This window comes from Vicia villosa, linkage group LG2 (assembly GCF_029867415.1).
Source record: "Vicia villosa cultivar HV-30 ecotype Madison, WI linkage group LG2, Vvil1.0, whole genome shotgun sequence".
In the NCBI taxonomy this organism is placed as follows: Eukaryota; Viridiplantae; Streptophyta; class Magnoliopsida; order Fabales; family Fabaceae; genus Vicia; species Vicia villosa.
Window position 1 is genome coordinate 153,510,784 of NC_081181.1, and position 144,179 is coordinate 153,654,962.

Here is a 144,179-nt window from a genome sequence, read left to right on the forward strand (position 1 = left end):
GTAGGAGAAAGAGAGTGTGGAAGGATGTTGTGGATAATATCAAATCAAGATTATCTAGGTGGAAGGGTAGAAACATATCGATCGAAGGTAGAGTGACTTTAATTACTTCGGTGCTTAATGCTATTCCTATTTTCACTCTTTCTTTCTACAAAGCACCAAAGAAAACCATACAAGAAATAAGAAGTCTTCTTAGTAATTTTTTATGGAATGGAAATATCAACAAAAGATGCATCCATTGGGTGAAGTGGAAGAATGTTTGTAAGCCCAAAGAGAAAGAAGGGTTAGGAATAAGAGATGTTGGTGAAATGAACAAAGCTCTTCTTCTAAAATGGAAGTGGAGAATTTTGAAGGAGGACAAAGCAATTTGGAATAAATTTCTCCTCTTGAGATATCTCAATCCAAAACTCAAAGTGTTAGGCTCTTGTGAGGAAGTTCTAAACCGTGAGGATTCTTCTTTGTGGAAGGATGTTATTCTTAACGATTTCAAGGAGGAGAGCTCCGATGAGGGATTCTCCGATTGGGTCAATTGCAAGTTCAAGAAAGGCAACAACATTCTTTTTTGGCATAGTTGTTGGTTGGGAGATCAAACTCTTAGTACCTCTTTCCCATACTTGTTCGATCTTTAAACCAATAAGCTTTGTGCGGTTAGTGAGGTGGTCTCTTGGAATAACGACACCTTTTCTTGGAACATTAATGCTATTGTTGGTATTGAGCGAATGCTTCCTCCGGGTTCTTTTGGGGGAGACTCGGCCGAGGCCTCTCAATTGAGGGATTTAAAGGTTTTATTAAACGGAATCGAGCCGGACAACTCCAATGTTGATGACTTCCATTGGAATCTAACTTCTAATGGTTATTTTTCAGTTTCTAGTGTTTCTACGGCGGTGTCTAACACTTAGGATTTGGCTTGAAAAACTTCTACAATCAAATTGTTGGATGTTGTTTGGAAGGTAAATATTCCGAAAAAGATAAAAATCTTCTCTTGGAGATTCTTTATCAATAGACTTCCTCTAAAAGATCTTTTGGCTCATAGAGGTTTGTCTAATTTTCCCTCCCTAGATTGTTTATTTTGCTCAAATCATCCGGAAACTTTGGAACACCTCACTACAAAAAAAGAGCTCAGTAGTGACGTGATTATCACGCCACAAACAGAAAAAACACTTCACAAATCATTATTTGCGACGTGGTCATTCACGTCGCAGGAGGCAAGGTGGCAACTTTTAGTGACGTGATTTTCACTTCACTAATTAGTGAAGTGAAAATCACGTCGCAACATTTGGTCAGTAAAAGCATCTTTATTAGTGACGTGATTTCCATGTCACTACCTAGTGGCATGCAAATCACGTCACTAAATTTTCCTAGAGAGTTGTAAAAACGCATTTATGTTTGTGAAGTTGCGACGTGATTTACATGTCACTACTTAGTTATATAATAATCTATTTTCTAAAGTTATATAATAATCTATTTTCTAAAGTTAAAAATAACATATTCATTTTTTAAACTTATAATATATATTTTATTTAAACTTGTAGTGTATATATACAACATTTTTATATATGCATGACAGCAAAAGAGAAGAAGTGAACATCATGAACTTAGAAGGGAGTAGACATTTTTCTTCAATACAAAAGATTTCTCAAATTTGGATATGGTGGTTCATAGTTTTAATCAGTCTTGGGTATATCATGGTTTGGCTTATGAACAAAATAAAAAATAAAAATAAAATTTTCATAATAAATATATCATATAAAAATCTAATAAACCTAACAAACCTAAATTATAAAAATTTAAACAAAAATCAAATAAAAAAATTTCGAAAAAAACATACGTTTTCTCTAATCTACTTCTTCTTCTCCTTCTTCTCCTTCTTCTCCCTTCAAAATCCAAAAAAAAAAAATACAGAAATTAACATTATATAAATACAAATGACTATAAATCAGAGTTCTAAATCAATACAGATGCAATTTACCTTATGATTCAAAAGAGCAAGTTTGAAAATGGGTATGAAAATGAGCAAGTTTGAAAATGGCTTTTAACAAAAGAGCAAGGTGTTTGGAAGAGAAAGCAAAAAATGGGTTTTCTGCAGAATTTGTTAAGGTAAGGGTCTGGGGGAGAGAAGGGTAAAGCGTGTACGTATAACACCTTTAGCGACGTGAATTTCACTTCGCAACATTGCCACGTGAAATTCACGTCGCAACCTACCCAACGGTATAATATCAGATTCTCTCACTGCACATGCCAACTGTGACTGACGTGCGTGGTAATACGTGCCTTTTAGCGACGTGAAATACACGTCACTACTGCCCAACGGTAATAATTAAATTCTCTCACTGCAATAAAGACTGTACAGGTCAGACCTATTTAATTTTTTTTTAATTTTATTGTTGCGACATGATTTTCACGTCACAACTATCTTTTTAAAAAAGCAATTTCTGACAGACCCAATATTTACGTTATGCTTGATATTTTAATATTAAAATTAGTAGTGACGTGATATTCACGTCGCAACTAGCTTTTATTACTCACGTGATTTTCACGTCACTATATTACGTGGCTATACAGCCTTTTTCTTATAGTGCCTCTTCTTCCACTGTCTTGTTTCGAAAGTGGTTTGGGAAAGAATTTACCTTTGGTTGGGCAATGGCTTGGAGTTTTCTTTTGAAGATTTCAAGAATTTCGGAAGCATTCAAGAGAAGGTGAAAAATACAAAGAATAGAGCAAAAATCAATCTTATTTGGTTGGCTCTTATTTGGAGTATTTGGAACACTAGAAACAACATTATTTTTGAAAACGCTTCCTTTAGCTATGATGTGATTATTTATAACATTATGCTCTACTCTTGGAGATGGTTTTGTAATAGTGACTCTTGTTAGAACAAGATTTGTTCTGATCAATTATCTTAGTTTTGATGATAACAATAATATGAATTTTGCTTAAGATAATATGGTACTCTAATCCAATGCAATTTCCCTTTCAGGAAATATATAAAGAGTACGCATAATTCAGCGCTCAGAAGCTTTGTCTCAAATGGTTCAGCATGCAACATCAGAACATGGTCTGGCAAGACATCAGAAGATGGTCGAAGCAGAATCAGAACATGGGTCTATGGAAGCATCAGAAGAACAAGAGAACAGAAGCACTGAAGTTCTGATGGTATCACGCTCAGAAGCACTTCAAGGTCAGAAGATCAGAAGATGCTTTGCACCAAGCTGTTTGACTCTGATGATATTCAAACGTTATATTCACAAACATCAGATCAGAAGAAAGTACAAGTGGCAAGCTACGCTGACTGACAAAAGGAACGTTAAAAGCTATTAAAGGCTACGTCAGTAGACACAACGTGAACAAGGCTCGAGGTAGTTGACAAAAGCGTATAACATTAAATGCGATGCTGTACGGAACACGCAAAGCATTAAATGCACTCAACGGTCATCTTCTCCAACGCCTATAAATATGAAGTTCTGATGAGAAGCAAGGTTAACGATTCTGCACCAAAACATCTCATATTAACTTGCTGAAACGCTGTTCAAATTCAAAGCTCAGAATCTTCATCTTCATCAAACCTCACTACATTGCTGTTGTAATATATTAGTGAGATTAAGCTTAAACGATTAAGAGAAATATCACAGTTTGTGATTATAGCTTTCAAGAAGCATTTGTAATACTCTTAGAATTGATTACATTAAGTTGTAAGGAACTAGAGTGATCGTGTGGATCAGAATACTCTAGGAAGTCTTAGAAGTGATCTAAGCAGGTTGTAACTAGAGTGATCGTGTGGATCAGTATACTCTAGAAAAGTCTTAGAGGGTATCTAAGCAGTTGTTCCTGGAGTGATCAGTGTGTGATCAGAAGACTCTGGAAGACTTAGTTGCTGACTAAGTGGAAAACCATTGTAATCCGTGCGATTAGTGGATTAAATCCTCAGTTGAGGTAAATCATCTCTGCGGGGGTGGACTGGAGTAGTTTAGTTAAGAACGAACCAGGATAAAAATAACTGTGCAATTTATTTTTATCTGTCAAGTTTTAAAGCTACACTTATTCAAACCCCCCCTTTCTAAGTGTTTTTCTATCCTTCAATTGGCATCAGAGCGCCGGTTCTAAGGTGCAAGCACTTAACCGTGTTTAGAAAAGATTCAGGAAGAGAAAAACGCTTCAGTAAAAGATGGTTGATGAAAGTGAAAAGTCTACACCTGCATCTACATCTGGCTCTGCTGAGCAATACAACGGTAACAATGGTTATACTAGACCGCCGGTATTTGATGGTGAAAACTTTGAATACTGGAAAGATAAACTGGAAAGTTACTTTCTTGGTCTAGATGGTGATCTATGGGATCTTCTGATGGATGCTTACAAACATCCAGTAAATGCCAGAGGCGTAAAGCTGACAAGGCAAGAAATGAATGATGATCAGAAAAAGCTTTTCAGGAATCATCATAAATGCAGAACTGTTTTGCTGAATGCTATCTCTCATGCTGAGTATGAGAAGATATCTAACAGGGAAACGGCCTATGACATATATGAGTCCTTGAAAATGACTCATGAAGGAAATGCTCAAGTCAAGGAGACTAAAGCTCTAGCTTTAATCCAGAAGTATGAAGCCTTCAAGATGGAGGATGATGAAGACATTGAAAAGATGTTTTCAAGATTTCAAACTCTTACTGCTGGATTGAGAGTTCTTGACAAGGGATACACCAAGGCTGATCACGTAAAGAAGATCATCAGAAGCTTACCCAGAAGATGGGGTCCTATGGTGACTGCATTCAAGATTGCAAAGAATCTGAATGAAGTTTCTCTGGAAGAGCTTATCAGTGCCTTGAGAAGTCATGAAATAGAGCTGGACACAAATGAGCCTCAAAAGAAAGGTAAGTCTATTGCATTAAAATCAAATATCAAGAAATGCACTAACGCTTTTCAGGCTAGATAAGAAGATCCTGAAGAATCAGAATCTGAAGATGAACTGTCCTTGATCTCCAGAAGGCTAAATCAACTCTGGAAGACCAAGCAAAGGAAGTTTAGAGGCTTCAGAAGTTCAAAGAAATTTGAACGTGGAGAATCTTCTGATGACAGAAGATTTGACAAGAAGAAGGTCATGTGCTATGAATGCAATGAGCCTGGACACTTCAAGAATGAATGTCCAAATCTTCAGAAGGAAAATCCCAAGAAGAAGTTTCATAAGAAGAAAGGTCTTATGGCAACCTGGGATGAGTCAGAAGATGATTCAGACTCTGAAGATGAGCAGGCTAACTGTGCGCTGATGGCGACAGAAGATGACGGATCAGAATCTACATCAGAATCAGATTCTAAAGAGGTATTTTCTGAACTTACTAGAGATGAGTTAGTTTCCGGTCTAACTGAACTTCTGGAACTCAAGTCTCAGATCAGTCTTGTGGACCGTCCTTTCGGGCCATACCCCTCCGTGGGTGGGATACGTGAACTGACTCTTTTTTGTCGATCGGACGCTTTCGCGTCACTTTTGAAAAAGTTTACAGAGTCGCCACCGACCTTTTATTTTATCAAATGAAGGAAAGGTTTATAAAAGAAACAGAAAAAAGACCTTTGAGAGATTCTGGGTAAGGGGGTAGGTTATACAAAGGGAAGGTGTTAGCACCCTTTGTATCCATGGTTATCCATGGGCTCTTTAGTTTGCTTAGCTCATTTGCTTTACTTTTCAATTGATTCGGAATGCTTTACCTGTGTTTTTGAAATACCTTTGCAAATAGAATTTGTAATGATCCTTGTGCGGATATATACAAATGCTTGTTTATCTTTCGAAAGATGTTTTGAAAAGATCGTTAATTTTGTAATGATCCGTGTTTGGATGTATACAAAATATTGTCTTTTGGAAAATTCGTTTTAAAAAAACAACAGTGTATGAGAATTTTGTTTGTTTTGATTTTGAGCAAGCAAACTAGGAGGTCTACCCTGAGTTAGGAGGTCTTTATCCTTGTTCCCTTTAAAAATCTATCCATTCGTCGGATATAAACAAAAGGTTCGATTTTGTACTCGAAACAGTAGAAATGTAACTTTGATTTTGAAAAGAGTGAAAAGGGGTTACCCTAGGAGGTGCAAATGTGATTGTGATTGAATTCAGATATTTATCTTTGAAGTTAGTGATCTGACGGTTCAGTTTTATCTTTGACATACACGCAGTTTATATGGGTGCTGGAAATTAAAATGCGGAAATGTAAAGTGCAGAAAGTAAATCTACGCTATTACATCGATTGTGCGGGAAATGTAAACTAGCCTATTTACATGAATTTGACATCCTATACATTTATCTAGGAATTTTAAATTGCAAGAAATAAAAGGCATATTTTTGTATTTTTGTGATTTATTTTAAATATAATTAATGCATTATTAATTAATTTAAAATAAAGAAAAGATGGAAATATGATTAAACCTAGCAAATAAGTTTAAAAATATGTACAAAATGTTTGTTAATTGATTTTAGAACAAAACTAATTTTTTTGGAATTTTTGAAATTTGTTTTTGGATATTTTAAGTTAATCAAAACATAATTATATAAATAATTACACAAATAATTAAAACTTAATGAGAAAAATAATCCTAAATATGTACAAAATTAGTTTATAATATATAAACAATATTTAACACAAAGAACAATTTTTTTTATGATTTTTTGACTAATTAAAATAATTAATAAGCAAATATATAAGTACATGCTAATTAATTATGTAAAAATATTGAAATTTTGAAGAAAAATAAAATATTTTTTATTTCAGAAAATAATATATTATTTTAGAAGTTTAAAATATTTTTTGTGGAATTTTTTGGATTTTAAAACTATTTTTTGATTATTTTTGCAATAAAAATAAAATAAAATAGAAAATTAAAAAGGATACTAATCTGGTGTGGAAATTAGTGAAGCCCATGGTATAGGCTGCGTGTTGTGATGCGTTGGATTCATTTTTTAATGAAGATCTATGGCCCAGATTGAAGAGAACATGACATAATGATAAGACTGCATGCACTGAATTCGAAATGAATTCAAACTCTTGATGGGGTCCACACGCGCCAAAACTGGCCAATGGAGAAGCAAGATTTGTCCACGCGTGCAGTCAAACGTTCAACTACACTGTTCATCATCTTCTCCAAGTTACCTGCGGATTTAGCTGCGGACTTACCTGCGATTTTACCTGCGGATTCCACCTTCGAATTTCTGGATTTTTTGAAACCTACAAAAACGCATGAAAATAAAAACCACAATGGCCCAGATCTACTAAAGATGACCTCCTGAGTCCAATGGTGAGGTTAGTTTTCTCATTTGACCACGCTAAGTATGAAAACGAAAAGGTTGAAGCTTTAAGCTTCAACCATGGCACCCCACGATTCTGGGCTTTAAACTCACATGTTAGACGTTAGATCTACCCCATATGATCTCAAAGGGATGGCAAAGGCATTAGATTTTGTTTAAATAAGCTTATAGTATAGATATCAAAAGTTGATAATATGCACGAATATGTTATTCTTTAAACACGAGTTCTATGAGTATATAGCCATGGTTATTGCTTCTAACTTACTATATTAAGTGCCAGGAGATGATTAGAGCAATTGGTTTGTATTGATAGTGATTGAAATATATAATTCGAAAATTACAAAGTTTGGAGAATTTTGAGAATTTTTAGAGGTTTCTTGGCTATGCTCTTGCTATATTTCGTGTCTCTCTTTGGCTCTTTTTTTTTGCTCTTCTTGTTGCTGAAGTATGATAGCTCATTTATAGCCCAAAGTTGCTTGGAACTCAAGCTAAGAAGCTTTGTTGCCTTTGTTGAAAGTTTGGTTCTTTAATATTAAAAAACCTTGAATTTTTGACCAACTTTGACTCCATTCAATGCTCTTGCCTTGGACACCAATCTTCTGCAGAAAATTGAAGACTTTGGAGGTGAGTCATGCTTAGAGATCAAGCTACTAATTATCCATGCATTTTCCTTTTAATTTTAATCTTAAAGTAAGATAAAATTATGCAAAAAATGGCCAATAAAGATGTGGGCTTTGTCTTGGTCGTGGGAGGCCCATAGTAACATGGCAAAGATGTTTGGACCATAAAAACTTGGACTCATTTGGAAAAAAAACATTTTTGAGCAATGTTGATTTCATGCATTTTCCCAAAATTTAGCCAACTTCAACAAGGTGTAAATCCTTCAATTTTTGTCATATGAAGGAGATCTTGCACTTTTTGGAAACCTCAAAGAGTCCTCTAACCAATGTCTTTGGTCTCATATCAAAATGATTTTTGGTTCTCCTTGTGTGTCCATTTGAAAAAAGTGTCTTTTTGTTGACTTTGAAAATGACCTGTAATGTCTTTGGCCATATTTTTCAAATGGTGAATGCTATGACCATGGGATCAATTGCATTTGAAAGATAATTGAATTTCCTTCAAAATGAGCTTTGGTTGACATTTTTTGGATGAAGGATGAGAGAGTTATGATCAGTCAAAGTTGAGTTGACTTTTCAGGCAAAAACCCTAATTTTGAATCTTAGGGTTTTGTTGATTTTTGATCTTTCCTTGATGAATTGTGATCATCCAATGATCAAATGTTGAATCCTTTGACAAAATATGGACTTTGACAAAAAATTTCATTTTTGACTGTCAGTTGACTTTTTTGGTCAAACGGGTCGTCTGTTGACTGTTTGAGCTGCTGACGGTGCGTCTGAGTGAATTGAAGTTTGAAAATTTGTATGATGGTACTTTGAGATGTATGGATGTATATGAAATCCATTTGAGCTCTCAAAACTTGTTGCTCCTGTTAAAACAAGAAAAACCCTGATTAGGGACTGTCTGTATAGGAGGCAGTTAAGCGTACCTGATTTTTGTGCAGTGTTGAGTTTCTGCTAATCATGTGATATTCAGAAGACTTCTAACACAAAAATCTTGGAAATTTGAATTGTGAATGATTGATTTGATTGATTGTACAAATCACTGTGAATTGTACTGTCTGCAGTTTGTCTGTCAACCGACTGTTCGTGTACTGAAGCAGCAGTTAAAGTGAAAAATCAACCGTCAAAGTTAATTTTCTTTTTTTTTTTTGTTGTTATTTTTGTTTTTGTTTGGTGTGAAGCATGAAAATTTATTTACATGACTTGTTAGAAAACAGAAACATAATAAATAACTGATATTTACGGTATGCGGGCAAAATTACCGATAATAACCTGAAAATTATTTAATGCACAGAAATAGAAATATTTGACTGGCAGAAAATACACAAAATATTATCTTAGTAATTAAGCAATATTATGACAAATAGCACAACATTTAATACTGACAGTACAAATATTACATACTATATTGAACAGTACGACGAATGAACGGTACATTTAAGAAATAAGAAATACGGCAAATTTTAAGAATGACGATTAATGACCCATGCTATGAACAATAACATGTAGATGATTGGGAGCATAGCCATTGCAAGTCCACACTCCTCAGGACTATGCAGGCAGAAGAAAGTCATGATCACCGTAGCAATGGTGATGACTGTAAGAAGTAGTGTCTCTATCCATTTTGCCATTCTTGTTAGGGAAGAAAAGGAGATGGATATGAGATAGGAATTTGAAAGATGAGTTAGAATTTGATGTGAGATTTTATGGAAGAAAATGAGAGGTATTTATAGAATGGAAAGAAGGATAGAGACGTTGGGGAATAGCGTGATTCCGTACAAAAGGAAAATTTGAGTGGAAGTAAGATTTGAAAGAAAGTGGAGATAGTGTTGGAAAAAAGAGAGATTTGATTTTTGAAAAAGAGATTTGAAAAGATTTTTGAAAATAATGGAATATAGTACAAAAATTAGTGGGAAACAAAAGATAATAATAATCTACTTGTTACCAGTACAGTCTGAGTTTCCTGATTCTGCGCCTGCAAAAAGATTTAACTCTGTACCAATTGTGTCAGTACTATTTATCTGTAAATAAATAAATAGCATGTGTGAAGTAATAAACAGTATTTGGTGTTTGCGTAAGAATAAATTCAACTGCAAGCCAAATTACTGTATAAGAAAAATTCTAAAAACTAAGTATTTCATATGTCAGGATATTTGTTGAAATAAAAATCCATGATTATATGAGACCCTTAATTTTCAGATTGGAGTTTTCTTTGAAAAATATGTGGGCAAATTTTGGGGTATAACAAGTCTCAAATACAAAAAGCTGAAAAAGCTATTTGAATTTGAAACAAAGAAGCTTGAGTTGGAAAATTCTGAATTAAAAGAAAAACTTTTAAAATTATCCAATAATGTTGGATCTCCTTCTGATTCAGAAAAATCCACTCCTAGTTTAAACCATATTCTGAAAGAATATGATTTAAGTTTCAGGAAGTTCTTATCTAGAAGTATTGGCAGAAGTCAGCTAGCTTCTATGATATATGCTGTGTCTGGAAACAAAAGAGTCGGCATTGGTTTTGAGGGTGAAACCCCATACAAACTTGAACCTGTTGATGAAATGAAATTCACATACAAGCCATTGTATGATCAGTTCAAGTATGGCCACTCCCATGATATTAGGCACACTTCACATGCTCAAAGTTTTCACATAACACACACCAAAAAGCATGTGACACAACCTAGGAAATATCATGAAACTCATATTAAAAATTATCATGCTGTTCCTCCTATTGCTTACAATGTTAAACCCAAGTTCAATCAGAACTTGAGAAAATCTAACAAGAAAGGACCCAAAAAGATGTGGGTACCTAAGGATAAGATTATTCCTATTGCAGATATCCTTGACTGCAAAAAGGACAAAGCACAACATGTCATGGTACCTGGACTCTGGATGCTCACGACACATGACAGGAAGAAGGTCTATGTTCCAAGACCTGGTGCTTAAGTCTGGAGGAGAAGTCAAGTTTGGAAGAGATCAGAAGGGCAAGATAATTGGCTCTGGAACTATAAAGTCTGGTAACTCTCCTTCCATTTCTAATGTACTTCTTGTAGAAGGATTAACACATAACCTCTTATCTATCAGTCAATTGAGTGACAATGGTTATGATATAATCTTTAATCAAGAGTCTTGCAAGGCTGTAAATCAGAAGGATGGCTCAATCCTACTTACAGGCAAGAGGAAGAACAACATTTATAAGACAGATCTGCAAGATCTTATGAGTCAGAAGGTGACTTGTCTTATGTCTGTTTCTGAAGAGCAGTGGGTCTGGCACAGAAGATTAGGTCATGCTAGTTTGAGAAAGATTTCTCAGATTAACAAATTGAATCTTGTCAGAGGACTCCCTAATCTGAAATTCAAATCAGATGCTCTTTGTGAAGCATGTCAGAAGGGCAAGTTCTCCAAACCTGCATTCAAGTCCAAGAATGTTGTTTCTACCTCAAGGCCATTAGAACTCTTGCACATTGATCTGTTTGGCCCAGTCAAAACAGCATCTGTCAGAGGGAAGAAATATGGATTAGTCATCGTAGATGATTATAGCCGCTGGACATGGGTAAAATTCTTGAAACACAAGGATGAGACTCATTCAGTGTTCTTTGATTTCTGCATTCAGATTCAATCTGAAAAAGAGTGTAAAATCATAAAGGTCAGAAGTGATCATGGTGGTGAATTTGAGAACAGATCCTTTGAAGAATTCTTCAAAGAAAATGGTATTGCCCATGATTTCTCTTGTCCTAGAACTCCACAGCAAAATGGGGTTGTAGAACGAAAGAATAGGACTCTGCAAGAAATGGCCAGAACCATGATCAATGAAACCAATATGGCTAAGCATTTCTGGGCAGAAGCAATAAACACTGCATGCTATATTCAGAATAGAATCTCTATCAGACCTATTCTAAATAAGACTCCCTATGAATTGTGGAAGAATAGAAAGCCCAACATTTCATATTTCCATCCTTTTGGATGTGTATGCTTTATTCTGAACACTAAAGATCATCTTGGTAAGTTTGATTCCAAAGCACAAAAATGTTTCCTTCTTGGATATTCTGAACGCTCAAAAGGCTACAGAGTATACAATACTGAAACATTGATTGTAGAAGAATCAATCAATATCAGGTTTGATGATAAGCTTGGTTCTGAAAAACCAAAGCAGTTTGATAATTTTGCAGATTGTGATATTGATATATCAGAAGTTGTTGAGCCAAGAAACAACGCATCAGAAGCAGAGCTTCTCAGAAGCAAAGAATCTGAAGATCAAGTATCAGCTTCTCTGGAGGATCTAAGCATTTCTGAAGAACCATCTGTCAGAAGATCATCCAGACTCATCTCTGGTCATTCAGAAGATGTCATTCTTGGAAAGAAGGATGATCCAATCAGAACAAGAGCATTCCTTAAGAACAATGCAGACTGTCAATTAGGTCTTGTATCTTTGATCGAGCCAACTTCTGTTGATCATGCTCTAGAAGATCCAGACTGGATAATTGCTATGCAAGAAGAACTGAATCAGTTTACAAGGAATGATATTTGGGATCTTGTTCCTAGACCAGATGGATTCAATATAATTGGTACAAAATGGGTCTTCAGAAACAAGCTCAGAATGAGAAGATGAGAAGTTCTTATGTATGAGTATCTTTTGAAATGAAATTTTTTTTAAGAAGTTCTGATAGAAATCAATTAGAAATTGTGATTCAGTTATTACTAACGTTTCAGTGTCTAAGTTGATTCAGAATCTCTATAAAAGCAAAACAGCTGTAACTGGCTATCCAGATGGTAAACACGTGTTCACTATTCCTGGACAAGCGTGCGTGCAGTTGAGGGGACGTCTACTTAGGTAACTGTGCAAATCACGTCTTTTGTCATTATTATCTCTCCTCATGTCACGTAACATTAAATGCTTTTCATCATTTACTCTCTTTCAGTTTTCTTTTTATACTCTTCAAACGTTTCTTTTCCCTCTCATATTTCTCTCACTTTGCATTCAGTTTCTTTATCGTTCTCTCTCTTTGCATTCATATCATAAACCCTAGCAGTTTCCAATATCTGCAAATTCATCATGAATCCATCGTCAAGCTCTGGGAATCAAGATAATGATCGGAAACAAAAGAGAAAGGCAACTGCTGAACCAGAAACCAAACCAAAAAGAGTAAGGATCTCCTATGACCCTCTCAAAGTGTATCAACCCCTTGACGGTTCCCCTCAATCACCTCCCTCTTCAAAGACCTCCACCACCTCTTCCTCCTCATTCATCCTCTCGGAACCACCTTCTTCACCATCTGATATCTCCTCTCCTTCAACCCTTCCATCAGATATTTCTTCATCTCTCTCACACCCTTTTCCCACCAGAACACCTAATCCCTACAGTGTTGTTCTTCCTGACTCCAGGTTCACTGTCAACCCTCCAACCCCTACCACTCAATCATATCTGGAGCTTTTACAGTTTGATGTAAATGGCTGGTTGGAGATTCTAGGTGTTGCTCACCTTAACCATCTGGATGAGTATGCTACAAACAACCTTTGGAATACCTTTCGTCAGGATTTTCTGGCTAAGGCTACAGACACTCAGAGAAGGATTATGTCTGAAGCTCCTGGTGTTCGTGGTCTTCGGTTGGAAGTTGGTGAAAGCAGCCATCACCATCTCATCAGGAACAGAAGTGTTCTTGAAGGGAAGATACCAGCAAATGAGTTGGAAGAAGAAAATATCTGCAGAGACATCGTGGTGTGGAGACAATGGTTTCCTGTGCTGACTGGAGATTTTCAGTGGCTGTTCAACTGGTTCAGAATGAACCCTTCTGAAAAAGCACCTCACATGGTCTTTCCAGTAGTGGTTTATCCTGCTGAAGTTGCTGGTCCTACTCCTCCAACAAACCTAGCAGCTATTCTTCAAGCGTTGGAAGCTGGAACTTCTGAGCTGCCTGAACCAGAATATGCTAAGGCGACTTCTGAGTCAGACTCAGATGAGGAAATGGAAGATGCACAAGCTGAAGATCTTCCAGAAGATCACCCTGCTGAGATTGCTGTCCCTTTTGGCAGAAATTCTGGTGCCTCCTCTTCTGGTGAAACCTCAGCTCTGATGGAGACCTTGGAAACTCTTCATCAGAATCTAGCTATGCTGGCTTCTCGTTTGGACGCGCAAGAAGCAGCCAATGCTGAGTTTCGCTCCTTCATGGCAAGGCAAGCTACAAGCACTGATGGGATTCATGATGTTCTGGCACGGATTTTGCGTAGGCTAGGATCTTAGTCCTTTGGTCTTTGTAGTTTTCTTTCCTTGTTGCATCTGTTTTCCTGCATTCCTCTCCTGTAATCTTTTTTGATTATCAATGAAAACTTTCCTTGCTTTTACATTCCAGTGATATTATTTGTCGTTTTATTCATCTGAATCTTTTGAAATATTCTTTTTGATGATATGACAAAAAAGGGGGAGAAAGATAAATGATAAATGATTTGATTAATCTATCAGTTGCTGGGTAAAGCTCCCACACATTTTCTAACAAGAACTGCAAGTTCTATATGGTTTAAGTGTTTTGCAGGCATAAAGAAGTGAAGAGAATCTTCAAAGCAAACACAAGAAGCAAAACCATGGAAACTGAAGCAAGCCGAGTGCTGTCAAGCTTCAGAGATCAGAAGCAAGAAAGAAGAATGAATCAGAAGCACTGATAATAGAATTTGATCCATATTTCCATATTTGTCTATTTGTTTTGACAAAATTCTATTTGCTCTGATACATTGTTTTTAGCCTATATGGCTCTGATACATATAATGTGTTCGAATATACATTTTATGTTCTGACTCGTTCATGCTGACTTTTGTCGTTTAGTTTTTGTTCTGTAACATTTCAGGATGTAGAGATGCTCTGATGATGCTCTGGTACATTCAACAATGTTCTGATACAAATCTAGCATGAAGTGATGTTGATAGAAATTCAAAGCTCTGAAGCTATCCGAGGGAAGCAGAAATCAGAAGCTGCGAATGTTCTAAAGATCCAGAAAACTCAAGTTCTGAAGCTGTCCTAGATGGAAGCAGAAATCAGAAGCTGTGAATGTTCTGAAGATCAAAGAAATTCAAGTTCTGAAGCTGTCCTGAATGGAAGCAGAAATCAGAAGCTGTGAATGTTCAGAAGATCAAAGAAATTCAAGTTCTGAAGCTGTCCTAGATGGAAGCAGGAATCAGAAGCTGTGAGTGTTCTAGGGATCTAAGGAAATTCTAGTTCTGAAGCTGTCCAATGGAAGCATAAGTCAGAAGCTATGAATTCTCTAAAAGACAGAAGCTTATATGATCGTCTCTACCGAAATAATCAGGGAAGTCTTTTATTAAAGTTCTTCGAGTATTTATTTCAGGGGGAGATTATTTATCTCAGGGGGAGATTGTTAATCTCAGGGGGAGACATATTCATATGCTTATGCTATAGCTGTGTAATTTGTCTTTTGCCGTCTGTTCTTTCTGATCGCAAATTCATATCATTTATATATGTTTTTGTCATCATCAAAAAGGGGGAGATTGTTAGAACAAGATTTGTTCTGATCAATTATCTTAGTTTTGATGATAACAATAATATGAATTTTGCTTAAGATAATATGGTACTCTAATCCAATGCAATTTCCCTTTCAGGAAATATATAAAGAGTACGCATAATTCAGCGCTCAGAAGCTTTGTCTCAAATGGTTCAGCATGCAACATCAGAACATGGTCTGGCAAGACATCAGAAGATGGTCGAAGCAGAATCAGAACATGGGTCTATGGAAGCATCAGAAGAACAAGAGAACAGAAGCACTGAAGTTCTGATGGTATCACGCTCAGAAGCACTTCAAGGTCAGAAGATGCTTTGCACCAAGCTGTTTGACTCTGATGATATTCAAACGTTATATTCACAAACATCAGATCAGAAGAAAGTACAAGTGGCAAGCTACGCTGACTGACAAAAGGAACGTTAAAAGCTATTAAAGGCTACGTCAGTAGACACAGCGTGAACAAGGCTCGAGGTAGTTGACAAAAGCGTATAACATTAAATGCGATGCTGTACGGAACACGCAAAGCATTAAATGCACTCAACGGTCATCTTCTCCAACGCCTATAAATATGAAGTTCTGATGAGAAGCAAGGTTAACGATTCTGCACCAAAACATCTCATATTAACTTGCTGAAACGCTGTTCAAATTCAAAGCTCAGAATCTTCATCTTCATCAAACCTCACTACATTGCTGTTGTAATATATTAGTGAGATTAAGCTTAAACGATTAAGAGAAATATCACAGTTTGTGATTATAGCTTTCAAGAAGCATTTGTAATACTCTTAGAATTGATTACATTAAGTTGTAAGGAACTAGAGTGATCGTGTGGATCAGAATACTCTAGGAAGTCTTAGAAGTGATCTAAGCAGGTTGTAACTAGAGTGATCGTGTGGATCAGTATACTCTAGAAAAGTCTTAGAGGGTATCTAAGCAGTTGTTCCTGGAGTGATCAGTGTGTGATCAGAAGACTCTGGAAGACTTAGTTGCTGACTAAATGGAAAACCATTGTAATCCGTGCGATTAGTGGATTAAATCCTCAGTTGAGGTAAATCATCTCTGCGGGGGTGGACTGGAGTAGTTTAGTTAACAACGAACCAGGATAAAAATAACTGTGCAATTTATTTTTATCTGTCAAGTTTTAAAGCTACACTTATTCAAACCCCCCCTTTCTAAGTGTTTTTCTATCCTTCAACTCTAAGTCTAGGTTAACTTTCTATGATTGGTACAAGCTACCACTTAATAGTTACAACTCTTACTAGAGTTTTTTGGTTGTAAGGGTTGCACCCCTAGTGCGATTTCTTATATCAATTGCCTATTAAAAAAAAAGTATTGCAGTTGAAGTGTTTTTTGTGATGCTTTCCATTTATGTGTTTAAGTTCTTAGTGATTAAGTTCTACTTCTACTAAAATATAAGAACATCATTTTAGTATCATTGTCATGTCAAAGGTGTAATTTTCACGTAGATGCAACTGTGACTGGGTGACAGTAGTGTCAATCCTTGAAGTTGTGATTTTTCAATGGTTATCAGTAAACAAAACCTTTTCAATGACAATCCTTTACTTGCTTTTTCTAAATCTATCTTAAAAACCAAACTGTTAGTTCTTCAACCTCAAATTGTGTTTCTGCAATAACACCTAGTTTCTCAGGTCTTTTCTCACCGAACATAACTCAGATCCTCATAGAAAGAAACTTAGTAATATGCATGTAGTTGCTAGTGATTAAGCTTATACGTCTATAATCATTTCACAGTGCAAGGACAATTTGGGCTCTAAATTGATGAAAATAGAGTTCGTATTTATCACATGGTTTCCTTAATGGGTTTCTTCTCAACTTTACATTGATGAGGTTATTGCTTACCTCATTCCAATTTCTAACTACTCTTGAAGAAAGAAATAGTAAAACTTTTGAGTCTTTGGTGTTTTTCCTATTTATAAGCTTTATCTTGGGATATAAGACAACGATTCGATTCTTTAATGAAAGGCTTATATTGGTTTTGTTTCGAGTGAATATATGTATAGGAACAAAAAAATACTCACGCAGTCATCACCAATACCAAACAAGACTTCCTTCTTCATGCCATAATCCTTTGTTGCAGCACTTGATGACATGCTTCTAGTGTTAAGGCAATGATTTTCATGCTTAACTTAGTTGATTCTCATGTTTCTTGTTCATGATGATAGCCAAAAAAAATATATTAGCTTTAGATATTGTTATGAGCAAACAATAATCAAGTACACTTCTGCATTTCATCAAACATGCCAGTGCTGATTGTATCAGATATCTTTTGTTTTTGTCTGTTTCAGAGCGTTGGTATCTTAAATAAGGCAGGAGGTTAGGTAGTACCCAGGCTTGAATAAGTAACTATGATAGAATACTATAAATTTGTAAGCTAGTGACATATCACAGACATTTAATCCTAGAAATATGGGATAAACATTTTGACGAATCATATGCTTCCGACCTATGATTTTTGCTGTCCTAAAATGTTTGTTCTATTTGATGCATTGTCTGTTAATTTTATTCAGCCTCCACTTAATCCTAAAGTTTATTATTTAATGAATTTAAAATTTAAACGTCATGATAATCCCATGGTATATAATATAGCATGCTTTATTAGTTTGAAATAGAAGAAAGTGGAAAGAAAACTATCATAAACTGAATCAACTGATCTGAAATTTTTATTTATTGCTTCTGGAGCTTTGATAAAAGGCAATGTCCACCATAATAAGTTTCCTTATGTTAAAATTAATGTGTTGTAACCACCACTATTAGTGAGCATTATGAAAGAAGTGTAACCATCACATTATAATGATTGTCTTTATGTTAGAATTGTATCATTAAGATTGAGAGAACCAAAGAGTCCTCATCTTAATTATCATCTTATTGTCTTCTAAGTCAGTTTTGATTCAAGCCTATATAAAGGCTTTGTAATGTTAAGAAAGACAGAGCAGTTATGGTGAATTCAATAAAATAGCAGTTTTAAAGCATATCTTCCACCAGTGGAAGTATAGTGAGAAAAGTGTCCGGTGCAGTTTTAAAGCATATCTTCCACCAGTGGAAGTATAGTGCAAAAAGTGTCAAAAACCAGTTTTCCTCTGCAGAATCCTGCAACACCATAATTTATCACATACCACCTCTAGAATACCACCAACATAGTGGTATCAGAGCTGCAGATCCTTGCAGCTGCAACAAAAACAACAAAAGTTATGGCTTTTACAAACAACCCTTCCGCAACTTACAGCAATGTCAAAGTTCTTCTATTTGAAGGAGAGAACTATGATTTTTGGGCTGTTAAAATGGAGACTCTATTCACATCTTTCGATGTTCTAGAGTATGTCAAAAACGGATATGAAGAACCGGCACCAACGGAGGCTGAAAAATCAAAAGAAAAAGCTGAAGAATCAAGCCAACGACTTGAAGAGTTGAAGAAGAAGAAGATCACAGATGCTGGAGTTCTCGGAATGATTCAAAGAGGAGTCTCTCTATCCATTTTCCCAAGGATTATGAGAGCTAAAACATCGAAAGAAGCCTGGAGTATCCTACAACAAGAGTTCGAAGTAGACTCAAAAGTGCGAATGATGAAGCTTCAATTTCTTAAGAGAGATTATGAAAATGAAAGGATGAAGGAGAACGACAGCCTGAATGAGTACTTCAACAGACTCTCCGAGTTGGTGAATCAGATGAAGTCGCATGGTGATACGATAGAAGATCGCAGAATTGTTGACAAAATTCTGATTAGTTTGACAGCAAGATTTGACCCAATGGTGGGTGTGATAGAAGAAACCAAGGATCTATCAACATTGACTGTTCAAGGGTTAATGGGGTCTTTGAGATCCTACGAGCAAAGGATGTTACGACATTCTGAAAAATCAATTGAGAGTGCCTTTCAATCTAAACTCAACATTCAGTCCAACAATGGTGAAAATAAGCCCCAATTACAAACTAGAGGTGAGTCTTCTAGAGGTGGCAGATTTGGAAGAGGCAGAGGCAGAGGTCGAAGCCAACGTGGCAGATCTGGAAGAGGCGCAAATGGCGGAAGATGGAATGAAGCATCAAACAAATGGTGCAAAATTTGTAACAACGGCACTCATGACGAGAAGGACTGTTGGAACAAAGGAAAACCGCAATGTCACAATTGCAAGAGATTCGGGCACCTTCAAAAGGATTGTCGTCTTGCAAATCAGCAACATGCTTCGTACGCAGAAGGAGAATCTGATGAAGGAAATTTGTTTTTTCCTTTCAAAAAGCATTGCATGAAGAAGGTAAAAATGTTTGGTATTTGGACAGCGGCTGTAGCAACCATATGACCGGACAGAAGGAAGCATTTATAAACATTGATTCGTCATTTGGCTCAAAAGTTAAATTGGGAAATGGAGAACATGTCGAAGTGAAAGGGAAAGGAAGCATTGGAGTCACCACAAAGTAAGGAAGCAAAGTCATACATGACACGCTTTATGTGCCAGAGTTAGACGAAAATTTGCTTAGCATTGGACAACTTCTGGAGCACGGCTATTCTCTGAACTTTGAGAATAGAGAGTGCAAAATTTTTGACTCAGAAAGAAGAAGTGTTGCCGTTGTGAAGATGACTAGCAATAGGAGCTTTCCACTATCTTTCAACTATGAGAAAAATGTAAGCATGATGGCCAGAGAAGAGAATGACTCATGTTTATGGCACAGGAGACTTGGGCATTTGAATTACGAAAGTCTCAAGTTACTCTATCAAAAGAAGATGGTGTATGGGCTACCAAGAATTGAAGAAAAATATGGTGTGTGTGAAGGATGTGTCCTTGGCAAACACCACCGGCAACCATTTCCAAAGGCAAGTGCATGGAGAGACAAACAAGTGTTGGAACTTGTACACACAGATGTGTGTGGCCCTATGAATACGTTGTCTCATGGAAAAAACAGGTACTTTATCTTGTTTATTGACGACTTTACCCGCATGACTTGGGTATATTTCATGAGACAAAAATCTGAAGCGTTTGTAATCTTTAAGAAGTTTAAAGCATTAGTTGAAAAACAAAGTGGCAGATTTATAAAGATGCTGAGAAGTGATCGAGGGAAGGAGTACACCTCAAATGAATTTCACAAATTTGGTGAAGATGAAGGTGTTGAAAGACAACTCACTGTTGGCTATACACCTCAGCAAAATGGTGTATCTGAAAGAAAGAACTAAACTGTGATGGAGATGGCGAAATCTATGCTACTTGAGAAAGGTTTACCTAAAACCTTTTGGCCCGAGGCCGTTAACACTGCTGTGTATTTGATGAACAGGTGTCCAACAAAGGCCGTGTGGAAAAAGACTCCATTTGAAGCCTGGAGTGGAAGAACACCGTCGGTGAACCATCGTAAATTTTTTGGATGTGTTTGCTATGCTCAAATTCCAAAACAAAAGAGGACAAAGCTAGAAGAAACAAGTGAAAGATGTGTCTTTATTGGCTATAGTTCCATGTCAAAGGGCTTTAGACTTTACAACTTGAAGACAAACAAGGTGATCATTAGCCGGGATGTTGTATTTGATGAGAATGCTTCTTGGAATTGGGAAGAAGACAAAATGAAGGAGAAAACAGTCCCTGCAATCATATTACAACAACAAAATTCAGCAGCTGAGAATGAGCATCCAGCTCCATGTACACCAAGTTCCTCATCCTCTCCAAGTTCACCAAGTTCAAGTTCATCATCTCCCAGCTCAACTCCAATAAAATTGAAGGATTTGAGTGATATTTATGCAAGATGCAACTATTGTGTTATGGAACCAGAAAATTTTGATGAAGCAATCAAAGAAGATGTTTGGAGGAATGCGATGCAAGAAGAGATAAATGCCATTGAGAAAAACAAAACATAGCAGCTAGTTGAAAAGCTAAATGACAAAGAAGCTATTGGAGTAAAATGGGTGTACAAATTAAAGCATAATCCTGATGGGTCAATTCAAAGAGCCAAGGCTAGATTGGTAGTAAAAGGCTATGCACAACAGCCTGGAATTGACTATAGTGAAACTTTTGCCCCAATTGCAAGATTGGATACTGTACGAACAGTTATTGCATTAGCAACTCAAAAAGGGTGGAACCTGTACCAACTTGATGTGAAGCCAGCCTTCCTGAATGGAGAATTAAAAGAAGAGGTATATGTGCAGCAACCTCAAGGCTTTGTGACTAAAGGCCAAGAAGAAAAAGTTTACAAGTTGAAGAAAGCTCTCCATGGGTTGAAACAAGCCCCTAGAGCATGGTATAGTGAAATTGACAGCTACTTCATTCAAAAAGGATTTCAAAGAAGTCAGAGTGAGCATACCTTGTATGTGAAGTATCAAGGTAAAGATGATATCCTTCTTGTTGCCCTTTATGTTGATGATTTGGTGTATACGGGTAACAACAAGAAAATGGTTGAAAATTTTAAAATAGAAATGATGAAAAAATATGAGATGAGTGATCTTGGCTTGCTGCATCATTTTCTTGGTATTGAGGTTTACCAAGATGAATATGGAGTTTTTATTTGTCAAAGGAGATATGCTGAAAATATTTTGAAAAAGTTTGGCATGAAAGACTGTAAACCTGTTGACATTCCTTTAGTGGTGAATGAAAAATTAAGGAAGGAAGATGGTGGAAGATTAGTAGATGCAAGCATGTATAGAAGTTTGGTTGGAAGTTTGTTTTATCTAACAGCTACACGACCTGATTTAATGTTTGCTACTAGTTTACTCTCAAGGTTCATGAGTAAACCGAGTCACTTACACCTTGTAGCAGCAAAAAGAGTTCTAAGGTATGTCATGGGAACCATGAAGCATGGAATCAGGTTTGAAAAGAGTTTTAAACTCAAAATTAAAGGCTACTGTGACAGTGATTGGGTTGGAAGTGTTGATGACATGAAAAGCACTTATGGTTATGTGTTCAGCCTGGGTTCAGGAGTAATTTCTTGGTGTTCGAAGAAACAAGACACTGTAGCGCAATATTCAACTGAAGCAGAATATATGGCAGCTGGTTTGGCTACACAACAATCATTGTGGTTGAGAAGAATACTTGAAGATATCGGAGAAAAGCAAGAAGAAAGTCTGCTGCTTCACTGTGACAATAAATCAGCAATAGCCATGGCGAAGAATCCTGTTTTCCACAGTCGAACAAGACATATTAATATAAAGCACCACTTCATTTGAAGTGTGATCGAAGATGGTGATGTGCAGTTAGTGTTCTGCAATTCAGAAGAGCAGCTTGCAAACATTTTTACTAAAGCACTACCAAGAGGAAGATTTCAGCAACTTAGAGAAGCAATGGGAGTTAAAGAGCAACACATTAAGGGGGAGTGTTTAAATTAATGTGTTGTAACCGCCACTATTAGTGAGCATTATGAAAGAAGTGTAACCATCACATTATAATGATTGTCTTTATGTTAGAATTGTATCATTAAGATTGAGAGAACCAAAGAGTCATCATCTTAATTATCATCTTATTGTCTTCAAAGTCAGTTTTGATTCAAGCCTATATAAAGGCTTTGTAATGTTAAGAAAGACAGAACAGTTGGTGGTGAATTCAATAAAATAGCAGTTTTAAAGCATATCTTCCACCAGTGGAAGTATAGTGAGAAAAGTGTCCGGTGCAGTTTTAAAGCATATCTTCCACCAGTGGAAGTATAGTGCAAAAAGTGTCAAAAACCAGTTCCCCTCTGCAGAATCCTGCAACACCATAATTTATCACATACCACCTCTAGAATACCACCAACACCTTAGCAAGTTATTGGTGAGCATGCTTCTGCTAAAAATGATTACATATATTTCAATAAACTTGACACTATATAAGATAATGGCCTAACTTCTTAACAAAAGCACACCATACTGCATATACTAAGCTCCCTAGTGACATCAACAATATTAATTCTTTCTTAAATTAATAAGTTCCCAACAAGTTTAATGTTTGGTCATATAGAGATACAAAAATCATGTGGTGAAATCATGTGTTGGTCGCGATTAATCCTATCAAAGAAGTTGTATATTATCTGGATTCCTTACACATTGGTCCAAGTACATACGAAGTTATGAAGAAGATGATTTATACGTAAGTGAGATTGTTCTAAATATTTGTGTGTATATTTATTTATTTATTTATGTGAATTGTTCTAAATATGCGTTTATGTTTTATTAGTGCTATACAAGTTTTCCGAGCACAAAGAGGTAATCAAGTACAAAAGAGTAAATCCAACAACATTACATGGATTATAGTGGAGGTATATTAATTAATTATCACAATTTTGATTATATTAATAGTGATGATACTTGATAAAACTTAGGTCTTATCCATATTTTCTTTTCATGTGTAGTGTCCTGGGCAGCGTAATGAAGTAGATTGCGGTTTTTACATGTTGAGGTTTATGAAAGAAATTCTTCTTATGGATCGAATAGACATTCCATCCAAGGTATGGATTTCTAACTTAGGAGTTATTTTAATATTTAACACATATTTCTCATATAATTAAATAGTTTTAACTTATAATTCTTCTTATGTTATATTATTATGTAGTACTTTGATGAACTCAAGCGTGGTTATTACTCAAGTTTTCAGTTGGATTAACTTAAGGAGGATTGGTGTAAATTCATGATTGAGTTGAAAGTTATATAAGGTATATTATAATCTTACTTTAATTGATGAAAATTTTTAGTATATTCAAGTGTTGCAATTTTGTTTTTGTTTGTCATGTGGTAAATTATATTTTGTTTGTATCATGGTATGAAATACGATATTTTGGTGTTGTTTCAGGTTATATGTGCAGATGTAGAAGATAGAGATGAACAGATTTTGTAATGGTATATAATGGTGCAAACAAAATGTGGCATAACTTTTGGTGTTGTTTTTTTGTAAAAGTATATAAATGTACAAGAGTAATAGTATATATAAGTACATTGGTGTAAATGTATATGGTATATTTTGGTATTGTTTTTAATTGGATTGAAGCTCAAATTTGTGAAAATTTGTAATGGTATATACAGGTGCAAAATATGGTGAAAACCTGGTGCAAATATGGTTAAATCTGTGCATATAGAATTGTATATTTCAAAAAGCGCTTTTGTTGAAAAGTATTATATAAAAAAATTTCGTGGACATTAGACAACGCTTTGAAAAAACGCTGCCTAAAGGGGGCTTTAGACAGCGCTTTTACAGTAAAAGCGCTGCGTAAAGAGGCATTTTTAAAATTTTGTTTCAAAAAGAGCTGGCTAAAGGGGTCCTTTAGCAGCGCTTTAAAAGTAAAAGCGCTGGCTAAAGGGGACCTTTAGCAGCGCTTTCAAAAAAAAGCTCTGGCTAAAGGGGGCCTTTAGCAGCGCTTTCAAAGTAAAAGCGCTGGCTAAAGGGGGCCCTTAGCAGCGCTTTCAAAAAAAAGTGTTGGCTAAAGGGGGCCTTTAGCAACGCTTTCAAAGTAAAAGGGGTGCTTGAAGGGGGTATTTAGCAGCGCTTTTACTTTCAAAAAAAGCGTTGTCTTTACCTACAACAGTGCTGGAATAGACAGCGCTTTAAAGCGGCGTCTAAAGCCAAAAAAAGCGCTGTCTAAGGTCTTCATTGGCGTAGTGGTAGTGAAAAACAGAAAGGCGTCACTTTTAACCACAGTTAGAATTTTAACTGTGGTGAAAAGTGACGTCTCGTCTGATAACAGAAGCACTACTTTATATTCTGTTAACATGAAAATACAACATTGGTCTTTATATAGACCTAAAGGTTTATGCTATTCTAGGAAATTAAAGCAAATAGATACTATTAATAGGCCACTATCTCTTGGCCTTCCAACTACAAGAGACTCTTTGTCTTTCCACTAACTTATTAATAGAAACCACTTAATATAACATTAAAGCTTATTCAACAAAACTCCCATGTAAACTTAAATGTTTCTTCTATCCATCATGCCTGTCAATTTCTCTCTCTATCGAAAATTTCTTTCGATAATGGTTTTGTGAAAATATATGCTGCTTGATCCTTGCTTGCTACATGCCTCAATTCGACACTTCCTTCCTTCACACAGTCTCGAATGAAATGGAAGCGAACGTCGATGTGTTTGCTTCTTTCATGATTCACTGGATTCTTTGCTCACTCAATTGCTGATTGTTGTCCACTTGTATTATTGTTGAACCTATCCATTTTAGCTCCATTTTTCTCAACAATCTTCTAAGCCATATTGCAAGACAAACACACCAAGATGCTGTCACATATTCAGCTTCACATGTCGAAAGTGTTACTATCGGTTGCTTCTTGGAAAGCCAGGTAAATGCAGTGTTTCCCATAAAGAACACATATCATGAGGTGCTTTTCCGATCTTCTATATCTCCGCACCAATCGCCGTCGGAGTAACCATTCAACTTGTAATATTCTATTCTTGAGTAAAACATTCCAAGTGACACAGTTTTTTGGATGTATCGAAGGATTACTTTCAATGCCTTCCAATGTGTATAAACTAAGCGAAAGATCTGGCCTTGTACATGTGATATAGCGAAGACTTCCTACCAAGCTTCGATATTTTCTTGCTTCGACACATTCTCCTCCATCAAATTTTGATAGCTTTGCACCTGGTTCCATTGGCGTCGAAATCATATTACAGCTTTCCATCTTATATTTTTTCAAGATTTCTTTTGCATATTTCTCTTGTGAAATAAAAATTCCTGTTTCTTCTTGTCGAACCTCCAGACCAAGAAAGAATCTCATAAGATCTAAGTCTTTCATCTTGAATTCACGTGTCATTGTGCCCTTGAATTCTTCTATCATCTGACCATTGTTACCCAAGAAAATTAGATCATCAACATAGAGAGCAACAAGTAACATATTACCTCCATTCTTCTTTACATACAGAGCATGTTCGTAGGGACATTGCTTGAAACTATTCTCTTTGAAGTATGTGTCAATGCGTGTATTCCATGCTTGCGATGCTTGCTTCAACCCATAAAGCGTCTTTTTCAATTTTAACACTTTTTCTTCTTTTCCGATTTTCATGTCTTCCATTTTTCGTCTCGCAACGCTTCTTCGAGGCTAATGTTTTCAGTATCTGACAAAAGACATACAAGGTGTACCTCTTCTGTCGTATCATACAAATCTTGCAGACTTCACATTCTGGGTTGTAGAGATTCATCTTTATTGTTAGAATCTTAAAGGTCTGTTGAAATGCTTGTTGGTACAACGATTGATGATTCTCCAACTTCGATGATGACCTCTGTCGAATTCTTCCAGTCCCATTTGCTCACTTTGTTTATTCAAACGTCTCTACTCACTATCACCTTCTTGCTCATGGGGTCGAATAACCTGTACCCTTTTGTTTTCTCATCATACCCAATGAATATGTACTTCTGACTTTTGTCTTCGAGCTTCGTTCTTTGTTGATCTGGTACGAGTGCACAAGCCCCACTACCAAATACTTTGAGATGAGAAACTGTTGGCTATTGTCCGCTCCATGTTGTTGATCTGGTGGTGTTTGATTTTCTAACTTCGAATATGGACATCGATTCTGAACATAAATGGCACATTGTACAACTTCTGCCCAGAATTCCTTCGACATGTTCTTTCTCTTAAGCATTGATCGAACCATGTCGAGAACTATTCAATTCTTCCTTCCAGCCACACCGTTTTGTTGAGGTGAATATGGTGCAGTTAGAAACCTCCTTATGTCCCGCTCTTCACAATACTTCATAAAGGCTGTTGAAGTATACTCACCACCTCTGTCAGATCGAACGAATTTGATGTGTCTGTTAGTTGCCTTTTCCACCATTACTTTGAACTTTTTGAACACCTCGAGTGCTTCAGATTTTTCTTTCAAGAAATAAACTCAGGTCTTTCGTGAGAAATCATCGATAAAGGAAATGAAATACCTTTTGCCATTGAAAAATTCCAGAGTGATTGGCCCACATATGTTGGTATGAATCAGTTCGAGAATATGTTTAGCCAAGATATGAATGTGAATAAAATTAAAAGTTCATAAAGAAAATTTTATGGGCCAAAATATAAAATGTGATTAAAAAATTTTGACAAAAAAAGGTAAAATCAGGTCAAAGAATAAAATCCAATGATCTTACATGATTTAACACGATTTCACCAATTTTAGAATGATTTAAATCACTTAAAACCGTTCCAGAATATGATTTTACGTAAACATGTTTTTACCTGCATTTAACACGAAATGCTGACCTAGAAACGTAAAATCTATAGAATTTAGGTTTTAAATCGAGATTTTAACAACCTTGCTCGCGAGAGTAACATATTTAGAAAAGTTTGAGGTAGATTTTGTATTCCACGTTGTTTTGAAAAGAAGGATTAGTTTTGCCTTTAAATACTTATTATATGTTTCATCTACAATACACATAGGCTATGTTTGGGAGTTATGTTTGGGAGTTTGAAGGGGAGGGCTTTGAAAAATAGGAAGAATTGAGTGAAAAGAATAAAAGAATTTTGGGTATGAGGGTTTTGGAGGGTTTGATTTTATTCATAACACCAAAAACCCCATAAAATGGAAGAACTCAAAAATTGTATTGAAGTAGGGTTTTGGAGGGCTTACATAAATTTTTCAAATATCTTTTAGGTTGTTATACTATTTTGAAATTTTTAAATTTTGTAATGATAATAACTCTTTTATCATTCTAAACAAAATCTTTTTTTCAAAAAATGTCAAATATTTTTCTATATTTTTTAAAAATTCGTTTTCGGAAGCCTTCCCCACCTCCAAACTCCCTAACATAGACATAGTAAATAAAATTAAAAAAAGTCTCTTTCACATAATTTATCCTAGACCTATCTGATTTACTTTCATTTACGTTTTCACTAGTTTTGTAGCTCACAAAAAATCCAACTCCATGCTTAACATTCTTTGAAGGAGTTAAAATATCTACAACCGAAAGACATAATTCATTCTTTAGTGTAATTTTCTGAACTAAAAAGAGAATCACAAGAGCATAATCAACTGACTCCTTAGCTAACTTTCAAGTTCAACATTATATCCTTACTTAAAAAACAAGCAATTACAAAGTCATACATGAAAATAAAATAAGTAAGCATCTCATATATATCTAAATTATTTTCAAAATAAATAAGGACTATTAGAAAATGTTGATCACAATTATATTATTTTTATATGATGGTACATGTTGAATTCCAGACATACATAAAAAAAATCAAGAAATAGATGAAAATAAATAAAATTAAGCATCTCATATAGTCACACTGCGTAGAACTACTGTCTCAATGGTAAGTCCAGGTCCAAAACCGAATAACACACCCCATTCAAGTCCTTCTCCAGTTGTCTTCAAACCGTCTTGCATTGATTTCTTTCTCATTTCATCTAAGATAAACAACACACAAGCACTTGACATATTTCCATACTCACTAAGTACTTCCCTAGTGGCCTTCATCTTTTCAGGCTTCAAGGCTAGCTTTTGTTCCACTTGATCTAAAATTGCAGGTCCACCTGGGTGTGCAATCCAAAAGATTGAGTTGTAATCAGAAATTCCCAATGGCTGGAAAGCCTCAACCAATGCTTTACCAATGTTCTTTGAAACAATCCCAGGAACATCTTTAAGAAGGTGAAAAGTTAGCCCCGCTTCACGAAGGTGACCATCAATGGCTCCTTCACTATCAGGTGCAATTGTTTGCGCAGTCCAAACCATCTCAAAAATAGGTTTCTCAATCTCTGGTACTGGGTCAGAACCAACAATAAGTGCAGCAGCTCCATCTCCGAATAACGCTTGTCCAACAAGACTGTCCAAGTGAGTATCACTAGGACCACGGAATGTAACCGCAGTGACTTCAGAACAAACAACCAACACACGAGCGCCTCTGTTGTTCTCGGCCAAGTCCTTAGCCAAACGGAGCACCGTGCCACCAGCAAAGCACCCTTGTTGGTACATCATATACCTCTTCACATATGGACGAAGACCTAAGAGTTTGGTGAGTTGGTAATCGGCTCCAGGCATGTCTACACCACTTGTGGTACAAAAGATTAAGTGAGTAATCTTTGATTTTGGTTGACCCCATTCTTTGATAGCTTTGACAGCAGCTTCCTTCCCTAGTCTAGGTACCTCCACCACCACCATGTCTTGCCTAGCATCCAATGAAGGTGCCATGTATTCACAAAGACTAGGATTTTCTTTCAAAATCTCCTCAGTTAGATACATGTATCTCCTCTTGATCATAGATTTATCACCTGCAGTAGTTACAAATAAATGACATATCATCAGCACAACAATTTTTAGGTAATAATACCAAAACCAATGACATAATAATATGTCTCTCAATGCAAACAATTTGTATCAAGTTGGTGTAAGTATTTAAGAATGGTGATCATAACATAATATATACTTACACATGCGTTGGAATTTCTCTTTGAGAACAGTCTTGTGCTCACTGTTAGTGATTCTAAAGTAGAAATCAGGATATGTGGCTTGTTCAACACAGTTAGCTGGATTTGCTGTGCCAATAGCCAAGATGGTTGCAGGGCCTTCTGCCCTTTGAGCCTTACGAATTTCAGAAACAGTCACCATCTTGATATATTGAATACTAGTTTCTAGGTAGCAAAGTTATGATATGACTTAGTTGAAGGTTTGTAGAACTGGTTGTTGTAGAAAAGGAAAGGGACGAAGAGTGTTGTGTTGTAATTAACATGTTTGAGGTTAGATGGTTTTATAGTATGAAGAATTAGTAGATATTTGTGGTGGGTGGGTAGATGAATGAACATGACTTCACGAGATTCACAAAAATACTTTCTAGTAATATTCTATGGCTGGCTTGATTGAACTGACCATGTAAGTGTTTGGTGGAATATACCCGAATGAGTTTTTTTAATTAAGACCCTTTCTTGTCAAACCTTTTCTTTTTTAATATACTTACATTACGTACTTCCAAACTGGCTTGCAATTTTTTCATAAGTAAATCATTTCACCATTTAACATGTGTGGTGAAAATTAGCCACTTGATAAATACCAAGTTGCATATAAATGAGTTAATTAACTAAGGATGTGCAAGCTGATTGTAATTAGATAGGTTTGGGATGATATATTTATATATTATTTTTGTTGGAATCATTGACTTTCAAAAATGACATTACACTTTTATTGTATATGTATTGAGTTAAGTGTTTTTTATCATAAAGACGGAAAGGTGGGATGAATTAATTTTTTTAAAAATTAACGACTCACTTTACAAAAAAAAAAAAAACAAAGTCCAAGTTATGACATTAAATTTTGGCATGTATAACAACCATTTAAGTATCTCGGATGCACTATATTTATTAGATACTCTTTCATTAAATTAATATATGAATCTCTTGTTATGATCTATCAACAACAACTTGTCACTCATTCGAGAATATTTTTTCTTCAAAAGTCTTTCGTGAGTATCTATGTAAGGTTCAACTCGATCAATATTATCCAATATATAGAAATGTGCTTGAATAACTATATCCTGAGCCACTGACTTAACATTTAGACCTTGAATACCTCTTCCGTCTGTGTCAACATGAAGAGACTTTGGAATTCCTATAGAATCTGCTTTTGCCAAATAGTATGTACAAAACTCTACTGCTTCTTCCGTGATGTACCTTTCAACAATCGAAGCTTCTGATCGGTGATGATTCTTCGTATAACCTTTTAAGATCTTCATATATCGCTCTATTGGATACATCGAACTTAAATAAACTAGACCTCAAAATCTGATTTCTCTAACTAGATGAACAAGTGAACCATAATGTCAAAAAATGATGTAGGAAAATACATCTCCAATTGACCCAAGATTATGGCAGTCTTGTTGCACCCAAAATTTTCCCTCCTATCTTTTTCTAATTGGCTCAGGCTTCGTATTAGACCATATTCATACGTACACGTCATTGGTTATGAGATCCCGGGATCAAGGTTCCATTCTTCAAAAGCTACAGCAGAAATGACTCTTCTATCAATCAACAGTGAAGCAAGAATTCAGGTTTCTTGAAGTTCAAATATGGTCTGGAGTTTTTCTCAAAGCTCTCTCAGCAGGGACCAATCAAATCCTTATCATAGTAAGTGTCCTAGCACTCCGGTGTGCTTTGAAACACAGAAGAAATCAAGAGTTTCCGCTGTTTCGGGACATTTCAGATCAAAAGTCAATTTTGTGGTGTAAGTGTAAAATTCGTAACTTCCAACTAGAAGGTTGTATGGGCTTGATTCTTGCGGTGCCAAATTTTTTTTGGCATTCTCTACACCTTTCCTGTTCAGGTCAAAAGCCAGTTCTTCGAGGAAGATGATCAAAAGTGTAAATTACCTGAAATTTGGGTTTACTGTTCAACTGTCTTTCAAATGTTCGAAAACTCGTAACTTCTGCCTGCTAAGTAGTCAGTTTGAAGCGATTCATATGCCAAAATAACCGTCTTGAGGTCTACTATATTTCATGTGTTCGGGTCGGGAATTTTTCTTTGAAGAATATTTTCGTATTTGCAATTTACCTAAAGATATACAGTGAAATAGTGTAATAAACCGATGTCTCCTGTACGATAAAAAATTCATAACTCCTGCACCTTTTATCATCTCCGGCTGAAATTTGAACGAAAATTCCATCTCGATGTCCCTGACGTTTCGTATGATGGGACCGAAGGCCAGTTCTGCACCAGAAATTCCATAATATTGCAAAAACATCAAAATTTAATTATCGAAATGGAGTTTTCGGCACTGTGCGACAAGATTAAAAAATGCATAACTCCCTCAATTTTTATCGGATTGGGGCCATTCTAGCGACATTATTTCAAAAATATTATCGGCTAAGATTTATCTTCATACCCCGAGTTCAGATTTTGATCAGAGGATCAAGCTCAGTCACATTCTTTGAGAGGTGCGCACAAAAATTCTACACAGTTGAGTTTTACACCTCAGATGACCAGATGATTCTCGTCTTTCAAACACGCATAACTTTTTCACCGTTTATCAGATTGAGTCCGTTCTGGCGTCAACGGTTCTCAAATCTTGCTATCTTCAATTTTGCCATTGTTTTCAATTTCTAATTTTGCACCGAAACACGTTTAAGGGTTTTCAATTTCTCCACGTGCATCACATTAAGACAATGTCTAACATCAAGACTTAACCAATATGGAAGATCAAAGAACACCGACCTCTTTTTCCATATATTTTTCTCAACTGGCCCTTTTTATTTTTCTCTCTTTCCAAAGACAACATTAACGTGTTCCTATCGTTGATAAACTTCATCCCTGATTAAAGGTTTAGGAGCCATATCAAATTCTTTATCTCCATTAAAAGCCTTCCGCAATACAAGATAAGGATGACCGCGTTTTAGAAATTTTTGTTGCCCAAGGTAAATAGTCTTTTTTCCAAAATCAAGTTGTTGATAACAAGTATTAGATTCACACATAAGACATACTTTATGTCCTTTAACACTATATCTAGCCAAATTATCATAAGCAAGAAAGTTGTTAATTGTGCAAAATAACATTGCACGTATCTTAAATTTATTGCCAGAATATGTATGATTAACTTCAATGCCTTCATCCCACAAAAGTCGTAAATCTTTAATTAATGGATTTAGATAAACATCTATGTCGTTACCAGGTTGTCGTGGCCTAGAAATCATCACACTTATCAATATATACTTGCTCTTCATGCACAACCAAGGAGATAGGTTGTAAATAGTGAGAAGAACATGCCACGAAGAATGATTAGTGCTCAGACTACCATAGGGGTCCATTCCATTAGTGGCAAGCCCAAGCCTAAAGTTTCTTGGCACAATTTCAAAATCCAAAAACAACGAAACAATCTTTTTCTATGGCTGACTGGCTTGGTTGAACTGACCCATGTTTGGTGGAAAATACCCGAATGAGTTTTTTTAAGACCCTTTCTAGTCAAACCTTTTCTTTTTTTAATATACTTACGTTCTACCAAACTGGTTTGCAATTTTTTCATATATAAAACTATTTCACCATTTAACATGTGTGGTGAAAATTAGCCACTTCATAAATACCAAGTTGCATATAAATGAGTTAATTAACTAAGGATGTGGCCGACTTATGTGCAAGCTGTTCGGGTGCTCTAATTATATATTGATTGTAATTAAATAGGTTTGGAATGATACATTTATATATTCTTTTTTGGAATCATTGACTTTCAAAAATCACGTTACACTTTGATCGTATATGTATTGAGTTAAGTGGTTTTGATTATAAAGAAGGAAAGGTGGGATGAATTAATTTTTTTTTAAATTAACGACTCACTATATACCAAAATACAAAGTACTTACACATATTTTCCTTTTCTTAGGTTATTTGGTATTTGTGCATTTATATATTAAAATATTAATTGTGGCTTTTTAATAGTATTCATATTGGCCATACAATATTAATTTAATTTTTGTTACATTGTGCCATTTTTTGATTAATATTCAAATTATCTATACAATATTAATCTTATTTAACTTTTGTCACATATCTTTCTTTGTCAAAAAATATATATTTTTTTAGTAAAACATTTTTTATGCAACTTTATCTTGGAGAGAAGTATGATTAAAGGAGTGCCTGTATTTTTTTTTATTAAAAAACTTTTTTACTACGGTTTTTAATAGCAACAGAAAGGCGTTAGTTTTAACCACAGTTAGAATTTTAATTGTGATGAAAAGTGACGTCTCGTCTGATAACAGAAGCATTACTTTATATTCTGTTAACATGAAAATACAACCTTGGTCTTTATATGGACCCAAAGATTTCCGCTATTCTAGGAAATTAAAGCAAATAGATACTATTAATAGGCCATTATCTCTTGTCCTTCCAACTATAATAGACTCTTTGTCTTTCCACTAACTTGTTAATAGAAACCATTTAATATAACATTAAAGTTTATTCAAGAAAACTCCCATGTAAACTTAAATGTTTCTTCTATCCATCATGCCTATCAATTTCCTCTCTCTATCAAAAATTTCTTTTGATAATGGTTTTGTGAAAATATCTGCTGCTTGATCCTTGCTTGCTACATGTCTCAATTCGATACTTCCTTCCTTCACATGTTCTCGAATGAATGGAAGTGAACGTCGATGTGTTTGCTTCTTTCATGATTCACTGGATTCTTTGCTAACTCAATTGTAGCTTAATTTTGCTCATTAATATTCTAAGCCATATTGCATGACAAACACACCAAGATGCTGCCACATATTTAGCTTCACATGTCGAAAGCGTTACTATCGGTTGCTTCTTGGAAAGCCAGGTAAATGCAGTGTTTCCCATAAAGAACACATATCTTGAGGTGCTTTTCCGATCGTCTATATCTCCGTACCAATCGCTGTCGGAGTAACTAATCAACTTGTATTCTTCTGTTCTTGAGTAAATCAGTCCAAGTGACACAGTTCCTTGGATGTATCAAATGATTCTTTTCAATGCCTTCCAATGTGTATAGACTGGTTCCTCCATAAAATGACTTACAATTCTGACACTAAGCGAAGGATCTGGCCCTGTACATGTGAGATAGCGAAGACTTCCTACCAAGCTTCGATATTTTCTTGCTTCGACACATTCTCCTCCATCAAATTTTAACAGCTTTACACCTGGTTCCATTGGCGTCGAAATTGGATTACAGCTTTCCATCTTATATATTTTAAAGATTTCTTTTGCATATTTGTTGAAAGTATTTGTGGGTAAATATTTTCGGCAATATATCGTATCCACAGGGATTGGTTAATATCACTGCCGTTTTATAGTTGTTTATTTTGAGTGAGAAAAAGTAATTGGATTTGTTTTATTATTCTAATATTGTCAAATCTAAATAATAATACGAATGCAAATAATGAGAATTTGTTAACGATTAAGGAAATATGTTGAGCTTTTAGGGTTCATCAACCTATTCCTATACAACTTATGGATTAATTCACAATTGAACAATCATTTGAACTATTATCTTCACTTATCCTCAAATATGATTCCATGTCTGCAAACCAAATTAGATAAACTTTTACCGGTACGAGATTCGATCTCTCCAAATATCAATAACGATAATAGTAATTAGGAACGATAATTATGAAAACCCAATCACAATTCCATCTCTGCAAATTGCAATTGAATCAATATATTAACCTAGGGCAAAAGTAAAAATCCTCTCTTTCGATCAAGGATTCAACAATGATGTAAATTAAAAGCAAGGTTTCTTATTGATAATAAAATTCAAACAATTGTTCATAGGAAAGAATCAATGGTATTGTATATTCATAGGTTAACTACTACCTTAAACTCAACAAGAGGAATTTAGCTCTCCATAGACATGAAGAACACACAAGAATTAATGGAGGGATTCATCTTCATCAATGGAATGTCTTCGATTGGTAAAGAATTGACCTTCAATTGTTGTTCTTGACTGCAAACTCAGAATGCTCTCCTAATTTCGCTCCCCAAAAGATCTCATTTCACTTGGAAGCTAGGGCTTCTATTTATAAGTTTTGGGCTTTTAACGCCGAGGCCGCGGCGCGGCAACGGATGAGCGCGGCGCGATCAAAAACAGAGACTTTGGCGCGGCGCTGGCTAGAACTCCCGCGGCGCGCCCTTGTCAGACTTCATCTTTTTGCTTTGCCTTTGAGACTTCCAGCTTCCTTTCCTCTTCTTATTTTCCTAAAACTTCAGTTCAGCTCTAAACCTGCATAAATAACACCCACAAGTGATTCGATTTGCTTTACACATGAACTGAACCTTTTCAATTCAATTCTCACTAAAAACCTATGGATCTATCACAATTTGCATTAGTTTAGAGACTAAATCACTTATATTAACACATGAATTTACCATTAATTTACTCCTAACAAACTCTCCCCAACTTAGAGTTTTGTTTGTCCCTAAACAAAATTACTTACCTCCAACAAACATACCAACAGTCATGCAACAAGTTTTTCAAAAAAATTTCTCAAGTGGTTCAATTTAGTAACCAAGTCGGAATATTCCTCCTCTTCCTACAAACTCCGAACATACACATGAAACAAATTTTGAAAGCAAATTACCTCTAGAAGTTCAAAACACTACACAATTGAAATTGAATCAGCACTAATCACTCTCATCAAAAAGTATGATGAATAAAAGAGGGGTTAAACACTCATCCAAACAATTAAATCAACAAAGATCCATATCATACGTTCACCAAATTGTTAGCATCAAGTCTTGTGGAATCTGAGAATCAGAAGGTCTTTCTCGGGTTGTAATATGGTTTAAGATTCAAAGAAAAGAAGATAGTCAAGGGTTGTTCCTAATCTAGGGGAGCATCCAAATCATAACTCATTCCTTCTTCTCTATAACTTTAATTCTCTCACCCGTTCATCTTTTTCCATTCGTAGCTTGGTTTTTCTTTTTCACTTTTTTTTTTCAACAACCGTTATATTCAAACGGTATTCTTTTTCCAAATTTTTTTTTCAAGCTACGACTTCTTTAATCTTTCACCAATTACCACATGTACTTACTCTTCTTTTGAATGTGACTCTCCCCAACTTGGAGGTCAACCTATATTTAGATTGTATGAATGCTCCCCTACTTTCTAAAAAGGTCAAAGAGAAAACACATCACCAAATTTTATGGTTGATGGTCCAAAACAAAACTTTTTATTGAGATCAAAACTCACCAGGTATTTTCCTTGGTGCATATTATGATGCTTATCTTGACCTCAGGCTCAAAGAATGGTTAGCAAAGGATCACACTCTCACAGAAGCAAATAAGTTTTACATTGGAATAGGCTAAGAGAACTCTCAGATTCAAACAAGTGCCTAAATCACTTTCTCAGATTTCCACAGACGATACAACAAACGGTTTAGCATGATACAAACAAGTCAAAGCAATTGATGGTCTCCTGCATATAGTAAACAATGGAAAGCTTTCCTCACAATGGTTAAGGCTAAACCGATCCAATAAAATAGTGTACCATAAAGAACTTCTGTTAAGAATTTACTAACAACCTAAATTTCATGCACACATTAGGAGTTTGAGTTCAAAAATCCATACCTGCTTTGTTACTTTATTGAAAAAGTAGGCGAACTAAAAAAATTCAAAAATTTTCACTTCACTCACTACCACTTTCATGCATGTTGCTTCATTGTTGGTGCTTTGCTTGAGATTCTCATTCTGTTGTGGGACTACTCATTCTAAACTAGGGACAAATAACAAACATAAAAGCATAAAATTGAAAAATGCAAAAGAGTAAATCCACCCCCAAACTTGAACTAAACATTGACCTCAATGTTTCAGAACAAGCCCGAGAGGGTTGACTCACAAGGGGTATTGCCATATCAATTGATTCTTCCTAGCTTTCACCAGAAAGGTCCCCTTATTATTTCCTGAAATAAAAATAAGCAAAACAAAATAAAACATTAGCAGTGTGGGTTACCTCCCACGAAGTGCCTCGTTTAACGTCACATGGCTTGACGGATCATGGTTCAATCATCAACCATTGTCTCTTTTTCTTGGTACTTTTCTTACCAATGTGAAGCCCCAAAAGTATTTAAAGTTTGCTTGTTTGATTTCTTCATCCTTAATTCTTACCACTTCAACTCGCGATCTCTCTTCCTTCATTTGTTTTTTCCTCTCCTCAAGAGAGATAACCTCCTTATCTGTTAATTTCTTCATCGGTGAGAACCTATCCTTGATGGATTTGACAAATTTTGGCTTTAACTCTAAACCTTCTAAGAATGGGATGGTGATTTGCAAACGGCTAAACATTTTCATTGGCCGAAAGTAATGACTCTTATTCCCTTCTTTATTAGAAACTTGTATAGGAGGTAATTCCAATGAGAGTTTATGCTCCTTTGCATTACTATTCTTCTTCAACTCTAAGTCCACCATATTCTCTTTTGAAAAAGTTTCAACTTTTGAAGTTTCTAACTCATTCATGACTTCTTTGATTATATCCTCCTTTTTTGTTCCTTCGACTAACACATCATCTACTCTTTTAGGAGGTCTTGGATAAGGTAGCTTCATTGAGGGCTCATACTCACTTTATATATTTTTCTTGATGTTTATATGCTCTATATTATCCTTTTCAGCAACATCTTCCTTGTCATCATCATTGTTTTCAATTTCCTCAGCAATCACTTTTACACTCCTTATAGAAGTAGCATTGCAGGTTTCTACACAAGTCATAGGGTTTTGAAAAGTTGAGACTTGACTTACGTTTTGCTCGGTGAAGAGTTTGGTAAGTTGAACATCTTGCGTTTCCCGGTTTTGTTGAATGGCTAAAGAGAATTGCATGAATTGATTCATGGTTTCCTCTAACTCAGTGGGTCCTCTTTGATAACCTTGATTATAGTGTGAAAACCCTTGTGGTTCGTATTCATGGTTAGCCATATGATACTCCATCGCATCTTCCGGTGTGCACCATCCGATATCATGAAACTCATTAACTTGAGGTGTGAACTGTGACACACTTTGAAGGAGATACTCCATTTGTCGAGTTAGGATCTCGTTTTGAGCATGAATCACAACATTTATATTTGGGTCAAACATGCCGACAAACAAAATTCTACAAAACTAGCAAACAAGTGAAATAACAGGATAAAAAAATAATAATAATAATAAAAAAATAACAATTAAAAGACTATTGCAATAACAAAATCTAAAATAAAGTAACTAACTAAAAATCTAAAATAAAGGAACTAAACTAAAAATCTAAAATTGAGTAACTAAACAAAAAAAAAATCTAAAAATAAGTAACTAAACAAAAAATCTAAAAATAAGTAAATAACTAAAATTAATATAACTAAAAATAAGGAAATAACTCAAAATAAAAAACTATTGCAATGCGTGCAATATTGACACCAATCCCCGGCAACGACGCCAATTTGTTGAAAGTATTTGTGGGTAAATATTTTCGGTAATATATCGTATCCACAGGGATTGGTTAATATCACTGCCGTTCTATAGTTGTTTATTTTGAGTGAGAAAAAGTAATTGGATTTGTTTTATTATTCTAATATTGTCAAATCTAAATAATAATACGAATGCAAATAATGAGAATTTGTTAACGATTAAGGAAATATGTTGAGCTTTTAGGGTTCATCAACCTATTCCTATACAACTTATGGATTAATTCACAATTGAACAATCATTTGAACTATTATCTTCACTTATCCTCAAATATGATTCCATGTCTGCAAACCAAATTAGATAAACTTTTACCGGTACGAGATTCGATCTCTCCAAATATCAATAACGATAATAGTAATTAGGAACGATAATTATGAAAACCCAATCACAATTCCATCTCTGCAAATTGCAATTGAATCAATATAGTAACCTAGGGCAAAAGTAAAAATCCTCTCTTTCGATCAAGGATTCAACAATGATGTAAATTAAAAGCAAGGTTTCTTATTGATAATAAAATTCAAACAATTGTTCATAGGAAAGAATCAATGGTATTGTATATTCATAGGTTAACTACTACCTTAAACTCAACAAGAGGAATTTAGCTCTCCATAGACATGAAGAACACACAAGAATTAATGGAGGGATTCATCTTCATCAATGGAATGTCTTCGATTGGTAAAGAATTGGCCTTCAATTGTTGTTCTTGACTGCAAACTCAGAATGCTCTCCTAATTTCGCTCCCCAAAAGATTTCCTTTCACTTGGAAGCTAGGGCTTCTATTTATAAGTTTTGGGCTTTTAACGCCGAGGCCGCGGCGCGACAACGGATGAGCGCGGCGCGATCAAAAACAGAGACTTTGGCGCGGCGCTGGCTAGAACTCCCGCGGCGCGCCCTTGTCAGACTTCATCTTTTTGCTTTGCCTTTGAGACTTCCAGCTTCCTTTCCTCTTCTTATTTTCCTAAAACTTCAGTTCAGCTCTAAACCTGCATAAATAACACCCACAAGTGATTCGATTTGCTTTACACATGAACTGAACCTTTTCAATTCAATTCTCACTAAAAACCTATGGATCTATCACAATTTGCATTAGTTTAGAGACTAAATCACTTATATTAACACATGAATTTACCATTAATTTACTCCTAACAATATTACTCCTAAAAAATAAAAATTCACGTTTCTTCTTGTTGAACCTCCAGACCAAGAAAGAATCTCATCAGACCTAAGCCTGTCATATCGGATTCACATGTCATTGTGCCCTTGAATTCTTCTATCATCTGACCATTGTTACCCAAGAAAATTAGATCATCAACATAGAGAGCAACAAGTAACATATTACCTCCATTCTTCTTTACATACATAGCATGTTCGTAGGGACATTGCTTAAAACTGCTCTCTTTGAAGTATGTGTTGATGCGTGTATTCCATGCTTACGGTGCTTGCTTCAACCCATAAAGCACCTTCTTCAATTTTAGCACTTTTTCTTCTTTTCCGACTTTCATGTATCTGGGTGGTTGTTCGATGTAAACTTCTTCTTCGAGCACACCTTTAGAAATGCTGACTTGACATCCATTTGAAATATCGATCATTTGAATTGAGCGGCTTGTGAGATGAGTAATTGAATTTCCTCCATTCTTGCAACAGGTGCAAATACTTCGTCATAGTCAATTCTTGCTTTCTGCTTGTATCCCTTCGCAACAAGCCGCATCTTATACCATTCTATTTCGCCTTGAGCATTCATTTTTTTTGAATACCCACTTTACACTAATGGGTTAACTTCCTTTTGGTAATTCTGCTAGTTCCCATGTGTTGTTATGTTCAATGGCCTTAATCTCTTTGTTCATGGTAGTTTTCCATTTTTCATCTCGCAACGCTTCTTCGAGGCTAATGTTTTCAGTATCTGCCAAAAGACATACAAGGCACCTCTTCTGTCGTATCATACAAATCTTCCAGACTTCACATTCTGGGTTGTAGAGGTTCATCTTCATAGTCAGAATCTTTAAGGTCTGTTGAAATTCTTGTTGGTACACTGACTGATGATTCTCCAACTTCGACGATGACCTCTGTCGAATTGTTCCAGTCCCATTTGCTCGCTTTGTTTATTTGAACGTCTCTACTCACTATCACTTTCTTTCTCATGGGATCGAATAGCCTGTACCCTTTTGTTTTCTCATCAGGCCCAATAAATATGCACTTCTGACTTTTGTCTTCGAGCTTCATTCTTTGATGATTCGATACATGTACATAAGCCACACTACCAAATACTTTGAGATGAGAAACTGTTGGCTTCTGTCCGCTCCATGCTTCTTGTGGTGTTTGATCTTTTAACTTTGAATGTGAACATCGATTCTGAACATCAATGACACATTGTACAGCTTCTGCCCAAAATTCCTTTAAGCTCTTAAGCATTGATCGAACCATGTCGAGAATTTTTAGATTCTTCCTTTCAACCACACCATTTTGTTGAGGTGAATATGGTGCAGTTAGAAATCTCCTTATGCCCTGCTTTTCACAATACTTCATAAAGGCTGTCGAAGTATACTCACCACCTCTGTCAGATCGAACGACTTTGATGTGTCTGTCAGTTTCCTTCTCCACCATTACTTTGAACTTATTGAACACCTTGAATGCTTCAGATTTTTCTTTCAAGAAATAAACCTAGGTCTTTCGTGATAAATCATCGATAAAGGAAATGAAATACCTTTTGCCATTGAAAGATTCCGGAGTGATTCACCCACATATGTCAGTATGAATCAATTCGAGAATATGTTTAGCTTGATATTCTGTCTTCTTTTGAAATGAGGTTCTTGTTTGTTTGCTAAGCACACATTCTTCACAAAATTTTCCTTCATAGCCCATGTCTGGTAGCCCGTGCACCATGTTTCTCTTTGCTAATCTTCTCCGACCAATATGATGTAGATGATCAAAGCATAGATGCCATAGTGACGCTTTATATAGACCCAAAGATTTATGCTATTCTTGGAAATTAAAGCAAATAGATACTATTAATAGGCCACTATCTCTTGGCCTTCCAACTACAATAGAGTCTTTGTCTTTCCACTAACTTATTAATAGAAACCACTTAATATAACATTAAAGTTTATTCAACAACATCATGGGTGACATTCAAAGATAAGAAAATCCGGGTGCAGTTCAAATATGAGAGACTTCCTCTTTTCTGCTTCGTCTGCGGCAGAATGGGACACCAAATGAAAGACTGTGAAGTGGTGGAGGATTTAAACGAGGAAGGATTTGAAGAACTTGAGGAGCAAGACCTGGCTTTTGGGCAATGGTTGCGTGTTTCCCCGTTGCCAAAAATCACAGATGAAGGAAGGAGGAAAGAATCCAGCTCCAGCATGTGCAGCCGCGAGTTGTTCAATGTCTCTTCAAGCCAAAGCCGCTGCGGAGCTAAAGGGAAGGAAAAAGGTGCAGAAAATGAAGTTATGCAGAATGCCGAGGCTATTCAGTCAGCAAACAAGGAAAAGGATCGAGGCAAAGAGTCACAGTTCAAATCGGTTGATGTCGAATCGGTTGCTGAATCCCTTGGAGCGGTGGCTCTATCAAATGGAACTGGGCAGGAACATGGTAAGAAGGAGGCGGGGGGAACACATAAGAAGAAGTGGACGAGGCGGAAAAATACCAAGAACCTCAAGGGAGCAGATGGCGGTGTGAAAGGGACAAAAAGGGGCAAAAGACAATTGATAGATGTCATGATTGTGGAAGGAAATCTGGATGACTGTGGTTTGGAGGAGAAGAAGAGGAAGCAGGGGGAGAACACAACTGTTGACAACAACAATAGACCAGAGGTGGTGTTGGAAAACCAACATCGCCTATCCCAATGAAAATGATAAGCTGGAACTGCAGAGGCTTGGGGAACCCTCGAGCAGTTCGAAGCCTTACCAGGCTTCTCAATACCGAAAAACCCCACCTTGTGTTCCTCATGGAAACAAGGCTCAAAGCTGATGAGTTAGAGAAACTGAGACGGAAGTACCGGTTTTGTGACATGGTTTCGGTGGATTGTGTTGGTAGCGGGAGGGAGAGGGTCGGCGGTGTCTGCCTTTGGTGGCAGGATGGTGTTGATGTTCAAATAAAATCCTTTTCGCAGAATCATGTTGCTGGACTTTGCACCCAAGCTGATGAAGACAGGCCCTGGTCACTTGCGTGCATCTATGGATTCCCGATTGAGGCAAGAAAGAAAGATACATGGAATCTCATTCATAATTTGTGGGAGGAAGGCGGTAGTGAGTTGATTGTGTGTGGTGACTTCAATGATATACTGGCTGATTCAGACAAGATTGGGGGAAATGGAAGGTCATCATCACAACTTAATTATGGAAGAGACGTAATGACAGTGTGTGGGCTTCAGGAAGTGGATTTTGAGGGGTATCCATTTACATGGTCCAATGGGAGAGTTGGGGATCACAACATCCAATGCAGACTGGACAGGAGCATCTGTTCTTATGCTTTTGCCCAACGGTTTCCACAGACTAAGGTGTCCCATTTGGAGCGGTTTGGCTCTGACCATGCGGCAATTCGGATCAGCATCCTTACTGACAGTGAGGATCGTCGCTCTCCCTATGTTTTTCGGTTTGAGGAGGCGTGGGCTAAGGAAGCCATTTGCAGCAAAACTGTGAAGAATATCTGGAGACAGGCTGCAGGAGATGTTTCTTTGAAGACGGCGGCTATGCAGGCAATTCAACACCAATTCAGGGACATCCGGACTAGTAGCATCAGAATGGAAATTGGTCGTCTTGATAAAAAGCTTCAGGAGGATATTAGATGGTCGAGTGAGGAGCCGAAATTGCAACAATTTAAAGCACTTGAAAAGCAAAGGGACCGGCTTCTAAAAACTGAAGAAATTTTATGGAGGCAAAGAAGCCGAGCTGTGTGGTTGGAGAGTGGTGATAGAAATACAAAGTTCTTCCACAGTAAGGCTGACCAACGGAGGCGTACGAATGTGATCAAAAGACTGAAAGATCCTGAGGGTAATTGGCAGCGAGGTAGATCTAAATGTGAGAAAATTCTGCTCGAATACTTTGGGGAAATCTTTAAATCCTCCAACCCCACAAATCTGGCCGAAGTCTGTAGAGCGATTCCTAGGAAACTTTCTGAGAGCCATATCAATTTCTGCGCCAGTCCTTTTTCTGCTGAGGAGGTGAAGGAGGAGTTTTTCCAAATGCACCCTTCTAAGGCGCCTGGCCCTGGCGGGCTACCTGCTTTCTTTTTTCAGAAATTCTGGGCAACCACCGGTACTGATGTGACCAATTTCGTGCTGTACATCCTCAACAATAACCGAAATCCTACTGATATCAACAACACCTTCATTACCTTGATCCCCAAGAAAAAGAAACCTGCCACTCCGATGGATTTTCGACCGATTAGCCTTTGTAATGTTGTTATGAAAGCGGCGACCAAAGCGATAGCGAATAGATTGAAGAGTATTCTGCCGGAAGTGATTAGTGAGGAACAAAGTGCTTTTATCTGTGGAAGATTGGTCACGGATAATGCGCTCATTGCCATGGAATGCTTCCATTGGATGAAGAATAAGAAAAAGGGGAAGAAGGGGACCATGGCACTCAAGCTGGATATGTCCAAGGCTTATGATAGACTTGAATGGAGTTTTGTTGTGGAAACCTTAACAAATATGAACTTCCCTCCGTCTCTTGTCTCATTGATCCACCGGTGCATCTCAACTGTCTCCTATCAAGTGATGATCAATGGCCAACCTAGCAGCAGATTCATTCCTTATAGGGGTCTCCGGCAAGGAGATCCCCTCTCACCTTATTTGTTTGTTATCTGTGCAGATGTTCTTTCTGGCTTACTGAGGCGGGGAGTCGAGGATGGCAGAATTCACGGTATCCGGGTTGCTTGCAAGTCTCCAACCATCTCTCATCTATTCTTTGCCGATGACAGTCTTCTTTTTGCTCGCGCCAACGAAGAAGAAGCAGATCGCATTTGGCACATCCTGGAGAGCTATCAACAAGCATCCGGCCAGCTAGTCAACGCCGAGAAATCTGAAATTTCCTTCAGTGGGAATGTTACTGAGGAGAAAAAAGTCCAAATTAAAAACAAGTTAGGTTTTCGAGGGGTCCAGCACCATTCTCGGTATTTGGGCCTTCCAGTGATATTTGGGAGGTCCAAAAAAGAGGTGTTTAAGATGGTTATTGAAAGGGTGTGGAAAAAAGTTAAGGGTTGGAAGGAAACTTTTCTTTCAAGGGCTGGGAAAGAGATCTTAATCAAAGCTGTAGCACAAGCAATTCCAACCTACATCATGAGTTGCTATAGACTGCCGGAGGGTTGCTGTAGAGAAATTGAGGCGCTGTTATGTAAGTTCTGGTGGGGATCCAAAGATGGGGAGCGGAAAATCCATTGGGTGAGCTGGCAAAATATGGCGAAAGCTAAGTGCAATGGAGGGATGGGGTTCCGTGGGATTCAAGACTTCAATACTAGTCTCCTTGGGAAGCAATATTGGCGGTTACTGTAGGCAGAGGGATCCCTATTGGAGCGGGTCTTTAAGGGTCGTTATTATCCAAACTACTCCATTTCGAAAGTCCAAAAGCCCTTTAAACCTAGTTATGCATGGAGGAGCATTACAAGTGCGAAGGATCTCTTACTAAACGGCACTCGATGGAGAATAGGCAATGGAGCTAAGGTAAGTATCATGGGAGATAGGTGGATTCCAACGCTTCCAGGTTTCTGCATACCTGAATCGTCGGTCAGCCCCCAAGTTCCTGATTCGGTGAGTTCACTAATTGACACTGATATATATTGCTGGAAAATTGATACAATTAAGGAGCTTTTCATTCCTGAGGTGACAAAGCATATCTGCAGCATTCCTTTATCTTCAACCTTGTCTGATGATAAGCTTCTCTGGCACCACGCACCGGATGGGGAGTATTCAGTCAAATCAGCATACCGATGGCTCAGTGCTATGCAAAGTCAATCCGGCCCCAGCTCCTCCTCAACGAATAGGCAGGTTTTGTGGAAGCACCTGTGGAAATTAAAGGTTAGCCCTAGGGTTCGCAATTTCGTTTGGCGCCTGATCAAGGATATCCTGCCAACTAAGAGCAATCTCCGGAAAAAAGTATTATCAATGATGGGATCTGCCCGTTATGTGAATCTGAGCCAGAAAATAGTCTTCATCTTTTTCTCAGGTGCGATTTTGTGAGACGGGTCTGCTTTTCTAGTCCCTTAGGCCTTCGCCTACCTGCTGCCGGTGACATTGAAGACTGGTTGTTTAGTTTGGTATCTTCGAAAGACATTACTACTGCCCAAATTGCTGTTGTGTGTTTCTGGAAGATTTGGAATATGAGGAATAATGTGGTTTTCAAGGGTGTCAAACCCTTGGTCCCAGCTGCGGCCCAAGAGATATGGCACGCTGTTATGGAAGAGGTTAAGACCGAATTTGATACGACTGAAGATGGGCAGCAGGAGTGGTCCAAACTTAAAACTGGCTGGCTGGTACAGACAGATGCGGGATGCTTTGACAATGATATGGTTTCGTTAAGTTGCGTAATCAAAGATCCCACGTCTAATATTTTTCTGGCGGCCACAAAACGCATGGAGAGTGTGGTGAATCCAACTACAGCGGAGGCCTTGGCAATCCGGTGGGGTATTCAAACCGCGAAAGAGATTGGCATCCACGACTTCACCCTTCAGTCGGACGCCCTCACTGTTGTAGATTGCATTAATGGTTCTGGCTACATAGCTGATATAGAACCTATTTCCCTGGACTGCAGAAACTTAATTTCTAATTCTTGTAATATTTCCATAATGTTTATTAGGAGGGAATTCAACACTGATGCTCATAATTTGGTTCAATTGGGCAAGTGTTTAGGATCTAGATGTTGGACTGGCTGCATTCCAAGCATCAATGCTGACCCTTGTAACTTGTTTGTTTCCTCTGATTAATGAAACAGGGTCTTTTCATCAAAAAAAAAAAAACAACGTCATGGGTTTGAATCCTAGCACCAATATTTTTTATTTTTTTACTTATTTTTAAGCCACTTTTCAACACGGTTGAAATTCTAACCGTGGTGAAAATTGGCGTCTTACTTTTTTAAAGATATATAACACTTTTAGTTTATTCGCTTTTACTCTAAACATACTTTTTCGACATAGTTACAGGTGTTTTCGTATCATAATAGGCATTTCACAATCATAATTATAGTTGTTACATATCTTTAATTGAAAAAAAAGTAATAGTACATATCAAATAATGAATTTTTATTTCCCATACATAAAAAAAATCAAATTTAAAAATGATAAATAAAACAAATATATTTAAAGATCTCATATAGCAACACTGCGGAGAACAACGGTCTCAATCGTTAGTCCTGGTCCAAAGCCGAACAACACACCCCATTCAAGTCCTTCACCCGTTGTCTTCAAACCATCTTGAGTTGATTTCTTTCTCATTTTATCCAAGATAAACAACACACAAGCACTTGACATATTTCCATACTCACTCAGCACTTCCCTAGTGGCCCTCATCTTTTCAGGCTTCAAGGCTAGCTTTTGTTCCACTTGATCTAAAATTGCAGGTCCACCTGGGTGTGCAATCCAAAAGATTGAGTTGTAATCAGAAATTCCCAATGGCTGGAAAGCCTCAACCAATGCTTTACCAATGTTCTTTGAAACAATCCCAGGAACATCTTTAAGAAGGTGAAAAGTTAGCCCCGCTTCACGAAGGTGACCATCGATGGCTCCTTCACTATCAGGTGCAATTGTTTGTGCAGTCCAAACCATTTCAAATATAGGCTTCTCAATTTGTGGTACTGGATCAGAACCCACAATAAGTGCTGCTGCTCCATCTCCAAATAGAGCTTGTCCAACAAGACTGTCCAAGTGAGTGTCACTAGGGCCCCGGAATGTAACTGCAGTAACTTCAGAACAAACCACTAGCACACGAGCACCTTTATTGTTTTCAGCCAAATCTTTAGCCAAACGAAGTACCGTGCCTCCTGCAAAGCAACCTTGTTGGTACATCATAAACCTTTTCACATGTGGGCGGAGACCTAAAAGTTTGGTGAGTTGATAATCAGCACCAGGCATGTCTACACCACTTGTGGTGCAAAAGATTAAATGAGTAATCTTTGATTTTGGTTGACCCCATTCTTTTATAGCTTTGACAGCAGCTTCCTTCCCTAGCCTTGGTACCTCTACCACCACCATGTCTTGTCTAGCATCTAATGAAGGTGCCATGTATTCACAAAGACTAGGATTTTCTTTCAAAATTTCTTCAGTAAGATACATGTATCTCCTCTTGATCATAGATTTATCACCTGAAATAGTTATAAATAAATGACATTAGTACAACCGTTTTGTATAAAGGATAGGAATATTTAATATCACAAGTAGCAGCTTCTACAAAAAGTACTTACACATGCGTTGGAATTTCTCTTTGAGAACAGTTTTGTGCTCACTGTTAGTGATCTTAAAGTAAAAATCAGGATATGTGCTTTGTTCAACACAGTTAGCTGGATTAGCAGTGCCAATGGCCAAGATAGTTGCAGGGCCTTCTGCCCTCTGAGCCTTACGGATTTCAGAGACACTAACCATGTTGATATCTTTGGTATCAAATAAAATTAAAGGAATGCAATCTGAGGTTAATTGGTTTATAGAACTAGTTGAAAAGGAAAGTATTGAAAGAGTGTTGTGGTGGAAAGATGGTTGAAGTAGGAGGATTTTATAGGGAAGGAAGAGTGGATATTAGAGGGTAGGTAGATGAACATCACGTCGTGTGCTTCACAAAACACATGTAATATGGCTGGCTGGCTGGCTAGTGTATTCGTAAATGACTTGACTTTGTAGGAGTTTGGTGGCTAATTTCAGCACGACTTACAACACCCTCTTTAGTTTCTACTTTTCCTTTAAATATTTTACTATTAACAAATGGATAGTATTATATTTACAAAATTACATATAAGGCCGTTTAATTTGAATCATGATTTTGAATTGGTCTTTTGAAGATTCATTTTAATTCTTAAAAAATTTTAAGATTGAAAATATAATAATTATTTAACAGTATAATAAAAGAAAAATAAAAATAAAAAGATGAAAAAAAACACATAAATTTCAGGTCTTTCAGAATTTGCCGACAAATTATGAGTTTTTAGGTTTTTCTATTAGAATCTGTTTGATAAAACTAGTCGATAGCTGATGACTGATAGTTGATATATGATAAATGATGTGTGAGGGCTTATAGTTGATGATCGGTAGCTCATAAGTTAATTTTAGTGTTTGATAAATTAGTTGTTACATTAGCTGATAAATACAAAATGACATAAACGAACATTCTTAATTAAGAAATTGGTGGTTTCTTTATCTTATTATGTTATATTATTAAATTAATTTTTATTCGATAAAAATAAATGTATTAATAAAAACATGTAAAACAGTTTTAATATATATATATATATATATATATATATATATATATATATATATATATATATATATATATATATATATGAAAACTTGCAAAAAAAACATCAAAATATATTAATTATATATATAAATTTTACCATCAAATTAATGAAATAAGTGAAATAGTAGCATTGTAATTTTGAAATAAATCATGTTAATCTACAATAATAATAAAAATGAGTTTATTGTCTTATATTCTATAATAAAACTACAACGATATTATAAATTTTAAATCTCGGAAGATTTTGTTATTATAAAGATTATATATGATTTTAGTACTCATACAATTGAAGCTAAGGAAGAATTTTTAAGGGACATTGCAGATTTGATTTGGTTTCATAAAAAAGGATCTTGGATAATTTTTAGGATACTTTGAAGATTTGTTCCTATTTTTGTGGAAAAGATTTTGCAGAAGACTTACAACTGGAAGATTGGATTTGCATGAAGAGTCCAAGCCCGTACTGCAAGAGTCTATTTATAAGGACTTGGTATACCTAAAAACATTTGGAGAAGCTGTATGCATGAGATAAGGGTTTAGGTTTTTAGTGTGTTCTTTGTTCATTGTGATCACTCGATTATCTCTTTGATACTCAGAGTTGGACTGACTTTTTTTGTTCATTTTCAATCACTCATGAGCTTTTAAGCAAGAGTGGATTGTGTGTCAATTTTTCTATTGTTCATCAGTCAAAAATTTTTAAGCATAATTTATTTTATCTTGGAAGAATGTCTTCTATCTTTTGGTTATTATTGAGAGTTTGTCATTGTTATGTGACTTGTAGGAAGTGAGAGGGGGTTCTCATATCTAGGAGTGTCCTAGGTAGAAATTGCATTGGTGGTGATTAGGTGAGAAACTTGTAAAAAAGTGTTGTTTAGGGTTCCAAAATAATACTATTATAGTGGATTTCCTTCATGGCTTGGTAGCCCCTAGATGTAGGTGATGTTGCACAGAACTGGGTAAATAATTACTAGTGTTATTTTGCTTTCATCAACCTATTTTATCTGCATAACTGTTCTTTTTGATGTTACTGATTTGATCCTAGTGTCATAACATCTGGTTCAACATCTGGTATATGTGTGCCAAAATTTCAATTATGTAAGATAAAAGTCATCCACATTTGGGCCTTAGTAGGGAAGTAAACAGATAGGCCTTCCATCACTGACAACCTTAAAAGTCTTCCCCTTAGTGCAGAGTTTAATAACTATTTCTTAATAATCCTAATCGCTTCTTGATACTTGTTGAGCAAATGGATCTAACTCTTCAAGTTCGTTTGGGCATGGGTTTCCAAGGTATTCATTGATTGCATCCATATCAAATGGAACTATCCTCCCTCTGAACCAAGAAATTCTTAGTGGACAATCTTCTATTGGTTTGGCATTTGCAAAAAAATCCTTTAAGATGTCAAAGTTAATGTGCTCAGAAGGCTGTGCTAGAATTCCCCAACCGATGTTGTTAATTTCTCGCACAAAAGTATATAAATCTCAATTTCTAGATAGTTGCACCTTTCTCTTTGTTTTCAATGAACGACTCTCCATCTGAGCATAAAAGCATTTGTGCATAGGACTCATAAACTTGTTATGGTCATAAGACACACATGACCAAGATGTCACTGCAGTTGCAATTTTCCTTTTCGTTGCTCTCTTTTATGCCATTTACATCAATCATTAAAACAATAATATTGAAAGTTTTTTAGTAAATATAATGATACAAATGAATTTTCAGCCATCATTTTTCTAGCCACTTATAAATTTTCAGCCACATATTGATTTGCATTTTTGAAAATTAAGTTATATCTTGAAATATGATTATAATATAGAAAAACCTAGGTTTTTAACAAATTAGGAAAATATAATCAATCATTAATCCTCAATCATTCATGATTATCATCTATGGCTATGTTTCTCACACTTTCCTAATGTTAATTATAACTAATACAAGATGATGATGATTCATCTTGTTGATGAATGAAATGCAGAAACGCAGCGAGGCAAATGAAATTGAAATTGGAAAAATAGTTTCCCGCTTCTCTTGCATTCAGTATTGGGTTAGATACAAACTATATATGTGGATCCGTAGTGGGCTTAACCTAACATACCTAAGCCCAAGTGTAAGAGATCCTAAGGCCCAATGGACTTGTTGTCTAACACCCCCCCCATAAACTTGAGGATATATTGTATGTAGCCCAAGTTTACAAATGTTTGTTTTAAAAATAGAAGGATCCAAAGGTTTTGTAAATAAGTCTGCAAGCTGTTGTGATGAAGACACCGGGAGTAACTGGAAAAGTTGTTGTTGAAGTTTTTCGCGAACAATGTGGCAGTCGATTTCGATGTGTTTCGTCCGTTCGTGGAAAGAGGAGTTGCTGGCAATGTGAATTGCAGAGGCATTATCACAATAGAGTGTAGCTGGAGTTTTGAATTTTATGTGGAGTTCTTGTAGTAGATTGGTTAACCATTGAAGTTCGCATACGGTTGAGGCCATAGAGCGACATTCAGCTTCGGTTGAACTGCGAGATATGGTTGGTTGCTTCTTGGATTTCCAAGAAATGAGAGAAGAGCCTAAGTATATACAGAATCCTGTGATGGATTTTCTTGTCTCAGGGCAGGTGGCCCAGTCAGAGTCGGAGAATGCTTTTAATTGTAGTGGAGAGTTGCTGGGGAAGAAGAGACCTTGTGCTGGAGAGCCTTTGAGATAACGCAGAACACGGAGGGCATTGTTGAAGTGTAAATCTGTTGGGTTGGACATGTGTTGACTGAGTTGTTGTACAGCGCAGGAAATGTCAGGCCGCGTGTTTAATAAGTAAATCAGCTGGCCAATGAGTCGTCTATATTTGGTAGGTTCTGAAAGAGGAGTGTCGTCTGTTGTGTTGAGTCTTGTGTCACGGGTCATTGGTGTGGAGGCAGGTTTGCATCCAAGAAGTCCAGCTTGTGACAACAGATTGAGTGTGTATTTGCGTTGGTTGATGTGTATTCCCGTTTTGTTGCGGGCAATCTCCAGGCCAAGGAAGTATCGCAGAATTCCCAGGTCTTTAATGTGAAAATGCTTATTGAGTAAGGCCTTGGTGTGATCAATTATGGTGATATTGGTGCCTGCAATAAGAAGGTCATCAACATAAATGAGCACAAAAGTAATGTTATTGTTAGAATGGTTAATAAACAAAGAGTGATCTGAAGAACATTGTGTAAAATGGTTTTTCAAGAGGACTGTAGACAGTTTTTGAAACCATAGTCTACTGGACTGTTTTAAACCATAAATAGATTTTAGTAATCTGCAGACTTGATTAGGATATGATGGTGTAATGCCCTTAGGAAGAGCCATGTACACCTCCTCATTCAATTCTCCATGTAGAAAAGCATTGTGTACATCTAATTGGAAAAGGTACATGTTTAAAGAAGAAGCTAGAGCAAGGACAAGTCTTACAGTTGTGAGTTTAATGACAGGTGAATAAGTGTCAAAATAGTCAATACCTTGGATTTGAGTGAAACCTTGAGCAACTAACCTGGCCTTGTGTCTTTCTAAAGTACCATCGGATTTGTATTTTGTCTTATAGACCCACTTGCAATCTATACACTTCTTACCTGGTGGCAGTGGCATGAATTGCCAAGTTTTGTTGTTGGTTAAAGCTTGCAGCTCATCATTCATGGCTTTGTTCCAATGAGAATGATGGCTGGCTTGCTTATATGAAGTAGGGTCAGAAGAAACAGAAATGGCAGATACAAAATTGAAATATGCAGGAGATATAGATGTGTATGAAATGAAATCAGATATATCATATATAGCATTGGTAGAGTAATTATTGCAAATGAAGTCCTTAAGGTGTGCAGGGGCAGATTTAGCTCTATTTGATTTTCTGATCTGAGGAATGACAGGGTCAGGGTTGGTGTTATCACTAACAGGAGGTTCATTTTCATTATGAGTTTGGTGGGGAGATTGTTCTGTGTGTTCAGTATTAGGGGTATTGTTAACAATGTTAGTGGGGGATGTATTGGCAGAGTCAGTAAGGAGGGGAGAATTTGTAGTGAATTTGGCACTGTCAGGGCTGGGTTTGAGGTTATTAGTAGTAGTTGTGTGTGAGTTTGGTTCAGGTGTAGTAGGGGTGGATGGTAAGTCAAAAAGGAAAGGGATGGTGGTGGTATCATTGTCACTGATTTGTTGGTCATTGTAGTTTTGGACAGAGGTAATGTATGGTGTATATGGGAAGATTGTTTCATAGAAAACACAGTTCCTAGAATTAAAAATTTTTCTAGATTGGAGATCAAATAGAAGGTATCCTTTGATGCCTAATGTAAATCCTAAGAAAACACATTTAGAAGCCCTAGGGTCTAATTTATCCCTTTGTCTTTGTAATGTGCTAGCATAGGCAAGACAACCAAATGTTCTATGGTTGTTGAATGTAGGAGGAGTATTGAAAAGAAGGCTGTAAGGTGTTTTGTTTTGTAAAACAGGTGTGGTCAGCCTATTAATGAGGTAAGTGGCATGGCATAAGGCATATGACCAGAAGCACTTTGGCAAATTAGCATGAAAAAGGAGTGCACGAGTCATATGTAGCAGATGCCTATGTTTTCTTTCAACAATGGAGTTTTGTTGAGGTGTTTCAACACAACTCCTTTGGTGTAAAATGCCTAGAGAGGAGTAGTATGCGATAAAGTTTTTGATAAGAACACGGGTTTCAGATTTAGAATGCATGAGTAAAGTCCATGTATATCTAGAGTGATCATCTACTATAGTAAGAAAATATTTGAAGTCATCTAATGAAGGTATAGATATAGGGCCCCATATGTCCATATGTATTAAATCAAAGCAATTATAAGAAACAGAATTACTTGAAGGAAAAACAAGTTTGCATTGTTTGGATAGATGGCAAGCATTACAAGCAGTAGTTTTATGAAAAGAAATGTCCTCAAATTGTTGAGACATATTATGTAAAACATCCACAGAAGGGTGGCCTAATCTATTGTGCCATAAGGCAGTGTTTTTACTAGAAACAGTGGAATTGATAGAGATGGTGGAGTGTTGTAAGTCATTAAAAGATGCAGTAGTACTGAGAGGTGTTCTGTGCAGAATGTACAGGTTATGTATTTGTGTCACAGGTCCAATCCTCTCCTTGGTACACACATCCTGAATGATACAAGAATTGTGTGAGAAGGAGATGATGTATCTGGGATTGCTACACAGTTTTGAAATAGAAAGAAGACTAAATCTAAATTCAGGTATGTAATATACATTTGTTAATTGAAAGCAGTTATCAAATGTTATAGTGCCATAATAATGGGCAGATAAAGTAGTGTTATTAGGCAGGTTAATAGAAATGGGTGATATAGATGTTATGTTGGAAAAGCAATGAATGAATGGACATACATGGTGAGAGGCGCCAGAGTCTAAAATCCACATAGAAGGGTTATTGAAAATACTACCTGTTTGAGCAATACCTGAAATGAGAGATGTGCCAGAATTTTCAGTTTTGTCTGTTGTGGAAGGTTGTGTGGCTTTGCGCGATTGCTGTAGGAGATGCACCAGGTGCTTGTAATATTCCTTTGATATTCCTATGTCCTTGGACGGATTCTGTGCAGCTTTGTTATCAGAAGGATTCTTGGGATTATTATTTCTGTAACCTGGTGGAAAGCCATGTTTGAAGTAACATGTATCAATGGTGTGACTGGTTTTCTGGCAGTTAGTGCACACCATTGTAGTTTTGGAATTGGGTTTAGGTTTAGGTTTGGCATTGGTACTAGTTACAGCAAGAATGGTAGGTGATGTAGCTGCAGAAGGAGTGACTTGTTGCTGAGCAATTAAGGAGTATATCTTGCTAATGCTAGGGAGTGGATCGAGAAGCAAGATTTGGGTGCGGATATTGTGATAACTATCGTTCAATCCCTTCAAGAAACATGTAACATATTCCATATGTTTGTAATGGCGAACTGCACGGGCTAGGTCACAGGTGCAAGGAATAGGGCAAATGCAAGCAGGGATAGGTCAAAGATCTTCTAATTCATCCCATAGGATTTTGAGGGCAGTGAAATATGCAGACAAAGTGCGATCGCCCTGTTGAATAGAGTGTATTTCACGAAGAAGATCTGAGAAGCGAAAGTGATTACCTTTGGTGAATCTTTCACGAAGGTCTTCCCAGAGATCGAAGGGGGAATCGAAACAGATTGTGCTCTGAGCGATGTGAGGCGATAATGTCCGATTGATCCAAGAGAGCACCATGCTATTGGCGCGTTCCCAAAGTTCGTAGCTTTCATCATTCAGAGGGGGTTTCTTGATTCGGCCATTGATGAAGGAGAGTTTGTTCTTGGATGTGAGAGCCCTACGCATCGCTTTGCTCCAATTGTGATAATTGTTGTCGTCAAGAGGAGGAGAGACGATGGTAGCGCCGGGATTTTCTCCAGGATGGAGGTAGTAGGGGTTTCTAGGATTAAGGGTTGGGTCGGTGATTTTGGTCTTGGGTGATGGAGAGATTTCAGAATCGTGATCGGAATCTTGATCGGAAGCCATGGATGAAGGTTGAAGAAAAGGATAGCAAATTTTGTGTTGCGGAAGCGAAAAATGCAGGTGAATAAGGAATGGGGATTTGGTCTACTGATACCATAATACAAGATGATGATGATTCATCTTGTTGATGAATGAAATGCAGAAACGCAGCGAGGCAAATGAAATTGAAATTGGAAAAATAGTTTCCCGCTTCTCTTGCATTCAGTATTGGGTTAGATACAAACTATATATGTGGATCCGTAGTGGGCTTAACCTAACATACCTAAGCCCAAGTGTAAGAGATCCTAAGGCCCAATGGACTTGTTGTCTAACAATAACTAACCCACTATCACTACACACCTAATTTTTCTCTACAATCCATCATTATCATCCCCTAATCAAGAAACCTTTGATATCACATAGGAATAACAATCAAAACATAAACTATGTTCCAAAGCATCAATCATATGAGGATCATTTCGCTTTTCCTAGCATGATATCATTAATGGCATTTATTTGTAGCAAGCAAAAGATATAAATAACAACATCAGGAATAAAAAAAACTCAGCTCTATGCAGAGAGATATATCACATAAACTTTGAACATACAAGGAAATGTAGAAGAATGGTTCTTTTTTATGCAAATAGATGTGCTCTTTGGGTTACTAAGCCTTTTTTTTTTCTGGATTTTTGCAAGTGGTGGAAGAAAATGATAGGTGGAAAGTGGTTTTAAAGAGAAAAATTGATGTCTAAATGTTGTTTCCAATATATTGTAATGACACTTTTGCTAGGGAAGCCTCTTTGATTGCCAATCAATAATGCATGAATTCAGAACATTTGGCTTCTGCCTTGGTTTTGCTTGGTGAGTTTTGAGCCTTTAAAAAGCATGCTTGGCGAAAATTCTTCTGGCGAGGTATTTTCCTTTCCCAGCAAAATCTCTACAGAATGACCCAAAGTTCTGATTTTTCAATGAGTTTAAAAAATATTTAAACTTGAAATAATTATAGAAAGGATTGGGTTGTCTCCCAACAAACGCTTGTTACTTTACATTTCAAGTATATACCAAACAATCAATCATCTGATTTACAAAACTTAAAGTAATAGAAACTATTGAATAGTCTTTGAAACACAATCAATCCCTATGGAGACGATAATTATAAAACTTGCATATTTATGCTGCAACATTAGTTTTCATTTCAACTTACCTGGTATTTCTTGCGGGTTTGACTATGTGTGTCAACCTTCTGGGAATAATGTTGCAAGGCATTCTACCAGCAACATTGTTGGCCTAATTTTGGTTATTTTTGTCATTGTTAGCTTGATTGCCGTTTTTCTGCAATTTCTTCTGATTTTGTAGAAAAAGAGGCTTCTTATTATTGTGAAATTATTTTGGGTTGTTGTTTTCTTCTTTTACTATTGTTTTTGCGAGCAGTCTGTTCAGTTTCAGGATCAAATAACAATTGATCTTCATAAATCTTTTTTCGCCTAAACAAATTCAACAGTCTAACTTAGTAGCTAGATAAAGATAAAGTGATAATCATAAATTAAAAAAATTCTAAACATGTATGAACAATGATACTTAAAATTATAAAAAGTATCGCAGTGCTTTTAATATCTAAACGCCAATCCTCTACAACGACACTATTTTGTTGAAGTAGTAAAACAACAAAAGCATTTGTTTGTGTCGTCTCCACAAAGACTTGTGGGATAATCCAAATCCATTCAATAATTTTTATAATTCTAAGTAATTTTTTCGAAAAGTTTGATTGTTTGGTAACTAAGTTAAAAAAACAACAAATGAAAATAAGATTTTAACAGATGGAATTGCATTTGTTGGGGTTAGATTTCATTATCATATCATCGTACATTTGCCTAATCAATTATGTATATTATTAATCATCAATTATATTATCACATATCACTATGCGTCTGTTGTTTATGTCTTATCAAAAGCATGAAATTAGTTTGATTGTCTAATAGACGACTTCCCACATTATTAACAAATACGAAAACATTAAGATTTAATAATATATGTGAATGTTAAACCTAAATTTGTGTCTAGAGTTTAGCATCTAACAAATAAAAATCTTTTATTTGGTTAAAAAAATAATTTTTCAATATCATTTATAAACCATTATAACAAGTTCTAAGTAGCTACTTTGTAACAAGCATTAAGAACAAAGATAATCATCAATATTAAAAAATAACGAGAACATACATAACACCATGATAAAGATGAATACATTAGTGTTTAGATACCTACAACTAACCCCAACAAATAGATTTTATCTACTCTTACTCAAATATCTTTGCAATGATCGTTAGGAAGACAAAGATGAAAAAGCCTCCACCTTCGATTCTTCAATATCTCTCTTGTTATTACACAATTTCTAACTATGAAAATAGATAATTTGGACTTATTTAAAACATAGAATATGTGTTATTGAATTGACTAAGAAGTCTATTTATCTAGTTGTGTTTTAGTATCCTCGCCTAGAGAGCTTGTTTTTCTTCATTAGTAAGTCTTATTCATCTTTTCCAACTTGAGCTTGACCACCATATCTCTCTTTGTGAGCCTCCTTGCTCGCCAAGCGATAAAAACCTTCATTCACCCCTAAGTTACTTAACCAGGGGTCTTTTTAACCGTCATTGTCTGCTTGGCGAGCTTGACACCTTGCTTGATGAGTTACCTTGCTTTAATATGAAGTAATTTGGTTTGGAATAAATCTTTAACCTCTTGTGCTTGCCTTGCGAGCTTATCTCTTCTTCTAGCGAGATGGATTCAGTAATGTGAATGTTTTGCCAAGTCTTTGGCCTGTTTTTGGTTGGGTGACTCTCTACCTTCTCCAACGAGTTTTCTACTATCAGCTTGTGCAATTTGTGATTTCTTCGAGTGATTTCACATGTACTCACGAATATCATAGTTAAAATATTCATACAAATATTTTATCTTTTTTATAATAAATCAGATATTTTTCATGTGATTTCGAATGTTTGAAGTTAATAAATATTTGTGATAAATGAGTAAATTTGACACTTATCACATATGGTGTTTCACAATGGGTGAATGTGACACAACGACATGAGTTATATGAGATGACTATAGAGAAGGTCGCGGGAGAGGTTGCAACCAATGTGAGGTGTTGACAGTGAGAGGAAAATATGAAAAAGTGAAAAAGAAATGAGGGTATTAGAAAATATGAAAAGTTGAAAAGGAAATTAGAGCATTGGAAAGTTAGTTCAAAAAAGAGGGAATGTTTATTGCAACAAAAAAAATTTAGGGAGCAAAAGCCAAAGAAAAAAAAAGGGAACTTAAGAAGCAAAAGCATATTTTTGGTAAGAGAATTTCTCAATGCACCACATGATTCTGTCAGCCACCTGACGAATTTCTATTTATACCCCATGTTTCCATAGATGTATGTCCGAAAGCACCTTTTTTTTCTTCAAAAAATTTGGTTTTTTCCGTAGATGCATCTACGGAAGCGTAAAAAACCATAGTAAACGGTGGGAAAATATAATGAATTACAATTCAGCAACTCTTTCGTAGGTACATCTACGGAACATGTTAAAAAAAGTATTTCGTAGTTGTATCTACAGAAGAATTGCTGATATATTCTTAAAACTTTTTATAGAATCGAGCTCGTGGTGAAATTCCGCTTCTAATGGTGTATTCATTTGCTTGAAATAGTTAAGAATCATGATTTTTCCATAGTATATCATAGTAGTGTAATGTAAATGTAATGGTATATATAGTACACGAAAAGAAAACACCTTATAAATCTTACAAATAGTGTTAAACATAATAAAAATAAAATTACATCAATCTAATAAAAATACAGACATCAAAAGTGTCTCAAACTGATTCCGATGAGACTAGTAGTTCTAATCCATATTCAAACAAAATAAGACCCCCAAAAAAGTCTAGCCAACATTAACAGTAAAACATAACTTCGTTGACGTTATCCAAGATAACTGAACTCTCCCGGAGCATAGTCGACCAACACATTACCATGTGTTGTATGATGAAAATAGATTCAGTGAAGAACAACTACAAAGTTTTAGTTGTTTTAAATTATGTTTAGCATAAGTTATTAGTAAAACTTTGTAGTTGTCTGCACTAGATCTAATTTCATCATACAATACATGGTAATGTTGGTCGACTATGCTCCGGGAAAGTTCAATTATCTTGGATAACGTCAAAGAAATTATGTTTTACTGTTGATGTTGGCTAGGCTTTTTTGGGGGTCTTATTTTGTTTGAATATGGAACTTATGTTTTGCTGTTGATGTTGATGCATGCTGTGCAATCCTCCTGGCCTGCCATAATGTGTGCGTAATACAAATAAGGTCAAATTAGATACAATTAAATTAGAAAAACAAAAAAAATGCTTTTTATATATTCCGTAGATACAACTACGGAATGACCTAAAGTTCCTCTCTTCCGTAGATGCATCTACAGAAGTTTCTGAAACCTACAAAACCCAATAATGGCGTCGGGTCACTGTTGCAGAGGGTTAAAAATCTCATTTTGGTGGCTTGAACGTCATTTTAACACATCAAACAACACCTTCATTGTCTCTAAACTATATTTCTAAAACAATCTAATCATTGCTACACCTAAATGTCGAATTCTTACTCTATATTACAAATACTCTTAAATAACTCGAAAAGTCTAAAACTTACCGATTAAATTGAGTTTTGAACTTGATAGAATGTGTTGATAGTTGACCTTGACGTTATCGACCGAACTCGAGAGAAAAAAATGAACTTGTTTGGAAGTTTGTTTTTTGAGTTTGAGAGAAAGCGAGGTTTTGGAAATGAGAAAGTGAATGAATGGAGGAGAGGAAGAGTCTGGGGCGAATATAACATCAAATGCTTCCGTAGATGCATTTACGGAAGCTTCCGTATGTACATCTAAGGAACAAAACAACGTTAAACACAAAAAAGGAACTTCTGAAAGTACATCTACGAAAGCAGAGGGACAATTTTATTTAATCGATGGTGCGTGAGAGATCTAAAGGGTGGGGTGAGAAATTTTCTTAGTTAAATCTTATACTTCTACTTCGTATATAGTTTGTAAATAAGCATATGATTTGGAATTAAACAATGTAATATTTATCAATTAAGAGACTCAATATTTTAAGATTTTAGTTAAGCAAAAGACAACTAAGATGTTAAATATCATTTCTCTTACAATTACTATGTACATAAATAGCTGAGAAAAAAATGATGGACGTGCTTTTTTTAAAATCTTTGCCAGGAGTTAAACGTGAGAAATATTTAATTAAACAGTTGTAATTAAGATCAATTAGCTTGTAATTTGTATATATTTGACAATGGTCTAAGGGAATACCCATCTAATTATCACTTAACAGAAGTTGGTTTGATTTTAAACGTCAACAACAATTTTCATCTTAACTACAAATTGCAGATGATATTTTTCTCAAATTAGTAACTAACTATTTTTCAACACAAAGTAAACAATACCGTTAGAATATAAAGCTCATCACATTTATATTATTTAAATATAGCAGTGCATGCAAGACCAACTCATAATGAGTTTTTCTTTTTTACAAAAGATTCAAGCAAATTTGAAAACAGACATGAAAATAAAATACTTAAGCTTTTCATATAGCCACACTGTGTAAAACAACAGTTTCTATGGTAAGTCCTGGCCCAAAACCAAACAATACACCCCAATCAAGACCTTCTCCAGTGGTCTTAAGTCCTTCTTTAGCCGATCTCTTTCTCATCTCGTCTAAGATGAACAATACACATGCACTTGACATATTACCATATTCACTAAGTACTTCTCGAGTGGCCCTCATCTTTTCAGGCTTTAGGCCTAATTTTAGCTCAACTTGGTCCAGAATTGCCGGTCCACCGGGATGTGCAATCCAAAAAATTGAGTTGTAATCAGATATGTTTAATGGTTGGAATGCCTCAACTAGAGCTTTATCAATGTTCTTTGAGACAATCCCGGGAACATCTTTAAGAAGATGAAATGTAAGTCCAGCTTCGCGAAGATGACCATCGATGGCACCTTCACTGTCTGGAGCAATTGTTTGTGCAGTCCAAACCATCTCAAATATAGGTTTCTCAATTTCTGGTACAGGGTCAGAACCAACAATAAGTGCAGCAGCTCCATCTCCAAATAAGGCTTGTCCAACAAGACTGTCCAAATGAGTATCACTAGGGCCACGAAATGTAACCGCAGTAACTTCAGAACAAACAACCAACACTCTAGCACCTTTGTTGTTCTCGGCCAAATCCTTAGCCAAACGGAGCACCGTGCCACCAGCAAAACATCCTTGTTGATACATCATGTACCTTTTCACATACGGACGAAGACCTAAGAGTTTGGTGAGTTGATAATCAGCACCAGGCATGTCTACACCGCTTGTGGTGCAAAAGATCAAGTGAGTAATCTTTGATTTTGGTTGCCCCCATTCTTTTATAGCTTTGACAGCAGCTTCCTTCCCTAGTCTAGGTACCTCCACCACCACCATGTCTTGCCTAGCATCCAATGAAGGTGCCATGTATTCACAAAGACTAGGATTTTCTTTCAAAATCTCCTCAGTTAGATACATGTATCTCCTCTTGATCATAGATTTATCACCTGTAATAGTTATAAATAAATTACATTAGTACAAGTGTACAACAATTTTAAAGAAACTCCAAAAGCAATTACATGATAACATATTTATCACGAGTAGTAACTTCTATGAATAATACTTACACATGCGTTGGAATTTCTCTTTGAGTACAGTTTTGTGCTCACTGTTAGTGATTTTAAAGTAAAAATCAGGATAAGTACTTTGTTCAACACAATTTGCTGGATTAGCAGTGCCAATGGCCAAGATAGTTGCAGGGCCTTCTGCCCTCTGAGCCTTGCGGATTTCTGACACACTAACCATCTTGATATTGTTTAATAGTTTCTAATTAAAGACTATATGATAAATGTGTTAGGGAAGAGAGGGTTTTATATGAATGAATGGAAGAATGAAAGGAAGATATGGAAGGGAAGAAGGTGGGTTGAAGGGTAGCTGAACATCACGTGTTAGACTAACACAATTTGCATTTTATTATATTCAGAACAACCAAAACAGGTACTTTTGCTAATGGCTGGGGCTGAACGTGGGTGGCTGTGTCTTCCAACATGTAGGAGTTTGGTGGAAATTGCGGGCATGACAATGTTAGATAAATATTTAATATACACTTTCTACTTGTAAGGAAGGTGGAATTCAATTACAGCTAACTTTTTTTAATTCAAATTATTTGGACTTCTTTTTTTCAACAATCTTCAATCACAACTTTAAAAGATGACTAGCTAAGAAGTATAATAATAAGAGATTTGTTTTTTTAATGTAATCCTTAAACATTTTCAAGGAATTGAATGAAATGATTATACTTATCAAAATTTGTTTTATTTATCTGCATTAAATTGTCAAGGCTTATACAAATTAGAAACATAATTGATTTTGTGATTCCAGTAATTATTTTAAATTTTATGAATTAATGACAAATATGTGTTAGTTTTATTTTTATATATTTTTTTGGTTATATATTTTTATATTTATTAAAGATGAAAGATAAATTGTGAGAGCGGGATCATGTGTGGCTTGAAAGAGAATTCTCCGAACAAGAAGTGAAGGAAGCGGTGTGGTCTTGTGATGACAAAAGTGTTTGTCCGGATGATTATTCTCTAGAATTTTACAAACAAAATTGGGAGATTGTTAAGAATGATGTCTTAATGTTTGTGGCGGATTTTTATCGTAGTGCTAAGCTCACTAAAGCATGCACATCTTCTTTTATCACTCTCATCTCGAAGGTCAAAAATCCTCAATCCCTTCATGAGTACCGGTCTGTTTGTCTTGTGGGTAGCATGCACAAGATTTATCCAAGTTGTTTGCGGCAAGATTAAAATGTGTTTTGGGTAGCATTGTATCAGATAATCAATCAGCGTTTGTTCCAGGTAGAAATATTGCAGACGGAGTATTAATGGTTCGCGAGACTTTGGATTTGGCTAAAAGAGAGAAAAGGATTTGTGTGCATGTGAAGGTGGACTTCGAAAAAGCATATGATTGTGTTAGTTGGAACTTTGTGAGAGTCTTGCTTCCTAAAATGGGGTTTGGAGGAAAGTGGATTACTTGGATGGAAGGTTGCATTTTTTCAAGCTCTATGTCTGTACTAGTGAATAGTAAGACTACGAAAGACTTTAAAGTGGAAAGAGGGCTTCGTCAAGGTGATCCATTATCTCCTTTTTTGTTTGTCTTGGTCATGGAGGCTCTCACCATCTAGCCTCATGAATAAGGTGGTGGAGTTAGGTGACTTTTGTGGCATCACGGCAATGGAGTCACGACTGTAGCAACCTGCCCTAAATTTGAAGGTTTAGAGTCGCCACCTATTCTGAAGGGCGAATAGGAAACCCTACGCAGATATGAGATTCGGGGTAAGTTATTATATTCAGGTTGAGGGAAGGTGTTAGGCACCCTCAACCCTTTCCTAAGGTTTGTATCTAAGATTAAGGCTTATGGCTAAAATATTTAGGATAATAGCTAAAGAAGTGAAAAGGGCAAAATTGAGATTTTAAGTGAATTGAGATTTTAGGGAGGGGGACTCGCCTTGGTTATCCAAGTGCCTACGTATCTCCTTAGGGAGAATCAGAGTCAACGTAGTTCGGGCCCAGGGTTGTACGCCTTATAATTAGATATGAATGTGTTTTGAAGTTGTTTTGAAATTGTTTTGAAATTGTTTTGAAATGCGAAGTTCGAAGGTATTTTGAATTACCTTATCGTAGTTGTGAATATCGCAGTGTTGAAAAGATGAAAATCCGTAGTATCGTGGTTTAGTGTGTTTTTAAGATTTGGGCGTACAACCCTGGTTTTAATTTCTTACCGTTAGTTGCAATAATCAATAGGTTTAATTACCATGGCTAACAGATTAAAGGGAGGATTGCTAACCACTATAATCGATAGATTCGATTATCGCGAATAGCAAATGTGTGTATTTTAAATAATTTAATTTGATCATTACCTCTCATAATCAATATATTTGATTACGAATAATAACGAATTTTTATAGAGGGGAAATGCTAATCATTGTAACCAATAACTTTGGTTAAAACCATTTAGCAAAACAAATGTTATTTTAATTTTTATTATTGGATTTGATTAATCAAATTAATCGATTGTTAATCATTGCGACCGATAAGTTTAGTCGGAACGAGTAACAAATTAAATCCTAAAACTTTGGCCGAATGGCCAGTGGGATTGGGCAAACCCTAATAGTCATAAACCTCTCTAGGGTTTTCTTTGTGATTTAAATGGTTCAGGGATTGAACCCTGGACCCCTGGGTTACCAAACGCATGCCATACCACTCAAGCCAGTACTTTCAGTTGTTAACAAATTACTTTCAATAAAATAAATATAGAATAATGATTGAGATGGGAAGAGTCAAACCAACTGGACGCGGGTCCCATAGCATGCACGTCTGGCCAATCCAGAGTAGAGAGAGAACGTTGACGCGCTGACCATCCAATCGTCTCCTTGCGCGTGTGGTCAAGGTCTCCTTCAAAGCTTGACTGGGTCCACCAACTCACGCGTCCGCCAATGGGAATGCGCCAACGCACCGTCGTCTTCCTCACAACCCCTGCAAAAATTCAGTCACGAAATCACCTGGAGATTTGCTACGAACATGGCTACGATGACAACGTAGCAAACCTGCACACACACACAATTGGCAAAAAACGGTCAAAACGTCAAAGCTAACAGCCCAGATCGAATGAAAAATGGCTCCTGATCATGAATATGACACTCGTTTTGGCCGTGGACTCCTGGAAATATGAAAATGAATGCGTGTCTCCTCCATGCCCTAACAATGGCGCTTCGTGCTCTAGGCCTTAAAGCTTCATACCACCGGTTCCGATCTTCTCTACAAGGTGTTAGGAGCTCACACATACGGTTAGTTTGATTCAAAACGCGCATATATATGAGATATGGAAATCAAAACATGTATGGTGATGATGAACATGGGGCATACGTTCCAGGCCCCATGAGACTTACCTACGGGTATGTTCTTACCTCTTGACGTCTCAGGAGTCGAATGAGATTATTAGATGGTCTCGAAACCTTCTTCAATTCTTTTTCCACTCATGCCCTAATGTATGACTTTTTGCACGTAAAACCCTTGCCTCTCTCCAAGATTCTCTCGTCCCCCCTGGTGGCTGCCCCTATTTTATGTATATATATGAATCATTTTGGTTAAAAATATGAGAGTTTGAATCAGGCTTTGAATGAGAAAATATTATTTGATTTTCTTGAACCAAAAGTTTCTATTTTTGAACTTAATCTATTTCATGCACTTTTCAATTCTTTCTTGGCCCTTGGATCAAGCTAAGATCTGATTAAATCAAAGAAAAAATTAGAACATAAAATCATATAATTGTTCCATGATTTTATTTGATTTTTAAATGATTAAAAACTCATGTAAATAAAATAATATTGCAAAAATAATAATATTTGGCCAAGGAACTCTTTATGGGCCCTAAATCACGTGGTTAAGTCAATCATTGTGGCCCATTTGAGAAATATTCAAGATTGCTCAATATTGACTTCATGTACTTTCTTCAAAAATTGGTCAACTTCAACGATTCACAGCTCTCTCAATTTTTATCATTTTGGGGTGTTCTTGGACTTTTTAGAAAGCTCAAAGAGTCCTCTAAAAGACCTTTTTGGTTTCATCTCTAAAAGACCCTAATTTGAACCATTTGAATTTGTTCATTTCTGAGTTTCTATTGATGGATCATGATCAACCTTTGATCAAATGATGGATATAACCTCAAATACTTTATGTTGACCAAAAACCTTGAAGTTTGACTGTATTTTCACTATGGTTGACTTTTAGGTCAACATAGTCGATTATTGATCATCTGAGCATTTGAATGGGAAATCCTTGGGATTGAAGCTTGATAATTGACATGGAGACACTTTGAGACATATGAGATACCTTGAGGTTCATTTGAGGCCTCAGAGATTCAAACACCTTTGATAAAATACAAAACCCTAGTTTTGGATATGAGAGGATGACTTGAGAAAACCTTAGAGCCTTGAGTTATTGGAGATGAAATGAAGAACCTCTGATTGAATATAGGAAGACAAATTTTGGGGTATGACAACGACGATTGAGTCACATATCTATTCCCGGTATTTAGTTCAGGAACGATCATGGCAATAGAGTCACTATAATTAATTCACTTCACACTCCCAACATCCAGATGGCATCTGCAAGCCCATCTCCGACAAGAGTCCCTACTTCACTAGGGCAAATTCATGGGTATTCTAGTGTTCAATCCTCTTCTATCTTCAGATCCCGACAGGCACACATGCTAGTCTACATCTTCAGATATAAGAAAATTGAATAGGGGCAGCTGTCATACCCCAAAATTTTCCCATACTATTTCTCCTATTCAAATTCAAAGTCAAGACACCTCATGTGGTTTATGATATTTCAGACTATCTCCATGACAAAACTCAGGCTCTAATTCAAAAGATTGATCATTCAATTGCTCAGAAAGTCAACAGTCGACTAGTTTGACCTAAAAGTCAACTGTGGTCAAAGTACAGTCAAAACTCCTGATTTTTTGTCAACATCCTCATATTGAAGTATCATTCACCATTTGATCAAGTATTAATCATGGTTCATCAAGGAAAGATCAAAAATCAACAAATCAAAAAGTTTCTAAATTAGGGTTTGTATAGGAGAAAGTCAACTGAACTTTGACCAGCCATAACTCTCACATGGAACATCAGAAATTTTCCATCCAAAGCTCATCTTGAAGGAAATTGGATTCCCTACAAATTTGTCTCTCACATGCCAAGGCTAAAAATGCTTCCTTTGGGAGATATGGTCCAAAACATTATAGGTCATTCTCAAAAGTCAACCAAAAGTCATCTTTTTCAAAAGAGCACACAAGGAGCATGGAAAGTTATTTTGATATGGGACCAAAAACATTGGTTAGAGGACTCTTTAAGGTTTCTAAAAAGTCCAAGAACTTGGAAAAATGTTGAAGTATGAGGAAATGGCAAGGTGTACAAGTTCACCTATTTCCAAAGGCATGTGTGAAGAGAAAAGATCCAAAATCCCAAATATTTCCAAATGGGCCTATTTTATTTTCATCCAATCTTCATCTTGAGCCCATGCACGACCCAAAGAACATATCTCCTTATTTTATATTATTTTTGCTAATTATTCTATGGTTTTTACTCATTTAAATCATAAATAAATTGCATAAAATAGTAAAATAAATGGGAAATATTATTTGCTTTGATATTAAATCAATCAAATATATTCTCTAAATTAGCCAAGTGATAATTGGAAAAAGATTGGTCCAAAAATAGGAAAAAAGATTTGATTATTTTCAATCAAAATCTCATCTCTCCAATATATGACTTCTTTCCAAATCCACTGACCTAATTGAATCACATATATATACACAATACTACCACAAGTAAGGGGAGGACGAAAATTGGAGATAAAAATAGGGTTCCAAGTGTTGCAAAGTTTTCAAAGGACTAGGGCACGTCTAAAAATACTTCTCAGCAAATTTCAGCAACTTTAGATCATTCCATTCTCTTCCAGAGGTGTCCCAAGGAGGTTTGAGTCAATGGTTCGAAGGTTTAACGTATGAAACTCGATGCGCCATTATTAGGGCATGAACGAGTGTGTGCTTCGTTTTCATGTTTCCGGACACTTGCAGGCCAAACCAATACCACCATCGCGTTCAGAAGACGTTTTTAAGCTAAGGGCCCTTTTCAGTTTCGCTTGTACCGTATTGTGGTGTGTTGAATTTTGCAGGTATGGAGAAGAAGGACCTGCGGAAAAATCCGCAGGTAAATCCGCAACAAGATCCACAAGAAAATTCGCAGGTACCAAGGTTGAGGATAATGAACAGTAATGGGGCCACACAGTCGTTACACGCGTGATGCCGTGGTTGGACGGTCCACCACTCACTCTCTCTCCGCACGCGTATCCATGTTTGATTGGCCAGTCAATTATTCAACACTTTCTCTCCAATTCTCATTGGTCTACGCAGAGGATAAGGGCCCCACTTCTGATTTCTTTGTTGACTTTGATTGTTTCTATATGTTTTATTATTTATTTAATGTTTTATGCTTTATTAACAGATTAATTGTGCAGCATGAATGACAAGGGATATTAGTTGGTAACTGATGGAGCCTGGGTTCGACTCTCCCCAGGGCGTGTTATTTTTACAAGAATTTATTTTCAGATCCAACACAACACATCCATGTGCGCCTACCATGCATCCTCAGCGTGCAGCCAGTAGATCACCAGCAATACGGATCCAACAGACCAGAAGCGAAGTTCCACCATGTACCCTCAGGAGCGCACAACATTAGATTCCAGCTAAGTTTTACCTCTATTTTTCTTTTTTATATTTTTATTTTTAATATTTTCTTTATGTCTTTTTTTTTTCTTTCTTTTACTATAACTTTTTTATTTTATTTTTTATTTAGTTTTTAACAAATTAAGTTTTTTTAATAATCTTGTACTTATTTATTTAATCGGAAATTTGACTTTTCTCATAATATTTAAAAGTTATTGTTTTAAATATTGATTTTTCTATATACTTTCAACTAATTAATTAATTAGGTTAAACAATTAGATAATTATTTTGGGTTATTTTATGCCTTAAAACCCTGATTTAGCATGATAACTAATCACTGTCAATGGTAGGTGTTATCCACTAACGCATTTTTAAGCCTTATAAACCCTTTAGGTCACAATAGGTTTTCTTGAATAAACCTTAGGTTCAGGGGTAGGGTTTGTAAACCTTTCTAGGTTTTGTAGATCATTCATGCACTAAAAATTCTTTTCTTTTTGTGCAAATTTTCAGGGTTACCCCAATGTCCTCCGACTACGCGCCGTCAAATCAAAAGCTAAGTTTTCTATTTCCTTCTTAATATCATTTTAATTTTTATTTGTTGCCTTTTGATTAAAATAGGGTTTGTTCCAATTACCAATGAATTTGTAATGCGCTCACCACTATCATTTTTCGTTTAATTCCCAGATGATCAGAGTCAATCGAAGGTTCGAGGAAGATCAAGGCTGAAGATGTGCAAATTAATTTTATGTTTTATTTTTCCCCCATCCCCGCAGGTGTTTATTGTAATAGCATAGGATTTTCATTCTGCCTTTATTTTTTCTGCTGTGGTTAGTAATCTTAGGGAGTGCAAGCCTTTAACAGAATTAGGATAACTAATTACAAGATTAAATATTCGAACTGAACCACGTGATTGTGCCACACACACACCTTTAGGGTAATCCCTCTTGTTGCCTTTGTTGCCTGTTGCCTTATAAACCTGTTGCCTCTAAGTATGCTAAATAGTCAAAGTCCCTCGATTCCGAGGATACCTAAAGCAATGTTGCCTCAAAATTATTGAAACTCCCTCGAAGCTGCCTCGGTAAAAATGTGATGATTGTCCCAATTGCTAAGGTATCCTCGCCTGTTGCCTAAAGGTTAAATGACTATTATATCCTTCCCTTAGACTACCTGCCCTCTTTATGGTAGGGACAGTCTTATGGCGAACGATACTCTCTATGACCCTTACAAATCCAATTGAAAGACTTCCTGCCCTATCATGGTATGGATAGATCCTTTCACCCGAAAAGATAAAAGAACGATTTCTTTCAAACTTAGGGTAGTTTCTACTAATTGCTTGCTCTAAAATTCAAATTACTTTTCACACCTCTTTTCAAAATCAAATTCAAAAAGACTACGCTTATTTACAAGCTAAAGTTCTTCTTCAAAATCTTTTCCAAAACGCACTTCAAACCTTTTAAACAATTCAAAAGTGAGCTAAGCAATTAAGAGCCCATGGAAAACCATGGATGCAAAGGGTGCCTTACACCTTCCCTTTGTATAACTTACCCCCCGAACTCAAAATCTTTTAAAAGGTCCTTTTCTGTTCTTTTATCCTTTCCTAATTGGATAAAATAAAAGTCGGTGGCGACTCTTGCTATCCGCAACATTTCAAATAAAGTCAGTTCACCGTATTACAGCGCTGCTATAGGGGGTGGGGTACAAGAGCGCTTTTATCCTAAAAAGTGCTGGTATAGCCTTAGTTACGAAAGCGCTTTTCAAAAGCGCTGTCATACCTTTTTTAAAATTAAAATTTTTAAAAACAAATTATACTAAACGCGCTTCATCGTTTCCAAATCCCTAATTCCTCTTTCTCTGCCATTGCTGCCCACAGAAAACTTAGAAAATCTTTGAAATCATCTCAGCATTTCAACTCAGAAAACATCGTGCCATCGTTTCCATCATTGCCCACCATTTCAACTCAGAAAACATCGTGCCATCGTTTCCATCATTGCCCACCATTTCAACTCAGAAAACTCACCATCTCAGAAAATCGTGAGCCACCATTCTCCGTTCTTAATCAGTAGCCGTCAGAGAAGAAAATCGTGAACCTTAAGATCAACCTTCGACCACAACCTCCCTCTATCGTCGGACACCGCCGCAACCTCGTCGGACTTCCTCCCTCCACCGTGAATCCTCTGTTTCTCTACTCGATTCACGCTGTGAGCTTCTGCTTCGCGCCGTGACTCTGCTCTCGGGCTATTTTCTCGGTAATTTCATGATCCTTTAGTTGTTGATTCAATTATTTGCATTGTGGATGAAACCTGTTTATTGTTGTTGGTAGTTGATGATAAATTCTAGTGTGGGTCTTGTTGTTTGAATATAAGTGTGATGATGATGATTACATGCTTGCTACTTGTGATGATACTTGAATTATGAATTTCGATTAGATATACGTAGCTACAACTCCACATGTTCAAATTGGCATCAAAACCCCTGTATTAATGTTAGACCGGCTATGATTATTGTTGCTACTTTTTCTAATATTTTCTTATGTCAATCTTTAAATTAAAGTGTAATTGAGGTTTTTGTTTGACCTCATTGAAGTAAATGTGGCCTCATGTTTTGAAACAAATTTGTAGCATTTTCATTATTTTTGTACTCTTTATGTTTCTTAAGGATTCTAGTTATCTCGGTGGCCTAAAGGTTAATTTGATCGGCTTGTGATAGAGCTTTATACATAAGAACTTATATGATAAATACCTATACCATAAGCACTTAATTATGTTGTTTATCCAAATAAAACCTTAGTCTTTTGAATGAAGTCAATATCAAGCATATTTCACTATAATTATATTTCTTATTATAAGCATATCTCATAACTTCATTTGAATAGCTTTTGCGACAAATTTTTGTGTGCTTTCTCGTTAGACATTAATGCTGCCCCGTTATGAAAATACATGCTAAATTGTTGTTTTCTCATGAGATATAATTGCTCCACCTTGATTTCTCCATTTGTATGACTCGACTATGATTTGTGGTCGTTTTCACGACGATGTTTTGACATGGGTAGTTGCTGCCCCGGTTTCTAAGTAGGTGTTAAACTTTGATTTACCTTGCGGTACTATGTATCTAGATTTGCTATAACATCTGGGTGATGATTAGTTTGGTTTCAGATCATTTTCTTAGCCATGTTATGTCATTCATTTTGTTCCCGTAGTGCTGTCCCATTTGGATTCATTGTATAAAAGAGGCTCGTAATCAATTATACATATTCGCAGGATGTATATAAGGCTAATTGTTCTAAATTTTATTTTTCAGAGGATATTAAAGATTTTTTAAAAGAACATCACTAGAGACATCAGATTAGCTTACGGTGTGTGGTTCCAGAAGTTTCTGAATTTCTCTAAAGATAATTAGTTATTCGTTTGCTATAGTTTCTCTAAAGGTAATTAGTTATTCTTTTGCTATAGTTTTTGAATCTCTTTCGTCAAAGTAATTAGTTGTGATTTGAATGAACTGCTACGATGGATCGTTTGCACTTTAATTAGTTGCTTACTTCTCCACTTTAATTAGCCGAACTTTAATTAGTTCCTCTTCATTTGACAGATTATTGCTATTTAATTTCAATTTAGTGTCTCTCAATCAGTTTTTTGGTTTGTGGACTTATATTACCTTGAAATAAGGTAATGTCTTCTTTAAGAAATCAGGGGTAGGCTGAAATAAGGTACTGTCTTCTTTTAGAGACTCAAACAATCGAGACAACTGTAACTTCCTATCTTTAGCTAACTACCAACTTAACCAATATGAAAGCTATAGGATCTCATTAGGTATTTCTTAAGTGTTGCTTATTCACAGTAGTATATTTTTGTACTATAGTTGCATAACATTCTATTTCAAGACTTGAATGGTTTGACAAGATTTATTTCTATTATTCACACTTTATAGGATCTCATTAGGTATTCTGATCAAGACATAATGATGATAGCTATTTCTTATCTTGACAGAATTCCTTAGTACCTGATAGAGAAACCAAGAAGCAAAAGCATTTGTTTAGCTTAATTAAGACATGGATAAAACATGGATGAATTCAAACTGATTGTCGAAAGAGTACGAGAAAGGGGTATGGGAATTCGTTAAGTTTGCGGTTGCGCACTCCGAAGACCCGATTCGAATGCCGTGTCCTTGCCTGGGTTGCTGTTATGGGGATAAGGTTGATGGCAATAAGTTGGCATCGCATTTACTACGGTTTGGAATTGATAGAAGTTATACATGTTGGACAATGCATGATGAGAAAAGTAACGGGAATGTTGAGTCGAGGTGTATACGAAGTATGCTTCAAACGACGATTGCACAGACACATATGATTATGACCGAGTCGAAGAGATTGCAGAAGCGCTTGAAGAAGATCTTGAGGATTGTCCCAAAATGTTTGAGAGGTTGGTAAGCGATGCAGAGAAACCGTTGTATGATGGTTGTATAAAATTCACAAGATTGTCTGCGGTGTTAAAGTTGTACAACTTAAAGGGGGACAATGGATGGTCGGATAAAAGTTTCACAGAGTTATTAGCCTTTATGAAAGATATGCTACTAGATGATAATGTTCTTCCCAATCGAACGTATGAGGCAAAAAAGATGTTGTCCTCTATTGGCATGAGCTATGATAAGATACATGCATGTCCAAACGATTGCGTTTTGTTTCGAAACGAGTATGCAACGTTGAATGATTGTCCTAAATGCGGTGCCCCTCGATATAAGAAAAAGTTGTCTCCGACCAAAGTCTTATGGTATTTTCCTATAATTCCGAGATTTAGATGCATGTATCGTAGTGAAACCGATTCAAGACACTTGACTTGGCATGCAGATGAAAGAATTATTGATGGAAAGTTGCGACATCCGGCAGACTCACCACAGTGGATGAAAGTTGATACTGATTATCCTGAATTTGGAAAAGAAGCAAGAAACCTTCGTTTGTCATTGTCTACTGATGGAATGAACCCGCATGGTATTCAAAGTATCTCGCATAGCACATGGCCTGTGATTCTTATGATTTATAACTACCTCCATGGCTATGTATGAAGCGTAAGTACATGATGTTATCTATGCTAATTTCTGGGCCTAAACAACCAGGGAATGACATAGATGTATACTTGGCACCCTTAATCGAAGATTTAAAGTTTTTGTGGGAGAACGGTGTGGAGGTTTACGATGGGTATAGGAAAGAAAGTTTCAAATTGAGGGCGATGTTGTTTGGAACAATTAATGATTTTCCAGCATACGGAAATCTATTCGGGTACAGCAATAAAGGTCAAAAAGCGTGTCCTGTTTGTGAAGATGAAACCGATACGACACGATTGGATCTTTGTCAGAAGAATGTCTTTCTTGGCCATCGTAGGTTCTTAAATTCTAATCATCACTACCGTGGGTGGAGAAAAGCATTCAATGGAAAGGCCGAACATCGTACAGCCCCGCCTTTTTTGTCAGGTGATCAAATTTTTGAAAAGGTGAAAGATGTGAGCACTCAGTTTGGCAAGCCTTTTGCACATTCACTTGTCAAGGGTGGGTGGAAGAAGAAGTCAATTTTTTTTGAACTTCCATATTGGAAGTCGTTGTACGTAAGACATTTCCTGGATGTTATGCATATTGAAAAAAATGTATTTGACAGCGTTATAGGTACGTTACTCAATATACAAGGAAAGTCTAAGGATGGCCTTAACATAAGGAAGGACATGGTAAACATGGGAATGAGAACTGAATTGGGACCCGTGACGAAAGGAAGACGAACATATCTTCCACCTGCTGTTTACACTCTATCTAGAAAGGAGAAGAAAACATTGTGTAAGTTCCTCAGTGAAGTTAAAGTTCCAGAAGGCTACTCTTCAGATATTAGAAGACTTGTGACCATGAAAGGCCTCAAGTTAAAGAGTTTGAAGACGCATGATTGCCATGTTATAATGGAACATTTTTTACCAATAGGTATACGTTCTATTCTGCCAGAAAAAGTAAGAAGCGCAATAACTAAACTGTGTTTTTTCTTCAGGTCAATTTGCAGTAAGGTGATCGATCCCGCGATCTTACCAACATTGCAAAAAGAGATAGTTGTTACTTTATGTGATCTTGAAATGTATTTTCCTCCCTCATTTTTTGACATAATGGTTCATCTAGTCGTTCATCTTGTGAAAGAGACACAATTGTGCGGACCAACTTATATGAGATGGATGTACCCTGCTGAACGTTATATGAAAATATTAAACGGGTACGTGAAAAATAGAAGTCGACCGGAGGGTTGTATTGCCGAACGATACATTGTTGAAGAAGCGGTTGCGTTTTGTACTGATTTTTTGTCAAATGTTCAATCAATTGGACTCCCCAAATCTCATATTGTTGAAAAAAAAGAAGGAAAAAGGCTAATTGGAAATAAAGTGGTGACAGTATCAATGGTCGAGCGGGATCAAGCGCACTTGTATGTTCTGCACAATGAGATTGAGGTTGAGCCGTCTGTTGAAATGCACAAGGTTGTTCTCCGAGATTTAAATCCGAATAGAAATGAGAATTGGATAGTACGAGAGCACAATCGAAGTTTCATACCGTGGTTTAGGGAACATATTTATTCAAAGTATCATTCAGATCCTGCTTCAGTAACAGAAAGGTTGAGATGTTTAGCCTATGGTCCAAGTATAATTATGTTTTCTTATAGCGCATACGCAATTAATGGATACACATTTTATACCAAAGAACAGGATGATAAAAGTACTATGCAAAATAGTGGTGTTACCTTGGTAGCTGAAGCAATGCACATATCAAGTGCGAATGACTTAAATCCGAAATTTGCAAATTTGTCATATTTTGGGTTATCGAGCGCATTTTGGTGTTTGATTACGCAAAGTTTCAAATTCCTGTATTTTGTTGCAAGTGGGTTGAAAATAATAATGGCATACGAATGGATAAGTCAGGATTTTTGCAAGTGGATCTCAACAGGGTGGGGTACAAAGATGAGCCTTTCATTCTAGCCTCTCAAGCTAAACAAGTGTTCTATGTCAATGACCCGACAAGTACGAAATGGTCTATAGTGCTTTTATCAAACAAAATAGTTGATGAAAACATTGGAGATCAAGGTGATATTGGTGTTGGCATTGAATCTTGTACAAGAAACGATCAAAATGAGAACGAATCTTGTACTAGAAATGATCATAATGAGGGTATTTGGATCAATCCAACCGTCCGCGTTGTTAAGAGACGCGTAGAACACAATCCTACCAAGAAAAGAAAGAGACGTTAGTGAAAAAGGTAATAGTGTACATATTCCGACTAATGTGCGTTATTCAATTTGTACCGATTGTTATATATTCAATTTGTATAGTTTTTTCAATTTGTATTCCAATTGTTACAATACTTATTCAATTTTGGTGCATATTTTCGTTTTGTACATAACTATTGAACCATGTATCCGTTTGTCGACTTCTTTACATGTAATTATACTATTTTGACAATTCCGGAGCTGCTCATTCACTTATCTTTACATTTCGGGACTGTTTTTTTATCGGTTTTGCTTCTGCCCGTGATCAAAAGTCGGGCTTAGGGTCTGAATTTCGGAAAACCGACTTCATTTTTGAGTCCGTGAGGACAATTTACCATAGACATGTAAATTTCGTTCAATTCCGACAACTTTCTTTTTTTTTATGCTTATTCTAATTTCATCGATTTCGATTCCGATTTACTTGTACATGCATGGTTTGACTTCCATTTGACTTGTATAGATTGTTAGCTTATTAATAGTGTACTAATGTGCTTTAGTTTGTTTGATACAGGTTCAATGGCTAGTAATCAAGAAAACCCACAAGAGAACCCACAAGAAAACCCACAAGATAACCCACAAGAAAACTCACAAGATAGAGATGCTCCGGATACAAATCCTCAACCCGATACATCATCAAAAGAAGTTGCACGAGGCATCACCATTATGAAGGGAATCATTCGACATAGAGACCAAGGATTGATATATAATTTGGAATGGAATTCTGATAAGCAACCAATTGGTCCTAATTCTGCAAAGTTGACAAGCTATATTGGTACACTTGTTCGTTTGCATATTCCAGTCTCCGTAGCTAAATGGAATCTGAAAAGCAAAGAGTTGGACGAGAAAAAAGACATGATTTGGGACGAGCTTAAGGTATCATATATGGTAGTTGTTATTTTCTTGACGATAATTTGTTTAAATTACTTATACTAACACACTCTATGCGTATGTTTGTTTGCAGAGGTCTTTTACCATACCAGATGAGCGTAAACGCTTCATTCTTAGTTTGGCCGGAAAAAGATATGGAGGGTGGAAAGCTTATCTAACAAAGCGCTCTTATAGGGGGGCTACCAGAGCGCTTTTCTGGAAAAAAGCTCTTATAGGGGGGGTTACCAGAGCGCTTTTCTGGAAAAAGCGCTCTTATAGGGGGCGCTTTCGTTACCTACGCCAGCGCTGGCTTTGGCAGCGCTCTTAAAGCCCAAAATAAGCGCTTTTAAAGCCCTTACTCGTTGTAGTGTTCGAAATGATGTCCGACTTGAAGGTTAACTTTCACAAAAATAAGGTTTATGGCATTAACGTGGGGGATTGGCTCATGGAGGCAGCTTTGGCTTTTTTGTCTTGTGACATTAACACTCTACCCTTCAAATTCCTTGGTGTAAAAGTCGAGGACAATGCTAGAAAAAATTTTATGTGGAAGGATTTGATCAACCATATGAAGAGTATGATGTCCATTTGAAAAGGTAGACACCTCTCTTTTGCGGGGTATGTGGTGTTGATGAACTCAGTATTGAACGCAATCCCTATCTACACTTTATCTTTTTACAAGGCACCCTCTAAAGTTCTTCAAGAGATTTGTCGAATTCAAAGTAATTTCTTATGGCAAAGTAGGGAGAATAGAAGATCAATTCACTGGGTGAGTTGGAATACCATTTGCAAACCCTATGATCAAGGAGGGCTAGGTGTTAAAGACATTGAGATCTTGAATATTGCGTTATTGAGTAAGTGGAAATGGAGAATTTTGATGGAGAAAGAAGTTGTTTGGTCTAGTATTTTGAGGAGTAGACATGGTAATATTGAGACTAAGGTGCAAATAGGTGACATAAGTGTTTTGCATAATAACGATTCTATTTGGTGGCGTAATGTATTTTATCCGACAATTCCGTAGTTTCTTCCTATTATAGTTTCACAGGTTTAGTTCTTAGCAAAGTCAGAAATGGAAGAGGAATTTCATTGTGGCAGTCAAATTGGTCGGGGCTGCAACCTCTGCAGGCAGCGTTCCCAGATATCTTCCAACGTGCGAGAAACAGAGTCGGCAGTGTTGAGGATGCTGGTGGGTAGACTGGTTCGGTATGGTCCAAGAATTTTGTCGAATTGGTGAATACTATGGAGGAGTTTGACCCTAATGTTTTGAGTGAGTTCGTGAACATGGTGGAGGCCGAAACTTTAGACAAATTTTCTAGTGACAGTTACGAGTGGCTTAAAGGAAATGGATGTATTTTTTCAGTGAAATCTTATTATGATGTTGTTAATAATGGTTCTGTTGGTTTTTCCATTGGGGGAGAGATTGTGAAAGCTATCAATCATTTAAGGGAGGTCAAAGTCCCATCCAATATTTTGTTTTTCGGTTGGAGATTCCTTCTCAACAGGATTCCCACCAAAGATCAGCTCTTTAAACAGGGAATTTTGACGAATAAAAATTGTGCCTTTTGCATGGTTGATGATGAATCTATTTCTCATCTTTTTGGTCGTTGTTTATATTCGGATTGCATCTGGATCAAGGTATTCAATTGGATTGGTAGTGGGATGGAATTGTCTCTATCGAAACTGGTGTCTTTTTTCCTTCATTGTGAGAAGGTGAAGAATAAGGTGAGAAGATTGATTACCGCCGTGATTTGGCTCGCAACGGTTTGGAGCATTTGGTTGATGCAGAACACTATTATATTGAAAAATTCTATTTTCAATTTCTATGATTGTATGACAATGATTGTCCTTAGATCGTGGACTTGGTTATCTGCTTTTTGTAAAACCGTAGATGGCTGTAATTTTTCTGTTTGAAATATTCTACCTCTCTTATGTTTTATGATCTAGGGGTTTTCCCTATTGTAGTTCAGGGAGGAGTATCCCTTATACTCCCATTAATAGATCATTGCCTATTAAAAAAAAGTTTGTTGATTGATGGAAGGATCATTCGTTGGTTGAATACAAAAAAGTTAAATTGCAAATATTAACTTTGTATTTGTATAGTGATTTTTTAATGGAAAATAGGTATCATGTTTCTTATCGTATGTATCAAAGACAAAAATTTATTTATATTTATATATTTTAGCTTGAGACTCACATATAATTTGTTATAGGATTTTTGTGACTGATCTGATCTTTTAATGGTTTGTTTGAGAGTTGTGTTTTAAAAAGTTTTGGAGTAATAAATTTTGGAGGATTGTAATAAAATTGTATTGTTTTTTAAAAATAACAAACACATTTAAAGATAGAGGCGATAGAGACACAATCCTCCAAATTTTTTCCCATTAAAACTCTCCAAAAAAAAATCCCAAACTAACCCTAAAAGTCTAGCTCAACTTTATAGCATAATTTAAAAATATATTTTATTTAAAATAAAATTTTAAAACTCATATCCGTTAACATCCTCCACCGACTCCACCATTCCCATATCCGTTACCATCCCTCCAATATGATTTCTTCTAAGCCTCTGTTTCATAACTCTATGAAAAAATTTATTGTTGGAATCCCCTTCGTTCAACCACCGAATACGAGATCTCTGAATTAGCATGTTTTCCTTAATCTTTAAATTCAACCAAAACTTACTAGTAGCCCTTCTTAGATCTTCCAAGTCATCCTCCCGAACCATTTCTAAATCGTCCACCTTGTTCATATTTTTAACTTCCTTGTCAACCTCCAGGTCAATCTTACCAAAAACATTAATGTTCCACCATCTAAACCTAGATTTCAAAAGACACAATTTTTCCTTCAAAACAAAATCACCTCTCCCTTTAACAACGATATCCGCCCATTCCTTCTCCACAAAGCTCACAAACTCCTTATTCCTAAACCATTCATAGTTGAATTTGAAGGGTTTAGGACCCAATTCTCCTTATCCACAACCAACCACACGGGGCAATGATCTGACACGTCCTTTTCGTCGATACGCTGCCCCACCACCCCCCACCAGTGAATAATACTATCCGAAATCAAAAAATGATCGAGTCAACTCTTGGAACAACCATCTCTGCTAAATCGACTGAACTTTTTCCCTTTACAAGGAATATTGACAAGACCAATGTCTTCAATAAAACCATAAAAATCCCTCCATTCAGCAGTATTACAAACACCAGATCTCCCAACTCTCTCCCTGCTATTTTTTACAGCGTTGAAGTCCCCTCCAATCACCCATTCCCCATCAGAAAATTTAGACTTCAGAACCAGCAAACTACTCTATAGCGCATGCTTTGACTCACCCGAACACCCAGAATAAACATTGAAAATGTAATACAAGCTATTCTTCCAAGACACCTTAATGCCAAGTACCCAGAACCCCTAAAGCTATAGATAATGTCCAACCCTCCCTACTTCCAGAGAATCAACAAACCTCCAGAAAAACCAGCAGAATCAGAGACAGAAAAATTAATTACCTCTTTGTGCCAGAAGCTTCTAACAAGAGACAGAGAAACCGAAGCGAGCTTAGTTTCCTGAATGAGAAAAATATCAGCCTTTCCTTTGTCAATAATTTTCCCAATATGCCTTCTTAACCGAGGTACCTCCTCCTCTAATATTTAGGGTCCCAATAATCATTTTGACTCACTAATTATCACCTCCTCCCTTTCCTGCCATCCTTGATTGAACGATCCAAACCGAGAATCCTCCTCTTAAGCGCTGATTGTGGTTTCGACGACACTACACCAAGATTCACAATTTCCCTCCACATCCTGTCTCCCCCATCCATTCCTAGGTTCTTCAAAAGCCTGGTTTTGTTGCATCTGATAATGCTAGATTCCATGAATTGCTCACCGTAACATTTAGCATTGTCTTCAAGCTGACTACCTTGATGCACCCTCTCCTCCGGATAAAGATTACAAGAAGGGAAATAGGCTTTGTTAACCGCCAACAGGCTAGGTCCACCAGAATACCCCCTCTTTTTGTTGGGCCTTTGGCTATTTTTCTTGAAAATTTTACTTTGTACCCCGACAATTATACTCATACCCCTACATAAAAAAAATTTGGACCAAAATACCCTCATAAAAATAGTATATATTTTTAAAAGTTTTCATTTTTTCTTAACATTTCAAAAAAAAATACAAAACACCCAAAAATATATAAACCGGAACACTTTTACAAAGTCTTCCGGTTTAAAAAAAACACACCGGAACACTTAAAAAAAGAATTCCGGTAATTTTAAAATTTGTAAAGTTTGAAAATGCATACCGGAACACTTATTTTAAGTGTTCCGGTGGTTTATTTTTTTAAAAATTTCTAGACTTTATGCAACACTTTGTAACCGTTGCCTAAAGTGAATGACAATGAGATAAAAACATGGAGAAATCATCTAGGAACGGTTCTTTTCTGTTGACCACTTACTTTAGGCAACGCTTTATAACTGTTGCCTAAAGTTTAGAATTTTAAAATAATTAGGGTTAATACTACTTTACCCCCTGCCATATAGGCGAGATTCGGTTTACCTCCCTCTAAAAAAAAAATTTATTAGACAAACCTTGCAAAATAAAGATTCCATCAAATTTGACTCTGATCAATTTTTTTGGCAAAGATTCTTAGAATCTTGCCTACATGGCATTTTTTATAGTGCTGACTGTACAACACATAAGCAATGTGGCACAGTCAGCACTGCCACGTGGAATTAAAACTTTTTTTTATTTTATTTTTTAAAAAAATTTTATTGATTTTTTAAAATTTTTTTTTAAAAAATTTTTTAGTGATTTTTTTTAAAATCCGTAGGTAAATCCGCAGGTATTGTCAAATCCGTAGGTATTGTCAAATTCGCAGGTAAATCCGCATGTATTTTGAAAGGTAAATTCGTAGGTAATTTTAAATTCGTAGGTAAATCCGCAAGTAAATCCGTATGTAAATCTGCAGGTATTGTCAAATCCGTAGGTAAATCTGCAGGTATTTTTAAATCCGTAGGTAAATCCGCAGGTATTGTCATTTTCGTAGGTAAATTCGTAGGTAAATCCGCACTACCAAAAATAAGATTCTAAGAATCTTGGTCAAAAAAATTGATCAGGGTCAAATTTGATGGAATCTTTATTTTGCAAGGTTTGTCCAATAAGTTTTTTTTAGAGGGGGGTAAACCGAATCTCGCCTATATGACAGGGGGGTAAAGTTGTATTAACCCAAAAAATTAAACCACCGGAACACTTTAAATAAGTGTTCCGGTATGCAACTTCAAATCCCACTTTAATCAACTTTAAAACTACTGGAACACTTTAACTAAGTGTTCAGGTATGCAACTTGAAAATTTTGACTACCGGAACTCTTTTTTCAAGTGTTCCGGTATATGAAAAGTTAAAATTTTATTACCGGATTACTTTGAAAAAATGTTCCGATTTATATATATTTTGGTGTTCCGGAAACTTTTCTGAAAAGTGAAAAAAAAGGAAATTTTTTTAAAATATAAATTATTTATAAAAGGGTATTTTGGTAAAAAAAATTTCGTATAGGTGTATCGGTATAATCGTAGGGATACATACTAAAATTTTCTTTTTTCTTTTAACATATCCACCCATAAGCCCAATCTTTTTATAACAATTATTTTTGTATTTCTTACCCTTAAGCGACAGCTGTCAACCTTTTTCACTATCTGGAACCATATTCACCGAATCAATTGGTTGATCTGTACTTTTCTCCTTATGCTCCAATGAAAAAGACCTTTTCGAGAAATCAGAAAAAGTTGAAGTAGGCTTTTTAGATCGTGCCTCCTAATCCTTTGCACGCTTCAAAGCACTGTCAAAAATACCTTTGTCCAGATTTTCAGAGAAACTGTTGGATATTGGGTCAGACTCGAGGCCACCACCCTTTACTAGAACCAGAAACATCCCCGTTTCCTTTGTCCTTATGTCCTCCTCCTAAAGGGAAACAGAACCACCGCTACTACCATCGTCCTTCTCCCCCCTCGAATATTCCCCTTCGGAGTTATCTCACGATTCTTCTGAGCTAGAATGATAAGAATCCTTATTGACCGACTCAAATTCCTTCCATAGACGTAACAGTCCTTAAGAGTCTTCTCTCATCAAAATGGAATACTTCACTTCATCTCTATCCACCTTGAAAGTTTCTTTCAGAACAAAAGCCGCTGATACTCTAACCAAAACTCTAGCAATATCCATGTTAACCCCATTAGCAGTATTATCGCCTAATCAAACGAAAGCCCCCGAGGAGTTTGCTAGGCTGACAAAAAATCGGAACACCACGCGTGACAAAGGACTCCGTAAAAATGCAGTCAAATTACTCTACTCTCATCCAAGAGACTCCGTGAATATTTAATAAATAATTATTAAATATTTGTCAATGATTAATATAAAATAGATTAAACAAAATAAGCAATAATTGCACGTATATGAATAAAGTCATGTTGTTATATTATATATACACTTGTTAGTTATGTGTAATAAAAGTTTATTTTAAATCAATAATAAATGCCAAAATAAAATATATAACTGATATATATTTTAACATTATTGATACATATTGAAGTCTATATTTGTTATTACAAGAAAATTCAAGCAAGATTAAAATAATACAATGAAATAAAACAAACAAGCATCTCAAATAGCCACGCTATGGAGAACAACAGTTTCAATGGTAAGTCCAGGTCCGAATCCAAACAACACACCCCAGTCAAGTCCTTCTCCAGTAGTCTTAAGTCCATCTTTAGCTGATTTCTTACGCATCTCATCCAAGATGAATAGTACACATGCACTTGACATGTTTCCATATTCACTAAGTATTTCTCGTGTGGCCCTCATCTTTTCAGGTTTTAACCCTAACTTTTGCTCAACTTGGTCTAGAATTGCTGGTCCACCAGGATGAGCAATCCAAAAGATTGAGTTATAATCATCAATGTTTAATGGTTGGAATGCCTCAACCAGTGCCTTATTAATGTTCTTTGAGACAATCCCGGGAACATCTTTAAGAAGATGAAATGTTAGTCCAGCTTCACGAAGATGACCATCGATCGCACCTTCACTGTCTGGAGCAATTGTTTGTGCAGTCCAAACCATCTCAAAGATAGGCTTCTCGATTTCAGGTACAGGGTCAGAACCAACAATAAGTGCCGCTGCTCCATCTCCGAATAATGCTTGTCCAACAAGACTGTCCAAATGAGTATCACTAGGACCACGGAATGTAACTGCAGTGACTTCAGAACAAACAACCAACACACGAGCGCCTTTGTTGTTCTCGGCCAAGTCCTTAGCCAAACGAAGCACCGTCCCACCTGCAAAGCAACCTTGTTGGTACATCATGTACCTTTTGACATATGGGCGAAGACCTAAGAGTTTGGTAAGTTGGTAATCGGCACCAGGCATATCTACACCACTTGTGGTGCAAAAGATCAAGTGAGTAATCTTGGATTTTGGTTGACCCCATTCTTTTATAGCTTTCACTGCAGCCTCTTTCCCTAGCCTTGGTACCTCTACCACCACCATGTCTTGCCTAGCATCCAATGAAGGTGCCATATATTCACAAAGACTAGGATTTTCTTTCAAAATCTCCTCTGTCAAGTACATATATCTCCTCTTGATCATAGATTTATCACCTGAAATAGTTTTAAAGAAATGACATTAGGACAACCGTTTTGTATGAAGGATAGGAATATTTAATATCACAAGTAGCTTCTACAAAAAAGTACTTACACATGCGTTGGAATTTCTCTTTGAGAACAGTTTTGTGCTCACTGTTAGTGATCTTAAAGTAAAAATCAGGATATGTGCTTTGTTCAACACAATTAGCTGGATTCGCAGTGCCGATGGCCAAGATAGTTGCAGGGCCTTCTGCCCTCTGAGCCTTACGGATTTCAGACACACTAACCATCTTGATGTTTTTGGTAGCAGAAGAACTCAGGTAGTTTACAGAACTTGTTGTAGAAAAGGAATATGGATTGAAAGAGAGTTGTGGTGGAAAGATGTATGGGATGAGAGGGTTTTATATGAGAAGAGAAGAGTGAATATAGAAGGGTAGGTAGCTGAAAACATCGCGTGCATCATTCAAATACTTGTAATATTTTCATACTTCATTTTTTTAATCTAGCATTCAAACACAACTTGGTGTTAAATGTTAATAATATATACTATGTACGTATGAGTTTGGTAGGAATTATCTTGCTTAGTCTTTACCATCTCGTTTTTTGTTTGTTTATTCAACAATAATTGTCTTGCTTTTATTTATATTATGGTCAACAATGGCTATTTTATTATTTGTATGTTAAATAGTTGAATCAAGCATGAAGGAGAAAGAGTCATGAGGGTTAAGTACTGAGGCGATAAAAAAATGGATAATTTTGTCATGTGTATAAATGCACAATCAAATGCCGGGGGCCGCAACTTTAACTATAATCTAACCATTTTTTACTTCCTGGTCCATATAATCTTTTAGATATAATTAATTATAAGTATGCATTGCACTTTGAAGGTTGAAGACACAATGCATTATCTTGTCAGTTCAATATTAGTATATTAGTGTTTTTAGCTGGATCGTGATCAGGACGGAGCCAGAACTTTTAACTAATGGGGGCAAATATATGCATATATTTTTATTTGGTGAGGACTAGGTTACCCCATCAAAACTAAGGGTAAATTACCCATCTTTATATGGACAAATAAGATTATGCCATATGTATTTCTTTTTAAATAATAATAATAATAATTTTATCAGATATTTTATTTATATATTTTTAATTATTTTTATCTTTAATATTATTACACTTTGTCTATTTTACCCTTTAATTTAAAAAAAATGAAAAACAGAGTTAAGATCTTCTATTTTGTAATTGAAATTCAAATGCGTTAACTTTTTCCCCTTCCACCATGTTACCGATAGAAAATTCCTAACAACCTCCCCCTTCCACTGTGTTTCCAATATGAAATCCCAAGAAACTCCTCTTCCACCGTTCCACCATGTTAATTTACTGCATCTCTTCAATTCAAAGCCACACGAGATCATGTCGGTGCCGGTGAAAGCGCTAGATTCGGCAGAAACAAAGCGATCTACAACTCTGATGGCGACGACGACTAGGGTTTACACCGATGTTTGAAGTTTGTAATGCAACGATAAGAGAATGGAAGTCTGTGGCAGTTGTTCAGATGCTGGAAAAGCAAATGGGTCCTGAATCTTTCCGTAGAATTTTGCAAACTATAGTTACTCGGGCTCAAGATAAAGTACGCTCAGTGAAAACACTTAGTACTAAGGAGTTTCAACATTTTGCTAATAAGGTTGGAAATTTAGAACGTCCTTTTCTTAAAGTTTTCTTCCCCCGTTGGGTCGGTTCTTGTGGATGTCCTAATTTAAGGATGGGGTTTTCCTATAACAAACCAAAGAATGTGGTTGAACTGGCTGTGTTGAGAGGATGCACAGCATTGCAAACTTCGAGTACAACCATTCTTGATATTAATTCAGATATTGAAAATCGAGATGCAGATACTGCTTATGCCACTTAGCTACTGGTAATATGTTGGGAGCCGCTGTTGTAGCTAAGACCCCTCTTGGTATTAAGGCGAAAGAAGCTATGGAAAAGGTAACGTCTTTTTGTATACAATATTACCTGTGCTTCTATTGTTTCACACTGTGTTTCGGTAAAATTTCTAATCTGACATTATGCTATAATTTTTAGGGAGAACTTGTTTCTGATGACTTGGTTGTTGGCATTATTGATGAAGCAATTAAGAAACCATCATGTCAGAAAGGTTTCATTCTTGATGGTTTTCCAAGAACTATGGTCCAAGCACAGAAGGTATTGCATTGTTTGACATCTGAGCTACTCAGTGAGTTTCTTTTGTTCGAAATATTAGGATTGTGTGTAAAAAGAAGAATGACTTGAATTGCATGTTGATCTACTACTTACTATGAACCTTCCTTTTTTTCGCTTTGTTGCAGCTTGATGAGATGCTGGAAAAACAAGGTACCAAAATTGACAAAGTGCTCAATTTTGCGATTGATGATGCAATCCTTGAGGAAAGAATTACTGCACGCTGGATACCCTCACAGTGGCAGAACCTACCATACAAAGTTTGATCCTCCCAAGGCTCCTGGTGTTGATGATGTAAGTCTGCATCTATATTTAGGCCTGCGAAATGTTAGTTGCCTTATATATCAGGTTTAAATAAAGTTTTCAATAAGCATTTGTACAATTAGAAAAGTTGAAATGATCTTATAATCACTGGGAGTCTTTTGCACCTTGACTTTTATCATACCTCCCTTATCTAACTTCTTCATGAACGTCTACTATTATGTATGGACTTTTTTGTAAGGTAGAAATCAAATACTTATATCAGTTGTACTAGCTAGAAGCTTATCCAAACTCGGTCCAAGTATGATTTTTACTTATAGAGACTTAAGCATTTGCAAGACTTCTTTAAAAGTGTCTTTAGGATTTGATTGTAAATAATGAATGAAATAAGGTGCAAAAATATATTGTTAAAATTTTTTGTTGGGAAATGAATTTAATTTTGTGGGAACTGCTAGTTTTAGTTGCTGTCTGTTTTTTCGATTTCCCTATTTTAACGATTAATTCATAGAATCAAACTACAAGCGCTAGCGTGTTATTTTAAGTTAAGCTCCGTAACTACTTTCATACTCAAAATTCATCTTTTACAGGTTACTGGTCAACCACTTATTCAGCGCAAGGATGACACTGTAGTTGTTCTTAAGTCAAGACTAGAGGCACTTCACAAGCAAACTGAACCGGTATGATTCTGAATCCATTTTCAACGGAAGTAAAATTTAAACTTCAATTATACAATAGCTTTCAACAATTATTTTGTTAGGAATGATGATTGGACCCACATTCATTGGGTATCTGCTAAAAAAATACCCAAATGGGTAGCGTAAATAAATATTCATTCAGTATTTGAAGCTATTGAGCACTACTTATTTTTTAAAAACTACAGTTGTTGATTTAAAACTATCCCCCACACTTGTATATTTGCAACTTTATTTATTAATCTGTTCTTTAGTTAGCTATTTTTAATATATTAGGATAAATAATAATAAATAATAATTAATTATTTATATTTGAAAATGAATAATTATGAAACAAATATTAAATTATTACTTAATTAAAAGAGTTTGTGAGATATAGTGGATTAAACGTGTGCTATTTTTTGGTATTTCATGGAGAATGTGTTTTTTCAATGCTATAGAGAATATGATTATTGTTATTTGAAAAATTATTATTAATATAAATAAATTTGTACAAAATAATATATGGAGAACGTGTGCTATTTTTTTGTTAGGGAGAATGTGATTTTTGTTTTTTTTGTATTAATGAGTAATTAGATGATAATTAATAAAATAGATTGATAAAAATATTTTTTAAGTATAAAATAAGATGAACACTCCGGTATCCTTGAATTTTTATTAATAAATTGGAAATATTGAGAATTGAAAAAAATTACGGGGATATGAAACAGTTCTTGGAAAGTAGGAATTGGTGAGAAACAATTTAACACTTGTTGTAATGAGAGTTAAAAAGCATTAATAAGAGTGATTAGAAAAATATGAAAAAAAAATTGAAAAGTCACGTATCGGAGAGTATCGAAAGCGTATCGCTGCCGTATCGCCTTTGTTTTTTATCACAACTTCATCTATTCGTTTATCATTTCATCTCGGAGCTGCATACTTCTTAACATATATGTCGTACAAAATAATTTTAACCTGTGCGGACGCACGGGTATTTAACTAGTTCCAATAGTACTTCTTATGTCGAAATCAAAAAAGCTTTGTCTAAAAAATTAAGGACATAATAGATAATCAAACAAAATTATAATTCCATAAATAAAATATTGTTCACAGCAATCAATAACAGAGTGAAAATATAATTGCAAAAAATAATCATTTAAGAATCTTTAAAGACTACAGATAATTTCAATTATTCTCCTTAGCACTGGTTCCTTTCATGAAGTCTTGTTTGTGTGTCAACGAATTTTGTAACATTAAATCTCTTTTGCTGTTAAAAGGATGTAGTGTCAGTTGTAATGCAATTTTTAGCCTCGACCCTTCATCCACCTGTTAGCATAATGTTGCAAAAGTCGTTGTTAAAATATTCACATAATAATGTAAGGAAATTAAAAAAAATCAGTGTTATATAAGTTTTTCATACTTCAATCTTATAACCATTCTCTCCTTGTTGCATCATCCAATGAATCACCCAAATCGCGCAATCATTCCTAAGAAAAAATTTATTCGATAAGAGATACAATAAAGTAAACAAAAATTTATAAGAAAAGATTAATTAAATAATGTAGAGTTGTAACTTACGATCCTTCCCGTTGACTTCCCAAACCTTTTGGAGTGACTAATTTAAACTCTGTTATTTTTTTGCCATAGTTTGGTTTGGTATCATAGAATGTAGAATCCATCAATAGTTCTTCCATAAAAATAGACTGAACCATACATAAATTTGTTAGTGGTTTTCTATATAGTTGAATATGTTACATTATAACTAACTATAGTGTGAAGAGTTTTGTTACCAATTTTTTGATGCTAAGCATCCTTCTATTAATGGTTATGCAGTGACAGTGTAAAAAAGTTTTACACTGTCATCCAATTAGAATATTACGTTCTGCCATGTCATACAAGTTTTTTTAAATTTTCAGTCTGACTTGTCCTGATTCATGATCGTCATTGGTTGACAGTGTAAAACAATTTTACACTGTCAGTGTATATCCTTTTTTTCCATATATATGTGTGAAACAATTTCTATGATATATACTAGTATAGTAAGACATTGTGTATAGTTTGACAAAAAGAATGATTTATATTTAATGGATTATGACCTTGAGGAGTTGATCGTGTAATTAGCTTAAAATTGTTGGAATTAGACTCTTAAACCTTTGAGTAATTCCTTATCATTAAAGATGACAATGAAGAAAATAAGAAAAAAAGTAGGATTAGGGTTTGCGGAAATTAAAAGAGAAGAAGAAAGTACTTTCTGCAGAGTTTCTCTCTGCCCACAAACTGTGGAAATTCTGTTATTCACTTGCAACTGCAACTTCTGTGAATACAGGTTAATGACTTGATTACAAAATAATGAGGTCTACTCCCTATTTATAAATTTAGGTTAGCTTTCTCCCTAAGCCAAAGCCCAAAACTATAATAGCCCAAAATACCCATTTTAGAACTAAATCAAATCTAATCTATTTTAAATCTAAATTAAATCTATCTAGATCTAAAACAAATTTGTGTGTAACAAACTGTTTCCACACTTCTAAACAAAATCAAATATTTTCCGACACAAGGAATTATAATTTAACACACCACCTAATTCATTGTGTCTAAGCTATCTATTGCCCATCATAGCTCTTAGTCTTCTGAACACTTTGACTTGCACTCCCTTCATCATGATATTTGTAATCTGATTCTCTGTTCTGCAATGTTCCAACTTCATCTTCTGTTGTGACCATAAGCAACATCGCTTCTTCTTCTTGTTTTGCAAACTTTGCATTACTTTCTTGATTCTTATTCTTTTCTGGACACTTTGTAGAATAGTGACCATACTTCTGACAATTAAAACACTGAATGTGACTCTTGTCAGGCTTTCGACCACCACCTCTTCCTCTACCTGTAGCACAACCTCTTTGGTTTCCTTGGTAAGAGGGTTTTCTCTAGTTCGACCAATTTACTTCTTGCTGAATTCGACCCGTCGAATTATTGTAGCCACCTCTACCTTTATTTCCAGTCCAGCTTCCTTTGCCTTTCTTTTCGTTTGCTGACAGAGCCTGCAGAGCCACATCGCTCTTCGACTTGCCTGCAGCTCTTTCAGCCATTCTTTGTTCATGAGATTCAAGCGTCCCTTGAAGCTCTTCTTTTGTCAGTTTCGACAAATCTTTCGATTCCTCTATAGCTACCACAATGTGGTCGAACTTAGGGGACAACGACCTCAAGATCGTTGAAACAACAGCTCTTGTTGTTAATAGTTCTCCACATGTCTTGATTTGATTCACTAGTTTTATAACCCTAGTGAAGAAATCAATTACGCTTTCGCTATCTTCCATCTGAAGCAATTCATATGTTCTCTTGTGAGTTTTAACCTCACCTCTTTCACCTTTTTTGCACCTCCAAAAGATTTTTCAAGAATCTCCCAAGCTTCTTTTGAAGATTCTATATCACTAACCTTTTCAAAATTATCTGGACTCAGACATTGATGGATTATAAAGAGAGATTTATAATCTTTATTCTTCAATTCTTTATGTGCACCCTTTTCTTCCTCCTCCGCACCTTCTGCAAGCGGTTCTATCCCTTCTTTTACAAGATCCCAAAGATCTTGACAACAGAATACAACTTTCATCTGCTTGCACCAATTCTCATAGTTATCTCCTTTCAGAATTGGTAGTGTTGCTTGAAAATACCCATTCAGATGATTCATTGTCATCGCCAATCTTCTTGTCTTGAATCGATTAACCGGAGCTCTGATACCAGATGTTGGAATTAGACTCTCAAACCTTTGAGTAATTCCTTATCGTTAAAGATGACAAAAAAGAAAATAAGAACAAAAGTAGGATTAGGGTTTGCGGAAATTAAAAGAGAAGAAGAAAGTATTTTCTGCAGAGTTTCTCTCTACCCAAAAACTGTGGAAACTTTGTTATTCACTTGCAACTGCAACTTCTGTGAATACAGGTTAATGACTTGGTTACAAAATAATGAGGGTTACTCCCTATTTATAGATTTAGGTTAGCTTTCTCCCTAAGCCAAAGCCCAAAACTGTAATATCCTAAAATACCTATTTTGGAACTAAATCAAATCTAATCTATTTTAAATCTAAATTAAATCTATCTAGATCTAAAACAAATCTGTGTGTAACAAACTGTTTCCACACTTCTAAACAAAATCAAATATTTTCCAACACAAAGAATTATAATTTAACAAAAATACCACAGCTAATTAAATAACATTTGTATATTTAATGCAAAGAGCAACTAACATAAAAGGGAGTGAGTATGCAACGACCAACTGACATAAAAGGGAGTGAGTATGGTAATATGAGGTGTGAGTATGATAATATGATTATATGAGGTGTATAGAAAGTTTAAAAGGTAGTGGGGGGATGGGCCCACACTTTGTTGTGAATAGCTTCGTCCCTGAAGGAAGATTATAGTACCTCGGCAAAAAACGTAGACATGCCCAAAGATAACACATGATCTGAGAAAGTAATTGAAGAAGGATCTTCATACGAAAGAACGAATTTTATTCTAACATCTTTTTATTTTAACGATAATCTTATAATGAAAGGTTATAGGTCTTTTAGAAATCTTAAAAACCTCCTATAAAAAGAGCAGTAAAGCGTCAAATTAAGGTACCCATTTTTGACTCATAATACTTTACATGTAACACCTTAAACCTCTATAAAATTCTTTCTTAGATTTAATATAATAAAAAAATGGCGGAACTTAAAAATATAGAATTGTTAAAATACGAGAGACTAAGAGACATTTAAATAAACTGTGTGTTTTGAAAAGCTACATAGACTATATTATATATAAAGAGATTACAGCTAATTACATGATATTGTCGATGTGGAACAATTCTATATTCAATATATATATATATATATATATATATATATATATATATATATATATATATATATATCAAATTTGAGCATATAAATCAAATACACTAAGTTTGCCACATATATAATTAGTTCTGGGACCTCGTAGAGATTTTGTAAACACGTCTGCCAATTGATCATTAGACTAGACAAAACTTGTGACGGTGTTACTTGATTCAATATTCTCTCTGACAAAGTGACAGTCTATCTCAATATATTTGGTCCTATCATGGAAGACTGGATTTAAAGAAATGTGCAATGCAGCTTGATTATCACAAATAAGTGTCGTTGGTCTTGCTTCTTCAATTTGAATTGCCATGGACCTATACTCTACCTCGACGCTTAATCTTGCAACTACATTTTGTTTCTTACTTTTCCAGTATACAAGGTTTTCTCCAACAAGTACACAATACCAAGAGGTGGATCCTCTATCAATGGGTGACCATGCCCAATTAACTTCGGAGTATCCAACTATCTGAGTATGTCATTAATCTTCATACACGAGACCTTTTCCTAGAACACATTTGATGTATCTCAGAATCCAGACAACAACATCCATGTGTTCATAACAAGGATAAATTAAGAATGGACTTACCATACTAACTGCAAGAGAAATGCTCGGACGAGTAATTGTGAGATGATTCAACTTTTCAACCAATCTCTTATACCTTCCTAAGTGAGATAAAGGTTCCCCCTGATTGGGTAGGAGTTTTACACTTGGATCCCTAGGAGTATCAATTGGTTTAGCATTCAACAAACTTGTTTCTTCCAAAATATCCATAGCATATTTCCGCGGAGAAATGACCAAGCCATCTTTAGATTGAGCTACCTCAATACACAAAAAATAGTGGAGTTTACCAAGGTCTTTTATCTGAAATTGATTCGAGAGATGTTGTTTCAACTGGAGTATTCTCCGCTTATCACTACCAGTTATGAAAATATCATCTACATGCACAATAAGATAAATACACCCTTGGGCTTGAGTGAGGATAAAACACAGAATGGTCACCTTCACTACGGACCATACCAAACTGTAGTACTAGAATACTGATTATGCGAAACCAAACTCTCAGAGATTGCTTAAGACCATAAAGAGACATGTGTAGCTCATCAATCATTGCTTGTCTCGACTTAAGGTGAGATAACGCTTCATCTGGAGTTTTAGTAATAGAAATCAAAGACAAAGAAGACATAAAATATAATGCAAAGGGGAAAGATGGTGATAACATAAATCAATATAATTTGGAGAAATATTTTGTGTTTGATGTATACCATTTCAAATGGAAATAGGAAGATCGGACTCAGGTTGTAGGATCGGAACCAATGATGGTGAGTGTTAACGCACATTTTTTGAGTTAATGCTTGACTTTATGTTTCTATGTTTTTAATTGTTTTAATGCTTTTTAGTTTATTTTCATGTCTTTTATAGTTAAATTAGTGTTTAGTGTGGAGTACAATAGGTGCTCCCTTTTTTATCTTTTATGTGTGTGTTTTTGTCATTATAGCTCAACAGAGGCGAGACTGGACAAGACTTGCAGAGTTCCAACGCAAGCTGACTTCATGAAGCAAGTATTGAAGGAAAAAGAAAATGCTGATTATTGAGAATTTAGCGTGGAAGAGGAATATGTAATTTGGAGGGAAAAATTTGAGTGGTAGAAAAAATAGGATAAAGAGCGATTCAAATACAAGGTTGGTAGTGGAGGAGCTAGAAGACAAAAAAAGGTACATCCATACCCTGTTGTGGTAAAAAAAGCTCTGCCTGCGCCTGCTATACTCCACCTTGTCTCCCACTTCTGTCTACCATTGTACGAGTTCCTTGTCTGCTGCTCAGCCTTTAGTGATGTGATTTCATAAACTCAAGCCCATGATCCAAGGTGGAGACTCAGCTCATAGCCATAGCTTATAAATAGAGAAAACCAAAAGATGAACGGTCGGCTGTTTTTGAAGAGTTTTAATTACAAAGAGATTGTGACTTACAGAGTGAAGAAGAACAAGAGTGTTCTTAAATCAGCCATTCTAGTGTAAACAGACAAGCAGCGACGTGACTGGAGATGTCTTCTGAAGATTATCCATCCTAAGAATATCTTCCATCTTTCTCTTAGGTTTAAATCTTTTGATATTGATTTGCTTTAAGATGTTTTTTGTAAGAATTTTGATTGTTTTTTGAACTAGGCTCATTATGAGCTAAAACCTTTGTAGTTGAGCTAAGTGAAGTTGATATTAAAGTGTGTTTAAGTTACATTATGTGTGTTTAGTGCTTGTTAACCATGTGTTTTAATTTAACATGCTTATTTCTTTTATTGATCAACTTAGAAATAGGTAACAACTTGTTATTGAAGAGAGATCCTTCAACAAGCTTATTTCATGAGTAAAAGTGGTTGAAAAAGTAGGATAGATATATTCACTTGACCTAGTTTGCCTCGAGATAAGAAACTCCAACCATTAAGGAATTCATATTTAATGAAAGACGTATACTTGGGTTATAAGCGAGGCTAGGAGACTTGTTCCCTTGCCCTGGTATGCATGTTATGAATGTTGTAGAAGTACACCTCAAGATCGGTCAAACCTTACCTGTCACGACTGCACACATCATTATACCTGAATGCACTGTAAATATTAATGGATCTACGCTCAACTTAATCTCTCTTATCATATATTCACTTTATTTTCACACTGCTCACACTTTTGTTCTTAGTCATCCTAAACTTGTTACTTCTAAAATATTTATCTCCTTACTCATTGCTTTAAAATACAAACAAAAGTAGAATCTGGAAAAACCAAATCTAAGTAGCTTCTAGTCCCTGTGGGTTCGACACTTTTATACTTATTACTTGCCCCAATCTAAACATGTATACTTGCATGTGACAATCTAGCTTATATATTATGCTGTAAAATGAACCAACAAGTTTTTGCTGCCGTTGTTGGGAAATAGTTATCACAATTTTGATTTTTTTAATATTTCTATAGTTTTACTTTAAAGTATTTGAGTTTTTGACATTCTGCTGTAATCTGGTGTCACGACAGGTGTTAAATTATTGCATGCACAGATTGTTGTACCTAGTTCATAGTGGATATCTTGAACCTGAAGGAACACTCAGAACCCTAAGAAGAAACAGACGTGCTAAATTCATACCAGAAGTTCCTTTAGAAGCTAATTTGGCTGATTTTGATCCATCAGAGACTATGTTGTCTTTGACCCTACCTCTATGAGTACTGGCATTGTCTTGCCAGAAATCACTGCAACACAGTTTGAATTCAAGCCTATGATGTTTCAAATGTTGCAGAATACTTGTTAATATTCTGATTCTCCAAATAAAGATTCTCATTTGGTAATTTTTGTATATGGCTAATATTTTCAAAATTCCATGTGTGACTCATGATTAACATGCAAGTCACATAAACTCCTTATTCAATCTTTTTAGGATTAAAAAAAATATAAAGAACCCACCTTTTAGATAGGTCTTGAATGAACAACCTACAGTTTTTAGATGGAACTTCCTTCAATCTTCAATGTAGATCGAACAAGAGGGAGAGTAAAGAGCTTAAATGTGTTTTTCCTCACTTAAATGATAAATCAACTTGGAACTTTCCAAATCCTCTTTCTTGCTTATTTTAATAAAGAGGCCAAATGAACTATGGCCTAAAAGTAAGAGCCCAACAAATATTCTAACCTTATTAATTTATTGTAAACAAATATGTTATTTAATAGACAAGGGATGTGAAAATATTGATTTTAAATCAATAACAAATGCCAAAGAAAATATTAAAGTCTATATTTGTTATTACAAGAAAATTCAAGCAAGATTAAAACAATACAATGAAATAAAACAAGCAAGCATCTCAAATAGCCACGCTATGGAGAACAACAGTTTCAATGGTAAGTCCAGGTCCGAATCCGAACAACACACCCCAGTCAAGTCCTTCTCCAGTAGTTTTAAGTCCTTCTTTAGCTGATTTCTTACGCATCTCATCCAAGATGAATAGTACACATGCACTTGACATGTTTCCATATTCACTAAGTATTTCTCGTGTGGCCCTCATCTTTTCAGGTTTTAACCCTAACTTTTGCTCAACTTGGTCTAGAATTGCTGGTCCACCAGGATGAGCAATCCAAAAGATTGAGTTATAATCATCAATGTTTAATGGTTGGAATGCCTCAACCAGTGCCTTATTAATGTTCTTTGAGACAATCCCGGGAACATCTTTAAGAAGATGAAATGTTAGTCCAGCTTCGCGAAGATGACCATCGATGGCACCTTCACTGTCTGGAGCAATTGTTTGTGCAGTCCAAACCATCTCAAAGATAGGTTTCTCAATCTCTGGTACAGGGTCAGAACCAACAATAAGTGCAGCAGCTCCATCTCCAAATAATGCTTGTCCAACAAGACTGTCCAAGTGAGTATCACTAGGACCACGGAATGTAACTGCAGTGACTTCAGAACAAACAACCAACACACGAGCGCCTTTGTTGTTCTCGGCCAAGTCCTTAGCCAAACGGAGCACCGTGCCACCAGCAAAGCACCCTTGTTGGTACATCATATACCTCTTCACATATGGACGAAGACCTAAGAGTTTGGTGAGTTGGTAATCGGCACCAGGCATGTCTACACCACTTGTGGTGCAAAAGATCAAGTGAGTAATCTTGGATTTTGGTTGACCCCATTCTTTTATAGCCTTCACTGCAGCCTCTTTCCCTAGTCTAGGTACCTCTACCACCACCATGTCTTGCCTAGCATCTAATGAAGGTGCCATGTATTCACAAAGACTAGGATTCTCTTTCAAAATCTCCTCTGTCAAGTACATATATCTCCTCTTGATCATAGATTTATCACCTGAAATAGTTATAAACAAATAACATTAGTACAACCGTTTTGTATGAAGGATAGGAATATTTAATATCACAAGTTGCAGCTTCTACAAAAAGTACTTACACATGCGTTGGAATTTCTCTTTGAGAACAGTTTTGTGCTCACTGTTAGTGATCTTAAAATAAAAATCAGGATATGTGCTTTGTTCAACACAGTTAGCTGGATTAGCAGTGCCGATGGCCAAGATACTTGCAGGGCCTTCTGCCCTCTGAGCCTTGCGGATTTCAGACACACTAACCATCTTGTTATCTTTGGTATCAAAACTCAGTTGGTTTACAGAACTTGTTGTAGAAAAGGAAAGCGTTGAAAGAGAGTTGTGGTGGAAAGATGTATTGGATGAGATGGTTTTATATGAGAAGAGAAGCGTGAATATACAAGGGTAGGTAGCTGAAAACATCTCGTGCATCATTCAAATACTTGTAACATTTTCATACTTCATTTTTTTAATCTAGCATTCAAACACAACTTGGTGTTAAATGTTAATAAATACTCTATGAGTTTGGTGGGAATTATCATACCTAGTTTCTAACATCTCGTTTTTTGTTTTGTTTATTAAGCAATAATTGTCTTGTTTTTATTTATATTATGGTCAACAATGGCTATTTTATTATTTGTATGTTAACTAGTTGAATCAAGCATGAAGGAGAAAGAGTCATGAGGGTTAAGTAAAGAATCATGTGTTTAAATACACAATCAAATGCCGAAGGCTGCAACTTTCGTTTTCAAATACAAAGTAATCATAAAACTTAAACTTATATACACAAACTGATACAACAAAAGATAAACCAAATAGAATTCTAGGCCATCATCATAAAATTTCTTTTACTTACTCTTTCTTGCAACCAGTTCATTTGTAAAATATAAAATTTATAGGGGTAATGTAACATTTCAATGAGTTGTTTAATTATAATCCACCAATTCTTTACTTACTCAAATCAGGTGTTCCATATAATATTGATATAATTAATATATTATAAGTATGCATTAAATTTAAAAGTAGAACATACAATGCATTATGCTTGTAAAAATTATCCGTTCAACCTTAGTGTTTCTGGCTGGACTGTGACGACATTAGGGGGAGAAGATATAGTTTTGTAAGGTTCTTTGTCGCGAAGGATGAGAGACTTTTGGCGACCAAACATGACAATATATTCTTAGAAAACCCGAAAAATTTTGTTAACTTGTCAAGGTTTGCTAGAAGACGATGTAAGGGGAAGAAAATTTTTGTTAACTTGTCAATTTATGCCAAAAAGATTGGAGCAAGTTCCTTAAAGCTTATGTGGGAGTGGTGGAAAACCCATGAATGGTTGTGTTGGTGGTATTTCAGAGGTGGTATGTGATAAATTATATTGTTGTACGATTCTGAGTGGAAAAACTATTTTGAGTCACATTTTGACTATACTTCCGAACATTGAAATACTCTGATTTATTGAATTCACCATACACTCCTTGCATACAACTTAGCATTACGAAGTTTTTATATAGGCTTGAAAGAAATTGACAGAGAAAACAAAAGGTTGGTAACACTACGCCAAATTTGACTTTTAGCAGCACATATACGAAAGCACTTTTAGGTAAAAGCGCTGTTATAGGTTTCGCTAAAAACAAAACTAAATAACAAGGGAAAAAAGCGTTGCTATAGGGGATCCTATGAAAGCGCTTCTAAAAAGCGCTGCCTAAGCCCACCTTTAGAAAGCGCTTTCTAAAAAGCGCTGCCTAAGCCCACCTTTACAAAGCTCTTTCTTAAAAGCGCTGCCTAAGCCCCCCCCCCCCCCCCCCCCCTAGAAAGCGCTTTCTTAAAAGCGCTGCCTAAACCCTTAAAATTAAAAAAATAAAACAGAACGAAACCATAATCCCTAAATCCCTTTCTTCCTCATTTTTCGTTTCCTTTCTCGTTGCCATTCTTTCCCTCCGTGAAGAACCCCCTAAATCCCTTCCATTTTCTTGTTTCTGCGAGAACCCCCTAAATCCCTTGTATTTTCTTGTTTCTGCAAAGAACCCCCTCCCTCCGCGACTGCAACTCCGACCGGTACTCCCTCCGCGACTGTAACTCCGACTGCAACTCCCTCCGACTCACTCTCATCTCAACTGTAAGTATTCTAACTCTCACTCTCAGATTTAGATATTGTTGATAGAACCATAGGCCGAACCATGTACATTTTTTCTGATTCATTGTGTGTTATCTTCTTCTTCGTCTGTTTCCGTTGAGTTTATCTTCTGAGTTGTTGTGTTTGGCTTCTGAGTTATTGTGTTCTAACTAAAATTCTCACTACTGAACTTGCAATGGACCACTGAACTTGCTTCTGAGTTATTCTGAGTTATTGTTTGGCTTCTGACTTGGAATTGGAATTGGTTAATTGAATTTGTTAATTGATTGTAAGAATTCATGAATGTAAGGTTTGTTCTTGAGTTGTGATTTTTGAATTGATGTTGACATTGTTGATTTTATGATGTAGAGTTTGATGATATTTGACAATGATATTATTAGTATTTGTTGAATATTTGATGATATTTGTGCGGAATATTGATTAATAATTGTCAAAATGTTGGTGTTGATATGAATCTTGATTTGAATTTTGACATTGTTGAGAGTATTGATAATATGTTTGAAATTGTTGAGTTTAATTGATTGAAAATAACCTTGAGTGTATTTTTGATGTGATGGAATAGGCCAATACAAAATAGTTGACAAGTGAGTTAACCAAAGGGTCCATGATAAGGGCAGATTCTTGAATTGATTTTGATTATGTTTGATTTAGTTTGATTTGACTAGATTTCCTTAGAATTTGTTTAACTTGTTTGATTTGGTTCAAATTGATTTAGTTCAATTTGGATTGATTGTGTTTGGTTTTGTTTGGTTCCATTTGATTTGGTTTGGTATGATTTATTTGGTTTGTTGATTTAAACCATAAAACTGATCATAGAGAGTTTCAGCTCACTTGGTAGTTACTACTACTCATCTCATCTAATTAATAAGTTAGCATTTCTTAAAATAGTTTATTCTGTTAATGGCAAGGAGGATATATAAATAGTCTTTATGCAATACATCCTGGTCTTTTAAAGAATCACTTACAAGAAGAGAATTGAACACAAACTATCACTTTTCATATTTTATATGATGATTTGATAATATGTAATGGGTCTTTTATTATAATTGAGATAAAGTTAATATAGTCTATTAATGTTTTATTATATATTATTTTTATAAACTTTATTTTCATAACTTATGATATTAACATATATTAAAATTTTAGTCTCATTCTTTCAAATTTTGTTATATCTATAGTGTTAAATTACTCTCAGCATGTTGTCTCTCACTTTATGTGTTTGAAGTTCAAGTCTAAGTCATATATGACTTCAGGTACTTATCTCACATTTGGTTCTAGTATTGGTAGTGTATATCATTCGTTTGTCTTTCTGTTATTTGTGATCCGTATTTTTTGTTGGTTTGAATTGATTTTGATTATGTTTGATTTAGTTTGATTTGACTAGATTTCATTAGAATTTGTTTAACTTGTTTGATTTGGTTCAAATTAATTTAGTTCAATTTGGATTAATTGTGTTTGGTTTTGTTTGGTTCCATTTGATTTGGTTTGGTATGATTTATTTGGTTTGTTGATTTTTTACAATGTTGTTATGATTCTTGATGTCAATGTTGTTAATCGTTAAGTGATGAACTTACTAACTTTGTGAATTTGCTATAGGGGTTACTTGTGAAGAGTGAAAGTTTGGTCATTTTCAAGTTTACATTGTGTGGGTCTAGAAGTTGCTTACTTCTATACAGGTAATTAATTGTTCTCTCTCGCCAACGTAATATGTTGCGTTTTATTGCTTCGGATTTATTCCGTGTATACTTTACGTTTTGACATAAACGCATTATACTGTTTTGTGCCTTAATTAGTTGTTTTTGTTTAGCTTAATTAAGACATGGATAAGACATGGATGCATTCAAATCGATTGTCGAAAGAGTACGAGAAAGGGGTATTGGAATTTGTTAAGTTTACGGTTGTGCACGCTGAAGACTCGAGTCGAATGACGTGTCCTTGTTTGGGTTGCTGTTATGGGGGTCAGGTTGACGCGGATCAGTTGGCATCGCATTTACTACGGTTTGGAATTGATAGAAGTTATACATGTTGGAATTTGCATGGTGAGAAAAGTAACGGGAATGTTGAATCGAGGTATAATATGACGTATGCTTCAAACGACGATTGCACAGACACATACGATTATGATTGAGTCGAAGAGATTGCAGAAGCGATTGAAGAAGATCTTGAGGATTGTCTCAAAATGTTTGAGAGGTTGGTAAGCGATGGAGAGAAACTGTTGTATGATGGTTGTACAAAATTCACAAGATTGTTTGCGGTGTTAAAGTTTTACAACTTAAAGGCGGGCAATGGATGGTCGGATAAAAGTTTCACAGAGTTATTAGCCCTTATGAAAGATATGCTACCAGAGGATAATTTTCTTCCCAATCGAACGTATGAGGCCAAAAAGATGTTGTCCTTTATTGGCATGAGCTATGATAAGATACATGCCTATCCAAAAGATTGTGTTTTGTTTCGAAATGAGTATGCAGCGTTGAATGAGTGTCCTAAATGCGGTGCCCCTCGATATAAGAAAAAGTTGTCTACGACAAAAGTCTTATGGTATTTTCCTATAATTCCGAGATTTAGACGCATGTATCATAGTGAAACCGATTCAAGACACTTGACTTGGCTTGCAGATGAAAGAATTATTGATGGAAAGTTGCGACATCCGGCATACTCACCACAGTGGATGAAAGTCGATAATGATTATCCTGAATTTGGAAAAGAAGCAAGAAACCTTCGCTTGTCATTGTCTACTGATGGAATGAACCCGCATGGTATTCAAAGTATCTCGCATAACACCTAGCTTGTGATTCTTATGATTTATAACCTACCTCTGTGGCTATGTATGAAGCGTAAGTACATGATGTTATCTATGTTAATTTCTGGGCCTAAACAACTAGGGAATGACATAGGCGTACACTTGGCACCCTTAATCGAAGATTTAAAGTTTTTGTGGGAGAACGGTGTGGAGGTTTATGATGGGTATAGAAAAGAAAGTTTCAACTTGAGGGCGATGTTGTTTGGAACAATTAATGATTTTCCAGCATACGGAAATCTATCAGGGTACAGCAATAAAGGTCAAAAAGTGTGTCTTGTTTGTGAAGATGGAACCGATACGACACGATTGAATCTTTATCAGAAGAATGTCTTTCTCGGTCATTGTAGATTCTTAAATTCTAATCGTCACTACCGTGGGTGGAGAAAAGCATTCAATGGAGACACCGAACAACGTAGAGCTCCACCTATATTGACAGGTGATCAAATTTTTGAAAAGGTGAAAGATGTGAGTACTTAGTTTTGCAAGCCTTTTTCACATACACTTGTCAAGAGTGGGTGGGAGAAGAGGTCAATTTTTTTTGAACTTCCATATTGGAAGTCGTTGTACGTAAGACATTTCCTCGATGTTATGCATATTGAAAAAATGTATTTGACAGTGTTATTGGTACGTTACTCAATATATATATATATATATATATATATATATATATATATATATATATATATATAAGAAAAGTCTAAGGATGGCCTTAACATAAGGAAGGATATGGTAAACATGGGAATGAGAACTGAAGTAGGACCTGTGACGAAAGGAAGACGAACATATCTGCCACCTGCTGTTTACACTCTATCTAGAAAGGAGAAGAAAATATTGTGTAAGTTCCTCAGTGAAGTTAAAGTTCCAGAAGGCTACTCATCAGATATTAGAAGACTTGTGTCCATGAAAGACCTCAAGTTAAAGAGTTTAAAGACGCATGATTTCCATGTTATAATGGAACATTTTCTACCAATAGGTATACGTTCTATTCTGCCAAAAAAAGTAAGAAGCGCAATAACTAAAATGTGTTTTTTTCTTCAAGTCAATTTGCAGTAAGGTGATCAATCATGCGATCTGTAACACCCCATAATTTCAGTTTATTAATTTAATTTGGATTTAAATTAAATAATTGGAATTTTAGTATTTTTATTTGGAATTATTTGGAAAATGATGAGTTATTGGCATTGGGCCTAGAGTGGTGATTAGCAGAAGAGGGGGTGTTGACTAAGCAAGCCCATTATAATATTTTATTTTATTTTTCATAAAATAAAGGAATTGGGAAAAGAGGAAGTGGAAGCACTAGTGCTAGAGTCTGAGGAAAAGAAGAACACGTGAAAGTGAGAAAAGCCAAAGGGGGAGAAGATCTTCGAAGATTCGACTCTGAGGTAAGGGGGGATTCTTCGGGTTAGTATTCCTTATGTGATTGTAGGTAGTAGGATTGATTAGGATTGTTGTCTAGTTCAATCGTACGTGTCGGGTTTGGGAATTTGTTAGGTTTTGATGAAATTGTATGAATTACATGATTCTGTTAATAATCATGATATATGCTGTTAATATTTGTATAAAATTTGTCTGAAATATGTGATGATGTGCAAATTGATGGTATTTGTGTGCTATATTCGTATGTACCTGAAATTGGGGATATGGGATAGGGTAAAAGCTGTCAAAATAGTGATTTTGGCTGTGCAGGTACGTAGGAACCGGTTCCCATGTGGGACGAACCGGTTCCCCCTTGTAAAAACAGAGAAATATGGATTCTGGGTAGCTGGGAACCGGTTCCCATGTAGGGACAACCCGGTTCCCCATAGTAAAAATCAGAGACGTGATTTTGGATGCAGCCAGGAACCGGTTCCCACGTAGGGACAACCCGGGTTCTGCAGCATATTTTCTAAAAATGTTTTATCTTTAAAAACCCGTAACTTTTGATCCGTGTATCTGTTTTATGTGCCGTTTTGGGCGTTGCGAAGCTAATGAGATGCTTTATTTGATAAAGTGATGAAATGGGCAGTGGCCAACTTTATTTTAATTCGATTTGATCATTGATGAATTGGAATATAGTATATGTATATGTGCTTATTTATATATGATTATTGATACATGTTTTGTATTGGTGATGGGATCATGATATTCATTGGGTGATGTTGGTTTATAACATGTCGTAAATGAATACATGTTTTGTGATTATGTTGTTGAGTTGTTTTATCAATTTATTACATGGTGTGTAATGATGATAGATGTAACGATGTATGATGATGGTGATGATTGATGATTGTGAATATTAATATGTTGTTAATATTAATATGTTGGTTATGGTGGCAATTAACATTACTATGATGTGTATGTTATTGTGATGATGTGGTGTATGTATGTGAATGATTGAATGATGCTTAAACATGTACATACTTGTTGTGACCTTATTGGTAAGAGGTGTTAAGCGATGTTAAGCATCGGAATGATGATGATGTATGAAGATGTAAGTATGTGTCATGTGTGCATTATTCATAAATCATTTGCATTGGAAGGCTAATTCCCATTGTGCGGAGATTAGCGGGAAGTCATCGTGTGCCCATGTGGGGTGTGAGCGATGAGGCAGTAGTCGTGTGCCCATGTGGGGTGTGAGCGACTAGAGGGCAGTATCAAAGAGAGAAGTCCTGTGAATGTGATTCACGAATTTTGGTACCACATGCATAGTGTCAGTTGCATCATATGCATTGGTTATAACATGATTGGATGAGATCCAGTGTTATGCCTTGGTGTGTTTACATGATTGATGTATTGAGAAGATGTTGTTAATATAACTTGATCATTGATGAAATTGATGAGTTGTGGGCCGATGGCCAATATTGTTGGATTGATGCTTGCTTGTTGTAATAATTCCGATTATGTGTATGATTGAGTGGATGATAATTACTATGAGATTTTATTGCTTATGATTGCATAATGCTTATTAATTCGAATGAAACTCACCCTTACTTTGATGATTTCAGATTAAGGATGTAGCGGCGTCTTGATTGGGTGAAGATAGCTTGTAGGCTAGCCCGTAGTTCGTGTCGAGTCATGCTCTGATTGTAACACTGGGGAACGCTAGTTTAGAGACGAATTACTCTGTTGGCTTTGTTGTTTTATAATTGTATTAGAGTAACTTGCATTAATCATGATGAATATGCAATGTTATGAATTATAATCCGCTGTGTTGAACATGAATTGTATTTATGTTAAATGGTTCCTCGTGTGGCATGACAAATGACTATGGTATTTTATGTTAAAGAAGTTGTGACATCCTTGTATTTCATGTTTACTCTGATTATTATTGTATTTTCCGCGGGGGTTTAGAAGGGTGTTACAATAGTGGTATCAGAGCATAGTCGGTCGTTGTGACTAGAGTCTTGTTGTTAATTTCCTTTCGGTACGTGACATGTGTGTGAAACACTGTTGGTACTCAGTGTGTTCTAACTGTTTGCCTGCAGAAGTGGGATTGAAACTAGTGGGGGAGAAGCTATGCTTCTCGGATATGTCTCAGATGCAAGATGATAGAGTGATGCGCAGAGCAGCAGTACAAGAGTGTAGAGTTATTGTTTCCTGAAGTAAAGGTGACATGGGCTGAAGAATGTGGTTGTTATTTCAGTTGGATGTGTCTCGGAATAGATGATGGTTATTTCTGGAAAATGGAATTTCGAAGTTGTGATGCTTCAAGTGCTACTGATGGACTGTGATGTTGTTGTGTGAGTAGCCTTATGTGAAAGGTCGCTGTTGAAGCAGTGATTAAAGGAAGTATTGTCGTAGACCTTGTCGTAGGATTACTAGTAAGTAATTGAGATGATGGTAGAGGTTATCGATGTTGTTGAAAACTCTTTAAAGAGCGAGTAATGTGAAGAGACGAGTACGATCTCAAGGATAAGAAGGTTGATGATGGCGTACATGAATTTGGTTTCAGGATGTTGCAGAAATCGAACTTCAGCGATGAAATGTGTTGTTTAAGTTATAAGAAGTTTGGAAGCGAAGAGATGTGATAAGATGATGTTAATAATGAGATTAATTTGAAAAGAATGAGTTTTGGAGTAGAATTTCCGTAAGCAAATCGCAGGAAGATTGCTGAATTGTTATGAAATTTCGAAAATTCATAACTGGAGTTCTGGACATCCGATTTGAGTTCCGTTTGAAGCGTCGGAAAGCTAACGAGATGAACTTTGTTATAAAAATGGTTGCAGCAGCTGTAACATGTTTAATTGTGTCAGGATGATGTTAGAAAGAGGTGAAGTTACGGTCACACTTGTCCTTAGAACTAGATTGTTCGTTGGTGCGACATGGGATGTCAGTGTCAGAGTTGAACAGAATAAAGGAATAATGAGGAGGCTTGTTGAGAAGCAATTTTAGGAATTAAGTGTACCATTTGCGGAGTTTTGGAAATATCATTTAAGGTGTCGCTGCATGGTGTCGGTATTGTATTTTGGATAACAATTAGAAACATTCATATCTTGAGCTCTAAGTATCGGATTAGAGTGTCGTTTGAGACTACGAAGAGGTGAAATTATGTTCTACCTTATGGGAGAGTTATAAATACCATAGACTGGTCCTTTGAGGAGATATGATGATGTCGGTTAAATAAGCACGAACAAGTGTTGAATAGGAATGCCTATTACCGCGATTGTTCGGAACGAAGTCGAGTAGAATATGTCGTTGATGAATAAGATGATAAAGATGATTTAAGTATTAATGGATTTGAGTGATGAGGGAATCAGTAGAAAAAAAAGTGAAATAGACTTTGGAACCATCTGTGGTATATTGTGATGCGTCGTTGATGGGTTTGGATGGTGTATTGATGTAAAACCAGTAAGTAGTAACTTATGTGTCGGGACGATTGAAAGCGCAGGAAAGTAATTATCTGACTCATGATTTAGAATTGGCAGCCATGGTTTTGTTTTGATGTTGCAGTGACATTATTTGTATGGTACAAGGTTGCCTCTAAAAATGTCGATGCTGATGGTGAAAGAGTTGGATTTAATTGAACAATTCAGAGAATTAAGTTTGGTATGTGAAGGTGCTCCTAATAATGTTAGATTGGGTATACTGAAACTAACTAATGGTATTCCTGACGAGATTAGAGGAAATCAAAAAGCTGATGTTGAGTTGATCGATAAGTCGACTTTGGATTACCAAAGTAAAGATGACGGGTTCAGAATCGGAGAGGATGGTATAATGAGGTTGGTGGTCGCTGTTGTGTTCCGCGTGTTACCGAGTTGAGAAAGAATATTCTAGAAGAAGGACACCATAGAGAATTATTAGACTATGACAATGTTGATGAGTTTGGGTGCAAACTCGGAAAAGACGCTATTATGTAGTAACAACGGTCTATGCTTAAATATGATTGTCGGCTATCTATTGACAAATTGAGGACTTGATCACCCTTAATCTCTTGTTGATAATAGGCGGAATTATAAAGATAGTATAAGATTGCTTGTTACCTTAATGGTATAAGATGTGACGAATGCTGAGATGTGAGAATGACCACTCACCATATTGTGGGAACTTATGAGGAAGTGAATATGAAGGAGTGCAAAGCATTGGACGGTGACTTAAGACGAGTAGTCGTAGTCGTACAGCGAAAGTATGATGTAAAGTGGTGTTATGAGTGCTACTCGTGAGCAGTGAGAATTAATATGTCGGGGTTCTACATGGAGAATATGTGTTGATCTATAGGTTGAATTTGGAATCTCATAGACATAAGGATGTCGTGCCCAAGGATTAGAACCCTTTTGAATAATTGCCGAGATGATGGATATCCTATTATGGTTGAATGTAGTTAACGAGTATGTATTTGGAGAAGTTAAGACGAAGAGTTGATGCTACATGATGCTATAATAATCTTGTGATGTTGTAAGGTGTTATGTAGATTTCTAAATGTAATGAGGGATTATACTCTATGAAGGATGAAGCTGATTTGATTCTTAGTGGAGAGTGGGACTCAGTTGAGCTATCTTGTAAGCAATGGTATATTGAGGATGATGAGCTATGTAATTATAACTACTGATGTGTGCTTGTTCCGATAGTGGGAATGTTTTTAATAGATGAAGTAACTCGGGAACTTGCTCTGAGTAAGTGTAAGTATTACTTTATCGCTCAATTGGAAGAGTGTACCTAAGGTTGGTACGTGGGTAAATGGAATCTATTAATACCGTGTTGATCAGTTGCGATCATACCATGGATTATGTAATTGTATTATTCAGTTGTTGAGCGTATTGTATGGATCGTACCTCGAAGTTTCATTGTTGTTAACCGTTGGAGTTATAGCGAGTGGTACACCTGGGGATGGTCAAATGCAACGTAAGAACTGAGATTGAATGCATGAGATATGCTTGTGTTGGTTATGTCAGATGAATTATGAGACTCGACTAAGAAGGTGTTAACGGAGAATGGGAGAGTCAAATGAAGTACTCTTATTTGGGACTTTTCACTTGAAGTATGTTTTCGAGGACGAAAACTCTTTTAGTGGGGGAGAGTTGTAACACCCCATAATTTCAGTTTATTAATTTAATTTGGATTTAAATTAAATAATTGGAATTTTAGTATTTTTATTTGGAATTATTTGGAAAATGATGAGTTATTGGCATTGGGCCTAGAGTGGTGATTAGTAGAAGAGGGGGTGTTGACTAAGCAAGCCCATTATAATATTTTATTTTATTTTTCATAAAATAAAGGAATTGGGAAAAGAGGAAGTGGAAGCACTAGTGCTAGAGTCTGAGGAAAAAAAGAACACGTGAAAGTGAGAAGAGCCAAAGGGGGAGAAGATCTTCGAAGATTCGACTCTGAGGTAAGGGGGGATTCTTCGGGTTAGTATTCCTTATGTGATTGTAGGTAGTAGGATTGATTAGGATTGTTGTCTAGTTCAATCGTACGTGTCGGGTTTGGGAATTTGTTAGGTTTTGATGAAATTGTATGAATTACATGATTCTGTTAATAATCATGATATATGCTGTTAATATTTGTATAAAATTTGTCTGAAATATGTGATGATGTGGAAATTGATGGTATTTGTGTGCTATATTCGTATGTAGCTGAAATTGGGGATATGGGATAGGGTAAAAGCTGTCAAAATAGTGATTTTGGCTGTGCAGGTACGTAGGAACCGGTTCCCATGTGGGACGAACCGGTTCCCCCTTGTAAAAACAGAGAAATATGGATTCTGGGTAGCTGGGAACCGGTTCCCATGTAGGGACAACCCGGTTCCCCATAGTAAAAATCAGAGACGTGATTTTGGATGCAGCCAGGAACCGGTTCCCACGTAGGGACAACCCGGGTTCTGCAGCATATTTTCTAAAAATGTTTTATCTTTAAAAACCCGTAACTTTTGATCCGTGTATCTGTTTTATGTGCCGTTTTGGGCGTTGCGAAGCTAATGAGATGCTTTATTTGATAAAGTGATGAAATGGGCAGTGGCCAACTTTATTTTAATTCGATTTGATCATTGATGAATTGGAATATAGTATATGTATATGTGCTTATTTATATATGATTATTGATACATGTTTTGTATTGGTGATGGGATCATGATATTCATTGGGTGATGTTGGTTTATAACATGTCGTAAATGAATACATGTTTTGTGATTATGTTGTTGAGTTGTTTTATCAATTTATTACATGGTGTGTAATGATGATAGATGTAACGATGTATGATGATGGTGATGATTGATGATTGTGAATATTAATATGTTGTTAATATTAATATGTTGGTTATGGTGGCAATTAACATTACTATGATGTGTATGTTATTGTGATGATGTGGTGTATGTATGTGAATGATTGAATGATGCTTAAACATGTACATACTTGTTGTGACCTTATTGGTAAGAGGTGTTAAGCGATGTTAAGCATCGGAATGATGATGATGTATGAAGATGTAAGTATGTGTCATGTGTGCATTATTCATAAATCATTTGCATTGGAAGGCTAATTCCCATTGTGCGGAGATTAGCGGGAAGTCATCGTGTGCCCATGTGGGGTGTGAGCGATGAGGCAGTAGTCGTGTGCCCATGTGGGGTGTGAGCGACTAGAGGGCAGTATCAAAGAGAGAAGTCCTGTGAATGTGATTCACGAATTTTGGTACCACATGCATAGTGTCAGTTGCATCATATGCATTGGTTATAACATGATTGGATGAGATCCAGTGTTATGCCTTGGTGTGTTTACATGATTGATGTATTGAGAAGATGTTGTTAATATAACTTGATCATTGATGAAATTGATGAGTTGTGGGCCGATGGCCAATATTGTTGGATTGATGCTTGCTTGTTGTAATAATTCCGATTATGTGTATGATTGAGTGGATGATAATTACTATGAGATTTTATTGCTTATGATTGCATAATGCTTATTAATTCGAATGAAACTCACCCTTACTTTGATGATTTCAGATTAAGGATGTAGCGGCGTCTTGATTGGGTGAAGATAGCTTGTAGGCTAGCCCGTAGTTCGTGTCGAGTCATGCTCTGATTGTAACACTGGGGAACGCTAGTTTAGAGACGAATTACTCTGTTGGCTTTGTTGTTTTATAATTGTATTAGAGTAACTTGCATTAATCATGATGAATATGCAATGTTATGAATTATAATCCGCTGTGTTGAACATGAATTGTATTTATGTTAAATGGTTCCTCGTGTGGCATGACAAATGACTATGGTATTTTATGTTAAAGAAGTTGTGACATCCTTGTATTTCATGTTTACTCTGATTATTATTGTATTTTCCGCGGGGGTTTAGAAGGGTGTTACACGATCTTACCAAAATTGCAAAAAGAGATAGTTGTTACTTTATGTGATCTTGAAATGTATTTTCCTCCCTCGTTTTTTGACATAATGGTTCATCTAGTCGTTCATCTTGTGAAAGAGACACAATTGTACGGACCAGCTTATATGAGATGGATGTACCCTGTTGAACGTTATATGGAAATATTAAAAGGGTACGTGAAAAACCGAAGTCGACCGGAGGGTTGTATTGCCGAACGATACGTTGTTGAAGAAGCGGTTGAGTTTTATACTGAATATCTTTCAAATGTTCAATCAATTGGACTCCCCAAATCTCATATTGTCGAAAAAAAGAAGGAAAAATAGCTAATTGGAAATAAAGTTGTGACAGTATCAATGGTCGAACGGGATCAAGTGCATTTGTATGTTCTGCACAATGAGATTGAGGTTGAGCCGTATGTTGAAATGCACAAGGGTGTTCTCCGAGGTTTAAATCCGAATAGAAATGAGAATTGGATAGTACGAGAGCACAATCAAAGTTTCATACCGTGGTTTAAGGAACATATTTATTCAAAGTGTCGTTCAGGTCCTGCTTCAGTAACAGAAAGGTTGAGATGTTTAGCATATGGTCCAAGTATAGTTGTGTTTTCTTATAGCGCATACGCAATTAATGGATACACATTTTATACCAAAGAACGGGATGATAAAAGTACTATGCAAAATAGTGGTGTTACCTTGGTAGGTGAAGCAATGCACATTTGGTGTTATCGAGCGTATTTTGGTGTTTGATTACGCGAAATTTCAGATTCCTGTATTTGGTTGCAAGTGGGTTGAAAATAATAATGGCATACGAATGGATAAGTCAGGAGTTTTGCAAGTGGATCTCAATAGGGTGAGGTACAAAGATGAGCCTTTCATTCTAGCCTCTCAAGCTAAACAAGTGTTCTATGTCAATGATCTGACAAGTACGAAATATTCTATAGTGCTTTTATCTAATAAAGTAATTGATGAAAACATTGGAGATCAAGGTGATATTGGTGTTGGCATTAAATCTTGTACAAGAAACAATCAAAATGAGAATGAATCTTGTACTAGAAATGATCATAATGAGGGTATTTGGATCAATCCAACCGTCCGCGTTGTTAAGAGACGCGTAGAACATATTCCTACCAAGAAAAAAAAAGAGACGTTAGTGAAAAAGGTAATAGTATATTCAATTTGTACAGTTATATATTCCTATTCAATTAGTATATATATATATATATATATATATATATATATATATATATATATATTCAATTTGTATAGTTTTTTTCAGTTTTGCGCCGATTGTTACAGTACTTGTCATTTGAGGTTTGTGTCATGTACCGATGAGTTCAAGATAGTTGCTAAACCATTTCCCAACATCAAAACTCGAGCTAATCGGAAAATGACATAAATATCTGATTTTGGACCATATTCTCGTTTTGTACATAACTTTTGAACCATGTATCCGTTTGTCGACTTCTTTACATGTAACTATACTATTTTGATGATTCCGGAGCTGCTCATGCACTTATCTTTGCATTTCAGGACTGTTTTTTTATCAGTTTTGCTTCTGTCCATAATCAAAAGTCGGGATTAGGGTCTGAATTTCGGAAAACCGGCTTCATTTTTGAGTCCGTGAGGACGTTTTACCATAGCCATGTAAATTTTGTTTTCTGACAACTTTCTTTTTTTGACACTTATTCCGATTTCGGTTCCGATTTACTTGTACACAGTTACTTTGACTTCCATTTGACTTGTATACATGTTTAAATAGTAATAGTGTACTAATGTGCTTTAGTTTGTTTTGATACATGTCAAATGGCTAGTATTTAAGAAAACTCACAAGATAGAGATGCTCCAAATACAAATCCTTTAGCTGATACTTCAGCAAGAGAAGTTGCACGAGGCAGCACCATTATGAAGGGAATCATTCGAGATAGAGACAAAGGATTAATATATAATTTAGAATGGAATCCTGATAACCAAGCAATTGGTACTAATGCTGCAAAGTTGACAAGCTACATTGGTACACTTGTTCGTATTCATATTCCAATCTCCGTATCTAAATGGAATATGAAAAGTAAAGCGTTGGGCGAGAAAAAAGATATGCTTTGGGCTGAGCTTAAGGTATCATATATGGTTGTTGTTATTATCTTGACGATAATGTGTTTAAATTACTTATACTGACACACTCTATGCGTATGTTCTTTCGTAGAGGTCTTTTAACATACCAGATGAGCGTAAACGCTACATACTTGGTTTGGTCGGAAAAAGACATAGAGGGTGGAAAGCTTTTTTAACAAACTCATATCTTAAGGATAAAGAAGGAGATTTTGTTGAAGAGGCCCCGGGACGTCCAAAAAGTATGAGATCTTCATTAAAGATGAAGATTGGGTTGAGTTTGTAAATCAAATAGATGAAGATTTCCGGAAAAGGAGCGCCAAAAATAAGGCGAGGGCATCAAAACCCGCATATCCATACAAAAAGGACGTTTGGGATATGCACGCTTAGAGGAAAAAATTGTAAGTAAATAGAAATGCTACGTTCTTATTAATTGTCTAAATGTGTTGTAATTGACGATCTAATCATTTGTGTCAATGCATAGTTAGAGGAGACGAAAAGTGAGGAAACCTCACTTCCAGTACATGTGTTGTGGAAGGAAGCTCGTGTGGGCAAGAATCGAGCTGTTGATCCCGATGTTCAAAAAGTTTATGATGAATGTGTAAGTATAACATTGTGTCTTTAATTAAATCAAATGTTTATTAATATATAATTGATTTTTTTATCTCCACTAATAATTTTCGAAATGTAAATGAATTACTGGAGACCATGTCGCAATCGGTATCCACCGGTGAGGACTAGGATAATAGGAGCGTACTTAGTAGAGCACTAGATGTTCCTGAGTATCCCGGTCGGGTGAGGGGTAAAGGTCATAGTGTGGCTCCAACCTCTTTCTATAAGCATCCTAGGAGAAGAAATCCTACCAGTGAAGAAGTGATGCAAAAATTGTAGGATTTACAAGCACAAGTCTCTGATTTTGCAGCACGACGAGTCTGTTGCATCACTAAAAGAGGTACATTTAAAGTGTTAATTATATGTCAGATTTGACGACAGGTGCTATTCGTGAAATTAATATGGATGAATCTATTTTTGGTTTTGAATTCAAAGAACAAGTTGCATTAGAGGACATGGAAGAGATTTTTAAGCATGAACAATTAGGCGTCAGTAATATTCACTCATACATCCGGTAATCCGATGAATATATTATTTAATTAGTTGAACAATTTATTTACACATTTCAATGAAAATAGTCTAATGTTTATTATGTTTTTATTTAAGGTTGTTGTATGACAAAATGATGCGCGGGACTGAATTGTCAAACAGATTCCATTTCGTGTCTTCCTCCCATGTCAGCGGAGCGACAATTGATAGAGAACCGGATTCAGTTAGACAGTGCTTAGTCGAGAGATTCATGGCCACCGACAATACAGAAAGCTTGTATCTTTGGGTGTATAATACTCGACCAATAGGGTTAGTTTTTCATTCTTGGTTCATCTAATCTTTGTTTCTTTTGCGTAGCAAATTTTTATATAAACTTTTGTTTTAATTTATAGAGCACACTGGTTGTTGCTTGCTATCGATCCTATAAAAGAAGTGGTCTATTATCTGAATTCGGTAGATGGTGAGTGGACTAATTATCCGGATATGAAGTCAATGATTGATAGGTAAGTGAGATCGTTCTAAATATTCGTGTATATTTATATATTTAATTATTTGTGAGATTGATCTAAATATATGTTTTTATTTTGTTAGATCAATATAAGTATTCCGAAGTCAAAGAGACGCACAGGTATCACGGACTAAATCAAACAACATTACTTGAATCAAAGTGCAGGTACATTAATTTTCACAATTTTGCTTATAATAGTTATGCTACTTGATAAAACAAGACAACAATAAAATCTTATTTGTTTTTCTATGTAGTGTCCGCAACAGCGAAACAGTACAGATTGCGGATACTTTGTTTTGAGGTTTTTGAAAGAAATCCTTCAAATGAATCAATTACAGATTCCAATCACGGTATGGATTTATAACTTAGGATAATTTCTTATAATTTATTACATTTAACTAAATCATGCATATTATGTTTTTGTTATGTAGTACTTTGATGAATTCTATTCTGCTTCTTACACGAGACTTAAGTTGGAAGAAATCAAAGAGGAATTGTGTCAATTTTATATTCAGCAAAGATTCATATAGGTATGAATACATTATTGTGTGAAAAGTGTTATGAATACATTATTGTGTGACGGATTTTGATAATGACTTTGTGTTGGAGCCTTTAATTGTGTTTGAGCAAAGTTAGTTTAATTGACCGTGTTGTTCTGTTCATACTTTGCAGGACCAGGACCGTCCGCTCGTCGGATTTTCAGAATTTCGGGATTATTCTGATTTAGTTACGTTAGAGATGATTTAGTTATATGTATCTGTTGCAAACATATGTGAATTGAATTATAATGGTGTATATATTTTATTTTGGATTATAATGGTATTATAGTGGTATATAATGTCCAACATACGGGTTTTTTTTTAAATAATGGTATATATATATATATATATATATATATATATATATATATATATATATATATATATATATATATATATATAAGGCTTGAATTACAGGTTTAGGGATTATTTCTAAAAATATTACAGGTTGAAAATAAAAATAAATTACAGGTCGAACTGGGAGGCTTAAATTACAGGTTGCACTTTAAAATATTGCGTTTAGCAACGACAACGCTTTTAAAAGCGCTCTTAAAGACCTACCTAAGATGAAAAAAGAAAGCATAAAAGCTGGAAAAAACGCTGCTAAAGGATTCTTTAGAAAGCGCTGCTAAAGACCCACTTACGAAAGCGCTTTTTAAAGGAAAGCGTTGCCTTAGGCCTATATATGAAAGCCAAGAAAAAGTGCTGCCTTAGGCCTACCTACGCAGCGCTTTTGCCTAAACAAAAAGCGCTGCTAAAACCTATAGCAGCGCCACCTACGACAGCGCTTTTAGGAGCTTTTAAAGCCCAAAAAAAGCGCTTTCGTAGGTCTTTTTGGCATAGTGTAATCAAGGTGATGATTCTTTGATTCTCTCAATCTTAATGATACAACTCTACCATAAATCTAAATAAAGACAATAATTATAATGTGATTGTTACAATTATCTCATAATGCTTACTAAAGATAGTGGTGATTAAGACACATTAATTTTAACACTCTTCTTTAATATGTTGCTCTTTAACTCTCATTGCTTCTCTAAGTTGCTGAAATCTTCTTCTTGGTAGTGCTTTAGTAAAAATACCTGCAAGCTGCTCTTAATGAAATCTTCCTCTAGCTAAAATCTCCGGCATATGATGGTGAAGCATGGTCGAGCAAAGCCTGGACAGCTACCCTACCTGGTCGGGCGCTAGCTCTGCCACTGTGCATCAAAGATAATGCTAAAACATATATGTCACATGAGTGTGTATTAACATCATTTAAGTATAATTGATGGAAAGAAGTAACTTGGAGCAAGTTAGTCAAATTAAAGGACCAGTATAAATTTCTTTTTGATAAAGAGACTAAAATGAACTAAGACAAAAAAAATAAGGGCCCTCAAAGATATCTAACCTTATTATTGTAAGCAAATGGTATTTAATAGCGAAGGAATATGAAAATATTTATTTTCAATCTAGCAAATGCCAAAATAATAGATATTAATAATATGGTATATATATATTTTAACATTGTTGATACATATTATTGTTGATACATATTGAAATTGATATTTATCATTACAAGAAAATTCAGACAAGATTAAAAAAAAAATAGAATGAAATAAAAACAAGCAAGCATCTCAAATAGCCACGCTATGGAGAACAACAGTTTCAATGGTAAGTCCAGGTCCGAATCCAAACAACACACCCCAGTCAAGCCCTTCTCCAGTAGTCTTAAGTCCATCTTTAGCTGATTTCTTACGCATCTCATCTAAGATGAACAACACACATGCACTTGACATGTTACCATATTCACTTAGTATTTCTCTTGTGGCCCTCATCTTTTCAGGTTTTAACCCTAACTTTTGCTCAACTTGGTCTAGAATTGCAGGTCCACCAGGATGAGCAATCCAAAAGATTGAGTTATAATCATCAATGTTTAAAGGTTGGAATGCCTCAACCAGTGCTTTGTTGATGTTCTTTGAAACAATCCCGGGAACATCTTTAAGAAGATGAAATGTTAGTCCAGCTTCACGAAGATGACCATCGATCGCACCTTCACTGTCTGGAGCAATTGTTTGTGCAGTCCAAACCATCTCAAAGATAGGCTTCTCGATTTCTGGTACAGGGTCAGAACCAACAATGAGTGCAGTGTTAGAACACAGATTTGTGTTGAAAAGATTATGCGCAGCAATAAGAGTTGGGAGAGAGTAAGGTAATAGAGAAAAGTCTCAAAGCTTCTATTAACAAGTGTAACCAGTTTATTTACATAATGTTGGCTATTTATAAGTGACACACACACACCTGCCAGCTAGGATAACTAACCAATAGTAGCTTAACTAAAACAAAGAAAACTATACAGTTTTGAATTAATCTCAACACTTCCCCTTAATTCATAACTGTTTAGCACTTATAACACCAAGCTTGTTTCTCAAGAACTCAAATCTGTCAAGCTTTAGAGCCTTTGTGAAACCATCTGCTAGCTGCACTTCAGTTGGACAATACTGCACTTCAACCATCCCATTATTTACTTGTTCTCTAATGAAATGGAATCTTGTATCAATGTGTTTACTCCTGCCATGTGAGATTGGATTCTTCGTAAGACTAATAGCCGACTTGTTGTCAATTCTGAGTATGAGAGGCTTCATCACTTCACACCTTAACTCCTTCATTACTGAATTCAGCCACATTGCTTGACATGTTGCAAATGTCCCTGCAATATACTCTGCTTCACAGGATGAGAGTGCAGTCACCTGTTGCTTCTTGGTACACCATGATATGCTAACCTCATTGAACTTGAAGACATAGCCAGAAGTGCTCCTTCTATCTATGATGTCTCCACACCAATCACTATCCGAGTACCCAATTAGTTCATCCCTTTCACTTTTGTTTCCACTTGGGAACAACAAGCCAAACTCCTTTGTGCCTTTTATGTACCTAAGTATCCTTTTAGCAGCCATCAAGTGAGTTTTTCTTGGATCCTGCATGAATTTGCTAATCACACTGACTGAGTAGCATATATCGGGTCTGCTATTGCACAGGTATCTTAGTGAACCAACTATTTGTCTAAACAGTGTTGGATCCACTCTCTCTTCATCACTGCACTCATCAATCTTTGAGTTTGTCTCTGATGGATTTGAGGTTGAGTTGCACTTACTCATTTCAAACTTCTCAAGTAACTCACCAATGTACTTCTGCTGGTGCATCAGTAATCCTGTCTTTGTCTTCATAAATTCCATACCAAGGAAGAATGAGAGTTCACCCAAGTCAGTCATCTCAAATTCAGACTTCAGTTTGTTTTTCACTTTCTCAATGTTTGCTATTTTGCTTCCAGTGATTAGAAGGTCATCCACATATAGGCAGATTATCATGACTTCTTCTTCTTTTGCATTTTTCACATATACACCAAATTCTACTGTGCACTTTGTAAAACCTATTTGAGTTAGGAACTGGTCAATCCTTCTGTTCCAGGCTCGAGGGGCCTGTTTTAAGCCATACAGGGCCTTATGAAGTCTATACACCATTTTCTCCTTGCCTTGTATTTCAAACCCAGGGGGCTGTGACACAAACACAACCTCTTCAAGTGGACCATTTAAGAAGGCTGATTTGACATCTAGATGATGAAGTGACCATCTTCTTTTACAAGCTAGGGCCACTACTAATCTCACAGTTTCAAGCCTCGCAACAGGGGCAAACACCTCATTATAATCTATACCATGTTTTTGCAAGAAGCCTCTAGCTACCAACCTGGCCTTGTGTTTTGAAATTGTTCCATCAGGATTTAATTTCAACTTAAACACCCACTTTACATCTATTTTCTTTTTCTTGTCTGGCAAGTTAACTAGCTCCCATGTGTGATTCTTCTCAATTGAATTGAGCTCATCCACCATGGCCTTCTTCCAAGCATCTATCTTCAATGCTTCTTCATAATTGATAGGTTCAGAGTCAGCTAATAATGCAAAGTGAATAATATCACCTTCATCATTTACTGCATTATCTGAAATTACTTCACAGTCATTCAACCTCCTTGGAGCATGTCTGATTCTTTCAGGTCTCATAGTACCTTCTACCTCTACATGTTCATTTTCATTATTCAGTTCCACTTCTTCATTTTCTGAATCACCTGTATCATCGTTGTCCACTTCTTCATTTTCTGATTCATCACTTGAGTCAGGATAAATGCAATTTTGTTGGTTTTCTCCACTGTACACTGGTTCCTCTTCCCATCTCCACTTTTCAGCTTCATTCACAATCACATCTCTACTGACATGTACCTTTCCAGTTGCAGGGTTATAGAGCTTATAGGCACCTGTGGGGTGATAGCCTATAAGTATCATGATTTCACTTTTATCTTCAAGTTTGCTTCTTCTAGCATCTGGTACATGCTTATAGCACAGGGATCCAAAAACTTTGAAATGCTTCACACTGGGTTTTCTTCCACACCAAGCTTCCTCTGGTACTTTCAATTTCAGCTTCTTTGTAGGACATTTGTTTAGGATGTAAGCAGCTGTAGTTACTGCTTCCCCCCAAAATTTATGTGGTAGATTCTTTTGCTTGATCATACTCCTTGCCATGTTCAGTAAAGTTCTGTTCCTCCTTTCAGCTAATCCATTATGCTGAGGTGTATATGGTGCTGTTACTTCATGCATAATTCCCTGATTGGTGCAGAAAGCTTCAAATTCTTTTGAGGTGTATTCCCCTCCTCCATCAGTTCTTAAGATCTTAATAGACTTGTCACTTTCTTTTTCTATTAAGACTTTGAACTTTCTGAATACCTCTAAAGCCTCACTCTTTAGCTTAATTGTATACAGCCATATCATCCTTGTGAATTCATCAACAAATGTGATAAAGTATCTGCTTCCCCCTAATGAAAACACTTCAAATGGTCCACAGATGTCTGAGTGGACTACTTGCAGTGCCACATTAGCTCTCTTTGGTGCTTCAGGTACAAATGGACCTCTACTTTGCTTACTCTTAACACACACTTCACAGATGGTTTTTCTGACATTCAGTCTTGGCAGGCCATACACCAGTTCTTTAGAATTCAATTCACTAAGACTTCTAAAGTTTAAGTGGCCATACCTTTTGTGCCATAATTCTTCAGCATTTTCACTTACTGCAGCTGACAGACACATCATGTTTTCACTTGATATGTTGCACCTATATGTTCTATTCTTTGACATGTTTGATTTGAGCACCAAGTTCTTCCTTGAATCAAACAGCTTCAGAGAATTACCATCCATGGTTACTGAGAATCCCTTCTCCACTAGTTGACCAATGCTCATGAGATTACACTTCATCTCAGGAACATACATCACATCCTCAATAATGACTCTCTTGCCATTATTTCCTTTAATCACTATATTTCCACTGCCTTCTGCCTCAAGGCAATTGTTGTTAGCAAGTTTGATACTTGTCTTCTTGCTTGTATCAAACTTTGTCAGCCATTCTCTATGTGAGGTCATATGGTTTGAACAACCTGAATCAAGAAACCACTCCTCATTCTTAATTCTTTCATCACTGGTTGTGGCCATCAGCAGCACTGTACCAGATTCATCTCCATGGGCCAAATTTGCTTCTTCAACTGATTCCTTTTTGAACCAACATTCATCAGCAAAATGTCCATGCTTCTCACAGTTGAAGCACTTCACCTTGCTTTTGTCAAAGTCCTTCTTCTTGTTCTGATTTCTGCCAAAGCCTCCTCCTTTTGAAGATTCAGCTTTGTCCTCACCCTTGTTCTTTCCACTCTTGGACCAGCTTGGCTTGCCTTTTCCTTTTCTTCTGAAATCCTTCTGATTTCCTTCTTTCTTGCAGGTCTGAACTTGAAGGGCTTGTTGAATTGATCTCTCAGAACTTCTATCAAACACCAGGAGTTCATGTGCTTCTAGTGAATTTTGCAATTCTTCGATCTTCATTGTTTTCACATCCTTTGCTTCTTGGATAGCTACAACTATGAAATCGAACTTTTGACTCAAAGATCTCAGTACCTTTTCTACTACCATTTGATCTGTAATATTTTCCCCACAGGTTTTCATTTGGTTTACAATGGCAATTAGCTTCGAGAAGTAGTCACTTACTTTTTGATCTTCCTCCATCTGCATCATCTCATACTTTCTTCTGTAGGATTGCAGCTTCACTTGTTTCACCTTTTCTCCACCATTGTAATAGCTTTCTAAGATGTCCCACGCTTCTTTGGATCTTGTTGCTTTTGATATCTTCTCGAAGTGTTGATTATCGACATTCTGCTGGATGTAAAACAAGGCTTTACAGTCTTTTTTCTTGGCTTCTTTGAATGCATTTCTCTGTGCATCGGTTGGATTTACCACCAAATCCTCGTAGCCACTCTGCACAATATCACTCACTTCTTGTGCTCCAAACAGAGATCTCATCAGTGCACTCCATCGATCCCAGTTCTTGCTATCAAGAACCAAAATATTTGATCCAAGACCGTTGCTATTCATCTTTTCTGACCATAAGCTATCACTTCACAGTATCCTTGATATCGAAACCAGGCTCTAGATGCCAATTGTTAGAACACAGATTTGTGTTGAAAAGATTATGCGCAGCAATAAGAGTTGGGAGAGAGTAAGGTAATAGAGAAAAGTCTCAAAGCTTCTATTAACAAGTGTAACCAGTTTATTTACATAATGTTGGCTATTTATAAGTGACACACACACACCTGCCAGCTAGGATAACTAACCAATAGTAGCTTAACTAAAACAAAGAAAACTATACAGTTTTGAATTAATCTCAACATGCAGCAGCTCCATCTCCGAATAAAGCTTGTCCAACTAGACTGTCCAAGTGAGTATCACTAGGACCACGGAATGTAACTGCAGTGACTTCTGAACAAACAACCAACACTCTAGCGCCTTTGTTGTTCTCAGCCAAGTCCTTAGCCAAACGGAGCACCGTGCCACCAGCAAAGCACCCTTGTTGGTACATCATGTACCTCTTCACATATGGACGAAGACCTAAGAGTTTGGTAAGTTGGTAATCAGCACCAGGCATGTCCACTCCACTTGTGGTGCAAAAGATTAAGTGAGTAATCTTGGATTTTGGTTGACCCCATTCTTTTATAGCCTTCACAGCAGCCTCCTTCCCAAGTCTAGGGACCTCTACCACCACCATGTCTTGCCTAGCATCCAATGAAGGTGCCATATATTCACAAAGACTAGGATTTTCTTTCAAAATCTCTTCAGTTAGATACATGTATCTTCTCTTAATCATAGATTTATCACCTGAAATAGTTATAAAGAAATGACATTAGTACAAAAGTTTTGAGCAACCAACCACATAATGATATGGCTTTTAGTGCAAATAATTTGTATCAATATCACAGGCAGCTTCTAGAAAAAAGTACTTACACATGCGTTGGAATTTCTCTTTGAGAACAGTTTTGTGCTCACTGTTAGTGATCTTAAAGTAAAAATCAGGATATGTGCTTTGTTCAACACAGTTAGCCGGATTAGCAGTGCCAATCGCCAAGATAGTTGCAGGTCCTTCTGCCCTCTGTGCCTTGCGAATTTCAGACACACTAACCATCTTGATGTTTTTGGTAGCAGAAGAACTCAGTCGGTTTACAGAAGTAACAGTAGAAAAGGAAAGGGTTGAAAGAGAGTTGTGGTTGAAAGATGCATGGGGTGAGATGGTTTTATATGAGAAGAGAAGAGTGAATATTGAAGGGTAGGTAGCTGAAAACATCACGTGGATCACTCAAACACTTGTAACATTTTCATACTTCATTTTTTTAATCTAATATTCAAACACAACTTGCTGTTAAAAGTTAATAATACTATGTACGTATGAGTTTGGTAGGAATTATCTTGCTTATAGTCTCTACCATCTTGTTTATTGTTTTTTATTCAACAATAATTGTCTTGTTTTTAATTATATAATGGTCAACAATGGCTATGTTATTATTTGTAAGTTAAATAGTTGAATCAAGCATGAAGGAGAAAGAGTCATGAAGATTAAGTTCTGAGACCAAAAAATTGAATATTTGGGTAGATGAATTTCTAATGGTCAACTGTTTGAGTCATGGCCACCAACCCACAGACCAAACAAAAACATGGTTACAAGTTTAGTTAGTTTATGTTAATATATAGTTAATTATATTTATTTATATATTAATTAAATTTTGGATTTTATAGATTTTTCTGATCAAGTTGTTAATTTTTAATTTATGTGTACATTTTTAGAAATATATTAATGCAAAATGGGGGTGTGATATAACTAAATTATAAAGTTCGGTAGTAATAAACAAGTTTTTAAGTTTGTTAAGAAGTTGAATAAGTTCTGTCAAATACAAGGGTATGAAAAATAATTGTTTTTAAATAATTTTAAAGTATTCACCTATTACAAAATGAAGTTTTTTAAAAGGCTTAAACATAATAACACGTATTTAACTGCTAAACAAATACAAATAATACATTGGAAAGTCAATAAATCATATTCAACTCAAGGTTTTTTTTGCCGTCGCAATGGTATAATAATGGTGTGATTAGGCGGTAGAGACGTTTACGAAGTCTAAGATTCTCAAGGGTTTGTTTGTTGAAAAATGCTTTGTTAATGATTTGTAAATATGTAGTTCATTAGTTGTCAATTTCGTTTTGACTGAGCTTTTAGGCTTAAGTTTTATTCTCTTAACTTAGTTTATATTTTATATTTTCCTCATAATTAATATAGTTACTTTTAAATTTCATAATCATGATTCTATTAGTCCATTTAATTATTTAGTTATATTTTTAATATTAAATATATAAGGTTAAACAATATTATTGGGTGTCTAGCATAAACTTTTTAAAAAAAACTTTAAACGCTAAATTTTTTAATAAAACTACATGGTTGAGTCTCACAAATTTAATAAACTTTAAAGTAAACGGTAAGGCCACAAGTTAAGAAATCTATTTATAGAAAGTTTGTATTGAGAAAAATAATAAAAAAATTAATTTATATTTTTATTAATATCAGTGGACAATTTCTAAAGTAAATTATAAATACTTCCTCTTTCCGGACTTCTAACAAATACGTTTAAGTAATTGATCAATCCATATCAATATGTGATTACTAACCACAAATTCCATTATTCTTAACCACTTTAACAAAGTATCAAAGTAACTCATTAACAGCATACTAATTGAATTAACTATATTTGAAAAGTCGTTAACCATTGCACTTTCCAATGATTATACAAAATAAAAATCTATTTTATCAAACGAACTTGACAATTCATTAACCATGAATTAATCAATTATTTGTTTGACATTTACCACATACTTTTTAGTGGATTGTGAAAACAGATCAGTAAAAAGAAATGGACAAACTGTGTCTATACCAAAATTTAAAATCAAATTGAGGGAAAAAAAATAAACAAACTGTGTTTTACAAATGAAAAATGGACAGATTAATAGAAAATCTCTCTAATCATATGGAACTATTCACATTACTAAACATATACATGTCATTTATAACCGAGAAGCCACCACATTTTATGGTTATTTATGACAAAATGTTCGGCAATTTTTTCATCTGGCATTTAAAAAAAAAAAACAAAGAAATCAATTTTAAGGGGAACTGTGCATTTACAATATCAGTATCCCAAAGAACAGATGTCACATTAGAGCAATACTGTTATTCCCCTAGTTTCCTCTTTCTATATCTACATTTAGTATTCTCCTGGTATAAAACCACCCAACTGTTGTATTCTCCTGGTATAGACCCGACATAAACAATCGACTTTATGCTTCTCCCTCTTGACTCTCCGAGGAAACGCTAAGCTTGCCTCTGCTTTCTGATGATGGCATGCCGTCATCTTCAGCATAGGTGGTCTCCAGTTTCTGTATATGTTCTTGCAGAATCTGTTTAAAAGTGGGAGAGGGGCGTCTACTGTTAGTTACAATGATTAATTTCATCAATCAAAGCTATGCAATTCAATCTTTAATTTCATCAATCAAAGCTATGCAATTCAATCTTTAATCAAACAAATTGATTACACAGTGAAAAGAGACCATGCACACTAAAAACTGATGCAGTGGAAACCAGTTAACTTAAAAATCTAATGTTGTGGACACTGGTTGTAGAAGCCTAATTGTGAAAAGTAGTTGTAAACTTGTAACAATATCAGGCAACTATCCCTGAATAGGGTGGCAGAACTGAGAATATAGACGGTGAGAAGGGAGGATATTCATTGGATTCTCAACATAATCATCAAATAAAACCTTGTATATGATATAAAACCAATAAGACACGTACCACTAACAGTGAGGAGGTAAAGAAAAAGAGGAAGGGTAATTGTACCTCAATCTGTTCTTGAAACATTTGTTTATGAGCTTCAAACTCAATTTTTCGGGAATTTCGATCATTTCCAATCCTCTCTCCATAATTGGAAGGCGCCGCATGTGGTTGGGAAGGAAGAGATTGTCCCATCGGAGGAAAGGGTACATTTGTTGGCCCACCAGGGTTATGAAACTTCTGTTGTGCTTGCTCATTGGAAGCTTGTTCTCCATTAAGATCAATACTGCTAGATTCAGCAACCGGGGGATAAGTAGTGTACCCAGGAGATCTGTAAATTTGAGAAAAAGTGTAGTTATTTAGTTTTAGAACACTTCATTGACTAATTCAGTATTATCAATATTTTGAGTGAGGTAATCCAAGAAGAGTGAGACCATAAATAGGTCCTTTGTTTTGCTAACAGCACTCATTGTGGCAAATATGTGAACAAGGACTTTAGGAGAAAAATAATGAGTTAAAACGAAAATGTAGCAAAACTCATTGTCACCAGAGCATACTCAAGTTTCCAAAACCTTCTCAAAAGGAAAAAATGTTCAGAAATAATACTTGTATAAAAATATAGAAATGCAAAAGAAAAGGAAGCAAAATATGCGAGAGGAATTTCAGAAGCTGAGAACTATTCTGAAGAGTATTACATAAGGCTCCCATATGAACAGGCCCTAGGTGCTATACAACGTGCTTAGCTATAGGTAGTTATAGAACAGTTGTAACCAGTTACAGCATTGGACTGATTTTATAAGCAGTTGCAGAAAAAGAGAGATATTGTCCGAGCAGAAAGGCCGTACCGTACAGAATAAGTTGCAGGGGGGTAAACATAAGACTTTTCATATATTGAAGCTGCAGCAGCGGCAGCTTGGAGTCTAGCTTGATGGCGACTCACACTATCAGTTGCTCCCCCACTGCCAAGCTCGGTTTGACCTGTAATTCCAGTGCATGTCCCAAGTTAAAATGACAAAAAAACATTAATAACATGCTTATTTACTTGTACAAATATATATATTCAATTTAAGATATATCTTGAAAATGAGATCAGTTCAATTTTCAAATCTTGCGTATCATTGACAAGTTTTACAAACACCCTATAGTAAGTGATTATCATATGATTGTTATTACCCTGTCGATTAGCATTAGATTGTGATCCTTGCTGACCCCCAGCAGCAGTTGTTCCATTTTCGGCTGGTACAACCAAGGCTCTGCAGGTAGGGCAAGTATGTTGTCTCTCTAGCCATGATCGAAGGCAATGGACATGAAAAAGGTGTCCACATATCAGTTTCTTAGCCGCAATCATCTCTTCACGACAGATAATACAAGTTGCATCACTTCTGCATAGCCATTTAAAAATAATGTAAAAATTCCATTTACATTAATATTAAATTAATAAGCTGATTTGCTATATCAAGTTTAGAACTCACGCTTCAAGCTCTTCGGGGGTTGCATCTGGAAACCGATCATTCATATTTGAAGTGATCTTACGATATCTAATGTAATCTGCAATGCGAACTTTGAAGTTCCTAAACGTCTCGTACAACTCCCGTATTAGGTGCAAGGGAATACCGTAGTTTCTAATAGATCAACTTAAAGTTAGTAGGTAAAACAGATAATTGGTGGAAGGTTAAACATGAAATCAAACCAAAATGAAATGAGTATGAAGAACAGAAACCAAATGTATGCATGGGAGTGTAACATAAAAGCGAGTATCATTGTCAATTAAGATAGTAAACTAGATTTTAAGTGCTACCCAATGGTTAAATGAGTAAATCTCATTGAGCACAAAAACAGAGACTATCACCTCTAGTACACACAAACACGTATATAAATATAGACAATATAATTGACTGAACACTTACACAAAAATAACAAAGAAGAAGCACAGATACATGGACAAGTGCAGCAAGTCCTTAATAAGTTCCAGGTAAAACGTGAAGACTGGTTTCTTTTCCCACTGTCCCTCCATAAGCATGTCGCTGACATAGAAAATATATTTTACAAAAATCGACACTGTTGTTGTTGCCAGTATCATGTACCTGATATAGAAACAAACAACTTGTCAACCAAAATATTCAAGTATAAAGTATAATAAAACCAACTAGTTTCTCCCCTATGCCAAACAAATCTAATGATATTGTTGTAGAAAAACATTTCTGACTCATAATTCATTATTAACTACGAGATGACCATCATGTGAAATTTCATATATCAACATGGCCTAGACGGAGTTGTTTGGGTATCAGCAACTCATAAATACGAGAAAAAGGAATAAGAAGGCTTACTCGAAAGCAAAGAACAGAGAAACAGAAGCCTGCCACGTTTCTATCAAATGCTTCAAAGAACTATATAAGAAAACACTATCCAAAAGAAGAAGGAAGCCCATAAAAGACACAATCCGAACATGCGACAACACAGTCACAGTAGGAGTAGTCTCAATATACTCCACTCTCTTCTGAGCTAACCAATGCAAAGCCTTAATCAACAACAACGCCGTAACCATGGCAAGGAACGTAACCGAAAAATCCTGCCTAAAAATAGTAATCGCAAAAAGAATCTCCATAACCTCCCTCCACGATTGCTCATTAAGCCTCTCAACCTCCGCCTCTCGAAGCGAACCCAAGAATATCTTCTTTGTTAGCTGCCACAAAACACACATGATAACCAAACCCATGTTGAGAAGAAGCACCAAACTAATCTTGGAAGTTGAAAGATACACCATTGCCGGATAAAATTGGCCTCTACTGTTAAATGCATGATATGCAATTGCCAGAGTTGCAATCAAACTAAGACCAGCATATGTCTTCAACCTCATCATGTTCCTCTACAACAAAAACACCACAATCATTTAATTTAATTTTAATTTAATCAACTTTTGAAAACACAATTAATCAAGATTAAGAAATGTAATCAATATACATTCTTGCTAATGATGATCCAAATCCAATTACTGAGAAAATGTAAATCAATAGAATGAACAATTTGTGAAATGCATATTCAAATTTTATAGAATTGAAAAACTGGATTGTTATAGTAATCTGAATGCGAAATCGAAAGAACGTTTACGTGATTAACGGAATGAGAAAACAATGTACCGATTGAAATAGTATGATCGGAGATGGAACGGAGGATGCAGATGTCGTCGGTGATTTTCGATCTTGCCGTCGATTTTCCAATTTTCAGGGTTGAAGATAACTATTACTATTAGTTAATAAACTTTTTTCTTAATTTAAGAAAATGATGTAAGTGTAACCAACCAGAGTATGCCACGTATGATTTTGTATGAACAAGCCATTTATCTGAAGGTTTTATTTTTTTATTTTTACTAGGTAAAGTATAAATAAATAAAGGGTCTTTGTAGTTATGTTTTATTCAAAAATGCAACTCCGTAGTGTTTACAAAAATGCATTTATATATTATGTTGAAGCAGAAAAATGTTATGTTTGTGTATTTTCTTGTTTTGAATTTTGAAGGTATTATTACTAAAGAAGATGATCAACTCCAAATATTTTTATGTTTCATATCCATCAAGATGATCAACTTCAAATATCTCTAAGTTTTATATATAAAAGAGGAGTTATACATCTTAGGAGAAGAGGTGTTTCAAAAATAACAAAGCATCAAAAGGAATGTTTGTCATCATCAAAAAGGAGGAGAATGTGATGTCAAGTTTCTTTATGTTGAATATGTTTTGATGAAGACAGAGCTTTTAGTATCAAGAAGGCAAAGATGAATCTCAAGATAAAGCATCATGTTCAAGGCTTTCAAATTCAATGGAATTAAGTTTCAAGAAGGTATAATGACAATATTTACCTTTTCTAAAGTTTTAGATGATCAATGATCAAACACGCAACGCATACCTCATTAATTTTCTTATGACATAAATACTTAGGCAAAATTTCATTTCACTATATGCAAATCGATTTGCACTTATGTCATGCCTAAGAGTTTTCAGCATAATGAGCATGTCAATCTATTTGCATTTAAAATTTTTCATTTTTCTCTATGCAGATCAATTTGCACATGATGTGAATCGATTGCTTAATGAAGTTTTTCAAATTTTGTGTAACGTTGCACTATGCAATTTGATTTGCACCTGAACATTTTTAAAAATAGTAGCTTTTTCAAACACATTTTCATGGTTACTCTTCAAGAAATCTTCTCATTTAACCTTTGCATTTGTTCATTATATTTTTCTGAACATCACCATGATCCTAAAAGTTATCTTACTCGTATAAAACCAGCATTTTCAAATTACAAATTACGTCTTCCAATCAAAATCTAAGACTTTCAAAATTCACATTTCAAAAATTGAAACATTATTCAAGAAACTTTTGCATACTTTCTTATCATTTAAACCAGAAAAATTCTTGAGCATTCTAACACTTTAGTGTTGCTAAATTATTGTTATTGGAAGCGAAGACCATTTACTTTGATATATATCACTTAATATTATAAAAGTGATAATTACTCTACATCATTATTCATCAAATATTGTGTAAAATTCCTAAGTATCAAGGATTATTTGATATTATGTGTGCTTGTTTGTCATCTAGGATTGTTAGAGATAAGGTTACAAGAAAAGGGAAGATTATTTTCTTTTCTTGTGGAACAAGTTTCAAGAGGATTGTTCTTGATAATTTGGTTTGAGTCTTGTTTGGGAAGACCTAACAATAACAAAATCTCTTACATGTTGTAAGGGGACTAGATGTACTCTCGGATTGTGATGTCAACCAAGTAGGGATGACAACGGGTCGCGTCGGGTCGAGTTTCACACCACCCAAACTCGCACCCGAAATCAGCACCCTAACCCAAACCCAAAAGTTGTTCGGGTGGCAAAATAACACACACACCCGTTAGGTTCGGGTTTTTTCACCCAAACCGGAACCCGCAACAAAATACATAAAATATAGTTTTCCTACAATTTTTCAAAAAAAAAAGTATGTATATATATATATATATATATATATATATATTTATATATATATATATATAAGCGGGTGTGATTCCAGTTTTGGGTGTGGGTTTCACACTACCCAAACCTGCACCCGAAAAATCGGGTGGCACCCGAACCCGAACTTAAACCCAGTCAACTCGGGATTTCACCCGTTGACTCGGATTCGGGTGCGGGTGGGCCCCACGGGTTTGGGTCTACTTGCCATCCTTACAACCAAGATACATTTGTTAACAAGCAATTTTCGACTAAGGAAGTGGGCCTCAAGAAATAAGCTAGCCCGAGTGGAGAGAGTATTTTTTATCAAAAAATGCCCATTGATGACCTCATGTGAGAGGCATAAGGGGTTGTCGACAAATATGAGGAAATAATGCCCCCAAGGAACTAGTCGTCTAAGACGCCAACTAAAGAATATTGTTTCGACTATCGACATGCTTTGATAAATGGCGGTATAGGAGGTTTCCAGCCTATGAGTCATAAAACAAAACGTGGGGAAGTTTTCACATGAAATCCCAACGTGGGATGCTAGTAACTGTCGACGGTTACCTTTATGTATTATCTATTTAAGCAAGTTATTGTATTCGTTTTGGAAGGTCACAATTTATTACATTCAAAATATTACGCTCAAATTATCCGCATCTAAGAGAGAAGCGAGTTCACTGTTTGAAATGTATGTTTTCTTCCAATATTTTAATTCAAAGCAATTTCCAGTCTTTACAATTTGAGTCTTTTGTTTTGTTTATTTACTTTTTTCTTTGCCATTGTCTTGTTCTTTTGCGCTTCGTTATACCATTCTTTCTTGGTTACCAAATTCACATTAAAACTCAACACAGAGTCTAGGATTCTTGTAGCCGGTCATGTAAGTAACCTTTAATAAGAGGTTAGAGATTGTTCGCGATAAACAAATTGGCACACCTGGTGAGACACGTTTGTGTTGAGTCCGCCTCAATTCGTGCATGAGATTGAGAAGTGGGAGAAAATGGGTGATCCAAGAAATCCAAATCCAAATGGGGAACAACCCCCACGAGGAAATAACATTGTTTCACAGGCATCTGAAGTTGGTTTGTGCTCAGTGGTTGCATCGTCCTTAGCCCACATCACACCAGCAACAACAAGTCAACCGGTGACTCCAAGGCCAACTATGGCCAGCACTAAAGTCCATATATGCCTAGTTTCACTATGCCCATGACTGGTGAGTAATAAGTGTATGGAATGTCAACAACAATGATGGCAAGACTACACGGCAGTTATTCGACGTTTGCTGAAAATTCGGCGTCGACATTCTCACCCTACCATATGTCGAGTCCTTTAGGAAACCAGTTTGGTCGTCCAACTAGTTTAGGGTTTTTCGTCCCAAGCAATTCCGACTTTCACCACGAACTCTGTTATAATCATGAGACAACAAATGGATGAAAGTAATCACGAAATGGTTCATCTGCTTATGCAGCAAATTGGGACCATATTACGACCCTTGATATAAAGTTCGACCCAGAGTTACCAAACGTTGACAACTCAAATAACTCGTATAGGTGATTTCTTTGGCGCTCCTAGAGTGCCAGTTCGACATGCTTGTTGCACCAACTCAAATGACTTATTATGGTCATTAAGATTCTTTAACAAATTTACCACTTAATTATGTGTAATGATATTAACAAATCTTTTGTTGTTATATTTTGAGTTCATAATTCTTAATTGTTTATTCTCTATTAATATGAACTTTTTATAAGTTTTTCAACAAATAACATATTATTTACTTTTGTAGGCAAACTCTGACATGATTTCTAAAATAAAGCTAATCTGAAACGTACACCAGTTGGGTTGTAAGAATGTCTTTGTTCCCGTCATAATCACCGCGACTATTTAAATTGGTGAGACGAAAATTTCTAATTATTATTTATTTTACTATGCCAATTAAAAAATCTTATGGATAAATTTTAGACAATGTTGGTTTATTCTTATCAAAAGAAGTTTTTTAATATGTTTTTTTATCATACTATGCTATATACGAGTACCACTTTTAACTTTATAACTAACCTATTTATTCTTTTACAGGTCCAACCTTTTACTTCTTTTTTAAAATTGATGTTATAATATAAGCTATTTCATCATTAGTTGTATCACATCTTGTATTTTCATTCTTCTTTTGCTACTTATTATGGTCATTAAGATTCTTTAACAAATTTACGTGTAATGATATTAACAAATATTTTATTGTTATATTTTGATTTCATAATTTTTATAGGTTTTTTTACAAATAACATATTGTTTACTTTTGTATAACATGATTTCTAAAAGGAAGCTAATAAATATTTTACAAATATTTTATTGTTTACTTTTGTATCCTTTAAAATGATACAAATAAATAAGCAACAACACAACATAATAATAATAATAATAATAATAATAATAATAATAATAATAATAATAGTAATAATAGTAATAATAATAATAATAATAATAAAAAATAATAATAATAATAATAAATAATAATAATAATAATAATAATAATAATAATAATAATAATAATAATAATAATAATAATAATAATAATAATAATAATAAGAAGAAGAAGAAGAAGGTTCCGGTGACATATGTAAGTTTTTCTCTCTCTCTGACTTGTGCGATTTCCGGTGACGATTTCCGATTAGGGTTCCGATTCAACGATGGCTTGAGGGAGGGGCGGCCAAAAAAGAAGGTGCCCTCTCTTGTGAATCAACCGCTGACACGGAGCGATGAAGGGGAAAGCAGCGCTGGTGGCAAACAGGGTGAAGTCCTGACTGAAAAGGTAACTGAGAAACCTGTAGAAGACACAACAAAGAAGAAGGCAGAGGATCCAGTGATTCAACCCCCCACAAAACTATGGGTGGATGTAATTAGTGGAAACAAATTACCAACAAACGGAATGGCTATAGGGTTTGTAGCTCCGAACGTTGTAGAAGGTGAGTATGAAGTTGCGATTGATGAGGATGATGTTGAATCAGAAATTAAATTTTGGGATACGACTCTTATCATGTATGCGATAGGCAAGGATCTGAGTATGAATGCTGTCAAACAATTTATGAGCCGAAGCTGGAATCACGTGAAACAACCTGACATCTATTACCATGACACAAGCTATTTTCTGCTGAGATTCCACACATATGATGATAAAGACACCATTCTGGCGGGAGGACCATATTCGATTCGCAATTCCCCTATGGTGCTCAAAGAATGGGTTGCAGATTTTGACTTTAAAAGAGACATGATGAGAACACTACCAATCTGGGTTAAGCTACCAAACCTGCCACTATCACTCTGGGGTCCTAAAAGCTTTAGCAAAATTGGGAGTGCCCTTGGCACCCCTCTTTTCACTGACGAATGCACAGCTAGCAAACTGTGGGTCCCATATGCACGTATTCTAGTTGAAATGGATATCACACAGAAGCCAAAGGAGAGCATCATCATAAAGGATAATGAGGGGAAACGTATCAACCAGGCAGTGGAATTCGAATGGAAACCGAAATATTGTGATGAATGTCAACAAATAGGCCACCAATGTACACGGAAAGTTGTGAGACAATGGCAAGTGAAACCACCTATACCAGTTGTAGAGGAGGGAACTCCACAAAATCCTCCTAAGGAGAAACAACCAGAAAATCTGACTAGCAGCCAAGATACCACATGGAGCATGGTGAAGAGTAGTACCAAGGGCAAAGGGCAGGTATTCCCTAATGTTGAGAATGTTATAATCTGTCAGAATGTATTTGAATCACTAGGGGTGAGTGAGCCACGAGTGATAGCGGATACAGGTACATGATTATCTCGTGGAATGTTAGGGGGTTAAATAACCCGGGTAAATGCAAGGAGATTAGCTCCCGTCTCCATAAATTGCAACCTATGCTAGCTATTATTTTAGAAACCAGAGTCAAAGCCCCTAAAGCGGCTGCTATCAGGAATAAAATTGGTATGAAGTGGAACTATATTGACAACTACACCAAGCATGCATGGCAGAATCTGGGTTCTTTGGGACCCTGGCCGAATAAAAGTTACTTATCTAGATTGTACAGCCCAGAGGATACACTTCTTTTATACAAATCTCCTTGACAATGAGAAAACTTGGTGCACTGCTATATATGCTTCTAACAGACCTGACCAACGGAAAGTTCTTTGGCATGATATAGGGACACTGCAGAAGAATGTTCAAGGCCCTTGGTTCCTAATGGGAGATTATAACAATGTTCTTTTAGCTCAAGATAGAATTGGGGGATCTGCTGTCCACGAAGCGGAATACATTGACCTTACCAACATGATGGAGGAAGCTGGCTTGTTTGACAAGGAAAGTTCTGGGGATTATTTCACATGAACCAATAAACAGGTAGCCAATACCATTTATTCCAGAATTGACAGAGTAATCGGGAATGTCCAATGGCATACTTTACACAATGATACTATTCTGAACATTCTTGGGCAAGGAGTTTCTGATCATGCGCTCCTCTGCCTCCAGAAGCCGGAGAATAGATTGAGCAGGCACAGCTATTTTAAATTTCAAAATGCAATAACTACCTTGGATGGTTATCAAGACAATATTGCTAAGAGTTGGAATCAACCTTGCCATGGTACAGCTATGCAGATCCTCTGGAAGAAGTTACATAGACTACAACCCACTGTTAGGAATATGAGCAAGCACATAAATTTGGTCCACTTGCAGCTGGCTAAGGCTAGGACAGATTTAGAGGAGGCTCAAAATGACTTGAATTTGGACAGGTTTAGCAGGCAGAAAATTGAGAAGGTAAAGAGTTGTACTGAGGCTGTTCTCAATTTAAGCATTTTGGAAGAACAAACTCTAAGGCAACACACCAAGTTGAAATGGCTTCATGAGGGAGATGGAAACAATGTGTTTTTCCATGCTACCCTGAAAGCGAAGCATAACCAGACCACTATCCATCAACTGCATACAGCGGATGGTAGAATTATTACTGATCAAGGAGACATTGAAGCTGAGGTTCTTAGTTTTTATAATAACTTGATGGGAAGTGCAGCAAAGAAGCTAAAAGGTGTTAACATTGTGGCTTTGAGGAATGGAGCCCAAATTACTCGAGAACAACAAATATCCTTAATTTCCCAAATCAGTGAGAAGGAAATTACTAATGCCCTATGGAGTATTGATGATATTACTGCCCCCGGGATAGATGGATTTGGTGCGAAATTTTATAAATCTGTCTGGCCAATCGTTAAAGAGGATGTGAGCAGAGCGGTACATGAATTTTTTGATAAGGAATACTTGTACTATCCCATCAACACCTCTTTAGTGACTCTCATTCCAAAGACTACGGTTGCTAGTTCTATCAAGGAATATAGGCCTATATCCTGTTGCACTGTGTTTTATAAAATTATCTCTAAAATCTTTACTTGCAGGCTAGGGAAGGTGCTGACTCACATCATTGATAGGAATCAGGCTGCTTTTGTTCCAGGGCAGGTGATTCAAGACCATATTTTGCTAGCATATGAGCTCCTAAAGGGTTATGCTACGAAAGGCGGTGTTCCTAGATGTATGATCCAAATGGATATTCAAAAAGCGTATGATACAGTCGATTGGCAAGCTCTAGAAACAGTCCTAAAAGAGTTAAATTTTCCACACAAATTTATCAGATGGACTATGCTAACAGTCACTACGGTTGCGTACAGGTTCAGAGTCAATGGTCATCACACTAGCTTGCTTAAAGCCAAAAGAGGTCTGAGACAAGGGGACCCCCTCTCCCCGCTCCTCTTTGTAATCATTATGGAATATTTGAGTAGACTGCTCCAAAGGCTTAAAAGAAATCCTGAGTTCAAGTTTCATTCTAGATGTGAAAAACTTGGTATTTTTAATCTGAGCTTTGCTGATGATTTGTTGATTTTTACCAGAGGCGATACGAAATCTGTGGCTATTGCAATGTAGGCTTTTGAGGAGTTCTCCCAATCTACTGGCCTTGTGGTGAATCCAGCCAAATGTCAGGTTTACTTTGGCAGCGTGGACGACGAGACTAGACTTGCTATTCAGAATCTCACCAAGTTCCAAGAAGGCAGTCTTCCCTTCAGGTATCTTGGTATTCCCCTTACTAGCAGGAAATTATCCATTACTCACTGCCATATTTTAGTGGATAAACTAGTAGCTCGTATTAGACATTGGAGTTCCAAACTCCTAAGTTTTGCTGGAAGGTTACAACTGATTAAGAGCATTCTGTATGCAACTACCAATTATTGGATGCAATGCCTCCCTCTCCCTAAAAAAATCATACACAAAATTGAGGCATTGTGTCGCACTTTTCTTTGGAGTGGTAGTGATACTATTACAAGGAAGTCACCGGTAGCTTGGCACAAGATTTGCAGACCAAAAAATGGTGGAGGTCTCGGGCTGATCTCGCTGGAAGAGTGGAATAAAACATGCATGATTAAACTTCTTTGGAACCTTAGTGGCAAGAAGGACAGCATGTGGATTCGGTGGGTAAACTGCTACTACATAAAAAGAGATATCCTTGAGACTGTGCCTATCAAAACCAATTGTTCCTGGATATTGAAAAACATTCTAAAACACAGGCAGCATCTAACCCAATTACAGTTGTGGCAGGTTACAAATTTCCAATCAAAACAGGTGTACTTGAGCATGCTAGGTGACCAACAAAATGTCGAGTGGTACAAGCTGATGTGCAACAATTATGCGAGACCGCGTGCATTATTTATTACCTGGATGGCCTGCCATAACAGTTTGGCTACCAAAGATCGATTGAAACGGTTTAATATGATTAATGAGGACATATGTTGTTTCTGTCGCAATCCAGAAACATTAAACCACCTCCTTTTTGAATGCCCTATTATGAATAAAATTTGGAGCAAAGTGTTACAGTGGCTAGAAGTTCAGCATCCCCCAAAAAACTGGACTGAGGAACTGCAGTGGGTCACTAGCAGATGTAAAGGCAAAGGATGGCGGGCCCGCCTTCTCAAATGTGCCTTTGCTGAATCCGTATATGAGTGTTGGATTCATAGAAACAAGATTTGTTTTAATACTACACCTCACAATGTGGACATAAGAGATAGAATCATAGAGATTATTGTTAATAGAGTTTGGACTAAGCCAAAACTAAGACATCACATAGCTAATTTGGTGATGCCTTGAGTGGTTTAGATAGTTTTGCTTGCTGGCTGGATCTTTGATCGCCTTGGTTGTAATCGTTTTTTGGATCAATGAATATAATTTGTTTCAAAAATAATAATAATAATAATAATAATAATAATAATACTTATAATAATAATAGCAATAATAATAATAGCAATAATAATAATAATAGCAATAATAATAATAATAATAATAGCAATAATAATAATAGCAATAATAATAATAATAATAGCAACAATAATAATAATAGCAATAATAATAATAATAGCAATAATAATAATAATAGCAATAATAATAATAATAATAGCAATAATAATAGCAATAATAATAATAATAATAGCAATAATAATAATAATAATAATAATAATAGCAATAATAATAATAATAGCAATAATAATAATAATAATAATAATAATAATAATAATAATAACAATAATAATAATAATAGCAATAATAATAATAATAGCAATAATAATAATAATAATAATAATAATAATAATAGCAATAATAATAATAATAGCAATAATAATAATAATAATAATAATAATAATAATATCAATAATAATAATAATAATAATAATAATAATAATAGCAATAATAATAATAATAATAATAATAGCAATAATAATAATAATAATAATAGCAATAATAATAATAATAATAGCAATAATAATAATAATAATAATAATAATAGCAATAATAATAATAATAATAGCAATAATAATAATAATAGCAAATTCTAATAAACACATTATTTTCCTAAAATCTATCCTTGTCTTAAAATTACATAAATTCGTTAAATCAATATTGATTTTTTTTGACAAATTAAATCTATATTTGATTAAGTAGTACTATTGGTGGTGGTTAAATCAGACAATGAATCAAATCAACTCGAACATAGTTCGAAATTCAATTTGACAACTAAATCGTTAAACTAGATTTATGAACCAAATGAATTGAATATGAACTAAAAATTAAGTTCGTTAAATAAATAAGTTGAACTTAAACTATGTATAATTCAAATTGATATAATTTGTGCGTTGAGAAGGTTTTAGTCAGCAGATTTGAGACACCCATTGCTCTCATGAACATTCCCAAAACTAATATATGTACAAATTAGATTGTTTAGCAAAAGGCAATCCATTTTAATCATCTTTTTTGTTACTTTTAAATATTAGTATCACTTTGTGACAGAAGAAAGAGTTGTAATAAATAATTAAAAATGTTAAAGGAAAGAAACTAAGCCACATTTTTATGGTAAAAAAATATTGCACTTCCGGTTTCTTTTAGAGAAAGTTGAGATTGAAACTCAGTATTGGTAAAGTATTTATGTTTTGGATTTTGCATAGAGGGATCTTAAACTCTCCCATGGTCATATGCTAGCATAGAGGGATTTTGAGAAGACCAGCAAGGCTCCTTTTGAGAAGACGAGCAAGGCTCCCATGGTTACATGCTAGCATAAGAAGCTCCAGCAGGAACCAGCCAAGGCTCCAGTTGTTCAAGCTAACAAAAGCCAGGCCGCAAAAGAAAAACAAGATCTAACCTAAGCTCCAATTGATCAAGCTAGCAAAACACTAAAATAAATACACTTCATTATGTGTTTGTTTTATAACTAATGCACTCATTATTCGTAAATTAATGAGCAGAACACAATAAAATTAGCATTGCTATAGCTTACAGAAATTGTACTTACCAGCTACAAAATCGGTGCCACAAATGAAATAAATAAAAGAATGTGATAACTATGCATCTTAAAACAAAATTGGAGACTGTCTTGAATACTATGCATCTTAAAACAAAATTGGAGACTGTCTTGAATACTTCTACCTTAATTAAATTTCTAAGTCCTGTACATGCCAGAATGTTGAAGAGTCTTGTAGTACTCAAATATCGTTGGGGAGTTTTTAACCTGTTCCCAAATCTTGGCTGAATTTTTCAACCATTCACGCTCAGACACGGGTCTCCTGAATGATGGCGACTTCATGGATAAAATCTGAAAAACATGTAACCATATCACAATGAGTCCTAAACTTTGTTGATTATTAAAACTAACAGATCAATTGTGTGTGAGCACGCGTGTGAGCATGTGTCAGAGCACGCATGTGTGTGTGTGCGCGTGGAGAGAAAAGCGACCTGATCCCTTAATTTCCATAGTGCAGATATGTAACTCTCGTTCTGAGCTCTTGGATTTTCCTCTTTTTTCTTTAATGGGATTGTAAACAACTTTGGTGTGTCAGAATCAGAGTGAGTGACTTGAACCATAGAAGATGAAAGATGCTCGCTGGGTTTGTTTCTAGCATTTTCTTTAATAAAAGAGGTTGGCTTGAGATACTGCTTGAGTGCCTTCTTCAGCTGCAAACTATTTTTAGGAGTCAACTCTTGATCTTGTAACCTGAACAAGTAAAAAAAGGTACAAAAATAAGTACTTCATCATACAGATTATTTCAGTTGGAGAGAAAGAAGTGGATACAAGGCTGAACTGTGATAAAAATACAACAAGATTGCAAACTTTTATATTGAGTTCAACTAAATGTCATGGAAACACCAAAGATAAACATTATAACGCACAGAAGTTCATTCTAGGGATTCTCAGTCTGAAGAAAGCATCCATTATGTACAATTAGACTAATGCTTAGTATCGAGTGGCTTTATATTTGGGTCATTTTGCAATTAAACTTCTTTTACTAATAGTCAGTACTACACCTCATCATTGAAAATCTTCCGTAAATTTCAGTGCTCGACTATCTTATATATATTTAATTAGTTCTCAAGAATTTCCCTTTGTTTATATAAATAACTAATCACAAGATCCAAACAGTTTGGTGAAATTTCGATGCAACTTAGAATTTATCTTGGATTATTACAATAATTACAGCATTTGATACAATAAAACAGATATGTTAAGGTGAAAAGAAATTTCTTACTTGGTATGTACAAAAACAGGAGTAGCCATGTATTGACACTCAGAAACTTTGTTATCCTTATCATGCCCTGAGTTAGAGTTCTGCGAAAGGGATGAACCCATCATGGATGGGTCTGAAATGCCATGCTTCAACAAGTCAACCTACACAACACAGTCGGTCCTTTTTAATACATCTATAGGGTTAACACCATAATTCTCCTTTTACTAATAAAAAAAAAGGTTTATCACCATAAATTGAGCAATACAGATACTGAACACAGTAGAAGCATATGCAAAAAATATCACAGAAAAAACTATGACCAAAGCACATACCGTAGACATCAAATGCCACAAGCTATCATCATCAACTCCCTCCGATACCACCAGCAGAATATGACATATGGATGCTAGAAAAACAGCAAGCTAAAACGACACTTTGCAGCATCCGCACACAACAAAATGCATCAGCCACGGCAAAAATTTGCAAAAATGCTAGAAAAAATTTATACACAAAATTATGGAGTATTTTTTATTGAAAACATATCTCTGCTCGAGAGTCGCTATTTACCTGAATACCCATAAGTTCATGAGCCAATTCAGCCGACAAAGATTCTCTACTCAGCACAGAAATTGTCGAAGAACCGTCCGGTCTCATCATCTCGGTTAAAACAGAAGCACTAAATACAGGCTACAAATAAAATAGTTCTATAAGTGCACAAATAGAAATGATTTGAAGAATGAAGTTTAATTATTTATTGTGAGAATGAGAACCTGAGTGTCGAGAAGAATAATGCGTTCAGAAGATATCCTTGGTTCAATGCCAACAGAACAATGTCTTGCCATAACTCTAATCTCTTCAGATTGTATGGTAAAAGGAGGTAGCATCCCTGTAGAATCATAAGATAATATCAATCAAAAATCAAAGTTTTAAACTCTAAAGAACGACACACTGCACGACACTAAACATGATCACAAGTGTGGTTCTAAAAAGAAATTAAAACTATTATTACCAGGAGAGCTTGAATCAAAACCATATAGTTGATTCATAATAGTAGATTTTCCAACACCTGGTGATCCAATAACTCCAATGACAGTGAAATCAGTATTCTCAGTCAAAAACTGCACCGTTTCAAAAATACAATTGAAATTACATATTTCATTGTTGAAATTTAAAGCAATTGGAGCGAAAACAATTGATAGTAGAAGTGAAGGGGGAGTGTTACTTACGGGGAGGAAGCGATCGAAGTGGAAATCCCATGAATCGGAGAGAAGGTTGAGGGATGCGACGGAAGGAAGACGGGAACGGAGTTGAGTAGAATCTTCTTCGGCGGTGGCGCCACGGCCGAATTTACCGGCGGAGGGAGTTCCGGTGACGAGGCCTGGCTTTGCTAGAAGAATCTTTGGAGAAGGAGAGGGTTCGTGGCTCGACATGGTTTCGCTGTTTGTTTGTTGAGTTGCAATTGGAAGAATGGAAAGAAGGGTTCACTAGGCTTTGCCAAAACCCTGCTAAACAAAACCAATATCTAAATTAGACTATGGCCTCTCATTAATTTTAGGTTTGAGTTTAACTTTTTCAAAATTCTTATCGATTAATTAGGCTACTTAAACAAAACTATACATAAATAAAAAAAAGAGTTTAAAGGTAGTGCACTGATCGTGTAAATAAATTTTACACATACATCCAATCAAAATTTTTACACTTGTCATGTCATATCCCTTTTTCTCATAAAAAAAAATTCAAATGATTTTTAAAATAGAGTAATAGTAAATTAAATAGAGAAGATTTAATTAGTTATAAAGTCCTTAATTTAATTTATAATTTTACATTACTCATTTAACTGATAATATTATATATTAACTAGTAGTTAGACTCGTGCAAGGCACGTGTTAAATATTTTTTAAGTAAATAAAATATTCGAAAAACACTCATAATTTAAATTTATTATTTATTATAAATTTATTCAACTGATATAAAATTTATAGTTAACAAATATTTAGAAAATTATATTATATTAGAAATTTTAATGCATTATCTTTTAAATAGAAATTCAAGTTTTAAAACATACAAAGACTATAGTAAATTAGTAAGATAGGGTTTTAATAATTAGTACAGTAAATATTTTATTCTCTTATAATATTTGATTATTATAATTGGAATAAAAGCTCATATAATTTTGAAAATTAAATAAAGATATTATCATCATATATTAAATAAATGATGTGTTTTAAAAATATTCATAATGAATGTGAGAATGTATTTAATTTAATTTTTTATTTTTTAATTAAAAAATATTTCAAAAGTATTAAGAATAAATAATACAATGGTTCAACTTCAAATAATACTGTGATTACAAATTCGATATAACTCATCCTTCCCCGCCTAAATAACAAAACTTTAAATTTAATAAATAAATGTGACAATTTTATATTTTAAAAAGTAAATAAAATCCAAATATCTAAGATAGTCTCATGCTCTTCATCATAAAAAGGTGGGAAAACAAAAATTTTAAGCTTTATTTTCACATGTCTAACTTATTAGCATGGGAAATGAGTCCAGTCATCCTATGATAAATATAGTAAGATTACCTAAAATAGAAATTTTAAAATAGTAACGTGTCTAAAATATTAACACTTGACAAACTTGCCCAAATTCTCATTTTGCTTTATTATATTGTATGATTTTAATTTTCCATATATTATCTTAAAAAATATTTTATCTTAAGTTAAAAACAATTTCAAAATAAAAATATTACTAACATAAATAATTAAAAAAAAATACATTTTTCTTGTGTTTGAATTCATATATTATTTTAAATATTTTTATTATTATTTTTTTCAATTGTACAAAAAAAAATGTAATAACCC

General features: G+C 35.7%; 11 protein-coding genes, 1 long non-coding RNA gene and 1 pseudogene across 12 annotated transcripts; 4 read left to right on the plus strand and 9 right to left on the minus strand.

Moving 5' to 3' along the window:
- The first annotated feature begins 20,583 nt into the window (after positions 1-20,583).
- LOC131650375 (secreted RxLR effector protein 161-like) lies at positions 20,584-22,542 on the plus strand. The gene is made up of 2 exons (XM_058920089.1): positions 20,584-20,743; positions 21,962-22,542. The coding sequence occupies exons 1-2, from the start codon at positions 20,584-20,586 to the stop codon at positions 22,540-22,542; spliced, it is 741 nt and encodes a 246-aa protein (XP_058776072.1).
- Positions 22,543-28,440: 5,898 nt separating this feature from the next.
- LOC131652541 (chalcone synthase 4-like) lies at positions 28,441-29,976 on the minus strand. The gene is made up of 2 exons (XM_058922423.1): positions 29,703-29,976; positions 28,441-29,543 (listed from the first exon to the last, which is right to left on the minus strand). Exons 1-2 carry the CDS (start codon positions 29,878-29,880, stop codon positions 28,552-28,554), a joined length of 1,170 nt encoding a protein of 389 aa, XP_058778406.1. The 5' UTR covers positions 29,881-29,976; the 3' UTR covers positions 28,441-28,551.
- A 17,359-nt stretch (positions 29,977-47,335) lies between these two features.
- LOC131652539 (chalcone synthase 4-like) lies at positions 47,336-48,846 on the minus strand. Its single transcript, XM_058922421.1, has 2 exons — positions 48,569-48,846; positions 47,336-48,469 (listed from the first exon to the last, which is right to left on the minus strand). The coding sequence occupies exons 1-2, from the start codon at positions 48,744-48,746 to the stop codon at positions 47,478-47,480; spliced, it is 1,170 nt and encodes a 389-aa protein (XP_058778404.1). The 5' UTR covers positions 48,747-48,846; the 3' UTR covers positions 47,336-47,477.
- A 6,735-nt stretch (positions 48,847-55,581) lies between these two features.
- LOC131650376 (uncharacterized) lies at positions 55,582-56,103 on the minus strand. The gene has a single exon (XM_058920090.1). The coding sequence runs from the start codon at positions 56,101-56,103 to the stop codon at positions 55,582-55,584; it is 522 nt and encodes a 173-aa protein (XP_058776073.1).
- A 5,463-nt stretch (positions 56,104-61,566) lies between these two features.
- On the minus strand, positions 61,567-63,036 carry LOC131652546 (chalcone synthase 6-like). Its single transcript, XM_058922426.1, has 2 exons — positions 62,817-63,036; positions 61,567-62,696 (listed from the first exon to the last, which is right to left on the minus strand). Exons 1-2 carry the CDS (start codon positions 62,992-62,994, stop codon positions 61,705-61,707), a joined length of 1,170 nt encoding a protein of 389 aa, XP_058778409.1. The 5' UTR covers positions 62,995-63,036; the 3' UTR covers positions 61,567-61,704.
- A 15,823-nt stretch (positions 63,037-78,859) lies between these two features.
- Positions 78,860-79,531, plus strand: LOC131650377 (uncharacterized). The gene has a single exon (XM_058920091.1). The coding sequence runs from the start codon at positions 78,860-78,862 to the stop codon at positions 79,529-79,531; it is 672 nt and encodes a 223-aa protein (XP_058776074.1).
- Positions 79,532-84,139: 4,608 nt separating this feature from the next.
- On the minus strand, positions 84,140-85,690 carry LOC131652545 (chalcone synthase 6). The gene is made up of 2 exons (XM_058922425.1): positions 85,357-85,690; positions 84,140-85,259 (listed from the first exon to the last, which is right to left on the minus strand). Exons 1-2 carry the CDS (start codon positions 85,532-85,534, stop codon positions 84,268-84,270), a joined length of 1,170 nt encoding a protein of 389 aa, XP_058778408.1. The 5' UTR covers positions 85,535-85,690; the 3' UTR covers positions 84,140-84,267.
- Positions 85,691-86,745: 1,055 nt separating this feature from the next.
- LOC131650378 (adenylate kinase 4-like) lies at positions 86,746-90,240 on the plus strand (annotated as a pseudogene).
- A 6,756-nt stretch (positions 90,241-96,996) lies between these two features.
- On the minus strand, positions 96,997-98,453 carry LOC131652544 (chalcone synthase 6-like). Its single transcript, XM_058922424.1, has 2 exons — positions 98,195-98,453; positions 96,997-98,095 (listed from the first exon to the last, which is right to left on the minus strand). The coding sequence occupies exons 1-2, from the start codon at positions 98,370-98,372 to the stop codon at positions 97,104-97,106; spliced, it is 1,170 nt and encodes a 389-aa protein (XP_058778407.1). The 5' UTR covers positions 98,373-98,453; the 3' UTR covers positions 96,997-97,103.
- A 16,707-nt stretch (positions 98,454-115,160) lies between these two features.
- Positions 115,161-116,326, plus strand: LOC131647110 (uncharacterized). The gene is made up of 6 exons (XR_009297741.1): positions 115,161-115,334; positions 115,418-115,528; positions 115,617-115,698; positions 115,788-115,883; positions 115,965-116,063; positions 116,206-116,326. It is a non-coding gene; the product is annotated as an uncharacterized LOC131647110 (long non-coding RNA).
- A 1,218-nt stretch (positions 116,327-117,544) lies between these two features.
- Positions 117,545-123,767, minus strand: LOC131652547 (chalcone synthase 6-like). The gene is made up of 3 exons (XM_058922427.1): positions 123,416-123,767; positions 122,805-123,289; positions 117,545-118,195 (listed from the first exon to the last, which is right to left on the minus strand). The coding sequence occupies exons 1-3, from the start codon at positions 123,750-123,752 to the stop codon at positions 117,689-117,691; spliced, it is 1,329 nt and encodes a 442-aa protein (XP_058778410.1). The 5' UTR covers positions 123,753-123,767; the 3' UTR covers positions 117,545-117,688.
- A 1,672-nt stretch (positions 123,768-125,439) lies between these two features.
- Positions 125,440-129,568, minus strand: LOC131647111 (ERAD-associated E3 ubiquitin-protein ligase HRD1B-like). The gene is made up of 8 exons (XM_058917022.1): positions 129,422-129,568; positions 128,612-129,150; positions 128,189-128,365; positions 127,754-127,903; positions 127,455-127,663; positions 127,127-127,259; positions 126,348-126,612; positions 125,440-125,908 (listed from the first exon to the last, which is right to left on the minus strand). Exons 2-8 carry the CDS (start codon positions 129,142-129,144, stop codon positions 125,789-125,791), a joined length of 1,587 nt encoding a protein of 528 aa, XP_058773005.1. The 5' UTR covers positions 129,145-129,150; positions 129,422-129,568; the 3' UTR covers positions 125,440-125,788.
- Positions 129,569-140,047: 10,479 nt separating this feature from the next.
- On the minus strand, positions 140,048-142,863 carry LOC131647112 (uncharacterized). The gene is made up of 8 exons (XM_058917023.1): positions 142,542-142,863; positions 142,325-142,433; positions 142,086-142,201; positions 141,883-142,002; positions 141,648-141,737; positions 141,337-141,476; positions 140,546-140,804; positions 140,048-140,405 (listed from the first exon to the last, which is right to left on the minus strand). The coding sequence occupies exons 1-8, from the start codon at positions 142,743-142,745 to the stop codon at positions 140,253-140,255; spliced, it is 1,191 nt and encodes a 396-aa protein (XP_058773006.1). The 5' UTR covers positions 142,746-142,863; the 3' UTR covers positions 140,048-140,252.
- Between the last annotated feature and the right edge of the window lie 1,316 nt (positions 142,864-144,179).

Excerpts from the sequence above, each read along its gene's own strand:
- LOC131650375 (XM_058920089.1), top strand. The coding sequence starts at position 20,584 with ATGGCGAAATCTATGCTACTTGAGAAAGGTTTACCTAAAACCTTTTGG. Across the intron at positions 20,744-21,961 it reads AACACCGTCGGTGAACCATC|TGGTGAATGAAAAATTAAGG; the intron begins GTAAATTTTTTG and ends ACATTCCTTTAG.
- LOC131652541 (XM_058922423.1), bottom strand. The coding sequence starts at position 29,880 with ATGGTGACTGTTTCTGAAATTCGTAAGGCTCAAAGGGCAGAAGGCCCT. Across the intron at positions 29,544-29,702 it reads AGAGAAATTCCAACGCATGT|GTGATAAATCTATGATCAAG; the intron begins GTAAGTATATAT and ends TAACTACTGCAG.
- LOC131652539 (XM_058922421.1), bottom strand. The coding sequence starts at position 48,746 with ATGGTTAGTGTCTCTGAAATCCGTAAGGCTCAGAGGGCAGAAGGCCCT. Across the intron at positions 48,470-48,568 it reads AGAGAAATTCCAACGCATGT|GTGATAAATCTATGATCAAG; the intron begins GTAAGTACTTTT and ends TAACTATTTCAG.
- LOC131650376 (XM_058920090.1), bottom strand. The coding sequence starts at position 56,103 with ATGGCTTCCGATCAAGATTCCGATCACGATTCTGAAATCTCTCCATCA.
- LOC131652546 (XM_058922426.1), bottom strand. The coding sequence starts at position 62,994 with ATGGTTAGTGTGTCAGAAATCCGCAAGGCTCAGAGGGCAGAAGGCCCT. Across the intron at positions 62,697-62,816 it reads AGAGAAATTCCAACGCATGT|GTGATAAATCTATGATCAAG; the intron begins GTAAGTATTATT and ends TAACTATTACAG.
- LOC131650377 (XM_058920091.1), top strand. The coding sequence starts at position 78,860 with ATGGAGGAGTTTGACCCTAATGTTTTGAGTGAGTTCGTGAACATGGTG.
- LOC131652545 (XM_058922425.1), bottom strand. The coding sequence starts at position 85,534 with ATGGTTAGTGTGTCTGAAATCCGTAAGGCTCAGAGGGCAGAAGGCCCT. Across the intron at positions 85,260-85,356 it reads AGAGAAATTCCAACGCATGT|GTGATAAATCTATGATCAAG; the intron begins GTAAGTACTTTT and ends AAACTATTTCAG.
- LOC131652544 (XM_058922424.1), bottom strand. The coding sequence starts at position 98,372 with ATGGTTAGTGTGTCTGAAATCCGCAAGGCTCAGAGGGCAGAAGGCCCT. Across the intron at positions 98,096-98,194 it reads AGAGAAATTCCAACGCATGT|GTGATAAATCTATGATCAAG; the intron begins GTAAGTACTTTT and ends TAACTATTTCAG.
- LOC131652547 (XM_058922427.1), bottom strand. The coding sequence starts at position 123,752 with ATGTTTTCAGCTACCTACCCTTCAATATTCACTCTTCTCTTCTCATAT. Across the intron at positions 123,290-123,415 it reads AGAGAAATTCCAACGCATGT|GTGATAAATCTATGATTAAG; the intron begins GTAAGTACTTTT and ends TAACTATTTCAG. Across the intron at positions 118,196-122,804 it reads TCGGAGATGGAGCTGCTGCA|CTCATTGTTGGTTCTGACCC; the intron begins TGTTGAGATTAA and ends TCTAACACTGCA.
- LOC131647111 (XM_058917022.1), bottom strand. The coding sequence starts at position 129,144 with ATGATGAGGTTGAAGACATATGCTGGTCTTAGTTTGATTGCAACTCTG. Across the intron at positions 127,260-127,454 it reads ATCTAATGCTAATCGACAGG|GTCAAACCGAGCTTGGCAGT; the intron begins GTAATAACAATC and ends CTGGAATTACAG. Across the intron at positions 125,909-126,347 it reads TGTTTCAAGAACAGATTGAG|ATTCTGCAAGAACATATACA; the intron begins GTACAATTACCC and ends ACTTTTAAACAG.
- LOC131647112 (XM_058917023.1), bottom strand. The coding sequence starts at position 142,745 with ATGTCGAGCCACGAACCCTCTCCTTCTCCAAAGATTCTTCTAGCAAAG. Across the intron at positions 140,805-141,336 it reads CCTGTTTTTGTACATACCAA|GTTACAAGATCAAGAGTTGA; the intron begins GTAAGAAATTTC and ends TTACTTGTTCAG. Across the intron at positions 140,406-140,545 it reads TATGGAAATTAAGGGATCAG|ATTTTATCCATGAAGTCGCC; the intron begins GTCGCTTTTCTC and ends CATGTTTTTCAG.